Source organism: Lucilia sericata, unplaced genomic scaffold (genome assembly GCF_015586225.1).
Source record: "Lucilia sericata isolate MDLA Ls3-8-SP2 unplaced genomic scaffold, ASM1558622v1 Contig000042F_arrow, whole genome shotgun sequence".
NCBI lineage: Eukaryota > Metazoa > Arthropoda > Insecta > Diptera > Calliphoridae > Lucilia > Lucilia sericata.
In genome coordinates, this window is record NW_023994080.1 from 460,985 (window position 1) to 605,163 (window position 144,179).

General features: G+C 31.8%; 5 protein-coding genes across 8 annotated transcripts; 1 reads left to right on the forward strand and 4 right to left on the reverse strand.

Moving 5' to 3' along the window:
- Positions 1-3,421: 3,421 nt before the first annotated feature.
- Positions 3,422-55,408, reverse strand: LOC119613982 (long-chain fatty acid transport protein 4-like). The gene is made up of 5 exons (XM_037970064.1): positions 54,570-55,408; positions 19,760-20,232; positions 6,268-6,891; positions 6,007-6,208; positions 3,422-5,399 (listed from the first exon to the last, which is right to left on the reverse strand). Exons 1-5 carry the CDS (start codon positions 54,609-54,611, stop codon positions 4,458-4,460), a joined length of 2,283 nt encoding a protein of 760 aa, XP_037825992.1. The 5' UTR covers positions 54,612-55,408; the 3' UTR covers positions 3,422-4,457.
- On the forward strand, positions 25,882-28,426 carry LOC119613994. Of its 2 annotated transcripts, none has more exons than XM_037970081.1 (4): positions 25,882-26,102; positions 26,166-26,352; positions 26,403-26,927; positions 28,246-28,426. In XM_037970081.1, the coding sequence occupies exons 3-4, from the start codon at positions 26,553-26,555 to the stop codon at positions 28,366-28,368; spliced, it is 498 nt and encodes a 165-aa protein (XP_037826009.1). In that variant the 5' UTR covers positions 25,882-26,102; positions 26,166-26,352; positions 26,403-26,552; the 3' UTR covers positions 28,369-28,426. The 2 variants fall into 2 exon arrangements, with proteins under 2 accessions (XP_037826009.1, XP_037826002.1); XM_037970074.1 differs by having other exon boundaries at positions 26,414-26,927.
- Positions 55,409-57,701: 2,293 nt separating the features above from the next.
- On the reverse strand, positions 57,702-70,005 carry LOC119614538 (leucine-rich repeat neuronal protein 1). Of its 2 annotated transcripts, none has more exons than XM_037970665.1 (7): positions 69,943-70,004; positions 69,353-69,591; positions 58,965-59,507; positions 58,663-58,850; positions 58,498-58,592; positions 58,324-58,436; positions 57,702-58,268 (listed from the first exon to the last, which is right to left on the reverse strand). In XM_037970665.1, the coding sequence occupies exons 2-7, from the start codon at positions 69,518-69,520 to the stop codon at positions 57,816-57,818; spliced, it is 1,560 nt and encodes a 519-aa protein (XP_037826593.1). In that variant the 5' UTR covers positions 69,521-69,591; positions 69,943-70,004; the 3' UTR covers positions 57,702-57,815. The 2 variants fall into 2 exon arrangements, with proteins under 2 accessions (XP_037826593.1, XP_037826588.1); XM_037970660.1 differs by having other exon boundaries at positions 57,705-58,268; positions 69,918-70,005.
- A 19,187-nt stretch (positions 70,006-89,192) lies between these two features.
- On the reverse strand, positions 89,193-110,114 carry LOC119614520 (odorant receptor 42b-like). Of its 2 annotated transcripts, XM_037970645.1 has the most exons (5): positions 110,059-110,114; positions 93,241-93,404; positions 90,620-91,381; positions 89,424-89,781; positions 89,193-89,308 (listed from the first exon to the last, which is right to left on the reverse strand). In XM_037970645.1, the coding sequence occupies exons 2-5, from the start codon at positions 93,288-93,290 to the stop codon at positions 89,219-89,221; spliced, it is 1,260 nt and encodes a 419-aa protein (XP_037826573.1). In that variant the 5' UTR covers positions 93,291-93,404; positions 110,059-110,114; the 3' UTR covers positions 89,193-89,218. The 2 variants fall into 2 exon arrangements, with proteins under 2 accessions (XP_037826573.1, XP_037826579.1); XM_037970651.1 differs by lacking the exons at positions 93,241-93,404; positions 110,059-110,114 and adding an exon at positions 92,218-92,225.
- A 5,353-nt stretch (positions 110,115-115,467) lies between these two features.
- On the reverse strand, positions 115,468-117,461 carry LOC119614599 (protein twist). Its single transcript, XM_037970717.1, has 2 exons — positions 116,068-117,461; positions 115,468-115,757 (listed from the first exon to the last, which is right to left on the reverse strand). Exons 1-2 carry the CDS (start codon positions 117,291-117,293, stop codon positions 115,514-115,516), a joined length of 1,470 nt encoding a protein of 489 aa, XP_037826645.1. The 5' UTR covers positions 117,294-117,461; the 3' UTR covers positions 115,468-115,513.
- Between the last annotated feature and the right edge of the window lie 26,718 nt (positions 117,462-144,179).

The following is a 144,179-nucleotide window of genomic DNA, read 5'->3' on the forward strand; positions in this document are numbered from 1 at the left end:
TTTTTTCTTTCTTTTTTATAACATGTCTTTTTACGATAAAATGGGCTGTTCACAAGCAGATGTATGAATTCTGTATATTAATAAACGATACAAAATACAAAACCAGTTATAAGTTGGTGAAATGTTTTCATTTGTAGGAATAGTTTGATAGCCAAGCAAAAGTCGGCTATATTTAAATTAAAAAATGGCTGAAGTAGACACACGAATAAAGCAATAAAATAATTTTTAATGTAGTGTGCCAATAATTTTGTTCAACCTAATTGGACACTTTTTCCTTATTTTTTAAATATATAGTAATCTATAACAATCTTCAGTTAGATGTTTTTCAAATGTTCTTATTTGCAATACCATTAGTTACATTGTAAGTGTAACAGCATACATTTAGGAATTCTTTTCGAATTTATGTATATTATTAAACATTAATACGATTTCGAATTAATGGTGGAACCAGTGAAGACAATACAATAGACTATTCTTTAAATGCCTTGTCACCGATAGAATTTTAAAACATGATTTACTTGAATAAAAAAGACTTTGCATCAGATTTTTCATTCCAATATTGTTTTGTAATATACGACCACTGATGTCATATAATATTAATATCAGTAAAACTATTCGTAAACTCCTAAAATGTGTGTAATTGGCTCTTTTGTATAGAAAGCATAGAATTATTTAAAATTTTTTTTAGCAGCAAATTATGCTAAAAAGCATTTTACATGATTTTTAAAAATTCTGGTGCTTTTTACGAAACTAAATGCTAAATCTAACACTGAAAGTGCTAAAATGGCAACACTGCTTTTTTAAAAAGCGACATTTTGTTGTATGTTGTCTTCATTGTTTGTAAGCTAAATCCGTTCAAGTGTATACATATGTACAGTGAATCAATTAAGTAGTTTGCCTATGTAAAATTTTATAAATTTTAAGAAAAAACTTTATCTAAACAATTATTTTTAGCAAAATAAAGCAATTTGTTTGTTGTATTTTTTAAAGAATATCTTATATTTTAATAAAATACCATAAAAAGTAAAATCGTGATATTAATTAACGAGATTTTTGATCAAATGTGAACGTATTGTTAATTTTTAGGGTCAATAAAGTATTTTGCTTTTTTAGGTTTTTTGTTCATTTTTTTAATATTGCTGCATTATTTTATAAAATTTAATATTTTTATTTCTCCTATGTATTAGAATAACATTTTTTAGATATTTTAGCAGTGGAACGACTAAGTTTGGACATTTCTTAACCGATTTACTATCCTATATACCTATAAGAATTTCTCAATATTTGACTTAACATGAAATCTATCGTTTCTTTGATTTAATTTCGAAAATAATAAGTAATTTTGAATTGGATACATGGTATATTAGGAAATCAATGGATTTGGACCTAGAAAAAAATTTTAGTGGGGTATAAATCTATAGATTATAACAAAAATAATCTGGGTTTTTGGTCATATTGTATTGACAAACAAAAACTACATTACGGAAACCCCATCTATTTGGGGAGTACTGTGTGAATTTCATTTAGAATTGTGTAATATTGATTCTTATTCAATAAAGCTAACACTAAGTACCATCCTAGCCACTTTAAGTATGGGGATATCACCGTATACCCCTATAGAACTATTACATGCTAGAATCTTGATATTCTACCTCATATTTTGAATGCATTATTTTATGAATAAAATACAGTAGGCGTAGTTGGATTTGGATAGTTATTCTTGATTTGGGTTCTAACTATATATAAGTGTATGTATTAGTTGAAAAATATTGCTTTTGTGGATCTTAGGTGATGAGAACCGCCTCTATTTGTAAATATCTAAATTAAGTATTTTTCCCGTACCACACGATAGTTCACTTTATATTGTTTCGAAGCAACCTAAGGTCTGTTTAGAGGTCTAAATTTAAACATAGTGTTCTTTTATGTTCGTATATGGACTTTGGAGAAGATAAATGAGGACTTCAATGGTTTTTGCTTGAATACAAGTCGCTCTCCTTTGTCAGTTAAAGATTTTGAATGACAACTCAGTGCGTTTTTTTAATAATTCTTTGTGTTATTTCATCAATTTCTATATTTTATATTTTTTTAATGATTGATTAACCTTCTCATAATTGAATTTCATTGATTTATACTTGTCCTAAAAATCTAAACTAGATTTTTATATTGGAATTGCCTCATTATTTCCTTTTAAACATTTTTAACGCAAATAACTACACAGTTTCACACAATGAGGATATGATTTTTGAAAATTACAATTGAAAAATACTTAACACGTGTCCTTTTAACAATAAAACAATAAATTCCAAAAAGCAATTAAAAAATAATTTGAAAAACCCAACGAAATTAACTGGAAATTTCAATATGCAAAATACTTTATTGACGTGCAAATTATGATGAAAAATAATAAAATGCAACAACAAATGCACCAAAATTATTATTTTAATATTTTTTTCTTGGTTTTCCCATTCTACACAATCTCTATTTTCAATTGGAAACATAAATTTACTTTTTACCTGTTTTTTGGAATTTTATTTATGAACAAAAAACAAAATTATCTTAAAAAAAAGTAGGCAAAAAACTTAGTTGATTCACTGTATGTATACAAAACATGATTGTGTTGAATCTATCCCGATATCGTTATTAGATTATGAATAAGTAATTTTCAAATTATGAGCGGATCCAGAAAAAAAAAACGCTGAATACAAAACATATTCAAACATACATATTAGTGTTGAATTTTGTCTCGATAAGGTTATTGGAAATTCTACCAGAGTCAAACATTAAATGGAAGGCTTCAGTTCAAATGTCTTCTTCTCTAGGGATAGAAATGTGAACTCCGTAACAGATACATCCGGTATGCTGAACATATGGAAAAAGTATTTTTAAGGCTACTGCTATATGTTGATGTTGTCGTTAGTTGTCGTTTGAACCGATCATGGATGACAATGTCGAGTGTATAACGCCCTGCCAAGAAGATATCAAAATGGCGATATCTACGATACTTAACAACAATAAAGCTGCGGAAGCAGATGGTTACTTGGTTACACGCATAAACTAATTGATGAAATTTGGCGTGCTGTGCTTGAAAAGGTCGACAAGACCATATGCTCCAACTACAGAGGTATGTATAAGCCTTCTTCCTATCACATACAATATTCTGTCAAGCCTGCCGTATGATCGATTAAAGGCTAAATTCAACGAGATAATTAGTCATTACCAGGGAAACCAAAATATGCAAATGCCTGTTTTTTGTGGTGCGTCGTATGGACACGTTTCAAGCCAATTTAAGAATTTTGGCATCGATTTGTTAGAGCATATTTTTGCATATTTTGCCCATAAGAGCATAAGAGCATAATTGCGACACTATTTCTATTCTTTCTGTTAACCACTAAACCAAAAAAAAAAAAATATTTGTTAGATATTTTCGAGAAAATTTTTTATATTTATTAAACCATTTTATACAATTTTAAGTCTAGGTCATTTAATAATAAAAAAGTGCAGGTTTCATTTAAAACAAATAAAATACATGTTTATGCATGTAAGGATGTGTACAAATATAATAGTTGTATACAATTTATAACAATTGATAACTAAATAAACAAATAGATTTATACTAAATACATATAAATTTGATTATTAGTTTAATCTAAATACATATGTAGTATGTACGGATGTATACAAAAGAATGTAAAATAAAAATGCCACTTCATTCATAATACTTTTGCAAATATTTTCAATGAATTTAAAAGAGGCAAAATTCAATTAAAATATTTTGTAAATGTTACGAAAAAGTATTAATAAATAAAGTGTTAGATAGAGTTATTGGCAATGATAAAATATTTACAATTTTACTATTGCACAATTGTAGAGAAATATCTTAAGAGAGATATTTAGGAAAGACGTGTAGGTGTAGTTAAGGACTATGATTTAATGCTTTAAAGTCTTTTCATTGATCTTATTTGTTTTAATTTATAATAGGAAATAAATATAGAAACCAAAGACTCATTCTGGAGGATCAGTAGTAGCACATAAAACGTATCACGATTAAACTTATTGAATAAGTAAACAGTAATAAACAATTTACAAATATTACAATAAAATAGTAATAATAAATTTACACTTAAGTTTTCTTCTAAAGATACAAAAATAAAAAATAAAAATAATAAAATTATAACAAAACAAATACTAGAATAGAAAACAATATCAAAATTAATTAATTACACACGTAAGTATACTAAAACTAAATTTTATTTTAATAGTCTATTTCCCGCAAATACATACGAACATAAACAGAACAAGATATCCACTTCCGCCTTCATATTTAAACTAGAAACAAATAAGAAAAGAGTAGAAATGCTAAAGGTCATTAACAAACTCGTCTAACAATTAAATAACAAGAAACCCAAAAGTACGGCGCAACAACGCAACGCTATGACCGCCGTCCAAGATTTAGATTCTTAGAACCTCATTTCGTTTCTACAGATTTTGTCGTAAATTTCTTTGGTAAGTGGCTCGTATTTGCCTTTCGGCGTTTGATAGTAGAGAGCATCACTGAGTTTATAAGGATCGTAGCCTTCCTTTTGCAAATCGACTTTGCGCAACTTAAATGTACCGGTAAGATCAATTTTTGTGAGGAAACGCAAGAATTGTGGTCTGGCATATGCAGGGAGAACCTTAGCCAAGTTCTGGCTAAATTTATCAAGATCAACTTGACCGTCTGGATCGTAGATGGCTGCCATACCGGCACGACCTTCTGTATTGGGAATATTAACGCCATAAACAATGGTATCCTTGTATCCAGCAACATTACTAACTTGAGCCTCTACTTCGCTAGTGGATACATTCTCACCCTTCCAACGGAAAGTGTCTCCTGTACGATCCTTGAAATACAGGTATCCCTTTTCATCAGCCACCAGAAGATCACCGGATAAGAAAGCCATGTCGCCCTTTTTAAATACATCACACACCACTTTTTTAGCTGACGCCTTTTCATCTACATAACCCAAGAATTCTCTGGACGGGTTGCCCTTGATGATTTTACCAATGAATACACCAGGTTCATTTGGTTTGCACAGCTGACAGAGTCCATCGGGGCCACGAATGGGTTCACCGGTATCGGGATCAGCACGAATAATCGAAATGGGATATATTTGGGGTAGAATTCTGGAGACAAAACCAATAGCACCAACTGTGTTGTCGTGATTCATAATATTGGCGTTACCTTCGGTGGCTCCATAAAATTCACCCACCTTGGCAATATTGAAACGTTCAACGAACTGAGGCCATATTTGAGGACGTAAACCATTACCGAAAATCAAACGGACTTTATGTTTGGTATCATTTTCCGATGGAGGAGTGGCCAAAATATAACGAGCCATTTCACCAATGTATTGACCAATCTGTCGAAGAAAGAAAAAGACACATTGTTATTTATATTAACAAAGGAATCTGAATAAAAAACTAATAATAGAATCAGATATGAAATTTATAAAAGTAGGATTTCAAATTTCCGATTGTATATCGATTGAATATGTTCAAAACTCTATCTCTATAGAACACAGGGCGCGTTTATTCTAATAGCCGAAAATTATTTTCTTTCATATAATTCGTCTTTAAAATTTTACATTTTTTGCGAATTTCTGTGCCCCTGGTAGGTTAGTGTTTTAGTCTGTGAGAGCGGAGGTCGTCGATTCAATTCCCACCAGAAACACTGGTAAAGGAACGCACAATGTGCTTGATGGAGCTCTAACTAACTAATTCAGACACAACAAATTTTGGAACGTACCATTACAGTCTATACTTGTTCTAAGTAGTTTGGGTTTGAGACCATTGATTTTCATCTGCTTTCATGATCGAGCCAAAGTATTGGTTAATTGAAAACTATTATTTAATATTTATAACATGGGTTCCAGAATTAATGGCAATTTAAATATTTGAAAAAAACATATTTTACAGGGAGTGTCATACAATTCATCTGATTAATCTGTAAACAAAAATTATACTTACCGTGCAATTAAATTTGACACAATCGGCAAAATAACCGGAAGCTGAAAACTTCTTACGTATGGCAACTGTTGAACCGAATATCATTGCTTGACCCATGCTCATAATACCACCAGCTGTATGATACAAAGGCAGTGGAGTATAGAATATGTCTTTCTGTTGGAAACCCAAGGTAAAGTGAATGCCAGCAGCAATGAAAAGATATCTGTAACAAAATACATTTGTAAATATATTTGATATCTATTAAACCAACAAGTTACTCACCGTGAATGAGAGATGACAGCAGCCTTAGGCAAACCTGTTGTACCCGATGTATAAATATATACCAATTTATCATGATGTGAAGGAGGTTCTACGGAGGAGGGCAGTTTATCCTTAGGGGCAGCTTCTAATAGCGTTGTCAAATCTTTTGCTGTACCATTAACCGGCTGATTAGCCTCGTTATTGAATTGATATAGGGAAATATTTGAAGGAAGTTCCTTTGAAATGTCATTCATAGCTTCTACAAAACCTTCGCCATAAATAAAGGCGGAACATTTGGCTACAGTGATGCTGTGCAACAGAGATGGGCCACGTAAATTAGTGTTAATAAGTGGTGTAATAACACCAATTTTCGACAGACCCAACCAGGTGCCAACAAATTCTGGACGATTTTCCAAAAGCAAACCAACAACATCACCCTTCTTGTAGCCATGACCATGGAAAACATTGGCTATGCGATTGGAGAATTCATTCAGTTGACGGAATGTCCATGATTGTGTTTCACTGACAATGGCAACCTTATCGGGGAAATTGGCAACATTTATTTGGAATATATCGGCAATAGTGAAATTTTTCTTCTCATATTTCTTAATCAGTGTCAACAACTTGACGTAGGCAAAGAGGGCTCTGTAAAGAAAAAAACAACAACAAACAATTAATTTTACATGCTTAACTAAGTTTAAATGGAAATTTATTTTTCTACAATTAAAATAATTATCAATTTGAAAAAGTCTTGTGTCTTAAGTGCTATTAATATTGGGGTTATACATACTTAATTGTTTAGGCACTTGAAAAATTGCATGTCTAGTAAATGAAAAATATTATTAAATGACCTTTTTAAATACCAGGCACTAGCACTTAGCAAAAATTAATATTGCAAGAACAGTTGCTTTGATCCATAAATTATTAAAATAAGAGAGATGTTCTAAAATTTTAAAAATCATACGTATGGAGTTCTAATAAATAGTAGTCAAACTTCAAAGATTTGAGTCAAATCGGATTTTTCTGCAGTTGCAAAGAAAATACTTTAAGCGCTTTAAGCCAAATTTTTTCAATGCCTTAAGATGGCTTCTAAATTGAAATTTAAAGTTATTAGATTCTAAACTTTCGAGGAAATGAACTACTGAGTGTTAAACGAGTTACAAATATTTTTAAATAAGTTTAATATTTGTGATTATTCCTCTAGTATAAAATCGAATTTAGTACAAGATAAATCTATATTAAATTACAATAATTTTTTTATTTCAAATAATTTATATCAATTAAATTACGTCTACAACTTATTTAAACCGCATGGATACATGCTCATATGTACATATGTATTTAAAAAACCACATTTCATAAAATAATATAAACCACCCTCAATCCCACAGACAATTGTGAATGAACTGATGATGCAAACGTCAAGTCATGTCAAGTCGACTAAACTAAATTTTATTATGCAACAAAAGCGCAATTTGATGCGATTTATAAAGCCTTTAGAGAAATCGTATTTACGGTATTTTTTGTTTGTTTGTTTGTTATTTTCATATTTATAATTAAATTACAATTATGGCCTTTTCAATGGATCTATGGGATGAGACGTTTTTGATACACAATTGACAGTGGCGTGACACTTTCGATCAATGTAGTGTCCGGTTAAGTATATTTTGACTGTTACACACGAAAAGATCTACGAAAACTTCATAGATAAACTGACAGATTGTATAAAAATTATACTTGTGTACGTGTATTTAAACGTGTAAAAATTAAAAATTCAAATCAACAATTAGTGGGTCAAGAAGGTAATAAATAAAATGTTTAGAGCAAATTACTCATGCCTACATGATACTTAGTACGATATCGTACAAATGTTTGTATGAAATCATATGATGATCATCTTCTTATACACGAAATATATATGTATGTATATAGTAAGGAATCATGTGAAATTCGTTCAAGTTTTATTGCAAAATAAATATGCAGAAATAATTACGAAATATAATATTGCATTTTCTGTTTTTTTCTGAGCTTATGAACTCATAATTGCAAAATACATTATTATCTTCACTCAGAGCAAAATTGTTCCTCCCGCGCATTATCACGTGATAATTATTTTTAACGATAGATATAATAATAAAGAAGTAAGAAAGTAGTTATGATAGCCTACACCAGTTATGAGTATATTTAACATGTTTAGCGATTTCATTGTTTATCATTAATATGGGATTTTACCTCAATTCCTATGCAGTTAAACCCAACTAAAATGAACCCCGGTGGACAGGTCAAATTTGTTCGTTATAAGCAAAGTTTGTAATAAGACGGGTGAAGTTTTTGTAGTACAAAAAAAATACCATTCATTTTATTTCTTCATATATGAATTCCATAACAAATTTTTGGAAGTTCGTTATAAAAAAAGTAGGGAATGAAAATGTTCGAATGAAACCGAGTTCGTTTGACTGTATATATTAATGATTTTTATTGACTAATTTTGTAATAGGTATTTTTTTGTGTGAGTATAGGGACAAACATTTATTTAAGCCGAAGCGGTACTAAAACTTATTATAAGTCAATTATGGGCATTAAAATCATTTCCCGAAAGGGATTTTGTACATAGTACTTTCATTACAAAGAAAATGATTCTTGGCTGATTAGTATTCATTAAGGTGGATATACGACTAATAGGTTAATGCGTTACAAACATATGCACAAACACATAATAACCGTCTCAATACAGTTGTGAAGAAAGGGTATAATTACTCATTTAATTGGCAATTAAATGTCAACTATTAATCAGATTAGTTAATCTAAAAATCTAATGTCAATCCCCTTTAATGTTTTTCAGTACAAATTTAAACTTTGCAGTCACTGTTTGCTATCAAAACAATGCATGTTTTATAAAAAAGAAGAAGACAACTGTAAGTGTAATATAAAAATTAACGAAAACTTAAATTGAAAACAAAAAAATTGTATTTTGAAGTCTCCATAATTAATACTAATCAATAAATAGAACATTTTTAATGTTTAATTTTTAAAAATTGTAATAATTTTTTTGTATCAGCTGTTTACACTTTTGCATTTTTTGTTCAAGTTTAAACCACCTCCATTGGGAGCTTAAACTAACAAACAATATTAATTAAATATTGGCTCTTATATGGTTTAATCTGCTGATTAATTGATTATAAAGAGAAGTTAAAGTGATGATTGACTTGCTAGCTTTCCGACTAACAATATTGTAATAGGCGTTAAGTCTATATTTTAAAGACGACAGATTGTACTTTCAAATGACATAACAAATTTTATAAATAAAGATGTTATTATGTCTTAAATATGGGCAAAACCGGTATTTATAAATTTTAGGAAAATTCGAGTTCAGAGCAGCGCAATTGTTGACAAAATTTCGTGATTTCAGTTTTCCAAATATTGTTGACCTGTGTAATAATTAATTAACTTCTCTCTTTACTGAGAAGACAAACACATGTAAACTTAAGTAAACCAGTTAGGCATGGAATTTTTCCCAGTCTAAATAAATATTAGTTTTACAGTCTGAAATTACTATTAAATACATTAAATAATTTATATCTACATATTCAAATGTATATTTTGTTTATCTTTTATAAATTTAAATGATTTATACATATTTTCATCGTCATATTTTTGTGTGATTTTTTAATTCCGGTATGAGTTCAAGGTCACCTAATAAATCAATTCATTCGATTTAAAAATATTTTTATTAAATTTGTTTACATTTCTTCTTTAACGTTGTGTGAATTTTATCATTAGTAAGCCACAAATACACGCACCAGACATTTATTCAATACAAATCAATACAAATAAACATTTCAATTCATCACAGACAGTGTGTGAACAACAAAATGTGAACATAATGAAGTTCAACTAATAAAAGAATTTTAAAATATAAATATTTGTTTTTAATTTTGTAAAATCATAATAATAACGAAATAGCATTATTATTTCAACACTAACTTATACAAAACGGTTCAAAATCACCCTCTGATTTTGCTCTAGTCGTGTCATTATCCCTTATACAAGTCCACTACTAATAAATTTTTAATGTCATATACACATGTATGTATAAACATGTAACTGCCCATACTAGACAATCTTCAGGATATTTCTCATAAATAGAGAACTATTATTTACTTAGTTTGAAAGGAGTATGTATATACATATCTACATCAAAACCGAAGAAATACGCCTAGGCCTCTATCGATCCTGTTGTGAGCTCCTTTACCAGTGCCTCAGGTGGGAATAGAATACACCGGTATACCTGACTAGAACACTAACCACTAACCTACAGGAGGATACGACAGTTAGATATCAATATTTTAGAGGAATTTGGGGGAATCCTTCCCCCACTAAATTAATGCACATTTTAAAAATTAAGTAAAATTTTTGAATAATTGTTAACTTTCTTATAGGTAATTTTTCCCCACAAAAATTTATTAAATGTGAGATCAGTAGTAAGGGTTATTTCTATAAATGAGAGTAATAAGTAAGAATGGCTACTATATGGGCAATTGCATCTCAAATGACTCAACTCAAAAAATCGATTTCGATGAAATTTGCACCAAGGTTAGTACTATTAGATAGTAGGCCAGACACTCTATCGGTCCAGAACTGCCGGACTTAGTGGGGGTCCGGTTTTTATTCAAATGAGTGTAACTTTTGACCTATTGGTCCTAGCAAAAATTTTGCAAAGGAGTTCAGATAGCTATTTCTTCATTGTTTCTAATTTTTTTTATTTTTTTTTTTTTTTTCAAAAACTCCCCTTGTTGCAAATTTCAAATCGAAAGACATCGATTTTAAAAGTTGGGTTACTTGACACGAAATTGCCCCTATATTTAAACACAAATATTAGGATTTATACAATTGGCCATTACATGTATGTATGTATTTATGGTGATTAAATTTTACGTTTTTATGCAAAAAAATAAAAAAATAACAAACAACAAAAAGGCAAACGAAGAAAAAAACTAGAAATTTAAATTAAAATCATGTTTTAAGCGTATGCGATTTGAATATTAATGACGTTTTTGTCATGATAATACAAAATATTGTGTTCTATTGCGCTAATAGTCAATTTAATATGTCTGCTTCGCTTGTATTAAGTGTCAATGTGTGATATCAATGACCATTAGGTATTCCGTACCTACATATACATTAATACGTACGTTTTTCAAAGTCAAGGTTCCAAACACCACTTTAACTAGGAAGTATTTTTTTATTGTTATGTTTTGGAATACACGTACATATATTTTAATTGTTTATTTGTTCGATTAGTTTGTTGCTTTTATATGGAAAATATAGTGCAGTCAATGCTCTCTGAGGTTTTGGTAAAATTTCATTCATACACCAAATTTATGTCTAATTAATTGACATAAAAATGTATATAAAAGTCATTGCATTTACTTATTAATTATTTTTTTTAACTAAAACGGTACGTGTTAAGTTCTATATTTATGCATTATTTGTTTTATTGAATTAATAATAATTTATAGTTAAATACATTGCACATTTATTGTTTAATTGAATCATTAGTTTTCTGTTTCATATTTATATACGACTTAATTCACTTTCAGCAGTTTTGTTTTCAGGGGCACTTTCGTAATTAAAAATTCAAGTCATAACTCACTCACACTCATAAATAGACAGGGGAAATTCAATTATATATGGTTCGACTCTACTGACCTACAGAACAATGTTCTAACACAAACATTAATGATGACTCAAATACATACATACATTATTATAAACATTGTATATATGTATCATGTACGTATAATTAAGGGTATTATATTTACAAATACTATATAGACATTTGATTAATGTTACAAAATGCGTCTGTTTTAAGGAAATATTGAAACTGTAGTTTATTTAAAACTTTTATTAGGCAACATCACGATTATTTGTATATATTTTTTTCAATAAACCTAAAAAATGAGCAATAAATTTGAATAAACTTCATTTAGAACGCAATTTTAAAAACAATTACTTTTGCATTAGTAATGAAACAATTTAAAAATAACTGGTTAAATTATTAATAGGTAATAACATTTTAAAAGCTGTCAAATTTAAAGTTGACTAATTAAAAGTTCTTAGGAATTATAAAACTGTATATGTAGTTAGAGCGGTTTTTAAGTTGGCAATTAAATGTCAATTAATAAACAGATTAGTTAATCTAAAAATAAATGTAATCTTATGTTAATCCCCTTTGATGTTTTTGAGTACAAATTTAAACTTCGCAATATTGCCACACAAATCAATAGGGAACGTCACTGTTTGCTATCAAAACAAAGCATGTTTTATAAAGAAGAAGACAATTAGAAGTGTAATATGAAAATTAACGAAAACTTATATTAAAAACAAAAAAAAAAAAAAAACAAACAAAAAGTGTCCATAATTTATACTAATCAATAAATAGAACATTTTAATGTTTATTTTTATAAAAATTGTAATAATTTTTTTACATCAGCTGTTTACACTTTTGCATTGCTGAAGTTTAAACCACCTCCACTGGGCGCTTAAACTTGAAAACAAAATTAACTAATTCCCAGCAAAAAAGAACTTTCGAAGAAGCGAAAAATTAGTAGAATTTACTCTATAATAATTGATACATGTTATTCTGGAAGTACTCCATTTTATTATTGCTGGGTTGAGTGCTTAAAAACAACTATCGAGGATTAATTTTAATTTAATAGCTAATAGTTCACCTAAAGATTTGACCTTAAAGTATAATAAATTACACTGCGGTAAAAAATCACAACAAAAAACAAGCAGGAAAGTGTAGTCGGACATGACCGACTATATGATAACCTACAACAGTAATAGAAAAGTACTTCGAAAAAATCACTTTTTCCTGAGCATTAACAAAGGTTTCCGCGCAAATGACTTAAAGTTTTCGTTATTTACTCGAAACAATTTTTTAATACAAAATCGGACATTTTTGATATAAACAAGAGTAATTGTTTGATCCACGATTTTGGTTATAATGTATATTAACTATACAAATATTTAAATTTTAAAATATGTAAATCCTTAACAGTCAACCAAAGAGAGGAAATCTGACCCTTTTTTCCACACATGTGAAATATTTTGCAAAAATTCATACAAAAAGGTAATTTTCCCTGGTAACACTGATATGCATATTAAAATTATAATTTATAAGCCATAAATTATAAATATTAATACATAGTTAGTCAGTGAACTTTGTGTTTGATAGTATGAACCACTAAATAATATCGGACAAAAACAAAAAAAAAAAACTAATCGATCTATTGATAAGACGACTTTCGCAACGTAATGTCAAACTATTCAAAACAATAGATAATGCAGTGTAATATAATTATAATCCTCAATGTGTCAAACATAAACTTATGTACATAAACTTTAATCAATTATTAATAAATACTAATTATATTTAGAATGTATTCCTAGTGAATAGACAGACACAACTGTACAAATTTGGACGAAAGGAACGGAACACGTGGATAATAATGCTGGAATACTTTCTGTGTTATTGCCAAATATCTTGGAAGCGATGTCATTCCAGATATTTCATCCGTCAGGAACACTGATTGGAAAATTCTAAGAAACTACCACCAAGAAAATGTGGTTAACTGCATTATATCTTTATATAAGGTTTTTTCTCGCCAACATTTTCCATTAGCGGCACAGATGTTCTTTTTGGGCTCTGATGTAATATACATCCTTCTTTCAATCCGACCTAACCTAATTATAATTTAGTTGATCATAAAGTCAAATTTTTTCAAATTCAAAGGTCACACACTAATTTTTTTTCATTTTGTGCAAAATTTGCGTATGTCCAAAATTATTTCAAATATTCATGATCTAATATGCAGTTTTGAAAACATATTTGTAGAGACACCATATGTTCTACTTAAATTGTGAAACATTATTTTGTGTTTTTAATAATTTTTAATTAAAACTAATTTATAAATTTGTTATTTCGCCTAAAATAATTATACGTTTGTAAGTATATTTGCTCTGAATTAAAATCCATTGCTGGTGGTCAGTTCATTGAACTTGATGATAAACATGATAAAAAGAAAATGTGCATTATATATTTTAAAATGTTTTTGCTGTATATATGTATATGTATGTAAAAATAGCTCAATTACTTCAATAGTAGCATAAATCAAAAAATCTGATTTTGGGGTAAATGTTTTTAAACAATCCAGCTGTTCGCCAAGTAGTAATTAGACATTGGTGAAAATAATTTCTAGTTCATGTAAGTATATCCCGAATGCGTCCTTTGTAATGCGGAGAGGAAGTCAATTGTCACTTCAGTGTTCTTGAAAGTAGACAGTTAAAACATTTTCTTTAAAATAGGCATGATTAATCGAAAACAGAGTAAATTTCCCATTTGTAATCAAAAGTAATTTCTAGTTACTGTCTCCAAAGATTTAGTTTACTTCTTCCTAGGACAACCCCATGTTAAAATGGGGTATCGTGGTTTATCCTGTGGTAATTCGAAATGGTAGATGGTCTTCTTAATGTATTGAAATCATGAGTTTTGGAAAAGCTAAATAAATTTGATAAATTTTAATGTGGTAAATGTTTTGGGATATCCGAATTTTGTGTTATAACGTTATTTAAATAAATTAGCGACACGCATAATATGGATACATACATAGTATATTAGAGTGTCCGTGGAAAAGAAATTAAAAAAAATAATAAAATTTAAACGATGCGTATTTATGAGCTCAAAGAAAAAGTATTACACGTTTTTTTAATATAAATTTGGTACTTATTTCTTATATTTTTAAAGCCGTATACCCTGCAATATCATTGAAATACATGCTGCATTTGGATAATCCAAAACTACTCCCCTGCTAACATTATTGGAGTACATGTTCCGCTTAGTGGCCCTATGTGATGCAGGCATGGATCATGTTTATTTTTTCGATAACACAGGACCATGTTGCGTAGTGCTGTAATATTCTACTACTTTTGATTACTCAATACTACTCAATACTTTTTGTTTGGGTACTCAATACTACTCGATACTTTTAACGGTTTTATTTTAAATTAAAAACGAGGAATTTTTAATTTTTTTTAAGTAAAGTTAGACCAGACATCACACCTCTTTTGAGACATTTTATTTTTTTAGATAGCGTCGATAAATATTTGTAACTTTTTAACTATTATTGCAGTGTTTAAATTATTTTTACATTGATTTGATATTGCTAAGAGTTGCATTTCTAATAATGATATGATATCTGTATTAGATGTAGAGCTGTATTTTTTCACATCATAGCCGTTAAATTAAAATAAGTTAAATCCATATACAAGTCTGAAAGTATTGAGTAACTACTTTTTAGTATTGAGTACCCAAAAAATAGGGCAAATACTCGATACCCACTACTCAATACTTTAACAACACTAATGTTGCGGATCATGTACTTCCATCATTTTAGCAAGTGAGTAGTTTTGGGATTACTCTTATGTAATTCATGGATAGATTACGTGGTCCCCATCTGGGATGTATGTTATTTTCATATATTTGGATTATTTTTGGACCAGTCCTAATCCTATGAGGAGTACTCCTTACACGCATGTGCGGAGTAGTTGCACATTATCTACCAAACATAATCAAATAACCGAACAAGAGTAATTGGATTGAATACCCTAATATGTATGTATGTATGTATGTATATATGCGACATTCGTTTTGTTTATTTTTAAGACACAATTTTATTTTTGTCTATAAAAATGTATATTAATAATGTCGTTTTTTTTACTTTTACCAGTTTCTTTTTAATCTATTTTATGTTTTTTTTTAATTTAAACCGTGTGCTGTGATTAATGTAAAAGAAAAAACAAAAATTGTTCTAGAAATTTCAAAATTTAAACTAGTTTCTATAAACACTATGAATGGTCGATAATCGCAATCAAAAATATTTTAAATAATTCAAACAAACAAAATATAAAATGTAGACTATTAGCATTTATCGAATGCCCTACAGTATGAGCGAAGTTATACCAAGTTTATTTAAACGTTTTGCACCCTTAAAGGGTTTCTAAATAAGAACTTTGTTTTCCAACTTATGAATTTAAAAAATCACTTATTTACTGCAAGACTGGAGTAATGAGCAAAATGGCCTTGAATATTTAATGACATTTTACTACTAGATGAGAAAACATGAGTTTTAGTTTTTGCGTTTACAACAAAAAATCGATATAACACCGAAAATAATACACATGCACCACGTTCTTCAAAAATCCAAAATTTTGCATTATGCTGGTCTTAGCAATAGTTGAAGTGTTCCTCAAAAACTTCTTGGATCTTTAAAAGTTATGGATGGATACTTCATTTGTCAAAACGATTAAGGTAGAGGTAAGATATTGCACTCCTCACTTATTAGAGACATTCATAATAATGATTTCACGACGGACTATCAAGAGACCCTCATTCCTATCACTTTGTGAGCTCACTATGGATCAGCTAACCCCGTTTTAATAGCATTAGGCCATTTAATAGCATTAGGCCATTACACTGGATTTCTTTTACGGGAAACATCCGAAAAAATATGTAATGATTTCAAAATTCCTCATTCCCTAGAATTTTACTATAGTATCTCAAAAATTATAGTTAAGTTAGAATGTTGAGGCAGTCGGCCAATGACCAGTTGGGCCCTAATGATACCGTTGTGTTACTCTGTAACGGATCCTGCGAAAAACCCCATCTATAGCACATTAAATGTACGTGTTTGACATGGTATTAAACCATCCAGAGACACGAATGAACTATCTTATAGGTGTCGATATTAGAGAGAGCCACAATTTATGCAGTTTTGGACTACCTATAAACTCAGTCCTGATATGAACGAATGAACGATTCTATCTTATATGTGTCCATATTATAGAGAGCCGCAAATTCATGCAGTATTGGACTGCCTAGCGCGGTCTGGTCATTCTTGATGTCGAGTAGTAATTCAGCGATGGTCAGCTGGATTAGAGATTTACAGCATGAAAGTGGGACACCAATTAATGTGTCAGGTCCCCTATGTAAAGGCAGGGACCAGTTTTTGCTAGTTCGTTCGCAGTTTTATTCCCGGGTACATTAGAATGACCCGGTATCCATAGCAGTTGCAGGTACGAATGGTTCGCTCTTCAAGAGAAATCCGACATTCTTGAACCAGTCTGGATGTCGTATAGACACCAGATATAAATTTTATGGCAGGTTTGCTGTCAGTACAAATATTATCATTGTATATCCTATAGTACTTCATCCAGTTAACCGCTCTTTTTATAGCTGAGATTTCTGCCTTTAAAACGCTGCAGTAGTCATTTAACCTAAAACACACCGCTTTATTTAAGCGAGGTATAAAGAAGCCGCAACCTACGCCCGTAGAGGACTTGTTTCCATCAGTATAGATGTCAAGTGTTACACGCCCTAATAAGGATGGTTCGTTTGACATCTTGACATTTAATCTTTTATCCGGAAGGAGCGTGGGGGGCAGTAATCGAAATTGCTTGCCATCAGATCGGCGGGCAACCAGTGCATAAAGGTAAAAAACTCTTGTGATGGCGTGCTAAGGATCACACCAGTGATCATTAGTGCAGAGGCGCGCATTATCCCCTCAATATGATTGCAATAGGTGGATTTTTCCAAAGTCTTCCACCAGACACCATACATCAGAATAGGCTTTATAACCATGTCAAAGATCTATTGGGACTAATGAATGCCTCAGTTCTTACCAATGGCTTTCCTACTTGCGTAAATCGCGATAGATGCCTTAGAGGCCCTCGCTTTGATATTCAGATTCCATAATAATATGGTTAATTTCCGTAAGGTGAGGTATACCGGAAATTTGAATCAGGAAAATCAAAAAATGATGCAAAACTGTATTTTTAATTATTTTCTTATAATTTTTGGTTTCCCACTAATCAATAAAGGTCGGGAATTTGGAAACCCTAATTACAGCGAATGTATTAATTAATTTTTTGTAAATAAATACACACTCTTACTACATTTATAATTTAAAAAATAAAAACATTTTCAAGCAAGACGAAGCACAATTAAGAACTTTGTTTCGTGTTCATAGCATTTTTGTTTTTTTTTTTTTCGATTTTTTGCTAAAATTATTTAAACCTCATTATAGAATTGTACTTTGATCTTTAATTTAAGCAGTCGTTTCTACATTTTATGCTATAACTAAATACTGCTGCTTAAATGCGTTGAAACGAACGTATTGATAAGATTGAGAATTATAAAAAAATAAACGGTAGTTTAGTGCAAATATCTATGTATATACTTTTTGACAGCGATTTTGTGTTTATGACTTTGACCAAATTCAAACAACGGATATAAAATATTAGTTAGTTAACCACTTGTTAATATTTTTTTGACTTTCGCAAATTTTAATAGATAAACACATATTCACAAGACCGTAAATAATTACCACTTCTGTTTCTGAAATATGTTTAGTACAATTATATCAACAAAATCAATGGGGATAAGAAATATCAACTAAAGTATTTGTTTATACAGTCAGGATGATAATTATAGATACAAGTCGGTTATTAGATTTAATGTTTTTTATAATTCATCAATCATTAAAGTAAAATGTACTACACAAATTCTTATTGTATTTCTGAACTTTTTAATTGTATTTCAGAAATTTCTAATTATATTTCAGAAATTTCTAATTATTTAATTTATATATTATGAATCGAGAAATAATAGGTATCTGTGGTTTTTATCACAACATGGTAATTTAAAACTCAAAATTATCGCAACTACGTGCGATCGAATGTAAACATGATGGATACAAATAACAATCACTCAAAACTACACACATTTACACATTTTTATATACATACATATTTATGTATTTTTGTATATTCACATTAAAAATACTCATTATTCATTCATTAAGTTACAATAACACAGTAAGATTTTAACATATTTTGTTTACGATCTCACGGAAGATCATCTAAATGAAAGAGTCACTTTTTGAAGTTTTGTTTTTGATGTTAATGTGTTGTGTTTTTCCCTTGATATTCCTCAGTATGTGTGGATGTATCTGTATATAAGATTATCACATCTCAATTTTTTCGTGTGTAAAAACCACAACAGTACAGTAATTACAACAAAAGGTAAAGAAGTAGAAATACCAACAACAATTCTTGCTGTCATTGAACTAAATATTAAATCCATATTAGTTGCAGGGTTTGTGTTTAATATTCTTGTTTTATTATTTGTTTTGCTAACGTCATTCAAGTTTAAAATTTTTCGAAAAGTTTCTTATTTTTACGAAATTTGACACCTCAAAAATTGACTTTATATGTTAAAACCGCTAATTAAATATCAAATTAAAAAAAAAAAAAAAAGTAAATGTATGTACTTGTACACAATTTTGTTCAAATTGTCTTCTACTTTAACCGAAAATAGAAAAAAACAGATTTAAATAAATGTTGGGAAATAAGTATTTAAGAGAATGGATGGTAATAAATAAAAAAAACTTACGTTAAATCTCGTTTAGCTGTTGCACCGGCTATATAAAACCATCGCCAACCTGGTTTCGTTAGCAAGATCACCAGCAGAGCGATGAGGAGTGCGGGTAAACCGAATGTCCAACCCATGTAGTACCAAATAAGCGTTACAATCGCGGCTAAAAGACCAACACCAACCGTCGCTAACACGACTCGACAAAGAACTGAAGAGCGCTGTGATTGTGATTGCGATGAATGGCCGGAGAGATTATTTTGCACGTCTGTTGTGTTTGTGCTATTCATACGATCGTTGCTGTGTTGGTGTTGGTATTGATCGTGTTGTTGTTGTTTATCGTCTTGTTGCTTTGTGGACACGTTCGTCAGTGTTGCAATGGAACAGTCATTTTTGTCGGTAAGACCGTTTCGTTTCACATCGATGTCGATAGTAATGTGCGAATTCGAATTCGCCTTATCGACTCCACTGGCATTGGTAGTTTGTTGTTGTTGCTGTGGTGAGAAATAATAAAAGTGATTGTTTTGTGACAAATATTCGTATTCTTTAACATTTGATAATGTATTGTGACGGCTGTCATAAATGTTGTTGTTGTTATTATTATTGATGTTATTGTTATTATTGTTGTTGTTATTAGAATGACTGCGAAACTTGCGATAGCGTCGTACGGCTAAATGATGTCACAAAATGGAATGCGGCGAACGACGCATTGGCAAATAATAGTTAATGCTCGAGCGAAATAAAAAATTTCTTATTAGCATACTTTTAGGATGTTTTTCGTTTTCTTTTAAACCGTTGTTTTCTGTTTTTCTTTATTATTTGTATTATGTGATGTACTTTATTACTTTATATATGATTTCTTTAATAACTAACGCATAAAAATATTCCTTCTATTCTGCAATAGTTAATGTTAAATCCTTTGTTTGTTTGTTTACTGTTGGTGTTAAAAATCAATATGTATACATACAGATTTAATACCTAAACATCAACGATTTTTGTTTATATTTTATTTCATTTAGATAACAGCTTGTTTAATTTTTTCCACATTATAAAACATGTAAATTACTAAGTTAATACCACTTTTTGATTTTATTTTTGCTAAAATTATGTGTTTATAATTAATTCTCTTTCCCATCTATTCAATTATTTCTGTAGTATATTATTGATGTTCAACTAGGGCGAATTTATATAAGGAAGGTGGTGTTATTCAATCAGCTGATAATTTTTTTCACTCGACTCGTGTACGCCCAGCTGTCAGAGTTTTTTACAGTTAACATTTTTATTTGAAAATATTTCCGTTAAAACTGTGAAAAACATTTTGTCAAAATAATATGTCTGTTTCCGTATTTAAATTTCAATGTATTTTGTTTCTTTATTTAACATATGTAATAAACAAGTTACAGCTTGAGAGAGCAAATTTAATGCCTGCCCAAAGCGGTTTATGTAAATTCTCCTTGAGTGTTACAGTTAAAATGAAAAGTCGACTTTCAGCACTTTATGAAAAGTTGATTTTCCAACATTTTGCTCTATAATTCGACTAACAATTTAGAAATTGACAACTTTTATCACAGCATACTTTAAATTTGCTATTTTTGACAACATACTTAGGAGCCCTATTACTATCAATTATTATTTCTGTTTTACAAGGCGAATTTACATAAGGTGGTGGCAGTTCTGCAGCAACGAAATTACCAAGTATTTTGTTATAATATTTCGTACTCATTGCTAGTGAGTAACCGCAGTCTAAAACAGTACGCAAACGAATTAAACAAACCAAAAATGTTTAAGAAATTTTGAATTTTTATCAAAAATAAACATTTAGGGAGGTATTTCGTAAATCCCCTGCGTTGAACGCATCACCTACACTTCACATTAAAAAGTTAACGCTTTATCAAAAAAAGTAAATAATTTAAAATTATTTTACAAATCACATCGTTATTGCGTTGGGTTATCACCTTTAACGACTGAATTGTGTCTCGGATTTAAATTATTAATTATAAAATTTCAAAGCGAACGCCTGAATAAATTAGGTGTTCGATATGAAGTTTCAAGTTGTATTTTTCAGGTGATGCGTTTTATAAAATATCAATTTCTATACATTTTTCACAAATAACGAAGCTTGTTTACTTGTTTCAACGCAAAAAATCAGTGTTTTACAAAATACAAATTTAAAAATTGATAGGTGAAGTGAGGCGTAGGGATTTACGAAATTAGGCCCTAAATGAAATCTTTAATTCATGTTGGGTAATTTTCAAAGTGGAATTTTTGTTTATGTTACAATATTCTGGTTCAGTAAAGTACAAGATATTCCACAAACGACTATTTTGTCATAAGTATTTTTTCCAGAATAAACACATTCATATATTACAATAAATGTATGAAAAATAAAATAGTCCACGACATAGGACGCATGTGGCGTCTTCTGGGTAAATAACACACATGGGTTTTGTTATAAAAAATGTTCAGGAACAGATTTTTTAGTTAATAATGTTATTTAGAGGGTGTATTTATAAAATATAAATCAAATTTGGTTAATTTTATAATATTCGATAGAAAAAAGTAATATTAAAAAATATCATCTGATTGAATAATAACAACTTATGTAAATTCGCCTGCTTTTTATCTCAACTGACGACTAGGGTTCTATAGTTGAAACGAAAAGTCGACTTTTCGACTTTTTGCATTTAGTTAAAAGTCGACTTTTCGACTTTTTCCATTTTATGAAAAGTCGATTTTTCGACTTTTCGACCTTTTTCATTTATTTAAAAGTCGACTTTTAGACTTTTCGACTTTTAGTATTTTATAAATGGTCGACTTTTCGACCTTTCGACCTTTCGACTTTTTCCGACTTTTCGACTTTTTCCGACTTTTCGACTTTTTCCGATTTTTCGACTTTTTCCGACTTTTTTCGACTTTTCGACTTTTTTCGACTTTTCGACTTTTTTCTACTTTTCGACTTTTTTCGACTTTTTCCGACTTTTCGATTTTTTACGACTTTTTGACAATTTTCGACTTATTTCGACTTTTTTTTACTTTTTTGAGTTTTTCCGACTATTTTAGAGTTTTTGACCTTTTTTCCACTTTTTTAAAATTTTCGACTATTTTCGACTTTTCGATTTTTTCGACTTTTTCCGACTTTTCGACTTTTTCCGACTTTTCGACTTTTTCCGACTTTTCGACTTTTTTCGACTTTCTTCGACTTTTTTCGACTTATCGACTTTTTTCGACTTTTCGACTTTTTTCGACTTTTCGACTTTTTTCGACTTTTCGACTTTTTTCGACTTTTATTTACAAAGTCGACTTTTCGACTTTTTTCGACAAAAAGTCGATTGTTCGATTATTCGAAAGTCGATTTATAGAACCCTACTGACGACTATCAGAGACCTGCGCCGAACGAGTGAGAGCAGGTGAGCTTAGTCGCCGTTTATGTTTGGAAGTCACCGCCTATGACATATACAACATGTTCTTTAGTGATTTCGTTAAATTTTTGAATTTAAAAAATTACCATTGTTATTTGAAACAATGAAGTGTATTAAGAGTTATTTTGTTATTAACAGGTTATTATTTCTATTAAACTCATATTCTAAAATATTAAATAATTATGTTGTAAACATTATCATACTCGACCTCCTGAACTGTTGAATGAAATGTTACTAGATTTTAGCTATTTATACCCTACACCACTTTAGTGGGGAGGGTATATTGGATTTGTGCTGATGTTTGTAACATACAAAAATATTCGTCCTAGACCCACCTTAAAGTATACCAATCGGCTTAGAATCGTTTTCTGAGTCGATTAAGCTATGTCCGTCCGTCCGTCCGTCTGGCAGGCTGGCTGGCTGTCCATGTAAACCTTGTGCGCAAGGTACAGGTCGCAATTTTCAAGATAATTGGATGAAATTTGGCACGCACGTTTTATTTGACCCAAGGACGAAGCCTATTGAAAATGGTTGAAATCGGTCCATTATTTCACCTAGCCCCCAAAGAACAGAACCCCCCGAAAAGGGCTTTTGAGCTCATAATTTTGTTAAAATTACAGATATATCGATAAAATGCGGCACAACTAAGTTTTATAGAAGTCTGGATGACCCTGCCAAATTGCATAAAGATCGGGCCCCATTTGACCCTAGCTCCCATACAAAGTCCCCTTCAGAAAATTACTTGAATGTCCCAAATTAACTTATAAACACAAATATCGCGATGAAATTTAGCACAATAAAATATTATGTAAATATAAATATATTCACAAAATTTTATCGGGCTTGGTCCATATTTGCCCCTAGCCCCCATATAAAGCCTCTTTCAGAAAATTAGGTTTTCATCCATAAATTGCTTAAATGTATCGGAACAAGGGAATATTGAAGATAAATGCTTTATTATGAAAAATAAATCACATTTAATATTCATAACTGGTGTAGGGTATCATATGGTCGGCCACGCCCGACTATACTTTCTTACTTGTTTTTTTTTTTGGGTTGAATTGTTACCCGGCAGTATTATTTAACCTTATTTATTTAATGTACCACTTAGGGTTACCCCTATCCTGCCAGGTGACTAGCTATTTTAACATGTGCTTGTCCTACGAGGAAATCAATCGTCACCTCACAGATTACGAAGAGACAGACAAAAAACTTAAGTTTGTTTTTAAGTGTCCACTCTCTTGCTTACAAAGGGGACACTAAAGTGACGATTATCTACACCCTCGTTTACAAAGAGTACATCTGTGACAAAAGACGAATTAGAATCAATTAGGTAGTTAGACAATAGTGGAAATCTCTTTCAGATGCATTGACTCTTTGTCGTACTACTGGGTACATATACATTTTCTTTACAAATACATATGGGAAATTTTATTTTTATTTTAGATTACATTTTTTAGTTTCAGCTTAATTTTGGAAATGTTTTTTTGCCGGATTTTGATAAAAAATATTCACGAAAAAATAATTGTACTTCTAAGATGTCAGATAATGTTCGTACAAAGTTGCGTACAGTGGTATAGAAATACAAAAATAGGGAAATAATTATGTGTCTTCTAAACAGTTTATCAAATTCTAATGAAATTTGACATGCGTAACGATAAAGTGTTGTCGAGTTTAGGATTTGAACATCATGGGGCCACTAGGAGAGCATTCAAGGGAAATTGTTTGGGTTTTAGTTTGGTCCATTTAGAAATTTTTCAGATTATTTTGGAATTTATATGTCATTTATATTACATTAAGAGCCGTTTGGCAGACCAAAAAATAATCAAAATTTTAATTATTTTTCACGCCATAAGCTAAAAATGTCGGAATTTGACACCCATTTCGAAAAGATTGCAGAATTTTTTTTTACATATTGTACTGAGATCAAGATTTTCAATCGCTGTTAGGGAACTGAGTACCTTTACAAAAAAACATTTTTTATTTTTCTCGTATTAAGTACATTAAAACGCATAGTTTAAGATGCGTTTTAATCATTATTTATGCGGACTTTTGACAAAACCACTTATTTGATAAAAGTGAATTTCACAGGTGAGTAAAAAAAACACATGGCAAAAAACATTCCAAATTTCGAAATAAGTTGATTTGATCGGTGTCATAGCTTTGGATCTAGAAGGCATAGACTTACATCGAATATGTTGCCTTTATGTTGTTATATTGTCGTATGTCGAGATAAGCGATATTGTCAAATGTCCACAGATTTATACATACATGCGATTATTTAGATACAAATCATTATTCTTACAATTAAATTTAACACGTAAGAATGTTAATACAAATGTTTGTAAGTATGTATGTACCAAACAGCGAATGAATGGATGAATGAATGTATTCGTATTTATACGATCAAATCAGATAGTTTAAGATACTGTTCTTTTATTCATGTCAGACACGAAATCATACATTTTATTGCTGTTTTTTTATACGATAAACTACTTTAAATGATACCTTGATTACCTTCAATACTTGCAACTTAAGTTTATTGAACTCTGACTTTATTAAACATAATAATACCACATATTCTAATGCATTTAATTCTTAAAAATATATTGTATTTTTATTGAAATTTTTAATTTTAAAAAATTTTTTAGTTATTCTAATTGTATTCACCTGCCTGTAATAATTCTCTTCTATGAAATTGTTTGTTGTATTGACAAACGCAAGAGTCGCCCTGACATAAAATCGAAAAACTTGAAACCGTATCGCATAGCATTTTTCTAAAAAATTCATTTTAAAATTTATGTGATACACTGTATTTACGAATAATTAATATTTTTGTTTTTAATTATTTTATACAAAAACTATATAAATAATCGAATTTCACATTGGATAATAACGACGAAATATCAACAAATAGCGTTAGAAATTGTGAATTCTTAAAAGCTGTAAGAATAAATTTCCTAAAAGTGATAAATTTTACAGAAAGAATGAAATGTTTTAATCCACAGATATTTGGTTGTTTAATTGTTGCAACGGCCATTGGTGTGTTGATTTTTTTGTCTTTTGGGTTACTTCAAATAATGGGTAGGATAAAACCATAAACAGGAATTTTATGTAAATTTGGCAATGACTTTGGACAAGACAATTTTGCAAGATAGATTCGAGAATCATTCGACACTTACGCTAGCCCAAAAGGTATTAAAAGCTATTTATCAGTTATAAAATTTTCAAATTTACTTTTTAAGCTTTTTCATAGATAATTTTCTTTTCAATCGGTTTATTTGTTGCATTAATGATTTTTGTGCTAATTAATCTTTTTGGACTAAATAAAAGATAAACTATAAAATATAAATATTAAGAAATTATTCGCCGTCAGATTGATCAAATAACTAAACATGTCTAAAAGTTCAAGAACATCATCGGCCAGCTCTAGTTCAAAATCTTTGAATACAAAAAGGAAACAACTGTCTCACAGGGTGAAATTTAAGCATACTGCTGTTTTGAGACCAAAGCAATCTGTACAATTAAGTAAACAATCTCGCATCGAAGCCGAAATAGATCAATTTCCTTTCGATTTCAAAAACAAGTATAAAAGCCGAAGATCTCGCCTGACCAGTGACAGTAGTGACGAGCGGTATAGTATTAAGGGTAGACGTGAACGAACCGTTAAAAATATTCGTATTGCAGATATGTCGGAGGATGAAATCTACGTTATGGCTGATATATTTGAATATCAGCAGCTACCAAATATGTCAGACTTTACAGAAGGGGTAATTATAAGCTTTAAATTTAAAATGAAAAATTTGAATAATCTGACAGTTTCCAAGATATACGAAATTTTGTATTTAATTCATATATGTGGTGCCAAGCCCCCTATTGAAAGTCCGCCTGTTATTCTCTACCTGTTCGCATGAATGTCAAAGTACTATCAGATTCTAGCTCTAATAGTTTTTAGAATTATTCTATTTAATGCATATGGGAGTTCCAATACCAACCACCCCCCAGATGAAAGTCCTCCAAAATATTGAAGTTCTTCGTGCAAAATTTGAGGAATTTAGTTCTATTAGTTTCTCAGATAAACGAATTTTTGTATTTAATTAATATTGGAGGTGCCGCTCCCCTCATGTGTAGTCCACCAATTTATTTCCCAAAATGTTTACATGGATTTTAAAGTTATTCGTGCAAAATTTTAAGATTCTAACTGTAATAGTAATAAAAAAAATTTTGTATATAATTTACATGGGAGGTGCCATGCCCGCTATTGCTAGTCCGCCCACTTTTAGTCCTAAATAATAATATTGACACTAAAGTGACTCCGAACAAACTTGAGGACTCTAACTGTTATATTAACTCAAATATACGGATTTAATATTTTCTTAATATGGGCGTGGCTCCTCGCCCACTTGAAATTTCAAAATAAAAAGTAGACAATAACCTCTTCCAGACATACAGGAATACGCTGTGGTAGAATGAAGAGATAGCTATCTGAACTCCTTTGGACAATTTTTGCTAGGACGAATAGGTGAAAAGTTACATTCATTTGTATGACCAAAATGTCCAACATTGACCCCCTCTAAGTCCGGCAGTTCTTAACCGATAGAGCTGAAAATTTGTGTCTGACCTACTATCCAATAGTACTAACCTTAGTGCAAATTTCGTCAAAATCGTTTTTTTAGTTGGGTCACTTGACATGAAATTCCCCATAAATAGATAAGGAACTTATCTTCTTTCGAAACCTAGTTTACATTTTTTTAAACCTATTTTCTTTCTACTCTAATGTTGGTTCCAAGTTTAAGTCATTTTTACAAAATAAGTGTAATTTCTAAAATGTCTATTATTTGTTTGCTGTATTGTATTTTTAAATGAAATCTTATAAGTCCTATAAATTACGTTTATTGTGCTGATATCAAGACGTATTTCGAAAAATTATAAAATTGTCCATATTTTTTTACTATAACAAAAGTTGATGATAAGTCATTTGAAGCTACTCTCGAAGGACGTTCACATGATATCAAAATTTCATATAGTGATATTATATTTATGTGTTATTATATTTATTGTAAACTAATTTACATTATTTCTTTATAGTTCAGCGGATTTTTTCTGACGGCTTTGGCAATTTCTCTTTTAATAAGTGTTTCATTCATGGTTGTATTCTCAATTGATGTAATAACCGATGGCTTCGTAGTAATTAAAAAGACAATATTTTAATATAATTATTACACTAGTTAAATAAAATGTAGTTATCTAGTGAAAAATTAAAAAGTACGATTCCTATATACGTCTGTATTGAATCTTACTAAATAAAATAAAATTCATTATGCACATACTCGATTTTTTTATTTGGAGCACAGTGTATGACTTACATTAATTTCAAAATAATGCAAGTGAAGTCAAATGGAACCATTCTTATTAAGACTGGCACAAATCAGTTTACAAAACTACATTTATAATTACACTTGGTTTTTTGAAACATTATATGGTTAAAATAATTGGATAGCTACTATAGGAAATTGTTAAGACCATTTTCTTAATGTCTAAGAACACAGGCCAACCAAATGTAGTTTTAGAAAAATTTTAATACCAACTTGACTTGAATTTATGTATTCTTAGGTGCTGAATCAGAATCTGATATAAGCTTCTCTTTATCTAACACAATTTTCTCGGAATATTTCGATGTCATCATAAATACGGGTCTTTATTGTATATTTTTCCCAAATTTAAATCTGTTGAAAACAAAATATCTCACTATGGTCTCAAGAAATTTTTTTAAATATTGCATAGCTTGAGTTTGACCTTCACAGTTTATGGGTTAACAGTATTTTATTTTACTAAAATTTCAGATGTGTGTTTCCCTTTATCTGGAATTTTATATCAAATGCATAACATTAACGGCCGTTTTTATAAAAACTTATTTTAGGTTTATTAAACAATTTTAGGCAAAATTCAGGAAAATCGTATTTATAAACGTGAAATAGCTTAAAACACCTTCAATAAACCATTGACAATTAGAAGAACTTTATTGTAGGCTCGACCCTTCTTTAAGCCAACAATAAGTTGATTTTTAACAATTTTTTTCTCAGATAAAGTTTTATTATGGTTTCTTTTAAAATAAAATCTAAAAATTCTAATTTTAACGTTTACAAATTTGTAAATAAAATCCCAGAAAATTTTTAAACGATTATATTTTGAGGAAAAGACTCAAATCTAGGCATTATTGGATTAATGCATGAATATTTGACAATATTCCAATTGCCCAGCACTATTTTTAGGCAATTTGGAAATGCCCGTCTGTCAACCAAATGATGGACAAAATCATTCGATTTGGCTTTTTCAAAGTTTGTTTGTTAAATATAATGCCATAAAGTAATTAACCATGTAAATTATATTGATTAGTGTTATATTAATGCAAAATATATTCGCCGGCATTAAAATTAGTCAAATATCAAAGAAATTTATCAATATTTGCAAAAATTTATCAAAAATTACAAGGAAAATAAGTAAAAATAAGAAAATGTGTCATAGTGATGTATATTTTGTCGCAAAATATATGTTATTCGGATACTTTTAATAATAATTAGAAATTATATGTTATATTTATACATCTGAACTAAATAGACATTTATTAAAGCCAAGTTAACACAATCAAGTATACATGAGCGGGAAAAATCTACACAAGGTTGTGCTGACGGTGCACACGCGCAAGCTAGTATGCAGGATCATATTTCGTCTGGAAGATTTCACAAGGTGGGAATGGAATAAGTTGGATCAGCAGAATTATTTAGATTTAAGTATTTAAAAATATTGTTAGAGTTAGTCTTACTTGGGAGGTTGACCAAAGCGGTCGTTGAATAAAATTGTAAACCAAAAATTAACATGTTTCATTTATAGTGGACAAGTTGGTGTCCACTTAAAAATCATTTTTTTTAATTTCACATAACAAAGGAAGTTAACTGGCGCCCGAGCAGGGACCCGCCAAGAGAAAGCGGAGTCCTTATAAAATTAAATAAAAAATTAAATATATAAAATTAATAAATTAAATAAGTTTCTGCGATTCCCACGGGACCCTCCAAAAACTAAATAATAAAAACTGGAAAAGATAAAAAAGAAATAGTGAACCTTAAAATTTGTTTTGTGGAAAAGAGGATCCACCTAAAGAAGGAACAGTGACAATTAAGTGAAATTTCGACCCCGAAATTGTGAAATTAAATAAGTTTTTGCGATTCCTACGGGACCCTCCAGAAACTAAAACCTGGAAAAAATAAAAAAGAAACAGTGAAATTTTAAATTTTTTTTTGTGGAAAAGAGGATCCACCTAAAGAAAGAAAGAACAGTGACAATTAAGTGAAATTTCGATCCTGTGACTACCAGTGAATTAATTTGAAGAGAAGAGGGAGAATTATTGGAAGGCATATCCTGTAAGGGTGACTGTAAAAATATAGAGGGAAGAACCTGCAAAATATAGAGGGAAGAACCTGCAAATTCCTATGTATATGTATATGTGTATGTAAGTATGGAACATTTGCAAAGTAAGGTAACAGAGTTAACTGGCGCCCTAAACGCCGTTCTAAACCAGCTAAAAACTCTGGATCAGAGAACGCTGAATTTGGAACGTAGGCCCAGTAATCCTCCGGTTGTTGAGGGCGAAAGTCCTCCTCCCCCCCTGCGTGCTCCAACCACAGAAACCGAATTGAACGAAATAGGAAAACTTCCCGACTGTGTAAGGGACTTGCAGTCTTTTGAGGGTGACCCCACGCAGTATGTATCCTGGATACATAGCGTGGAGAGTATCCTGAAGGACTATGAGATCGTCCGGCAGAAGCCGATATATAGGGCTATTGTTCAGGCTATACGCCGAAAATGTAGGGGAAAGGCTGATGCCGCCCTTACCTCCTACAACATATTCGATGAAGACTGGGCATCGATAAAGAACTGTCTTTCTCTGCATTATGCAGACAAAAGAGATGTTCGCACACTAGAACATCAGTTGACCCAACTAGCTCAGAAGAGTATGAGCGTAGACGAGTTCTACGCTACAGTAAATCACCAGTTCTCCTTGATCATAAACAAATTGAAGACGGAAACTTATTCTGAAGAAACGACGAACGTTTTAATAGAGACTTATAGGAATAGGACACTGGAAGTTTTCATAAGGGGTCTTAATGGCGAGCTGTCAAAGATGATAATGCTCATGAAGCCAAAGACACTTCCCGAGGCATATTCGCAATGTTTGGAATTGAGAAATGCCAATTACAGGAGTCAGGTCTCCCTACATTCGGTTAATGGTCAGAATAGGGTCCAGGTTCCAATGGGATTTAATAACTTTCCGAATCACCACCCAAGTAAGACTCGAAACCAAGCTTCCTTCCAAAAATTTGTACCGAAAAACCGGTATCAACCTCAAGCGAACCCTTTTGTTAACCGACAATTTGAGCCACGGCGTGTTGCGCAACAGCCTGCTCCCCACAGACCAGAACCAATGGACATAGATCAGAGTACGCAATCTAGGGGGACCGGAAACCGACCATGGAATAACCACAAAAGGCGGGCTTTTTCGGAACAGGTTCGTCCCGGGTCGGCACAACACCCGTTTAAACAACAGAGAATTTTTAACATGACACAAGAGGACAATGAGGGCGAACCGGCCGACGACGAAATAAATTTTCGGACTCGTGCCTTTCCGGCTTACCATACGTAAGCAATGAATTAAAGGATGGCTCAATAATAAAATTTTTAATAGACACAGGGGCTACAAAAAACTTTGTTGAGCCAGCCTTATGCCCCAGTTCAAAGAAATTAGATAAACCATTTTATGTTCGTACTGCCTCAGGGAGAATACAAATTAGTGAGAAGGTAAAGGGGAAATTCTTTGCCCCATTTGGTAACGATACGACAATTACATTCTATGTACTATCGGGATTCACATCTTTCAATGGTATAATCGGCGACGATACTCTACGTGAGCTTCAAGCTATAATAGACCACAAAAATAATACACTGACAATCTCGCCAGGGATCAGTATACCACTTAGAATTCAGACATTGAACGAAATTAACGTACTTCCATCATGCACTACATTGAGTGACCTAATAGCCGAGTTTAGTGACATATTTGGACCAATAAATAACGAATTGGCAGCAACATCTATTAGGGCAGAGATACGGTGTACCACTGATGAGCCAATATACTCAAAGAGTTATCCTTGTCCAGCTTGTATGCGTGCTGAAGTAGACAGACAAATAGAAGAACTTCTGAATAATAATGTAATACGGCCGTCAAGAAGTCCTTATAATTCTCCCATTTGGGTGGTCCCAAAGAAACCTAAACCAAATGGAGAGAAACAATATCGGATGGTGGTGGATTTCAAAAGACTGAATGCCGTCACCATACCTGACACATATCCAATTCCCGACATAAATTCAACTTTGGCGAGCCTTGGCAAGGCGAAATATTTTACAACCCTTGACCTCACTTCGGGGTTTCATCAGATTTCAATGAATCCAAGGGATATTCCAAAGACAGCCTTTTCAACAATGAATGGGAAGTATGAGTTTTTGAGGCTACCGTTCGGCCTACGGAATGCGCCTGCTATATTTCAGCGTATGGTCGATGACGTCCTGCGAGGTTGTATAGGGAAAATATGTTATGTCTATATAGACGACATAATAGTATACGGGGGTAATATTGAGGAACACCTGGGGAACCTTAGGAAAGTATTTCAGCGTCTAAGAGACGCTCACCTTAGGGTTAATTTAGAGAAAACTGCTTTTATGAAAACCGAGGTAGAATTCCTTGGTTACGTGGTTACTAAGGATGGTATACTGCCTGATAGGAAGAAGGTGAGGGCAATCCTTGACATTGTACCACCCCAGACCCTGAAAGAGCTCAAAAGTTTTCTGGGATTAACATCCTATTATAGGAGGTTCATTAAAGACTTTGCCAAAGTAGCTAAACCTTTAACCACTCTCACTCGTGGCGAGATGGCACAAGTCAAGGCTAATCAATCGAAGAAAGTTAGAATTATTCTCGGGGAGGAAGAGCTACAAGCATTTAACGAGCTTAAGGAGTTGCTCACGTCGTCGGAAGTATTAGCCTTCCCGGACTTTGACAAACCATTTAATCTTACGACAGACGCTTCTAACAGTGCTTTAGGTGCAGTACTGTCTCAAGGGGAAATGGGAAAGGACAAACCAATAACCTTTATTTCTCGCTCTTTGAACAAAACAGAAGAGGCATATGCCACGAACGAGAAAGAGATGCTCGCCATAGTTTGGGCATTGGACAATCTTCGCTCCTATCTGTATGGAGCTAAGAAAATACGCATTTTTACCGATCACCAACCTCTGACGTTTGCCATGAGCAACAGGAATTATAATGCGAAATTGAAAAGGTGGAAGGCTAGGATAGAGGAATATAACTTCGAACTTGTATATAAACCAGGGAAATCCAATGTAGTAGCCGACGCCTTATCTCGCTTAAAAGTAGACTCAACCGACTCAGTGAAAGCTGAGCAGACTTCGAGAACTGCATCTACGGATTTATGTGTCCATCTTGCGGGTGAGTCCTCCACTGACACTGCAAGTGAAGGTAGGGTAGGAAGTGAGGACTCAGATACCATAACAGCTAGTGAGGGTACGATAGGGAACGGAGACTCAGCTACTATAACAGCTAGCGAGGGAACCGTACACAGTGCCGAACAGGATGGCACAGATTTGATTCCACATGTCGAAGCTCCTATTAACGTTTTTCGTAATCAGATTATAATACGACAATTCCAATCAGATATGATTACACATATTAATCCTCATCCTGGCTACAACCGACACATCATATCTTTGGAGGAAATTAGCAGGGAAAATCTTACACGAATCCTGAGGGAAAAACTTAGACCTGATGTCTTAAATGGGATTAAAATTCCTGAACAGTATTTGTGGCTATTACAGGAGGTTTATTTGGAACACTTTTCACATTATAAGCTACGGATCACTCAGAGACTTGTAGAAGATGTAACTTGTCCAAATAGGGTCTGTTCCTTGATAGAAGAGGAGCACAGAAGGGCACATAGGAATAAGGACGAGAATAAACTACAGCTCTTGGAAAAATACTATTTCCCTAGGATGAACAGTCTTGTAGGAAGGTATACGAGGAATTGTGAAATATGCAAGGCTAACAAATATGATCGGAATCCGCCGATACCTAAGCTTCAGGCAACTCCGATTCCTTCTTATCCCTGTGAAATATTGCACATGGATATTTTTGTACTCCAAAATGAGTATTTTATTAGTGTCTTGGATAAATTTTCAAAATTTGGGAAACTTTTTCCTCTTAGGAATCGTTCAGCCTTGCAAATGAAGGAGAGAATTATAGAAATCCTTAATTACTTCTCGACACCACGTATTTTAGTGACTGACAATGAGCGAGGTTTTATCAGCCCAATAGTGATGAACGTGATTCGACAATTTGGTGTCAAGGTATATTTGACTCCAGTAGGTCGTAGTGAAGTGAACGGACAAGTGGAACGATTCCATTCGACCTTACTGGAAATTTATCGATGTTTAAAGGTCGAACATAGGGATTTAGGTATTAGGGAACTTATAATGCTCGCTACCGATCGATACAATAACACCATCCACTCTGTAACGAATAGGAAACCGGTTGATATTTTTTTTAATAGAGCTGAGAGAATTAATTACCAAAGGTTGCAGAACTTTAGGCGAAAGTTGAACAGGGAGGTGAAAAAATCGATAAAGAAAAAGCAAGAGGCAACCTTGGAGAGACATAATTCTAGGCGTCGTGTCTTATCGAAGGATTATAAGGCTGGTGATACCGTTCATGTTAGGAATAAGCAGATCAGGGCAAAGCATCGACCGCTTTATGAGAAAGCGGTTGTTGATAGGAACAATCGGGTCACAGTGCAAACGAGCACTGGAAAAAGGATTCACAAGACCCATATTAAATCTTAAAGGATATCTATGGGGTCCTTAAATTTTAGCGGTATGCGTATTTACGCAGGGGTTCAAATCCCCATAGACATGTGAATGATGAAAGGAGGGAAATGGAGATAAAACTTCTACCTTTTTTAAGGAGAAGTGGAGGAAATGGGAAATTGGGTACAATACCCATTTTTTGAACTTAATGGTATCTCTTAATGCGATTTTCTTTTTTTTGGGACAACGATTTGTGATAGTGATGTCCTCACTGTCATAAGTCGTGGTAGATCTCCGTACCACGAGTAAGTTTCTTGCAATTAAACCATTAACGCTTGATGCTAAAAGGGATAACTCGGAATCTACGGTCCACACAAAAAATATAAGTAAATGGTCCCAAAACCTATAGTGGAAACTGCATATTTGCGGAGGGGTTCAATTCCCCATGGGTGCCATAAGAATAAGGAAATCGTACTACTGAGAAAACCTTGAACTGAATTGAAGCCTTCAATTGGGGCAAAAGATAAATATGAGATGAGATATTTTTTTATGGAAGCTTAAGCGAAAGTATATTGAAAGTAATTAAAATAACTTGAATGAAGATCATTGCAATGGTGAAAATTTATTTTAGAGCAAGGGTGATCAATGCCAATTGCATAATGCAAAGGAAGTCCATGGCTTAAGAGATTATCATTTGCACTTCTTGCATATGGCGGATAATCACACCTAGTTCAAAAAAGAAAAAAGAGGGAATGTGGCCTTCAGCCTTAGAGATGAATACGATAAAATTTATGAAATGAAAATGGAAATGAAAGATAAAATTAGTTAAGATAAAGAGAAAACTAACTTAGAATAAGTATCTACTAACGAGAATGTGGCCTTCAGCCTTAAAGATGAATATAATAAAATTTATGAGATGGAAACGGAAATGAAAGATGAAATTAATTAAGATAAAGGGAAAACTAACATAGAATAAGAATCTATTAACGTTAAAACATTATATAAGTGAAAATGTGAAGTAGGAATTTAGTTAAATGTGAAGTAGAAATTTAATTGTACTAATCGTACTAACACTTTAATAATACAATCATACTAACACTCTAACAAACTAATCGTAGAGCTAGACAAAACGACATTTATCATTCCAGTCTCACGTGGTTCACGGCCGTGAACAGTCTACAAATCTTCGAATACCACTCGCAGTTGGTTACATTCAAATACGGCAAGGGTTGGCTGGTTGATGGAAGGTTTAACCTGGTTCATGTTATCAACTTAGAGGAATACGAGCGCCTATTAGGCCAAACCGTGGCAATGCTGGAAAAAATTGCTGTGGATGAGAAAGAACGGATGGTAATTGATTTCCATGTTAATACAATTTTTTCCCAATTAGATACGCTTAGGGGTAAATACAAGAAGCAGAAACGCTCTATCAATTGGATCGGTTCAGCTTGGAAGTGGTTGGCTGGCAATCCGGATGCAGCAGATTGGGATAATGTGTTGAGGTCTGAACAAAGCATCATTGAAAATAATAATCACCAATATGTGATCAACGATCGACTCTTTAAAGCGTCACAGGAAACAATATCTAAGGTTAATGCAATGGTGGCGCGATTTCACAACGAGGTCATTGCAACGAACGTCGAAAAATTCATTAATCAAATCCTACGCCAAATAATGGTCATCAAAGAAGAGGTAAACGAGGTTATGAGAGCCGCGCAAATGGCCAAAGGTGGCATAGTCAACTCTAATGTACTCGACAGAGAAGAAATTCTCCGCATAATTGACGAAATTGCAACACTCCCTTATTCTAATGAATTGGAGGCCATCGAGTACGCCGATCCAAGGGTATGCACAAACGGTTCAATGATTCTCTATGTCCTTTCACTGCCCAAGGTAAGAGAAGTTGAGTACAACTACCTTATTGTCAAACCATCCATTCAGGAAGGAAAGGTTATAGACTTACCGTTTAACACGTTGCTGGTTAATGAGAAAGAGACATATGGCATCACCAAACCATGCATGCGAATCAACAACAATACCGTGTGTGAGGAAACGAGCTTGAGAAAACTCCCTGAAGATGATTGTGTTTCAATTCTCATCAAAGGAGGTGAAGCAAAATGTTCCTACAGATCCTGTGAAGAAGAGGTTGTCGAACTTGTTATGGAAGACACCATATTCATTACCAATTTTAGAGGTAATCTCCAGAGTGGTAACATTACTAAATTCCTTTCGGGAACCTACGCAGTGCGACTTAACAACGAAGAAGTGAAAATAAAAAACGTTACGTACACCAGCCGAAGCGAGACATCTATACAAATCCTACCCCAGATCGTCACAACCATCCTAGAAGAAAGGCGGCAGGTTGACATAGGATATCTTCACAATATGAGTTTACAAAACATAAAAAATTTAGAAAATCTAGACATAAAATACCACTACTCTATAGTAGCGGATTGCACTATTTTTTTGCTCCTATCATTCCTAGGCTACCTATGCTGGAAAGCTTTATACTCTCAAGTGCGTCTCCCTCCGCTGCAGAGCACAAGCAACGTGGCATGCAAACCCCAATCTGCGGGACGCAGATTTTTGGCAAGGGAGGAGTTAACACAATCAAGTATACATGAGCGGGAAAAATCTACACAAGGTTGTGCTGACGGTGCACACGCGCAAGCTAGTATGCAGGATCATATTTCGTCTGGAAGATTTCACAACGTGGGAATGGAATAAGTTGGATCAGCAGAATTATTTAGATTTAAGTATTTAAAAATATTGTTAGAGTTAGTCTTACTTGGGAGGTTGACCAAAGCGGTCGTTGAATAAAATTGTAAACCAAAAATTAACATGTTTCATTTATAGTGGACAAGTTGGTGTCCACTTAAAAATCATTTTTTTTAATTTCACATAACAAAGGAAGTTAACTGCCATATATATATTTATTTTTCTTAAAAGTTTGTTTTTATTGTCAAAAATCTATTATAAACAAAAATATGGAATTAAGAAAACCGAATCAACGAATATTTTATGCTATTTGTACGCAACACTAACACATATAATGACAGCCATATTGTACAGTGCTGCCAACTTAAACATAAATCAGCACAATAGTTAATATACGTTTATTATTTGTTTATGAATATCACAATTTTATTAATGGTTTTTAAGGCTAAAGTGTGCTTTAACTATTGAGTGCATTAAAAGCAAAATAAGATTTTTTTATAAATACAAGCGTAAGAAATTAAGGTTAATTTTGAAAAATACTACAAACAATTGTTTTCCCTGAAAACCTCAAAATTCAAATCACAGGTACCGTTAATCGGTGGTGTGTCATAATGTCCATAGACCTTATGACACACTAAATTGAGTCAAAATGTCCATGGACATAATGACAATTTCAAAAGTGTCACAATGTCCAAGAGCAATGCGACAGAAAGTCCATGGATTTCAAAGAGTTCATTTATCAAAAAAGGCTTATTTTAGCGAAGCCGGTATTCGAAATTCCCCAGAGTTTGCAACTCCTGCGCCCGGCCGAAGGTCGACTATGCAGGACACTTTTTAAAAGGAATCCAAAATGCAACATACACCAAATTTATGAGCAATTCTTTTCGGGATAAGTGTGTCCCTTTTTTTTAATTCTAAACAAATTATCCAATACATTTCTGTTTTAAAAGTGTCACAATGTCCATGAACATTATGACATTCTCAAACTTTTATAATTTGCTTAACAAAGTTTAAAACTGGAGTTTTGAAACTGCCGTCTGAAGGGTTGGGGTATGACTGACTGAAGGGTTGGGGTATGACTATGATTTGTGGCACTAACTGATCTGTAATAACTTTTATAATTTTTGACCGATTTTTGTGTTTTATATCTTACTGAAACGATAATTGAATCAATATTGCAATTATTTGCTGCTAAAATTCAAAAATATAAATTAAGTGTTAACATTTTTGCAAATATCATTTTGCTCTTCATAAACGTGACGTCATGACTAACGAGCCTCTATCGCCCCAAATTTTTCCAGAATGCATATATGTAACTAAAAGTATTAGTCTAGAGACGATGAAGACGATATATAGTCACAATTGCAGAACACTAAATAACCAAATAATATTGGGATTAGTGAAAACTATTTAAAAAGCTTTTCCATCGTTGGCCTATTTAATCAAAGGAATTTTAATTTTACAAAATGAATATAAAGTGGTATAACTAAAATACCTTTCCAACTACCAAAGAATCAGTCAAGAACTGTTTTTATACCCTACACCACTTTAGTACATTAAATTAATGGTCTTATACCCGCCTTTAAGTATACCAATCGGCTCAGAAACCTTTTCTTAGTCGATTAAGCCATGTCCGTCCGTCTGTCTATGTAAACCTTGTAATGAAACTACGCGCATTACGTTTGACCCAAGGACGAATCCTATTGATTTTGGTTGATATCGATCCATTATTTCACCTAGTCCCCATAGAACCGGACTTGCAAAATTGGGATTTGGAGCTCATAATTATATCAAATATACTAATATCCCTACAAAAATAGGCACAACTACATTTTACACAAGCATGAGTGACTGCAAAATTTCGTAATGAGCGGCTCTTATTTAAACCTAGCCTCCTTGCAAAGTCCCGCTCTGAAAATGCTTGAACGTCGTTAATTCCCTTATAAACATGTGTATTTCGATGAAAATAGGCATAATTAACTTAATGTCAACAAAAATTTCTCCACCAAATTTTGTTAGGAGTTGTTCATCGGTTCAACATAAAATTTATTATTAAAAATAATACAACGATCGTTAAATATTTACATACATATAAAATTATAATGATTTAAAAATTATTTTAATATTATGCCTTTTCGCTCGAAGTTGTACGACCCCAAATTGAAAACTAAATAACTTCATCTAAAAAAAAAAAAATATTAAAATTGCACAGTTTTGATGACTGGTACAAAAACAAAGTCCATGTTAAAAGTGAATGTGTTCGTAAGATAAAAAATATAATATTAAATTCGTAGAAAAGTAACAGACAATTAAAACTCTTTTTGAACTTGACATCTAGAAAACGAGTTCGTCGACAAAAAGATGTTTGTTGTTTATTGTTCAAAATAAACTGGTTTCATTAACAATTTAGCACACTTATGTATAAATCAAAAACAATCTTTTAAACAAAACTTGTTTAAACACACATTCGAAAAATACTTTATATTAAATTGAAATAAAAGTGAAAACATTGGTTGGTTATACCCACAATTTGGTGCACTACGTTTTTTTTTTTTGGAATCTAAAAATTACAATTTTACAATTTTGTTTCTTTGATTTTAATACATATTTAAATATTTTGCATATTTATAGTCAGGTAGAAATATTGCAGTAATGACCTGGTTCTATGGATTAGTAGGTATACATTGGAATCTGTATTGCCTAGATGAAAATATTTAAATAATGGCTGGACTATTATCAACTAAATATATGTATGTATGTATGTATGTATGTATGTATAAATAATTAGAATGAAATAATTGTTTATTAGCTATTTAATTGAGCAATTAAATGTATATATTAATGTACTAATAATCGTAATACGTCATATGAATTGAATTGATTAAATTAGAAATATGTATGTAATTGCAAATTATAAGTACATATTTTACACGTGTGTAGCATCTTTTTCTTTTGCTCTCACAAGTATCCGTAAATACTATATATTTGCTGTTTGGTTATGGGCAAATCCATAAGATGGTACGTGACATTTGTACGCCTAAAAAGTTGTAGATTTTGCAAAAATAGGACTAATTGAAAAAGGATTTTGTCATTCTGTTCCATTCCATGTTGTCCCATATACATACTATTGTCCAATTCACAACTAGTCTTTGTATTTTGTATCGTTTATTAAAATACAGAATTCCGATATCTGCTTGTGAAAAGCCAAATTTATTGTAAAAAGCCATGTTGTAATAAAGAAAGAAAAACATCTTCAATATTTATAAAAATGCAATTAAATTGAAAAACTAAATTAATTATAGCACAAATATGAATTATCATAAAAATGGACGTGAAATGAGGTACAACATGTCATCTTTTTACATCTTTTTAATTTCTTACACTAATATGTGTGTTGCCTCCGGTAGTGCCTCCATCTGAGGCACTGGTTAATGAGCGCACAACAGGCCCGATAGAGGCCTAGGTGTATTTCATCGGATTTGATGTATAACACATCCTCTTTACAACTAACTAACTACACTAATATACTCCTCGCCAATTGAATAGTATATATATATTTTTTTTTTTTTCAAAGCTTATATTTTTAGATCAGGAATTTCTAGAAACTTGTTTCTTCCCCTCATTATAATAAATATTGTTTGTTCTGAATAAAATGTGATATGAATAATGGTTGTCATATCTGTAATATTTGATTTTATATATTTTTTTTTGGTAAATTAACCGAAAAAAGCTACTGCTAAAAATTCGCAACTTAAATAGAACATTTCCCAGAAAAAGTGATTTTATAAGAATTTTTGTAATTAAAACTTATTTATTTAGACTATTTACAACGTTAAACATTAAACTAAGCTATTTTAGTAATGTGTTGAACCTCCTTGGTTGACTAACACTTCACAAATCCTGTTTGGAAGCGATTCATATAGCTTGGCCATGTAATTCAGATGTATTGAGCTCCGGACTTCCTTAATTGCATAGATTAGTTCAGGAATTGTTGAATACTGTTTTCCAGTCTCATAAACTTTTCGGGCAAGGAGATAAATATAGTAAGAACCCTGTAGGATTTTGTGAGTTAACTAAAAATCAAGTTAACTTTTTGATAACTTCTTATGACTAGCTTCAATGTAACTCAAAAATGATCGAGGAAATGAAGAAACATTTCAATAAAATTTTAAATAAAAAATAAAATAGAAACTCGTATCAAATTTGCCAAACAATTTGTATTGAAAAAATTAAATTATGAAAATGAAAATTTGTATAAGCAATGAAAAGTGAATTTATTATTATTAAATTAACATTTTCAGGAATATAAGACATAGATAATGGTGTATATAGGAAGGAAATGTTGCTGCATATTGAACGCATTTATAATCACTAACAATTTGTTAAAAATAGTATAAAAATATAAGAAAATTGCACAGGTAACTCACAGCTGATCTTTTATTTATGCACTAGAAGCTAACTCATCTTGAGGTAACTTCTGGTTAACTGAAACTGATGTATAGTGAGTGAGTACTGACTCGTTTCTATGACATCACATTGAAAAACTGAATAGTATTTTATTAGCAAAATGGTTAGCTTTTGAGTTACCTTTGACTCATTTGTGGTTAACCATAATTTAGTTTTAAGTTAACTCAAAATCCTACTGGGAAAGAACAGTCAGACATATACATATATACATTAGAGTGATTCAGGCTTGTAAGAAGGAAAAAAAATTTTGTCTGACAGGCCGTCTCCCCTCTAGAATTGTTCTATGGGTTGTAAAACTATGTCATACAAAAAATTAGGCTGATTGGATAACGTTAACAGGTGCCGCAACGGCTCTGAAGTTTTTAAGTTCATTTACAAGGGGAAAATATCGATTTTTTCAGTTTTTGCTCAAATTTGGCCATTTAGTAATAAATTTTGAAAGGAATCGTAATGTGCACAGAGTAAGTATTTCGGAAAGATATAAAACACAAAAATTGATTGAAAACTTTAAAAGTTATTGCAAATTCCCCAGACCATTAACGTGTCCCAAAGCACATGAATTCGAAATGTGACAAAAAAAATTACTTTACTTTCTAAAAAACCATTTTGTTACTTAAAATATATCAATAATTACTCGAATATTAGTTTTTGCCCTTATAAGATAACGCTAACTCGTTCTCAGTTATGGTCAAAAAAGTTTGATTTTTTCAACGGCCGTTTCAAATCTCCAATTTCAGTTTTTTTGAAACTTTGTTAAACAAATTTCAAAATTTTTAGGAGATCTCATGGGGATTTATGGTCAATAGGTAAGGCTATTAAACAGTGAAAAAATTACATCAATATTTCTTACAGTTTAGCTGTACCTGCGATTTGAACTCGGCGGATTTCGGGAAAATAGATTAACCCTTTAAGGCACTTAGGAATAATTTAACACCAAAGTTAAAAAAATTCGAAAAAACACTATCTGCTTGAATAATGCTCTATATAATTAGAGGAATAACAGAAATAAAACAAAAAATTCTATATTAAGTATAAAAAATATACTTTAACCCTTTTTGACTATGGAGTAAACTTGAGGTGCACATTTTTAAAAGAAAAATTTTGTTTTTAAAACTAATAATTTATGTAATACTTTTTTACGGTCGACTTTCAATGTAATATGTCTAAAAATACAAACTTTATATGGTCAGAAAGGGTTAATTCATAAGTTTTTATACTTAATATAGAATTTTTTGTTTTATTTCTTTTATTCCTTTAATTATATAGAGCATTATTCAAATAGAGAGTGTTTTTTCGAATTTTTGAACTTTGGTGTTAAATTGTTCTCAAGTGCCTTAAAGGTTTAATCAACATTTTTTTCACTCTATTTTAAATATCGGACTTTATACGATAAATTCCAGTCATTTTTGGTAAATATGGCCGATAAATAAATATTATTTCGATATGATACACTAAAAATTCCCAAATATTGCAAAATTTGACCTTTGAACTCTACAGTTTATGGGTTAAGAATGTCCTATTTTAATAAAACTTCGGATATATATTTTATATTATCTAGACTATAATACTCTGATAATACTTTATTTAAAAGAAGAAGTAAAGAATTAATACGTATTCTCTAAAATATTACAAAAAATGCGATTTTCTCGAAATCCGCCGAGTTCAAATCGCAGGTACAGCTAAATTGTAATCTAATATTTTTACCGTTTAATAGCCTTATCTACTGACCATAAATCCCCATGAGATCTCCTATAAATTTTGAAATTTGTTTAACAAAGTTTCAAAAAAACTGAAATTGGAGATTTGAAACGGCCGTTGAAAAAATCAAACTTTTTTGACCGTAGCTGATAAGAAGTTAGCGTTATTTTATAAGGGCAAAAACTAATATTCGAGTAATTATAGATATATTGTAAGTAACAAAATGTTCTTTTTAGAATATATCCAAAAAAAAAGTATTTTTTGTCACATTTCGAATTCATGTACAATGAGACTCGTTAATGGTCTGGGGAATTTGCAATAACTGTTAAATTTTTGAACCAATATTTGTGTTTTATATCTTTCCGAAATGCTTATTATGTGTACATTGCGATTCCTTCACAATAAAGTGCAAAATTTATTATTAAGTGGCAAAATTCGCAACTTCGTTTTTTTTGGAGCACTCTAATATACATACATATTTAAGCTATTTATATTTAACCCTTTCGTTATATAGTATCCATATGGATACATTCAAGATTTTTGCTCATAAGTTTGATATTTTACTTAATCATCTATTGATACCTCCAGTTAAAACTTGTAGCGAAAGCGTTAAAGGATAAATGGACGTGTTATATGGGAACAAGGGTAAAATAGGGTGGTGGAATTTATCCTTATATAAAACTTATTTAGCCGAATTTTATCATAATACTAGTGTTTTAAAAAGAATTATGAAAATTTCTGAAATGAGGCAGAGGATCAAATGTGGTCCTTACCAAAATTGACAGTACGATTTAGGTTTATATAAATTTTATATTATAGATAGTAAATTTAACATAATAATGAGCTACAAAACGCTATAAAACAAAGGTGATTTTGGTACCTTTTTTGGCCCTTTATAACATTTTAACTAATAAACAAAATAACATTTTTGTAAATATTTTGAATATATCTCCCAAAATTAGGAGACACTTGTTTAAAATTCAGCCCTTTTTGGGTGTAAAAGGGAGAAAACTGTATTTTTGGTACTTTTTAGCAAATTAAGAAAACTTTTTCTATTTATTGCAGTATTCCTATTAAATTACGGACTAACTATGTAATATTTATTGAAAAAAATGTTTGCTATTTCTCTGGGGAAAAAAGTACCAAAAAGGAGAAAAACGGTAAATTTAATTTTATTCAAACTCATTGAGCCAATTTTTATAAAATTTCAAAAAGTAGTTTATTTACTCACACAAAATAAGCTATTGGTATATTATTTTGGAATTCGAGTACTAAGGCCTATATAGGACCAAATTCGAGTAAATTGTTTGTACCTTTTTGAAAGCACAATTTTGATGAATTTTTGAATGATACTCTGTATGTTTTATAATATAAATCCAAAACACATGATTATTAAACATACACGGTCCTCATCGAATAAGAACTTTTTATAACTTTTTATCTCATAAATTGTACTTTTTGAATTTTTTAAAATATTCATCCTAGGAACATACATTTTAACATACATGGTCTTGACTGAATAATATTCTGTAAGTGGGTACTCTTTGGTACTTTTCCATTCTTTTGGTTTCTCTATAATGGTTAACCGGAACACATCATTATTAAATGAGAATTTATTGAGAGAGATTTTTGTACTTTTTCGTTTTTTCGATTGTACTTTTTGATATTTTTACGATATTGAACATAGAAATATAAAATTTAAAATATAGTGACCTTAGTGAATGAGAATCTACTGAAAGTGTCTTTTGGTAAATTTTCATTCATCAAATTATATTTTTTGAATTGTCTATAATATTGAACACAGAAACATTTTTGATTAAATAAGAGGTATTTTATAGTACTTTTTATACCCTCCACCACCATCAGTGGTGATAGAGGGTATATATAACTTTGTCATTCCGTGTGTAACACCAAGAAATATTCATCTGAGACCCAACAAAGTATATATATTCTGGGTCCTTATGAAATTCTGAGTCGATTTAGCTATGTCCGTCTGTCCGTCCGTCCGTCCGTCTGTCTGTCTGTGTAAAACACGCTCACGTTAAAACGAAGCAATATAATTTAACCAAATTCACCCAAAACATTCATTATTATCCGGTACAGTTTGGTATTGAAAATGAGCAAAATCGGTTCACATTGGGAAAAGTTATGAATCAAAATTTAAAACAACCTCGAAAAAAATAAGCATTTTTTACACATTCTGATGTAATTTTCTCGAAAACTATCCAAGATCATTTCATGAAAGTCATCATACATTCGTTTCTACACAAGATATTTATTTCTGCTGAAAATTGCCAGCATCGGTCCATAATTTCATATACCTCCCATACAAAAGTGCATATTCCCGGAAAATCAGTTTTTTGTTAATAACTTCCGTCAGAATGCCGATATCTTCACAAAATTTTACAGATTAAAATCTTATGTTAATAGAATTCATTGAGAGAAAAAATTTTCTGGATCGGTCCATAATTGGACATAGCTCCCATACAAGGTCCCCTCCCGAAAATCACTTAAACGCGCATAACTCATTACTAAATTAAGATATCCATATAAAATTTGGAATAAGTATTGCTCATATGCACAGAAATATTATTGTGAAAGTTTTTTCCGATCGGTCCATAATTGGTCATAGCTCCGTACAAGGTCCAATCTCGAAAATCACTTAAACACACATAACTCATTACTAAATTAAAATATCCATATAAAGTTTGGTACAAGTATTGCTCTCACATATAGAAATATTACTATGGAATTTTTTTCCGATCGGTCCATAATTGGTCATAGCTCCCGTACAAGGTCCCCTTCCGAAAATCACTTAAACGCACATAACTCATTACTAAATTAAGATATCCACATAAAATTTGGTACAAGTATTGTTCACATATACAGAAATATTATTAAGTTTTTTTAGGATCGGTCCATAATTGGTCATAGCTCCCATACAAGGTCCCCTTCCGAAAATCACTTAAACGCACATAACTCATTACAAAATATTGATATATAAACATTTAGCACAAATATTGCTCTTATATACATAAATTACACTATAAAATTGTTTTGCAATCGGTCCATATTTGGTCATAGCTCTCATACTAGGTCCCCTCCAGAAAATCACTTAAATGCACAATTACCAAATAATGATATAGATACAGAATTTTGAAATTTTGTCTTTATATACATAATTGGTCATAGCTCACATACAAGGTCCTTTTCCGAAAATCTCTTAAACTCACATTACTCATTACCAAATAAAGCTATTGATACAAAATTTGGCACAAATATTAGTTTTGTATACAAAAATTATATTTCAAGATTTTTTCACGATCGGTTCATAACATGGATGCGGTCGGTCCTATACATGTTTCCCTTCAGAAAATCACATAAATACTCATAACTTATTACAAAATTAAATAAATCTTGGGATTTTTCTATTTAAGACATGAGAAAACTTATTTCTACAAATATTTGATCAATTAGAAAAGTATTAATATAAAAGTAGCTGGTGGAGGGTATTTAAGATTCGGCTCAGCCGAATATAGCACTCTAACTTGTTTTCAAATAGTAATTTCGAAATTTTCTATAATGTGGAAGCTAAACGAATGAAACTACAAATATAAGCTTCTTCCTGAATGCGAATTTATTCATGTGATATTGAACGTAAAAAACTGAAACACTAAAAATTTTTTAAATCAATTTTAATTTTCTATACGAACTAAACAAAATTTTGTATGTATTTAATTTTGGTTAGGGTAGCGAAGCACCCAGGGTATGCTAGTATTTCCATAAGTTATTAAGTCATTAATTTAAATATTTCAAATGTTGTTATAGTAGTCCAAATATTGAACCAAATCAAAAACGAATTAATATATCCGTTGTAGGGTATTATGTGGTTTCTCTTGTCTAACTAAATTTTGATACTTGTCTATTATTTTGTTTTCTTTTTTTTTAATGATGAAAATTGTATACAATCACCAATAAATAATAATATGTTTATAAATAGTACACTGCAAGTATTCAGTGGTCGCGCAAAGCTACATCTAAATAAAATGATTAAGCAAAAACAAATTAAATTTATTAACCTATCCATAACCGCTTGTAAAAATATAGAACTTATATATATACCTTGGTAGCTCTTAATTTTAATTAAAGTGCTGAAAAATAAAACGTTTTTAGCAAAATCAATGGAAACTTTTAACGAATTTACAAATTGTCAGAATATTGTATTTATTGTTATGTTGTGTTAGTGCATTGTTTAATAATTTCAAAATTTCATTCGGATAAATATAACGTATAAGAATAAAAGTAATAATAGTAAAGTTGCAAATTCCATTTAATCTAATTATAACATTCACTATTATGGTAAAAATTATATGTTTTATGCATAAATCTCAAAAATGGCTTAACTAAAGTTTACTTAAAACCGGTATATCTGAAATTTTTCATAAGAATTTTTGAATTTGGCACATGGAAATACATAAGAATCCACAATTTTTAAGAAAAACGCATTTGAATGTTATACAGTTTAATCGGCCTGTTAGACTGTAAGTGGGTTTAGAAAGGTTAAATATGTATGTATATGTAATTGAAAATCTATAGTACTAATGTGGACTTTAAAACCTCGTTCAATGTCCAAGAGTTAAAAATTTTGTTGCGATGAAACTTTGTTAATTACATTCAAATTAAAAGTAGATTTAAACACAAAATAACATAACAAAAAATTTACCTGATTTAAATCGTTAACAAATTTTAGTTAACTGTGCAAAAAAAGAATTTAATTAAATAATTTCGGTTACAGAAATTTTATTGAAATTCACATTAGTATCATTTCAATGCAAGATGGCACCAAAACCTAATAAAATGATTATTAACTGGAAAAGTTTTACGAGATTTCGATTTGAGTTGTTGCTTATTATAGAAAATAATAATACAAGTTTTTATTTAAATATTAAGATTCCCATTTGTGCAAGTGATTAAAATTGCGCGAAATGTTTCATGAATTTTTTTATATTTTTATGTATAAATTGAAAAAGTAACAAAAAACGGAATCATTAAATGCGCAATAAAACAGTCCAAGTTTTCCACTAGTGCTGTTAAAGTATTGAGTAGTGGGTATCGAGTATTTGCTCTATTTTTTGGGAACTTAATACTAAAAAGTAGTTATTCACAACTTTCAGACTCAATAATTTATTTAAATTTAAGGTCTATGATGTGAGAAATACAGCTCTATAACAAATACAGATCATTTCAATGTTAGAAATGCAACTATAAGCAAAATCAAAAATTCATAGTTTTTAATCTATACATATAAAAATGAATTTGTGTTTGTTTGTATGTTTGAACGTTATAGTCTACTAAACAGCTGAACCGATCCCTTAAAAGTATAGAGTTGTATTTTAGCACCCAAACGAAAAGTATTGAGTAGAGCCCTGACGGATGACTCCTGAGAGAATGAAAATCTCTATGAAAGGATTTTTGATATTTTTTCGTTCTTCAACTGGTACCTTTTAAGTTTCCTATAGTATTGAACTTTGAATCATGAAATTAAACATGAAGAGTCCTGAGTAATTTTCAGGGTGCCGAATGAATAAAAATCTATAAACGGGTATTTTCTGGTACTCTTACGTTTATCAGCTGGTACGTTTTTTAGTTTTCGATAATATATATGTAACTTAGAAATTAATTTGGGTCCTGAATAGAGATGAGCGATCCAGTGATATCTAAAGAACGTCGTTCTAAGTGAACGTGATTTGTAAATCACTGTTCTTTAAAACAGTGACTGTGATCACGATTTTCACGTATAAAGCAAAAATCTTTTTCCTATTATTTTGGTTAAAAGCAATTTTTTTACAATAACAACGCATTTTATTGGGTCTTACATTAAGTATATACATAAATATTACTGAACAAAATAAAATTGGTGGCATCAGAGCGAGAGGAGTTAATATATGAGATAATTTCGAATTGTATGCATAGTATGTTGTAATACATATTTGGTTCAATAAAATTTAAATGAATTTTAGAAGGTAAAAATTCAAAAGAACGACGTTGCAAGTAACTGTTATTTGATCTTTTCAGTCACAGTAGCTACCAGTGAATTATCAATCACCGTGATTAAATCACAGTCGTGAAAATATAGCTCATCTTTAGTCCTGAATAAATGGCCCTTCACACACTTTACGTACGTAAAGTCTAATGAAAAGTAAAAGAGAATGAAAGTTGTGTGATTTATATTTTTTGCGTTTACACGATTGGTATCAAACAATAACAAAGTAAGATGGAAACAGCTGTTTCACTTTTTTGTATGTGTTTACATAAAAATACATCCCTGGTCTAATGCGACTTGGTTGTTTTTTGAATCATTTCAAAAAATGAAGAGAGCCATACGACTGTCAAATTTTCCATCCGTATTTTCTCTCAATGTGTGGTTTAGACGATCTCATCCGTATTCTTCTACACAAAATTTTGACAGATCATATTACTTGTGTGCTCGTGTAAAGGGGGTTTAAGAGAGTATTTTTCGTTATTCAACCACTGTTGCCAGATTTGACGATTTATCGTCATTTTGACGATTTTCAGTGTCAAAAATTACCCATTGACGATTTGACGATTTTAACTCTAAATTTGACGATTTTTAAAACAGGATGTTCGCACAAATTTTCATGATTTTTATCATTAAAACTATCAAAATTGATAAAATAAACAATAAAAATAAAGGTAGAAATACCATCAAATATGTATATTATGTATTGAAAATAGTTTTGATGATTTAACGACAATTTCGAAAAATTGACGATTTTCTTCTCGAAATTTGACGATTTGGCGCCCAAATCATCTGACAACTATGTATTCAACTGGTATTATTTGAGTTTCTTTTAATAAACCTAGAAACATAAAATTAATACACGCAGCGTCTTGATTGAAGGAACATTTTCAATATGAGTTAAGTTTTATTTAATTACGATGAGAATAGCGATGCACGTCGGGTAATGCTAGTTTCGTATGTATTAGGGATGCCAATCCCGAAATCGGGATTGGCAAATCCCGAATCCCGGGATTTGGAAAATAAATCCCGGGATTTTTTCGGGATTAGGATTTGTTTCAAAAAACTGTTTTTATTTTCTTTTTTTGAGCCATAATTTTCATTAATTTGAAAATTACGATCTTATTTTATTTTTGACTCATGCAAAACAAAATTCCGCAGAGCTAATTTTATACATATTTGAACCTTTTATTTTTTAAAGTGGTATGAGTCCATACACATAGCACATATAAATTTATTTATTCACTTCGTTTTTATACCTTACACCACTTTAGTGGGGAGGGTATATTGGGTTTGTGCTTATGTTTGTTACACACAATAATATTGGTCCTATACCTTAAAGTATACCAATCGGCTTAGAATCATTTTCTGAGTCGATTTAGCTATGTCCGTCCGTCTGTCCGTCCGTCCGTGTAAACCTTGTAATCAAACTACAGCAATTTTGAAGATAATTCAATGAAATTTTGCATGATCTTCTATTGTACTAGAGACGAATCTTATTGAAAATGGATAACATCGGTCCAATATTTGACCTAGCCCCCATACAACTGAACCCCCCAAATAGGGTTTTTAAGTTCATAATTATGTTCAATATACTCGTAACTCGACAAAAAGCTGCAAAACCAAGTTCTATACTAGCCTTCATGACCCTGATGTATTTTTTGATGATGCGGCCTCATTTGACCCTAGCCCCTATGCGAAGCCCCCTTCGAAATATGACTTAAATGTACACAATTTTATTCAACAAAAAATAGCTAAATTATATCTGAGGCAAGGTACAATTCAACTTAGATGCTTTATTATGAACAATAAATCACATTTTATTTTTATAACTGGTGTAAGGTATTATATGGTAGGCTTCGCCCAACTATAACTTTTTACTTGTTAGCACATTGCAATGTTGGTCGTAGACCGACCCAAAAAGTATACACATTCTGTGTCTGTAAGCTGAAAACACGAGTTAGAAGACTCATTCTATTTGGGCTGCAAATTTGGACCAAAATTGACACAAAAAAACCTAATTGGACCTCCTCTGAAAATCACATTGATGCTGATATTAATATCAATACATTACAATATTTTGATGGTGGGTATTTAATTTCGGCACAGTCGAATACAAACTTTATTTTTCAATACTAGAGGATTTTACATTTCTAACTTTCTACAAATCTGAATGATACCGGTAAAGGTAAATTACCTTGTTCTGAATGCACCTAAAATTTTAAATTAATACTACGAATATAATAATATGTTCCAAAACTAATATGTATTTTGAGTAAAATTCCAAATATTTTTCAAAGAATAGGTTCTAAATTGATGTTCGAATAATTGAATTGGTATCTGTTATAATTATTAGTTCACATGGAACAGTATGAGGTTTTAAAAAGTGCTTATGTCTAATTTCGGAACTTGATATTTATTTTTATTTAGGAAGTGAGTATGTATTTAAAAAGTTTCAGAAATTATACAATTCTGAAAGTTTTTATTTAAAAATTGGAATTAATTGGATTGTTTTAATTTAAATATATCTTCTGTCTGTTAAATTTCCACAAAATTAAACAATTTTCTTTACAAATATGATGATTTAAAGATTTTCATATATAAAATAATTAAATTCATGTAATCCCGAAATCCCGTAAAATCCCGAAATACCGAAAAATCCCGGGATCCCGAAAAATCCCGGGATCCCGAAATATCCCGGGATCCCGGGATTGCAATTTTCAAAATCCCGAATCCCGGGATTTGTAAAAGCCAGTCCCGTTTGGCATCCCTAGTATGTATGTGGTTTCATACAAACAATTGTATACGATAAGTTTTCAAAGAAATTAAAGTTCGTTCATCTGCCTCTTCACAAAAGGAAGGATAAATTAAATATTAATTTAAAATATCGTAGAAAAAGCATTCAGACTCAAAATAATAAGACAACCGGAAATGTATATTTTTAAACAGGTCATAAAAACATTAAAACCTGAAGAATACTTTACCTTGTTCACTTTCAGTGTGAATTGTTGATTGTTTTTTTCCACACATAAAACACATATGTATACTAAAAACACAATTAATTCAAAAAAATATGAATTTTTAGCTCAATTTATTTTTTTTAACAGGCTAAAGTCCAAAATGTTAAATATAAAATATTCCATCTGATTAACTGAAAAGAATTTTGTTTAGTTTCCATTAACTATATTTGAAATTAACAAATATTTATCTACTATTAACTGATGCGAAATTTGATATGAATCGGATAACAAGAATCCATTTTAAAAATCGATTATTTATGTTTAGGTTATTTTTTGTTCAATATCTAAAAGTTGTTACACTGAAAATAATCTATGCTTATCTTTACGAAAAATAATGTTTGTACATATATACTTTTTCGTAACATTTACGAAAATTTCATGTATAATACGAAATATTAAAACATAATAATATTAATTACATTATAAAACTACAACATTGTGCATAAAATGTTTGAAAAACTATAATATAATTCACGAATTCTTTTTATAACATAACGAAAAAACTTCGTATGGATGATAATTTTTTAACTAAAATTACAAAAATGATTTTAAAATAATCCAAAATGTTTGCATAATTAAAAATTTCGTAAATTTCACGAGATTTACTCTAAATTAATATTTTACAATTTAGTCTAGTCTATAGTCTAGTTTATAGTCTAGTTTATAGTCTAGCCTATAGTCAAGTCTATAGTCTAGTCTAGTCTATAGTCTAGTCTATAGTCTAGTCTATAGTCTAGTCTATAGTCTAGTCTATAGTCTAGTCTATAGTCTAGTCTATAGTCTAGTCTATAGTCTAGTCTATAGTCTAATCTATAGTCTAGTCTATAGTCTAGTATATAGTCTAGTCTCTAGTCTAGTCTATAGTCTAGTCTATTGTCTAGTCTATTGTCTAGTCTGTAGTCTAGTCTATAGTCTAGTCTATAGTCTAGTCTATAGTCTAGTCTATAGTCTAGCCTAGTCTATAGTCTAGCCTAGTCTGTAGTCTAGCCTAGTCTATAGTCTAGCCTAGTCTGTAGTCTAGCCTAGTCTGTAGTATGCATTTGCGGAGTTCATTTTCAAAACTTAAACTCGAGTACTCGTTTGCTATGATCATGTCAAATTTTATTCCAATCGAACCATCTGTTTAGAAATTCCAGATTTATTTTGAAAACATTTTGATTCTGTCCCACTGTATACTGCATTGTCATGCAGATATTTAAGAACCTCTTAACAAGAATTTCAACTATGACCATCGATATTTTTTTCCTTTATAAACATTTTGTAAAAATGTTGGGCAATTTTTCATAACTAAATTGAAATTTAAAATTGAAAAAAAAAAAAAAACGCTTTGTGAAACCCTTGGATGTGAAATTAAACAGAGTTCAAATACATTGGTATACGACGGGTGGGTACAACTTGAAAGAGAAATGAGCCAAGAAATTTCAAGTTTCACAGTCAACATATTGTGTCTTTTGCATGCATTTTTTTGTTTGATTTGTTGGTTTTGTTCGTCTGTCTGTCTGTCTTTTTATATTAATTTAATGCGCCAGAGTAAAACTTACCACGGCCTCCACTGCATCTACTGGCTCTTCGCTTGAAGACATTTTGATTAAATCTGATTTTATTTTTATTTTCTTTTCGTGGTTTGACTGTGTGAAAACTGCAACTGTTGCTGCTTTTAAAATTTTCTCTTTCTTTCGATAGCAATTTGTATTCGAAGTGTGTGAACAATTACAGCATCCGACTATTGAAGGTGATTGCTTTCTTTAAGCGGCTTTATTTTAAAGGTCGATTACTTTGTGTCTTTTATTGATTTGGAGTGGTAACCGGTAATTTTGGTTTGAATTGCAACACACATGAACCGCACAATCAGCTTGTAATTAAAGTTTTTGTTTCTTTTTAATTTGGTTTTTTTATTGTTTTTTTAGCGTTTTACACTAAAACGAATTTCACTTTTATCACTAATAAGGTGCGATCACACACAATTTCACGTGCACATATTCATCTTAACATTGATGTTTGTTTGTTATTGTTTGTTTTTTTTTATACAAAACAACAAAATAAATTAAAGTTTTATATTTTATTATTATTTTTTTGTTAAACAAAAAGAAAAAATTATAAACTCAAGTACATTAAAAACATTCAACTAAAGTTTTATATTAAAACACAAAGTACAATGGTCAATAATGGCTCACAAAAAAAGTCTTCATTGGATTCGAAACAGTGAGAAATTGTGGCAGTCGTTGTAAGGAGACCCTTTAATGTAAAGTACTCTTAACACGAAAATAATTGGAATTTTACTTAGATTCACTTTTAAATTTCAAATATTGTTTTTCTTGATGAAACATTCGCGCGGTGTCTGGTTGTTGGTCTTACATGTATCACCGTCTCTGAACGAGTGAAAAGCAAATAGCGAATCCGGTCTTGTATGAACTGGAGTGAGTTGAGTAGTTTGCCAACAATTTTGTTGAATGTGTTGTTTATTTTAAGCTTTAAAACGGCAGCAACATGTAAGAAAAAAAAAAACTAGCTTTTGCTGATCAGCCAAATTGTTGGGTGCTAAGAAGTAAAACAACTGGTTGATGTTTTTACTTAAAAATTGCTTTTTATAATGGAGCTTTTTTAATTATATTAACAAATCGTTAATTTCAAAAAGTACCTATAGGATTATATTTACTATTTTGAATATACATGTGTATCTCACTTTAAACCTAGAAAGGTATTTGGAAAATGAAGCTATTCCACGAAATGAAGACAGAGCTTCGATAAAAGGTTTGAAAGTTAGTACGCTGGTACATTCTTTAAAATAAAATATGAGGTGTAACAAACTTATGATTAACGACCAATCCAACAATTCTTCAAAAGCGATTAAAGAATTTTAGGATTTGTGTTAATTTTGCTTGATCACATTTGATTCTGGGTTTATCTGAATAACCCAGTCAGATTAATATTCCCACGAAATTTTATTAAAATCAGTCTTTATCTTGGAATATTTTGTAGCCATTTTTAGTTCTTTCTGATTCGATTTCAGTTTTTTATATCTTATTGTGAAGGATATACAAATTTTTTATAAACTATTTCTTAAAGTTCCTCCACAAATTTTAATTATCCGAATAGGTTAAAAATGATCATCAATTAATTTAAGATCCGATGGAATAAAAATAGAATCACCAAAGATAATTTTCCTTCTCAGAGGCAGGACTAATAAGAGAAATTTGCTTGAAATTCATAAAAAAAAACTGAAATATGAAAAGAGTTTAAGTTTGGAAACTTTCTGGTGATTAAGTTTATAGTTTTTATAAAATTATTTGGTTATTCAACCGATAAAGATATCGGAACAAACTTTTGGACATATATAGACAAAAATCTGTCATATACAATTACCGAAATTATCTAAGCGAAGAAAATATGTTCCAAAAAATTAGTTTTCTGTGACGTTATTTACAGTGTCATAGTAAAAGACTTCGAATATATTTAAGGACCATGTATGTCTATAAAAATATAGAGCCATTATAAGGATCGGTGCTTTGAACTTTAAGAATTTTTTACTCAAATAAAATTTTTTCTTCAAAATTGACCAAGTTTGGATAGGGCTGGTGGGGGCATTTCCCACTTACATGAAATTTTATTTAACACGCATACGCATTAAGTTCATATACAATTTATATAAGATCTCGAAGAAAATTTTGTCTATAAAAGAAAGAATGTAGGTCCTTTTTGGAAAAAAACTAAAAAATACGTCAATTTTTACATATTGCAACTTTGGATTCATCTAATTAGTGTTTATAAAAAACCGACTTTTGGAAAACCCGGTTTTTCGGTTAACCGAAAATTGACAATTTCTAGAAAACCGGTTTGTCGGTTAACCGAGTATAAAAAACCGGTTAAACCGGTTAACCGAAATGTTTCGAAATCTTATAATATTTAATATATAATATTTAGTTCAAAAATGTCATTTTGCGAAATATTATGTATTACTTAATAAGATATTTGCACTTTTTAGTATAGATATATACATTAATATATCATAAAAAAAACAAACTTATACATATCTGAAGATAAAAAATATTTAGAATTATCTATCCAAAATTTTTTAAAAATCAAAACAAAAAATCAAAGAAAACATACAATTTTGTACTAAAAATTATATCTCTTTGAAACCGGTTAACCGAGACTTAAAAACCGGATAACCCGGTTAACTGAAAACCAATGTTTTAAAAAAATCGGTTTGCGAAAAACTATAAAATAAAAACCGTTTTTTTCGGTTAACCGGTTTATAAACACTACATCTAATTTTTTAAAGGGACAAGATAACTGTTGTTTTATTTAGAATTTTACCCGAAAACCAGATGATATTTTTATTTTACGACCCTCCGTAGGCCCGCCACATTTGATACATTTAATATCCTGGGTGACCAACTTTGAGGGACTACCTACTGGTTTCCATTCTGCCCCTGATCAACGTGAAATTCGATCCGATATATCCAATTTTTCCAGAGATACCGTTTTATTTCTAAAATTAAAAGTGTTTAAACCACTGTGAATTGGTAGATTAATTTATTTCTTTGAACCAAGGTGAACATCATGCAATATCCCGCTAACAAATCATTGATATCTTTATTTATCCTTTATGAAGAGAAAAAATATTTTTTTTTATTTATTAGAAAAAGTCTCTATATTTATGTACATATTTATATACATATACATAATGGTACATAACTTGTTCTATTGTAAAAAAAAGTTTGCGAAAATTTACAAGTTTTTTGTGTGTTAATATTTATAATATAATTATATTAAAGTAAAAACTTTTAAATATGGAATTCATCAGCAAAACTAGCACGATTATATAAGGAACGATCGGTACCATGTTTATGACGATTAAGTAAACCAAAGCAACCCTTGCGGTAAATAACCAAACCACCTAAAGTTAATGGTATACCAATCAAAACACCCACTAATATACCGACTAAGATTAAACTATCGTTTCCAGGATGACTGGTATTTTCGCAAATTAGTTCTTTGTTATCTGCACTCAACTCCAGAAGAGGCTTGTTTTTCCAAGCCGATGGAGTGGCGCAGTTGACATTTTTTGTTAGTACCGGTGTGGTATTATTTATTTGTTTCATCAACGAATGTATAAACCAACTGTTGGTACAATCACAGGCCCATGGATTGAAGCGTAAATCGATTTCAGTAATTTTCTGCCAATTAACCACCCAATTATGTTCAATCGTTGTAAGGTTGTTGTTGTGTAAATAGAGCTGCATAAATAAAAATCGTTAATAAATAGTAGGAAATTGATTTTTGTTTACAAACTTTTTTTAATGGTGGATAATCGAAAATATCGGGATTTGTAGTGTTCTTAGTGAACGCCAATTCATGTATACTTGACAAATGAGGATTGTTGATAGCAATCAAAGTAGTTAGATCTATCAATATAAAAAAGTGAACATTTTTAGTACACAAAGAGAATGCAGCAGTTGTACTTACTCTGCAAATCGCTTAAGGCCCAAGGTCCAATTTTAGTAACGTCTGGCAAATAAGAAATACTCAAATACTCCAATTCCCCTAATGACTTGAATATACTGGAATTTTGAAAAAAAAAAAATATTTGAATGAAAAATCGTTTTAAAATTCTGTTTAAACAATTCTTACTTGGTTTTATCAAAATCATCAAAAGGATTTTCATCTAAGACTAATTTCTTCAAGTGTTTGGTTCGGCTCAAAGCTATAGGCAAAGTATGGAATGAGTTGCCGGATAAAATTAGAGTTTCCAACTCAATGGGACTGTGAAATAGAGAATCGGGTAGCGCACTAAGTTCCATATAAGATAAATCCAAAGTCTAGAAAAAAGGATACTGTTATTATTGTTTTATATCTGAAAGATCAACATAAATCCGCCGAAACATTTGTAACATTCTTTGTGCATTTATTATATCATTGACATTTTGACTTACTTTTAAGGAATTCAAACTTGCTATCGCAATCGTAGTACTCGGATCGATTTCATGGAAAGTATTTTTGCATAAAATTAATGTCTCCAAATCAGGCAAGTGCTCAAATAGATCCTTGTTCAAGGTGTGTAAATCATTATCTGCCAAATCAAGTGTTCTTAAATTCTTTAAGGGTTCATATTTATCAGCGGCATACATCCCCTTAAAGACATGTGGTTTAAGGGATTTTGATGTTAATTTGTTACTCGACAAGTCCAAAACTGTCAGTTGGGACAGATTTTGGAACGCTCCAATGCTAATGTTGTTGATTTTGTTAAAGCTTAGATACAATGATTTAACCGGATATGTTGGCAAAACGGGAATATATGAAATGTTATTGTGATTCAGATTCATTATTTCAAATAACACATCGCCATTTTGTAATGTCTGCCATTCCTCATCGGAGAACAAAGTATTCATTGATTTGTTGCTACAATCGATTTGTAGATATTGAATATCACACGAACATTTTTTACACAATTCACTGTCTTTTATTACAATTTTTGGCTGAAATAGGAAAAACATGTGATAAAATTAAAAATAAATTGTGGCATACTTTGGGGATGAGATTAAAACTATAAATGATAAGGCAGGTTATATGCACATATTAAACTTTTATGATTATGCAGGAGTCAGGGATGGCAAAATTGGTACGATCGTACTTTTTTTGATACTATTTGATGTTCAAAAATACCGTGATACTCCCGAGTCTTATTTGATACTCTCAAAGTATCTTTGAAACAATGTATCATATTTTTCAAATTTAAAATTACAAGAATGCTTTGGCACATATTTACATATAATTCTCAAAAATGCATCAACTAAAAGTTCTAGAAAAAACGGCTAATAAAATTATAAAGTAATGGAATTCTCTTCAATATTACCAGAATTTAAAAGATCTACTTTTAAAACGACTTTTTTAGAAGTATGTTTTGCAAATTATCAATGCAGCTCATTTCGAAATGGAATCGGAAATTGTACTTATTTTTATCTTGATTGACATTATCTGATAAAATTACCAGAAATTTAAATTTTGCAAAAATATTCCACTTTAAAACAAATGTTTTGAAATTAGGCATTTAACCAAAGATAATTAAAAGTTTTTGGTCAAAAATATTTGAACTTTAAAGCAAATTATTGTTTCTTGTCATATTCAGAATCGGATGTATGAGTAAATATCCTATATAAGGTCTCATGGTATGGAGCGCAATGTATAGAATTTTATAGGAGAATTGATTTTTTAACAAATGACACCTACGTCGGATTTTAATTTAATACATATTATGTACATATTAAAGCGATTTATTGACAATAAACAAACTTTTCATCGATAATAATATTTGTAGCTCAATTATTAACGTTAAGTTGAATTTCTAAATTCATTCTCGTATAGGGCTAGGGTCAAATGTGGCCTGAAATATTGAAATATAACAAATTGTATCATGGCTGCTTTAAACTTAACATATTTACAAAGTACAATATCGGTGTAATATTTGTACTTATGGTACCTATGGGATATCATGTAACCATTTCCTTGGGCAAGAAATTATGTAGCAAATTTCATCAAATTATATCTAAAAGGTTAACATTGAGGGACGGACAAAGATTCATCATATCAACACATAATGGCTTTTCTACTTCCGTATAAAAATTTCTAAATAAAAATGTATTTTGTTAAAAAAAATGATTTAAGTACTCTGAGGGCCAAAAGAGTACCCTCTGAAATATTTTTTGATACTGAAACAAAATCTCATTTTCCATCCCTGGCAGGAGTATTTTAAATTGTGAAATGTGTAAATACTCAAAAAAATGTCTATTAGTTCTGCAACTACTTCTAGAATGTATGATTATAGTCTCTACTCGTTCTACTTTGTCGTTGAGACCAATGATTTTTGTTTAAATGAAACGGTTCTGGAAATAGTTCTTTGATATGTATATGATTTTCGTTCGAATTTTTCACCATGGGAACTAGTTTTAGGAAAGCTTAGCAAGGCATATACACCTTCTTTACAACAGTTCGGGAACTATTTCTTTTCTAAACGATTTTTGAATGAAATTGTTAAGATTTTTCTAAAGAGTTAGTTGATGAATTATAATTGGCTCCAATAAATTAGATAATCTTAATTACATTATTGTTTAAAAATTCCGTGCTATTTTAAAATCAATGTCGAATTCTTTAATTAATTAATTTTTCTAGTACCAACATATAACTAGTGACAAAGTACTTGTTTCATCAAAACTCCTAAGAAGTACTTTAGCATCATGTTGCAGAAAACGAGACCTAAAAATAATTCCATGGATGTTTTTCAAGAATTTAAAGTGATTCTCTTCGCACTCATTCTATAGTGTAATAGTTTTTTGAAAAAATTCTAATTTGTTATTTAAAATTTAAGGGCCGTTTTTATAGTTCAAACTACCTTGCAAATATTATTGGAGTACAAAATCCATTTAGGTAATTCAAAAACTTCTCGCCTGTAAACATTATTGGAGTACATGATCCGTTTAGTAGTCCTATATAATGCAGTCATGGATCATGTTTATTATTTTTCAAAAGAATATAGTACTTATCCTGCATTACATTGGACCATGTTGCGGATCATGTACATCAATAATTTCTTCATGGGACTAGCTTTGAGATTACTCCGATATAATGCTAGGACATCACAATGTTAAATGGAATATGTTTTTTCCATATATTTAAATTAGTTTTCAACCAGTCCTAGTCCTTCGAGGATTGAGGGTTTGAATAAACTGCCAAATTTGAGTCAAACCTGAAAATTTATGAACAGCACACAGGTAAATTAAATATAAAATAATTTTAATATTTGAATGACTCATTGGGCTCGATTTGAGCATAATTTGGCATTTGATTTTAATATCTTATATTGGGAATAATTCGAGTGCTTAGAGCATATCACATAGTAGCATATAGGCGAAAGGGATTGTCAAAGACCTAAGTCCCCTGTCAAAGACTTAACTGGTGAGAATGTATTAGTAGAAGCACAAAAATAAACACAGTTGTTAAAAAGGTACTAAATAATAAATGTATTTTTGATACGTGTGTTACTACTGGGATTTCAGCTAATTGTAAATGAAAATTTTAGTTATTTAATTTTTTTCAAAAGATATTTCATCTTAATATTATAAACACGTCTTTTTGTTATTTTTTCTGCACTAATGGAAAAAGAGTCAAAGAATAAAAAATATTTTTTTCGTTTGTAAAATTTAAATTTCTGTCGGGGTTTTAAATACATTAAAAGTGTGGAAAAAAAATAATAAATATTAAGTTTAAGTGATAAGAAAAACTATTAAGTGCAAATATCCTCGCAATTTCGCAAAGAAAATTTGAAGTTTTGTGAGTGCGTTTAGTTCTCTCAAGTGTGTTTTATTCTCTCAGAACTCGTCTGTGTGAAGAGAATAACAAATTTTGTTTGACAACCCCTTTAACAAAGTATAACAAGTAGTCCGACTCTTTGACAGCAGTACCCAGTGTTGCCACAACAAAATTTTTTTTGTAACCAAAATTCGACATTAAAATAACAAATTCATTTTCTGAAGTGGAACTTGTAACTATGTTAAATTTCGTCGCTAAACTGGTATTATGAAGACAGTTATGAGCGTTAAAGTAATTTTCTGTAGGGGATCTCATATGAGACGTATGGTCAATTATGGACCAATTCTCATAAAATCTGACAGAGATATTTTAGTTCCTTTAAAACTTGATTATGTTGAATTTTGTTGCTATATTGCAGTACATTAAGAGCTTTAAAGTCATTTTCTGAGGAGACTTTTTATGAGCGATAGAGTCAATTATATACCGATCCTCATAAACTTTGGCAAATACATTTCCAATAAAACTTTTTTATATTGAATTTCATCGCTATAGGTGCTTTTTTAAGCAATATAGTTATTTTCAGAATAGGGCATAATATGGGGGCTAGGTGAAATCGTTGACCGATATTTCGCATTTTCAATACCAAGCAAACTGGGTCAACTAAACATATTTTGGCAAAATATTTCAGTTTTCTATCTTGTTTCTTTTCGACTCTATCGTGTTTTCAACAATAAATATATGTCTCTTCGCGGATTCGTTAACAAATGTAATTAATATTTATTTTAAAAAATAACTGAGTCTTTAACGCGTTTTAGCGCAACGGTTCCCAAATGGGGGTCCGTGGACCCCTAGTGGTCCGTAGTAAAATCCTAGGGGGTCCGCGAATACAAACGAAAAAAGCCATGAATAAACAATATTGTATCACTTTTATAAAGTAAGATATTGCCTGATATGTAATTTTTATTTCCTGTATATGTAGTGAAACAATGTTTTTCTATTTCAGACGGATAATGATCTGTCTTACAATTAAATAAGGGATACTGGTATTCCGGAGTATGAAGTTAGGCCACATTTCATAATTCAAAGACAAGCTTATACCAGATTTAAGTTTGTCAAATTGTAAGCAAAAGTGTTCTTGTTTGTAAGGACTAAAATTATATATTTCAAAAACTGAGGTGACTCTTTATGTACCTTCAATACGTTAATTTAGCTAAATTTAACTTGATTTTATCGACCAATATTAAATTAACATCAGAATATATTAAATTAACATCAGAAAATCCATATCGTTTCGAGTAAATATGTAGGCAAAACCATGCAGTAAAAGAGTTCATGTCATATATTATGCGGATAACGTATTCCGCAACAACATGGAAGAAGTCCAACTTTCTTATATTATTTTCCCGAAAAATTAGCTCACTTTACCCCTCTGCAATCGCAATAAATTTTTGAAACGTGACTCCTTAAGCACATGTCGACAATATTTGATAAAGAAACCTTTTTGCTACCTTGAATTAAAATGAACATGAAAGGTCTCACGATCATAAAATTAAACATCATGTTAACATTTCAACAAAGAAGTCTTTCTATCTTCAAAACCATGCAATTAAAAACTTATCGGGAATATTTTATAGATATGACATCTCTACATTTATTTGACCTAGGGATTTATGGACTAGGTCAATTTTCGGACGAACAATTATTTAGTACAATAAGATATCAAAATATGTATGGAGGTCCGCGAAATTAAATAAGTTCCTCAAGGGGTCCGCGAAGTAAAAACCGGTGGGAACCGCTGTTTTAGCGCAATTCAAAAATACTCCACATATAACTTTTTGGAAAACAATTTTAAATTATAAAATTCTTCCCATTTTATGTACAGATTTGGAGATTTCGTTCGATATTAAGGGGTTTAAGGGGTATATTTGACCAAATTGTAATACCATGTAGCGGATGTTAGCATTACATTCATAACATCAGCAATATTTGTAAACGTAATCTATCCAAATTATCCGACAAATTGACCAAAATTTAGAATTTAAGACGGTAAAATAAAAACTAGTATACAACATCATCTAGAAAATGTAAATAAAGAAGTAAAAGTCATGGTGAGATAGTAGAAGTCAAAGGTCATGAGTATCAGTTGATTAATACTTTAAAGATATTGTGATACTATTCTTGCATCATTTATCTTAGAATTTCGGCAAATTAGCACAGTATCTGTTTATGCAAAATTTCAAATAGGTATAGAAGTTGCAATTATACTTAAAATTTAATTTGGATTACATAATCTACTAAGTACGTACACTATTCCCATCAAATTCCATAAAAATCGAAATGCGAAATACAGCCTACTTCGTTTTTTCACATAAGTATCCTGAGTTCTTTACATAAAACGGACGAGTTTGAATCGACCCAAAACTGGAACGATATGGAACGTGAATGAGTATATTTACATAGTTGATTTAAAACTAGAGATAAAAGAAGTTTTTTTTAATTTTATTTTTAGAATAAAAGCAAATAGCATTTAGTTCAATTGTTTGCAAAAAATAACCAAAACGAAAAAATAATTCACATGTACACATACAAAATAAAAATAACCAATTTTGGTTAATAATAACCAAAGTGGCAACACTGGCAGTACCTAACTCTAAGCATGTGTTAGTGAAAAAGTCTAAATATCCCTGCCAGCAACTCAACTAACTTTAAATGCATTAAAAGCCGACTTTTTCATCAACTAGTTATGGTTGATTCTTGGATTATTTTTAATGGAGCCAACTGACTATTTTAACATGGCGATGTCCTACGCAGTAGTCAATTGTCCGACTCTGCATGACTTTTCAACTAGCTTAAAGTTAGTTACTAAAAAATTAGCTTAAAGGTAACTCTTTATTAACTAACTTAAAGTTAGTTGCAGAAAAGTCAAGCAATAGTTATCTTTTGAATTCCCTACTGTATTAATTAATTATATTTTAATTAAATATATTTAAAATTTAACTACTAGTTATCTAAATTACATTTCGCTTTAATACAATTTATGACATTAGTTCGTTAAAATTAATAGACATCAGTTTTCTGCAGGGGAACTAATAATAACACCGGTATCCATAAAATTATGAATGATTTGTTCATTATTTCCATGATTTCCATTGATCCAAATCTAAAATAAATTTTAAAATGTTATGTGTAATGTTAACTGTTAATGTATTATATTTACAGTATTAATCAGCAGAATTTAGAATTTAGGGACCGAGTTTTGAAATATTTAACCTTTTATAATTAATTTTTCCAATTTACTGACTCTAATTTCACAACGTATAGAAGAAAATGACAAAAATGTAAAACAAAATTCCAAATAATAAAGAAACATGAGAAAACATGTCGAAACAAAATGCTCTCCAGATAATTTTGGGGTACTCCCGCATTATATGATAGTTAGCTTGTAGCTAGTCTTTAAAAGTCGGTTGTTTACGTTAATAAATACCAAATTTTGGAACATTTCTGCATTACATTGCTGTTCGTTTATAGTCAGTCTACTAAAGTCAACAAATAAAATCATAATAATAGAGAAACAAGAGAAAACATGTTGAAATACAGTTAATTCTCTCCAGATAATTTTGAGGCACTTCTGCATTACATTATAGTTAGCTTGTAGTTAGTATTTAAAAGTCGGTTCTTTACGTTGCCACATACAAAATTTCGGGACAGCTCTGCATTACATTGTAGTTAGCTTATAGTCAGTCTGTAAAAGTAAACTAGAAGTGAATTTTTCTCGTAGTCGACTACAAAATTGCTGGCAGGGATGTGTTGGTAACAAAAATATATATGTGTTGGTGCATTCTGAACACACAGAGTTTTATAAAAAATTAAAATTTTAAATTTGTTTGAATTTTCAATACCAAAAATTGAAACTCTGTTTGTAAATTAAAATTCAACAACAACAAAAATGAAATGTCAATAAATAGAAAAATTATTTTTTCCAGTTTTAGAAAATTAAACAATATTTTATGTGAAAAGTGCAATGAATATATTGTAAAAAATTACAGATTTTTTGTGGATACCTGAAATTTCGGTCGAAATAATATTACAATGTTTTTATTGCATTAATTTTCTTAAATTAATACATTTTAAATTGTAGATTGCATTTATAAAAGCATGATAATATTTTTCATGCATTCTATATTTGTTAAAATGTAAAATTCTTTAATTTCTTGGATTATCATAAATTTGTTTACTACTAAGAAATGCTACTCTGCACCTTCAATTTGAAAATAGAAAAACAAAAAATGAAATGTCAAACAATTGAATAAATAATTTTTTGGTTTGTGAAAATTAAAAAGATTTCGATAAATAAAATATATAAAAACAATTGTAAAAAAATAAATAATGTGTGTTTGTGTTATAAAAATTGTGTCCGAATCGTTTTTTTGTGCGAATTTTGGACCTGAAATATTGAATATTTGTTGGTGTAGCTTTGTGTTGAATTCACACAGAACATGTAAGTGTGAAGAGAGAAAGCTCTTTTTTTCGTGGTAAAGCTTGAGTTGGCAATCTATGTGTATTATCTATGTTTTTAGTTTTCTTCCAACATTTTATTTAAGTAAGTGTTTTTTTAATACCTGTTTAAGGTGTAGGATCAATATTTTTGGCTGTTGCAAACATCAGCACAACGCATAATACCCTCCACACTATAGTGGTTTGGGTATAAAAATTACGACATTCAGCGATACAACCATACAACACCGATTGTGAATTGGACGTATACATATTTATTACAAGATTTAGTTCTTCAAACAATGAGACATTAAAGCATGATCCGAACCATAGAATATTACCGTAGAAAGCCAACTTTCCTGGAAAAAACCTAACTCAGCTGTCAAAAAAACCTAACTCTAAATATGTATTAGTAAGATTTTCTTTAGAAGTGTTAGTGTATAAAAGCTTTTTACCACACATATAATGCCCACGTAGTTGTATAAAATCGGTCGAAATAATATTACAATGTTTTTATTGCATTAATTTTCTTAAATTAATAAATTTTAAATTGTAGATTGCATTTATAAAAGCATGATCATATTTTTCATGCATTCTATATTTGTTAAAATATAAAAATGTTTAATTTCTTGGATTATCAAAAATTTGTTTACTACTAAGAAATGCTACTCTGCACCTTCAATTTAAAATTAGATAAACAAAAAATGAAATGTCAAACAATTGAAAAAAAAAATTTTTGGTTTGTGAAAATAAAAAGATTTCGATAAAGAAAATATATTAAAACAATTGTAAAAAAATAAATAATGTGTGTTTGTGTTATAAAAATTGTGTCCGAATCTTTTTTTGTGCGAATTTTGGACCTGAAATATTGAATATTTGTTGTTGTAGCTTTGTGTTGAATTCACACCGAACATGTAAGTGTGAAGAGAGAAAGCTCTTTTTTTCGTGGTAAAGCTTAAGTTGGCAATCTATGTGTATTATCTATGGTCCGAACTGTTTTTCTGCCTTTTTTAAATAAGGCAAGGATTTTCATGCACTAAAAATTATTATTATATTAAATTATTAAATTATTTTTAACTCACTGGTCCAAATATTTGTATTGTCTGTCATAAAGTACCTGCCTCATGATATATTTAGACTAAAATTTAGCGTAAAATTTTTAACGAGGGTCGCGATATGACAAATTTTTTGTTTGCCCATTTTAGCCAAAAAAAAAAAAAAAAAATGAGGTTATCGAGTTGTCGGTATCAATTATGATATGAACTATAAAACGGTGAAATCGAACTCATGTAACCGTAGGTGGTTACTCATTTTATTTGCTTATAACTGAACCATTAAACAGTATTTTGATTAAATTTCTTAATAGAAAAGGGTCTAAGCTTTCTTTTGAGGAAAAAAACAACAAAAACATCAATTTAAAAAAAAAATGGGGAAAATTATCGGGAAAAATTTTATTCTTGAGTTAAAAAATATTTTTTTGATAGATATTCAACTCGCATCCCGCTATGGGACTATAAAGCCCTTAAAAGAAATTGTATAAGCTTTCTTCTGAGCTAAAGAAGACAAAGGGCGCATTTTGAAACAAATTAAAAAAATTATGCAAAAAAAGTAATATATTTTGGAAACAATAAATAAATAGCTATCTGAAGTCCTTTGCGCAATTTATGCTAGAACCAATAGGTTAAAAGTTACACTCATTCGAGTAAAATCCTGTATGATCAAAATGTCCAACTTTAATCCCCTCTGAAGCCCCTTCACACGAGCACACAAGTAATATGATCTGTCAAAATTTTGTGTAGAAGAGAACGGATGGGATCGTCTAAACGTCTTCATTTTTTGAAATGATCCAGACAACAAAACAGTCGCATTAGATCAGGTATGCTTTTTATTGTAAACACATACAAAAAAGTGTAACAGCTGTTTCCATCGTAATCGTGTAAACACGAAAAATATAAATCATACGACTTCTATTCTCTTTTTTGTCATACGGATAGAATTTCATTTTACTTACTTAACGTACGTAAAGTGTGATCGTCTGAAGGACCCTTAAGTCCGGCACACTATCCAATAGTACTAAGCTTAGTGCAAATTTCATCCAAATCGATTTTTTGAGTTGGGTCCCTTGACACGAAATTGCCCATATGTATGTATTATGTATTAAATAGTGTCAAAACGGAGACCCTTCGACTCTACTATTGTTCGCGCGCTGTGAACTACCACGATAGCCAAATTTTAAACAAGTTACAGTGTTGTATTCGGCTAAGCCGAATCTTAATACCCTCCATCAATTAGCTCTTTTTAATCGATTCAAATTTAAAATATATTTGTTATGTGCCATATAATAATTTCACAACAGAAATCTTGACAGTTCTCTACCCTTCAACTGTTGTGGTGATAATGAGATTGAAGACTTTGCGGCTTTAGGAAATCTTTTCTAGAAAAGTTACTTAAATGGGTTCCGCGCATGAATATAAAATGAATTTAAGGATGAAAATACTTTGGGGAAATTTATTTATCTACATACCTTTACTGTGCTTGTAGGAGCTTGTGTTGTTGCTACAGTTGCAGCTGTTGAATTCGTATTCTGTAAAGGCACTGCCTTTTGTGTAGTATTATCAGCAGCATATATGGGTCCTACGTTGGCAATTACAAATAATACACCTAACGTAATTATGACGGAATTGCGCGTCATTTTTGGAGTTTGGTTGTTTTACTTTGATTTTAATCTATTTATCCAAATGGTCTGGTTCAATTTGATGATTTCTGTGGAATGTAGAAAATCGCATAAGTTAGTATTGAAACAAAAATATTTTCACTAGTACTTTAAGTATTTAATTGATTACAGAAAATAGATAATGACTCAGTCGACCATATAAAATTGGTTAAATGTGTGTTATCAATAATTCATATGGCTGATCTTATCAAATTTTATTTTTATTATATTTATATTCACACTCAATGGAATATCGATTATATATTATATATAAATTTAGTACATATTTGTCACAAAAATTCAAAAATATTTCCTCAATCACAGTTCTCAATTAAATAGTTATTAAAGTTGTAATGATATTTTTATTTAAAAATACCTTTGATTTTGCTTTAAAATGTTACCTTAACACTTCGACCACGAATCTAGAACTGTGTCAACTTTTAACAAAACACTAAAATAAAATGACCAATATTCCGACCACTAACGAGAAATCAGGTATGGAAAATTGGAATTTCGTAATGGTATCGAACTCAAACAAAACAAGAATTTTTGGATGGGTAAAAAATCGTTAATATGGCCAAAATACTGAATTCACTTAATGAATATATTTCATAGAATTATATAATATTTTAAATTGGACAACAAAAAAATATATTACACCAATTAATCATGTCTGTTTTATTTTAAATTTAGAATAAATTTTAAACAAAGTCAAAAACTGTTTAAAAACTAAAATAGTATTAAAATATCCATGTCTGTTGAAAATCTTATCAGTTTTTACAATTATTAACCCACCACATTTCGTTTTTATCTTATCATACAAAAATCTCAACACCCAATATTTGGTGTTGGAGTTTAAGTTTGTTAATTTCAAATAAAAATGCACACAGGTGAGTAGGCAAAAGAGAAATAATTCTCTTAATTTAACTGCACTAATATTAAGAGATTATTAAAGTAAATTACATTCTTGTGAACAACACCACAATGTTTGATCAGATCTTCAGGTAGAGGGAGAAATTTTTTCCTGGACATTAACATTCTAATTATGGCGCAATTAATAAGGTGAAGTCATTACAACAATATTTAAATATTTTTCGATATCTTCATTAACATTTCATTAATATTGTTACGAAATCGTATTTGCATTTAAACTAAACGGTTTTTAACGGCCACTTCCAGGAATTTCTTAGCGACTAACATTTGGTTGGCAACGCTAAAATGTAAAGTCGATTATTGTAGAGGTGTGTGTGTCTCCACTAAATGTACAAGAAAATGTATGCCAGAAGTATACGGAAGTGTCTAGAAGATGATGAAGAAGTATAAATAGTGTCAACAATAAAGAAAAATACAATAATGCGGCTGCGGAGAAGGATATTTTTTATATTGAGATTTAACAACTTAAAACGTAGAAGAAATTCGCACCAAATTTAAATTCAGTGGACGTCCACTAGTACGAATTATATAGTGTCAGGGCCTTTCGTAATACCGAAAAATTCGTATTATTGAACAACACATTTTGTATGTTTAAATTCAAATAATACACAAAAAATATTGGATTTTATTTATTTTTTTTTTTATTTTTCATGAAAAATTACATAACGGAACAAAATATAATAAATGTGTATTATTTTAAATAAATTTATTGTACATAAACAGGCAAAAAAGGGACATATTTACGTATATGAATTGTTAATTTTGAAAGTATCGTGAGTCCAATGGTTGAAATGAGATATATGTAGAAGGTTTTAAATTTTAATGTTTTTAAAAAGATGTGTGCCAAAGACAATTTGCAATTTACATATGTGTTCTAAAATGTATTAAAATGTTCAGATTACATAAAACTTTTATTAGAAACTTGAATGGAATATACCACAATTCTCTAATTTATAATTTTCTCTTAAAAATTAGAATAGTTATCCTTAAACCCATTGTTTGGAATGTGGAGTCACACTACTTTCAAAATTAACAGTTCATACATACATATGTATATAAATATCATTTTACTTATTAAAAAATCCATCATTTAACATCGATGTTTATTACATTGTAAAATGATTTTTACGGATTTTTCAATAACAGTGCTTTTGAGGCTTCAATATTGTTCTCAGCAGAGTTATTGTCGGGAACTAATAAAATACTTTCCTCATTGGCGTTATCATCCAATTTAATTTCTTCTCTTGGGTCATCAAAATTCCAATAAAATAAATTAATAACACTAAATAATTGTTGATTTGTAAATATACATGCAGTAAATTGTATGTATAGGATTTTTAAAAATACAAAACACTTGTAATAAATACAAAAAAACTTCAAAATTACTGAGCTTAAGGTGAATGATACCGAAATAATAAAATAAAAACATAATAAAAACTTCATTCATACGTAAATAAAACCAAAATTCCCATAAAAAAATGCGTTATTCGTACTATCGAACAGAAAAATTGTGACTTTATTCGTACTATAGAGTAGACAATGCAACAATTTTGCCATTCGTATTATTGGATATTCGTAATAAAGAGTATACGTACTATTGGACGTCCACTGTTTATTTTAATTTGTTTAGGAATTTTCTCTCTCTCATATTTAGAGTTGCCATGCCATTCGTACTTTCTATGAACAAAAATCATGTGTTAAATAAATAAACAATGAAATACAAAAACAAAAAATAATAAAATGGCTACAAATCCGCAAGCGCAGCCGCACTCCATTTAATTTACATTTTCTCCTGGAACCAGAAAACGCAACCGCATCCGCAGGTTTGTATTTCTATCATAAGCCGAAGGAGTCTGAGTAGAAAAAGAAACCTGCGGATGCGGTTGTGTTTTCTGGTTCCAAGAGAAAATGTAAATTAGAGTAAAAATAAAATCTTGCGGCTGCGGAGACAGTTATTTTTATACCCTACACCACTTTAGTGGGGAGGGTATATTGAGTTTGTGCTGATGTTTGCAACATACAAAAATATTCGTCCCATACCCACCTTAGTATACCAATCGGCTTAGAATCGTTTTCTGAGTCGATTAAGTTATGTCCGTCTGTTCGCCCGTCCGTCTGGCTGGCTGTCAATGTAAACCTTGTGCGCAAGGTACAGGTCGCAATTTTCAAGATAATTGGATGAAATTTGGCACACACGCTTTTTTTGGCCTATTGAAAATGGTTAAACCGGACCATTATTTCACCTAGCCTACATAGAATAGAACCCCCCGAAAAGGGCTTCTGAGCTCATAATTATGTTAAATATACCTGTATATTGATAAAAAGCGACACAACTAAGTTTTATAGAAGTCTTGATGACCTTGCCAAATTTCATAGCTCCCATACAAACTCCCCTTCAGAAAATTACTTGAATGTCCAAAATTAACTTATTAACACAAATATCGCGATGAAATTCAGCACAATAAAATATTATGTAAATATAAATATATTCACAAAATTTTAATGGGCTTGGTCCATATTTGCCCCTAGCTCCCATATAAAGCCTGTTTCAGAAAATTAGTTTTTCATCTATAAATTGCTTAAAAGTATCGGAACAAGGTAATAGAAGATAAATGCATTATTATGGAAAATAAATCACATTTAATATTCATAACTGGTATCATATGGTCGGTCACGCCCGACTATACTTTCTTACTTCCTTTTATATTGAGTTTTGACAACTTAAATCGTAGATGAAATACGCATCAAATTAAAATTTATTTTAATTTGCTAACGAACGAATGACATGACAACTCTAAATGTGAGAGAGAGAAAATTCGCAAACCAATTAAAATAAATTTAAATTTAGTGCGGTTTCTTCTACAATTTAAGTTGTCAAATCTCAATATAAAAAATATCCGCTTCCGCAGCCGCATTATTTTATTTCTACTCTAAGTTATCAAAACTCAATATAAAACAAGTAAGAAAGTATAGTCGGGCGTGGCCGACCATATGATACCCTACACAAGTTATGAATATTAAATGTGATTTATTTTTCATAATAAAGTATTTATCTTCAATACAACCTTGTTTCTGATACATTTAAGCAATTTATGGACGAAAAACTAATTTTCTGAAAAATGGTTTATATAGAGTCTTGGACCAAGTATGGAACGATCTCGATAAGATTTTGTGAATAGATTTATATTTATATAATATTTTTTGTGCTGGATTTCATAGCGATAATAGTGTTTATATGTGAATTTTGGACATTCAAGTCATTTTCTGAAGCGGACTTTGTATGGGAGCTAGGGTCAAAATAAAACTTATTTGTGCTGCTTTCCATCGAGATATAGGTATATTTAACATAAATATGAGCTAAAAGGCCCTTTTCGGGGTGTTCTGTTGTATGGGGGCTTGGTGAAATAATGGACCGATTTTAACCATATACCATTTATATTGAAAATTGCGACCTGTACCTTGCGCACAAGGTTTACATGGACAGCCAGCCAGACGGACGGACAGACGGACATAGCTTAACCAACTCAGAAAATGATTCTAAGCTGATTAGTATACTTTAAGGTGGGTATAGAACGAATATTTTTATGTGTTACAAACATCAGCACAAATCCAATATATCCTCCCCCACTAAAGTGGTGTAGGGTATAAAAAATTACCGTCTCCGCAGCCGCAATATTGTATTTCTACTCTCAGTCTATAACAAAACGGCATTGAGTTATGTTAATAAAGTATAGTGAGCTTCTGAGTGTTGAAGATATGTAAGTGCCGGTCCACACACAGAAACTTTAGTTGAGAAACTTTTTCTTAATTCTCTTTTAAAGATTCCTTAATGTCTACACATAGAAACTTTTGTTTCAGAAACTACGTGTTAATTGCATTGCTTTGTTTTTGTACGAATGAGAAGAATAACAAAACAAAACGAGTTTCCGAGTACGTTAAACTCCGTACCGCGAGAGAGATGAATGATATTTCTTTCTCTTTCTCTCTCACGCAAAATCAAAAGTTTTCTAGTGTGGACCGGCAGTAAATATACCCACCTTTCTGTTTACTGTATAAATTGAGTAATTTTGTAAAAGTGCTTGTGTATCAAAGTGTGTAAATAAAAGTAACAATATGTTTGTGTTAATATTACCTTAATATCTTCAACATTTTTAATGCCTGAAAGCAGGCTATGAAATGTAAGACCTAATATACCGTTAAATAACTTACTGAAATCTTAAATTTAACATAACTTGTATCAGGCATGGAAAATTCAGTACTTTAGTAATTTTTTAAGTACTTTTAGACACCCAAAATTACCGTAGTACCCTCGTCTCATTTTTAGTACTTTTTACTAATTTTCTGATCGACAAAATTTAAGTTTTTCGTGTCACATGAACGTCTTGCAGTTTTTTGAAGCTGAGAACCTCTGCTTCAAAATATGTAATATTATTTATTTCAATTCATCAGGTTTAAAAAAGAAATTAAAGAAAATTTGTCACGAAAATGTAGTTAAAAATTTTTGTTTCGAAAATAAGACCTTTTTTAAATTTAATTTCTTTTTCGATTTTTTGTCTAAATGAGTCAAATATATAATATAGATACATTTCCCCAGCTTTAATTTGATACTAATATTATACCTAGTTCACACGAGCAGTTAAATTACTTAATTTAGCCTTTGAATGACGATAGCCAATTAACCCGTTTCTACGACACATTCGTAATTCGTTTTGACAGTTCATCGCCATGTTGTTTTTTTTTCATTCATTATTTTGTAATTTTTTGGAATATTAGTGAGTGTGTATGATACGAAAATACGTTTGTTATATTATCTTATTAAATTAAGTTTTATATTTTCCAATTATTTGCATTTTATTGTAATTTTATTTTTTATTTGTCTTCAGCCCATGACAAAAATACCCGATAGAAATTAGCGATAACACTCATTAATTCGTAATGCGTGACTTACGAATAATTGCACCTCGTGAACGCGGTATTGGCATCATACAACACATATAAATCTTTTTTCAAAATTGCTACATTATAAAAATTATATATGATTTAAAAACCTATACATATTTTTAGATGCCCTTAAAATGTCCCAAAGAAACCATTATCCATTCCTATCACATGTAGCTTACTAATTCTTCCGAAAATGTTAAATTTTGAATAAATTTGGTCCTCATATTGAGGGCAAAGAATAAACAAGATCACTAGATTCTGTTAATTTTTAGTGATATTATATCTCAAATTTTAGTCGTTCAAAGAAGAACATAAAATTTCAGATGTGGGACCTGGTAAGTTGGTTTGGCTATATCAAGAAATGTGTACTTGGTCTTATTTAAAATTGGAAGTATACGCGTATTCAGTTGCTGTATAATGAGGAATTTAGAAAAAAGTGTTTTTTTTAATTTAACCATTTTATTGGAAAAACAGGACATTATCATCTGAATAATTTTATTTAGTTCAGTACATATCATTGAAATATAAACGGCCCGTGAGGTAAAATTTTATTCTAATTGATTAATTTTTTTAAAGATGTAATGCAAGAGGCATAGGTTGTGTCCAAGTTTTGTTTTGATATGCAATAAAAAAAAACAAAATACTTACGGCCAGTTTTACGCCAGTTTTAACGGAAGTCTATTTAGAGTAAATATAGAAAAAATCATTAGGATATGTCACTTCACTTTCGTGAATTAATTTGTTTATTTTTTTCAATAAAAATGTTTTTGGAAAAACTATCTTTATGTCTAAAAAAATACCTTTTTGGTATGAGTTCAGTACCATTTCAAAATTTCCATTTTTCATGGCTGACTTGTATGTGACTAAAAATGTATAGAAATTGCGACTTATTACAATATAGTATGGATCGATTTCATCCTTTTGTTCAAAAATACATGTCAGCCAAAAATTATCAAATTATCTGCATTAGTTTTTGTAAAAACTAAAGATGGTAGTACCCAACACGCGTGGTACGCGTCTGTCAAAAATTAAATGAAAATTTTAAACAAGTTGAACACTGTAGTTCGTAACGCGTCTGCCGCGAAAAGTGCAGCAACTTTCAACTTATGAAAGAATGGGGAGTGTTGGTTTATATTTTTTCTTAAAATTTATACTGAAAACCTTCTTACTCTCAGAAACTTTGAAGACTATAGCTGTTCGAGCATTCTAGATATTCAAATTTTAATATTTACTTTATTGGGGAGTTACCACTTTTATATATCTTACTTTTTGACTCATTACTTTTCAATGAAAGTTTTCGCTGGGCAATTTTCTAGCATAAACATAAATATTAATTCTATTTACAGAAGTACATACATATATACAAAAATGGTATGTATTTAATGAACAAAGTAATTGAATATTTTGTAACATTTAATGTCATTTTTATTTGTACATAAAAAATAGGCAATAATGTCCATAAATTGTGTAATGATTTTCCGGCTGAGAAAATATTTATAGCTGAGTTGTTTTTTTTTTGCATAGAAATTTGAAATATGTTGATAAGTACTTGCGAAAAAATATAACTCACAATATCATAGCAACTTGTTATACATGCATATGCATACATATTACGTACATATATACATACATATGTATGTAGATTAGGGTGATACCCAATTAATATATGCATTCTATATAAGAAATAGGAAAAGTATCACAAAAAACTCAAGCTCTCCAAAATGTTTGAGAAACATACTCTTATAGCCCATTTACATGTCTACGAAATACATATATACCGCTAATAAATACCTTTTCCCGATTTTGTTTCACAATTATTTTTAAAAATAATCTAACCGAATTTTTATTTTATAAACGGTTTATAAATTAGATTTTGTATGGACATTTTGTTTTATAAACCTTTTATAAAATAAAAATGTTGTTTGTGAATAAGGGGGTAAATTTAAAGTTCTAGGTTCATTATTATAGAAATTTCAAAAAGTATCATTTGAAGTACTAAAAAGTTCCAAAAATCTGACTCTTTTAAATTCTTATTTAAGAAGGACAGTTTTTCATGTGTTTGGAAGTCACCTCTTATACAGCCAGTCACAAAATTCCATTCCGATCGAATGTGGAATTCTTTCCATATTTTTGGTTTTTCAGAAAAAAAAAACAAAAACTTCTTTCGAAATGAAACCACTTTCAGTTTTTAAAGTTCAATTGAAATTTGTATGTAATTAATGCTTTTTTCTTAAAGTTTCAATAACTAGAACATTTACTAAAATTCTGGTTATAAAAAGCTAAACAGAATCAATTTTTGTATTTTATTCATATGAGAGGTTTTAAGCCCCCTTAATGAAAGTCCCCCACTTCGCTAAAATATTCATCCATTTGAATTAAAATCCTTCGTTAAATATTTGAAAATTTTAACTCTAATAGTTTCCCGATAAACGAAATTTTGTATTTAATTCATATGGGAGGTTCTAAGCCTCCTAATTAAACTCCGCCCAGTTTCCTTCCAGATGTTCACATGAACGTTAGAGTTATTCGTGCAAAATTCTAGCTCTAATAGTTTCAAAAATAACCGAATTTTTGTATTTAATTCGTATGGGAGATGCCACGCACCCTATTCCTAGTCCGCCCACCATTTCCATAAATAACTGTTTTTTTTATACTAATATACTAATTTAAGATTTTCTTTATTTGGAAGGTGGCATCTCGCCCACTTGAAATTTCGAAATAAAAAGTGGCCTTCCAGACATACAGGAAAATCGGTCCAGCCGTTTATCAGTCTATAAAGTCCAAAGAAACATACAAACACACATTCACTTTTATATATAGATTTGACTTACTAGAAACGGTGAAAATTTAATTCGGTAACGTATTTGGGCTTCTCTGCAAAAATTAAGACTACTTCACACATTCGTATAAAGAGTAATCCTCAAAGGACTAGGACTGGTTCAAAACTAATCCATTCATAGTTGTAATGAGGTATTCGCTCGCGAGAGATTTGTATAATTAAACTTTGGGTCAGATCTTATGTATGTATATAAGGAGAGCAGGTGAGGGTTTGACGACAACTCCAAATAAATTTTCATTTCTGTATATTCTTTTATCTATATAAACAAATTTCATGTAATCTGCATTAGCATACATACATATGTATGTCAATATCGCTTATTTACTACAAGACTGGCATAACCCAAAAAAGTCCTATCGAGGAAAATGGCTTTGAATGTTAAATGAAAAATTAAACCATATTCAGATAGTAGAGGTTTAATGGGTTCCTCATCTAAATTTGAAATATAATTTTTATTTACCTTATATTTATTCGTGAAAACAGGCATTTAAGTTTTTACATTATTACATATTTGAAATTTGATAGAACTATATGAAAGACTTTGGTGTGGAACATGTTTTGTTGCCCTCAGTTCAAAAAACCCGAATTATGGATCATGCTAGTCTTGTAGCAGATGAGCGATATGTATTTATATCGTTGAAATAAATATATGTTTTTCTTTTTATATTTCAATGCCATCCTATTGTACATAGAAAGTATCATAACATTGTAAATACATATATATGTACATAAATATGTATGTAGTAAAAAGATTTTTATGCAACATGGTGCAGTGATACATACGAATTTCGTAACATTAATTATTGTACATACAAATATGTATGTCTTATTTTAGCGTCACTAATTCAAAACACATTCTGTTTCCCATTTAAAATGCTTTGTCGCACCACAACTCTTCGTTATATCAATTTCCGATTTGAAACTAAAATAAAGACAACTTTTAAACACATCGACGTATCTAAATAAAGTTTCTTTGGGGGACTGTCACACATGAAAATTATACAATTTAACTAACTAATTTTATTAAAAAATCTAAATGTTTTTCTCAAAAGCTATTCAAGTTATTCGAAAATGGAACGAGTAACAAAATTTTTTAATAACACCAAAAATTATATTTTAAAATATCTGTATGTTTACTTTATTTTCTCAATAAAAATAAACATTACAAAAATAACTTTTATAGAGAACTAGCTATACCCAGTGTGCTTTGCTACCCTAAAATCAATGTATATAAAAAACACTTTACGATTTTGAAGATTCTAACTATAATAGTTTTCCAGATATACATTTTTTACACTTTGGGGATGTCACGCAAATTATTGCAAGTTCGCAAATTTCTTTTTCTAAATGTTCACATAAATGTCAAAGTTTTTCATGTAAAATTTTCTAGTTCTTATATTTTTTCAGATATAAGAATTTTTTTATTTAATTCATATGGGAGGTTCCAATTTGCTAGTCCGCCAATATATTACCCAAATGTTCACATTGACGTTAAAGGATTTTTGCTCAATAGTTCCTCAGACATACGATTTTTTCTACTTATTTCATATGGGAGGTTCCCCCCCCCATAATGATAGTCCGCCCATTTTCCCAAAAATGTTAAAAACAATTTTAAATTTCATCGTGCAAAATTTGAAGATTTTAGGTCTATTAGTTTCTCAGACAAACGACAACGCCAATTTTTTTACATAATTTGAGGATTTTAGCTCTAATAGTTTTTCAAATATATGATTTTTTTTATTTAATTTATATGGGGGGTTGCAAATTCCCCTGAGAAAAATCCGCCCTTTTTCCCCAAAATATTCAGATGAATATTAAAGTTCTTCGTGTACGCCCCCTTTCTCCTTAAATAGTAATATTGATCCCAAAGTGGATTCTACAAAATTTGAGGACTCTATCTGTTATATTTTCTCAGATATACTGATTTAAGATTTTCTTCATATGGAAGGTGCCACGCCCACTATCGCCATTCTGCCCATTTTATCCAAAAATATTCTTATGGATGTCAAAGTTGTCCGTACAAAATTTGAGGTCTTCAACTCTTGCAGTTTCTGAGATATGCGACTTTAAATACTTATTTTGAATGTGGGCGTGGCATGTCGCTCAATGAAATTTTGAAGTAAAAAGTAGCTTATAGTTCCTTCCAGACTTACAGGAAACACTGTGAAAATTTTAGAAAAATCTGTCTAGCCGTTTAGCTGTTTATAAAGTCCAAACAAACAAACAAACATACAAACACACATTCATTTTTATATATTTAGATAGAATTTTTGCTCTTCTTAAGTTTGCATAGAAGGACGTATGCCCTTTTCGAAATGACTGCTTCAAATCTCGCCTACGCCAATGATTATGACCTACTACATAAATATTTTGTTCATATTGAAGTAAAATTAAAAAATAACATGCACATCCGAACTTATTACATAAAAAACTTTTTAGTAAACAGATCCATATTTTGGAAATCATAAGAACTCTCGAAATAATGAAACCATGGGTAGAACCACAATGATTCTATGGGGTGACCGTAACGAGATCAGGACAAGAAGCTACTTAAAGATGAGCTAGTCTGAGATTAGTATGGTGGTACATATTCATAGTGGACAGACACGCCATTGTCACGTTTTCGTCAATATTAGATATTATATCCCTAATGATCACTGATTGGATTTTTTCAGCAAAAAGTTTGCATGAAAGGAGCGTACAACGTGAAAAATTCTTACCAGCCTAAAAAGAAGTTAGAAGTATAAAGTAAAGAAATGAATAGAGTTCATTCATGTGATATCAACAATTTATTTTACTGTAATATGTCGGATACAGTGAAACTTCTATGTAAAGAATCTGAAGAGGATTGAAAAAACATTTTAAATATGTACATACATACATACCTATGTACACTAAAATATCGGTATAACGAAATAACTAAACTCCCGATCGAAATATAACTTTATGTAATTTGGCACATACGTTTCTTTTGACCCAAGGACGAAACTATTGAATATGTTTCAAATGGGTTAATTATCCCTCTTCCTAATGTTATAAGTTCGCTACAGAAAATTTTCATCAATAAATTTCTAAAATATGTCGTAATTTAAGTAAAATACAACTTAAACAGTTTACTATTAAAAAACAAAACGCGTTTTAAGCTAATTTTTATATACTTAGGTCGGCCCAACCTATAAAAAAATTAATGTAAAGAAACTCTGAAAACTGAGGACTAGAAATTAATGTTCGTTATAGCGTTATTATTGAAATTGTCACCATTGATAGTGAAACTATATATTAAACCGCAATATACGTCATGTTTATCCCCAATAAAAGAAAAAACAATTATTGTCTTCATAATCATCACAATCATCGCTTTTAAGTGCTCATATAGTCACACATTCAAATTCCAATGGGACTGACTTGACTGACTAATCGTGAGCTCTTTTTACATAAATAAACATGGACTCTTGAATAAAGTGTCGTTTGTTCTTCTTTTTTTAAGTATTTTCTGTTTTTGTTTAAAATGTTTTTTATTTATTAGTGCTACTGGATGCAAGTTTTTTTGTATACATACTTATGTACATACATATTTATGAAAGAGGACCACTTGTGTCAGCTTGTGATCATTTCCATGTAGTTGTATGTTTTTGTTTTTAATAAAATTTTAAATTCCCGATTAGTGACAGTAAGTGTTAAGTAATAAAAACTAAAAATATTGAATAATTACGAGATAAATTATTAACACATAAAATCTGATTAAATTTAATTTTATCATTTTTCTTTGTTTTTATAATTATTTTTTGTCTAATTAATTTCTTACTTAATATTTTAAAATTCAATTTTATATCAAAAGTGTGTTTTAATTTTGAACACTTATATATATTTAACAATTATATATTACGATAATCGGCAGTAAGATTTGACATAATTAAAAGCTCAGGAGGTTTATTTGGTAGGTATACATGTATGTGCCGAATTTCTTCAAATTATCTTGAGAATTGCGACCTGCAGCGTGCGCTTAAGGTTTACATTATTCGGAGCCAATTGGAATTCATTAATATGTTTGGGTGTTGTTACTATAGTAATGTAGGGTATAATAAAATGTTACAACACATTCAAAGACCTTTTTTCTCGAAATGTTTCTATGTTAGTTACATATGTATGTATGTGTTAAATTATGCTGTTGTATTATTTTCCACAAAATTAATTCAGTAATGGTGATGAAGATAAAAATGGCCAATTACGTTAATTACATACAACCACTTTCAAACATAAATTACAAGGAAAAACACAACAATTTAATTAAAAAGAACCATTTAAATTGTTTACCGAATTCATAAATATTACTCGGATATAAGAAATTGGTGATCTAAAATTGGGTATTGTATAAATTTTTATATCGACAAAGTTTTTGATGAGAGTGGAAGTGACCACAAAGCTCTTAAAGGAAATGGTCTAAGCTTTCTTTTGATAAAAAAATTAGATTGTTACATTCGGCTGAGCCGAATCCTAAATACCCTCCACCAGCTACTTTTAATTGATCAAATATTTGTGTAATTAAGTTTTCTTATATTTCTAATAGAAAACCCCTACGATTTAAATAGCTTAACCCCCATTTTCTCAATGTCTGATTAATTATACCCTACACCACTGTACTGGGGAGGGTATATTGCGTTTGTGCTAATGTTTGTAACGCATAATAATATTGGTCCTATACCTACCTTAAAGTATACCAGTTAGAATCATTTTCTGAGTCTATTTAGCTATGTCCGTCCGTCCACATGATCTTCTATTATCCCAGGGATGAAGCCTATTGAAAATGGTTAAGATCGGTCCATTATTTCACCTAGCCCCCATACAACTGAACCCCTAAATAGGACTTATAAACCTTGTAATCAAACTACAGGTCGCAATTTTGAAGATAATTGAATGAAATTTGGCACATGATCTTCTATGGTACGGGTTAACATTGATCCATTTTCTCACCTAGCCCACATACAACCGAACCCCCGAATAGGGCTTGTAAACCTTGTAATCAAACTACAAGTCGCAATTTTGAAGATAATTCAATGCAATTTGACATCGGTCCATTATTTCACCTAGCCCATATACAACTGAACCCGACGAATAGGGCTTTTAAGTTCGTAATAAATATACTCGTATCTCGAAAAAAAGCTGAAAAACCAAGTTCTATACTAGCCTTGATGACCCGCATGAATTTTATAATTATATGTTCTCATTTGGCCATAGCCCCCTTCAAAATTTGACTTAAATATCCACAATTTTATTCAACAATAATTAAGCCATTTATTATATAAATATATAATATATATATTATAATTCAAGGCAAGGTACAATTCAACTTAAATGTTTTATTATGAAATCTAAATCACATTTTATTTTTGTAACAGGTGTCGGCCTCGCCCGACTATAATTTCTTACTTGTTTTTATCCTAACGATAAATTGACAGTTTTCATACAAAAATTATTTTAACCGACTGTATATCTACCGGTTAAACGATAATCGGAGGTTGAGATAATGACCCTATATCTGTTAAAATTGCCAGATTTATTAAATATTTAAATTTTTATAGCGCCCTGAAATATGCTTTAGCGATATTTAATAATTTGCATGTGTGTGAAATATTTAAGGAAATTAAAATATACTATTGTTGTACACAAATTGTTTATAGTTAAATACGGATAAAGTGATTTTCGGGATGGGGCCTAGTATGGGAGCTATGACCAATTATAGACCAATCGTAAAAAGTTCTTACAGTAACATTTTTGTATATAAAAGCTATATTCAATCAAATTCTGTACCTATATCGTTATTTGGTAATAAGTAATAAAGGCAAAATTTCTGATTTCTGTATCTATATCGTTATTTGGTAATGAGTAATGTATTTTAAGTGATTTTTGTAAGGGTATCTTGTATGGGAGCTATGACTAAATATGGACTGATCGGAAAAAAAATCATAGTAACATTTCTGAAGATAAAAGTATTATTTATGCAAAATGTTATATGGATATCATTACATTGTAAAATAATCATGTAATGTTGTTTATCTCTTATTTTTCAATATGTGCCAAATCTAGAATGGATATCATTATTTGATAATGAGTTATGTACGCTTAAATGATTTTCTGAAGGGAACCTTGTATGGGAGCTATAACCAATTACGGACCGATCCAGAAAATTTTTTCATTGGATGAATTCTACTGACATAAAACTTTAATTTGTAAAATGTTGTGAAGATATGGGCATTCGAATGGAAGTTATTAACAATAAACTCATTTTCCGGGAATATGTACATTTGTATGAGAGGTATATGAAATTGTGGACCGATTCCGCCAATTTTCAACAGGAATAATGCTCTTTTATAAAAATGTGTGATTGTTTTCATAGAGTTATATTGCACAGTTTTTGTGAAAATTTCATTAGAATATAAAAAAAATATTTTTTTTCGGAGTTTTTTCAAATTTTGATTTATAACTTTTCTCAATGTGAACCGATTTTGCTCATTTTCAATACCAAACTGCCTAGGACAGTAATAAATATTTTGGGTGAATTTTTGTTGCTTCGTGTTAACGTGAGAATGTTTTATACAGACAGACGGAAGGACATAGCAAGATCGACTTCATAAGGTCCAAGAAAATATATACTTTGTTGGGTCCCAGATGAATATTTCTGGGTGTTACACACGGAATGACAAAATTATATATACCCTCTATTACCGCTGATGGTGGTGGAGGGTATAAAAACGTCCATTTGGAAAAAATAGGGGAAAATTATGTGCCAAAGATTGAAAAAAATCCCACTCGCATCCCATTATGGGACCATAAAGCCCTTAAAGGAAATTGTGTAATAATGGGCGCATTTTGAAAACAAATTAAAAAAAAATAATTTTTTTGTTCGGAAACAATGAAGAAATTGCTTCATGAACTCCTTTGGACAATTTTGGCTAGGACCAATAGTGTAAAGTTACACTCATTTGAATAAAACCCTGTATGACCAAAATGTTCAACTTTGACCCCCTCTAAGTCTGGCAGTTCTTGACCGATAGAGCTGAAAATGTGTGTCTGCCCTACTATTCAATAGTACTAACCTTGGAAATCCAGTCCGGTAATTCCCGTCAACTATCTGGAAAAGTGTGTCGGGATTTCCCGATAAATTTTTTTATTCTTTCCCGGAAAATGGGAAATTCTAAATTAACGTATTTTTAACATATTTTGCAATAATTTGTCCACAAAATAACAAATAAAATATATTTAATTAATTCTTAGAAGTAAAAATGAATCTTTTTAATTTAATGCACTATAAACCAAATATGTTTAATTTTTTGCTAACTATTCTCCTGCATATGGAGTATATGATCTGTTTACTAGTCCTATGGTATGCAAACAAGCATAATGTTGATTTTTTAAAATCCTGGTATACGAGGACCATGTGGTAGATTATGTAATCCCATAATTTTAGCAAAAGAGTAGTTTTGGGATTAGTGTGATCTATTACATGTTTCTATTACATGGTCCTTCATTTAACATGAAAATGTTAAATGTATAATGTTTTTTATATTTAAATAAGTTTTGGACCAGTCCCTCTATACAAGTGTAAAGTTAACGTGGTAGTTCACTGCACGCGAACCTCCAAGTAGATTCGTAGATACTCCGTTTTGATCCACTCGTCAGATGTATTATAGTATTGCATTAGATCCAGCCTGTAGAAGTGAGAAACCTCAGGATATTATTAAGCATAGACATATCTCGCAAAGGTTGGCTATGAAGTAACTGGCAAAAAACAATTTCTCTTAGCGGCTAGAAGATGAAGAATATGGAAGAACATTTCTTCCTTTTCCCTGTCTTTTTAACTGCGACAGTACTCATTGAAGAGGAGCCCAAGCCGACTTGCATGTCTGCCTAACACACAATGACCTGTTATTACTGCTGTCAACCTCGATATTTCGGGTTATAAGGTGTCTTTTCCGTTTCTTATTGAAAGAAGGCCACAATGACTTGTCCACTTTATATGTGCCTAGGTTATTCCATCTATATTCAGCCTTCTGAAGAAAAAATGTGAGGATACTGTTCTTGATAAAACTTACCGGAGTTTCTACTGAAACGTAGTTTGAGATATCTGGCCTGTTTATATGAGCAGGGACCCAAACAAGGACATATCCTACTTGCATTGTTTGACTAATAGGGAGTATAAGAGTTTAGTGAAAGAATTGCCGATTAAATCATATAATGGGATGTAATGCGAGATTTAAATATGTATATGTAAAATTTTTTATTGGGCTTTCTGCCAACAATAAATTCGTTATGTTTCAACCAAAAGTTTTTTACAAATATTTCATGAATATTAAATTGAAAAGCCCGGGAATTCCCAAACTCTAATCACTTGACACGAAATTGGTTATATAACAAATTTTAATTCGTTTGGTGCGAGAACTTTTTTGACAAAAGTAAGATTGTGTTTTCTTAATATTTACTTCAGAAGCTATTAACAGAACGTCTAAAAACCAATGATTCAAAACTTTATTAAATTTAATAATAATTTTAAAAATTCAAGTGTTTTTTGTTGTATATAAAAGTAAATCCATTTAAAGAGAAGTTAGAATGATTCACTTTAGTGAATCGTCTTGAAATAAATATGTGAACATCGTGTGAAAATTTTAATTTGTTCATTTTATATTAAGCTCCATTTAAATTCTCATGTCATTTACACTTTAGCTATTTGTTAATACCTTCTCATCTAGTGGGGAAATTATTTAGTATTTGTATGTATGTACTCTACACCACAAAACGAAGGATGATCATTATGAAGATTAAAACGAATGGAATGATGAGCTGTATTGTGTTCAGGGTTGGAGAATTCAATATGTTAAAGAAGGTTGATAGGAGGATGTTTCTACATCAAATCCGAAGAAATACACTTAGGCCACTATCGGACCTGTTGTGCGCTCCTTTTCATGGAAAATGTTTGTTGGTAAAAACAAAAACCTTATATAGTATTCACTAAATGTATTATCGTCCGATGTTCAGAAACTCAGTTTCCTGGACGTAATTCCTAAGAATTTTCCAAACAGTGTTCGTGAGGGATATTATATCCGGAATAATATCACTCCCATAATATTTGGATCTATTTTCAGCGAAAGCCTGACAATGGCAAGGAAAGTGCTCCAGAGTTTCACTGTCCTCTCTACATGCTTTACATTCATCTGAATCCACATGTCCAATTTTATATAGGTGTGCCCGTAATCCTGTGTGTCCACTCAGAATACGTACTATCATACTAACCTCAGACTTTGTGGTTCTACCCATTCCAAGAGGCCTTATAAGTTTCTCTCACCCATAATTTTAATTCTGCCCTCGTTGCGTCAAATGGTTTTGCGTTCGTCAAGTTATTTACCCTTCCCTTTAAAGCTATTACATTCGCTCTTTCATTGCCGACTACTCCCGAGTGACCTAGTACCCATATGATGTGAACCTTATCTCTGGGAGAGTATTCGGTTAGAGCTTTTTTACGATCCAATACGGTTTTAGTTTTAACTTTATCATCTGATATCGCCCTAATTGCCTTTTAGCTGTTGGTAAACATGTTAAGTCCTGTGGGCGCCATAATTATTCTAATCCTATTTACGCATTTCTTTATTGAGCGGAGTTTTGCCTGGAAGCTAGTGTTGTGATTAGGTAAACGGTGGTATATTTCTATTTCTGGTATTTGCTCTAATGTTCCGCTTGACTAAGACATTCTATCTGGGATCAGCGTTTTAAAGTTTCCGACATATTTTGTCTCTGGTATGCAATCGGGCAGGTCCGATGATTGTGTATAACCTACCAATGTGTCCAGTATACATTGATGACGTGTCCTATAACCGCTTTTAGCCAGTTCGCCTAAAGTTATGAGCCGTTCGGCTGTAAGTACCGCTTCATATCTTATATATGTTTCAATGGGTGGAATATAGTGCTAATGGCTCCACTTATACCCAAGCTGTACATGCTGCTTATCCATCTGTTCCTTAGCATGTAGTTGATCTTGTTACGGAGCACCCGGTCAACATAAAACTGGTCAAGGATTAGAAGATATCTTTAGAAGATATCCAAGTAGGATATTATAAAAAGTTATAGTCGGGCATATCTGAACATATGATGTTCGGTAATATGTAGTATGTTAAAAGGCCAATCCACAGCAAATGGACCTCATATGGAGCGAAGTTTAACTGTGATCTGATTTTAAATTAATTTTTTCATTAGGGCTGGGTGAAATCAAAGACAGATATTATTAATTTTCAGTCAAAATATCTTCGAATTATTTTAAAATTGCGACTTGCACTTGTTACAGCTATGATTAAGAATTTTGGCATATTAAACCAAACATACTGAAAATATCTACTTTCCATCCCTGGTTGTAGTGTGATCAGGTCTTGTGTATGATGTTAGTATATGTGAGCCACCCCTTTGCCAAACAATAAAAACCACCATCTTAGGAATTTCGAATATCAATCAACAGTTTTAGAAAAACACATTTTAATGTGTTGCACGAAGGGCAAGATTTGAAGATTCTGCTATATGTTCTCTAGTACTTATTACTCGTAGAATGTGCGTGTAAATAGATGATTTTTTTTGCTGTCAAGTTATAATCCCGATGGATTTGTGCATGTTTGTTGCAACAGATGTGCCTTTAGAATTTTCAGAAACACATCTCCATTTACATAAATGTGGAGTGTAGAAATATTCTTTTATGACTTTATTTCTTTTCGAGGGGGAAGAGTTAATAAATGAAAATCTTATAAAGTAAAAAATCAACAAGTTAACAAACAATTTTAATTAATTTATTTTGTGTTATATATTTTTTTCTTAAATTTTTAACAATTCTATTTATATTTACTTTTGAACATGTGCATAAGATTTATTAAAAAGATTAAAAACGTGAAAATATATTTAGTAATTGCTTAACGAAAATAAAAGATTTATATTTATTTTTCTCCAGTCACTGACTCCTTCAAATTTTGACCGAAATCCATTTGTTTCATCAAAGTGTAGACCGAAAATGCAAACTTAACAACCTGTTATAATAATAATTAATATAATAAAAATTATAATAAATAATAAAAAAAAATTTAAAAATTATTTCAAACCAAATTTGTTGTTCTTACACATTAATAGTATTGTAGCACTTACATTAATATTTGAATTCATTGTTATTGGAAATATTTTCATTGCATTAAGGATCAATGTCTTTTGTGTGTGTTGCAAAAAGAATGCTATCATCTGTTTGTAGCGTGGCTCTTCGCTAGGCCAATCGGAATGAAAAATGGCCAATGATATACTATCGCTATCATCCATCAAACAATTGGCCAAAAAACTGCACGGAAATGTTTCGGCGAGTATAGAAGCAACGTAAAACATCGATGCAATAATGGCCAATATATCAGCAAATAGTACAATATGAACTGTTGTAATACCCAAAATCAAACCAATGATCAAAAATTGTACAAACATTGTTCCCGATATTACCGGAGAGAATATATTATAAAGACTGAAAAGAAATAGTAAACATTATAATATTTACATGGCTGAAGTAAATATTCGACAAAATGTTATTAAATGAGCGTTAGTTGAAAGTTGATTTATTTTGGCGGACGAAGGACAAATAAACGTATAATACTCTCCCCACTTTTGTCTGCCGTTTGGACTTATTGACAAGACACGTTTCCAAACAAGTTTGGCATTGATTTGTTAGTGAATATGTTCAATGCCTTTCAGAAACCCATAACTTTGTATTGATTCGATCTTAATAGCATATTTCGAGTTTTTTAGGGCATATTGATTATTTTCCTTTATTCCCAGGAAAAATTTTAGAACTTGTTCTAAAAACTAGTTCTAGAATAAGCGTAAACAGAACCACTTCAGATGGTGGTATCACCATTACTTCTGGAACTCGTTCCTTGGAACATTGTTCGACCTTCCAAAGAGTTTTCAAGGAACTAGTTCTTTGATACTAGTTATACATTCAACAGATCCATGACTCAATTGTACTGGGAGAATGGAAAATTAGCTGTTTTTCAAAACTGGTACCAATCCTAACAATTTGGAACAAAAATTGCTGAAAAAATAACTATTTTCCAAAGCTTCCATAGAACTAGTTCCGAGGTTCCTAACAAGAATCATTAGTCAATGAAACGGTACCAGAACCGTTCCAAAAACGAGTATGGACTCTATAACGCTTCCTTAGAATCAGATCCGAAGACGACAATTTCGAATATAAATCATTGGTCTCAACGTTCAATGCTTTCTAGAACTAGTTGTGGAACTAATACAAATTTTCCTATGTATATGTATATGTATGTATATATTATTTTACTCATAATACTTACTCCATTATATTTTTGTGATCCAAAACACATTGAATAAGTGCTTCGTATCGTTCATCGCTGCTGAGTTTTGTATCTTGCCCCAATTTGCTGATACGGCGAGTCAATATGTGCAAATGTGTTCGTATGATTGTAATATAAATAACTGGATAGGAGTCTAATAGAGCCTGCTGATAACAATGAAAATCAATCATAAAGTATTCTAAACCAGCCTGTATAATAAAATAACGTTTTCGATCAGTCCATTCAAAAAATGGATTATAAACTTGATACGGTGGTTTTCCATTTATTACTGATGTCAAGAAAGTACTACTTGCATACGTTAAAAAGAGCGTTGCAAACATGATGTGTGATCGATTGCTGAATGCCACGATTTTTCGAATTTGCATCTTATCTTCAGATTCCGTAACTCGTAAATCCAACTTGTCCATATATTTGGTGCCCTTTAAAAGTCTCTTGTAGAGAAATAGAAATACAAACATTTTTAAGCTGCAGCCAATGCAATTTACAGATATCTGAAGTGATGTTAGAAATTCACTGGGCGTAAAAGAACTGCTACGCGTCAAGAAACTTAATAAAAAACCAATCGGCATATAGACGGTAACAAATAGATTAATAAATATAGTCCATATAAAGAAGGGAATTACGTATATCTTCGGTGCCATAAATCCAACTATTATAAGACCGCGAAATAAATACACAGCCGCGTCCTTTGTTTGAGGTTGAGGGCCATCCGTTCTTAATGAAGCCATTTCAAAAATTTTTCTAAAAGTATGCATGTATTTTATTAAAGAGTATTTGTCAGAAGATGATCTTTTAAAATGTGCCATTCTCTCTTTTAAGGCCCAACTACATATAAGCTAGCTCATTTCGCACTATTCCTTAGAACCACTGTTGCCAGATTTGCCGATTTATCGTCATTTTACCAATTTTAAACCATAACAAGTGAGAGTGTTATATTCGGCTGTGCCGAATCTCATATAACTACCATCAAACCGTATGCCTTAAAAGGAATGCTCCCCTATAAACATCAGGGTGAAATTACTCATCAAATTAACTGAAGAGGACCTTAAATGAGAGATAGGGTTAATTATTGACCGTTTTTCATAAATTTTTTTTTTGAACCAATTTTGGTTCAGATAAAACATCTTTAGATCACTACCCGACACTTTCCGCATGAAATTCGGTAGGTACATTTACGTTCCTATAAATGTTTCTTATATACAATTTCATAACTGTTCACGTATTTTAAGCCAGCAATGATCGTTAAAGTAATTTGGTTAAGAGATTTTGGATCATATAAAACTTATGTGTGTTGAATTTCATCACTATACTCGCATTTTTAAGCCAGTAATAAGCGTTAAAGTCATTTTCTGAAGGGGACCATATATGGAGGTAGGGTCAATTATAGACCGATCCTTTTAAAATTTGGTAGGGAGATTTTGGATCATATGAAACTTATTTATGTCGAATTTCATCGCTATATTCGTACTTTTAAAACAGATATGCCCATTAAAGCTGTTTTCGGGGGTCCATTTGTATTGGGGCTATCCGAAAACGTGGACCGATATTGCCTATTTTCAATACCAAACAAACCTTACCTATAGAGACTATTTGTGTAAAATTCCAATCATCTAGCTCGTTCCGTTCGGACAGTCATGGCTAGATCGTCTTAGAATTTAATAACGACCCAGAATATATACTTTTGTGGGTCTATGACCAATATTTCGATGTGTTACAAACGGAATGACAAAATCTTTTTTTTATTTTCTTGTATAATTTGGGAAATCATAATTTTTAGTACCGATTTTTGTATGAATATTAGAATCAGGGATGGCAAATAGAATTTTCAAATTGTACAAAACAGCATTTAAAAGTGTAGATTATACCAAATATACATTTTTGCATATTTAAATCTACATTTTTGCAAAATTAAGTCCATATAGTATCCAAATACTAATTCATAGAATAGGAAAGCGATCGGATAAAAAATAATCCTAAAAAGTACTCTCTTTGGTAAATATTGTCTGGTTTTAATCTCTTCCACGATTCTTTATAAGATAAGAAAATATCAACAATAATATTATAAGTCCTCTTCCGATGTTCAGTAAAAATTTTACCGAAGTACGTAGTTCTTTGAACTTTGTGTTAAAAGTACAATTTTTAAATTATTATTTCAACAAGGTAATATACATATTTTAAAATTGTAGAAAATGGGTCATTGGTGTACTATTGTACTTTTGAGGATCAAATTGTACCAAAAAAGTAATTTTGTCAACCATGACAAAATTGCTGGAGGAATTTAATCCTTTTTACATCGAGGATGACAAGAAATACTTCCAGTCCGGTTGAAGTTTGCTCCTATTATTTGATGAGTTTTCCCTTGGCCAACTGACGACAAACAGGTTCGCTCTTAATGAAAATCGCTGTATGTAAATAATTGAACAAGTAATCTAAAATCAAAAATATACATTCCACTGTAAATTCAAAAAATCTTTAACAATAAATAATACATTTTTACTATTCCCATTTTTTGACGATTTTATTCCAATAATATCTGGCAACAGTGCTTACGACCTAGTTAGGATTTAGTTTCAAAACTGACAGCAATGAATATTACATACATTTTAAATATTTTTTTAATAAGCTGCACAAAACTCTGCATAGTTTTCATGTTTGTTTCGTAATTTTAGGCCTGATTCGGTGTTGACGTTTACAAACTGCTAAATTTAAAAATCTCCAAAATATTTAAATCAATCCAAATTTCTCGATTGTTGTTTTTTTATTCCTAAAAAATAAATAAACAAAATAAAATATTTTTGTTTTTATTTTCATAAAACTAAATGGTTCTGGGTGGTTTTTTATTTATTTTCCCCTGATTTTGATGTTAAATTTTTGTTTATATTGAATTTTTTGTGTAGTTTTTTTTTTATTTTAGTTACGAACAAAATTCAGTCGCAGTTGTTATTTTTTATTGAATTATTTTCGTTTTTTATGATTCCTTTTTGGTGTTTTTGTTTTATTTTTGTGTTAAAGATAATGTTTATGTATCTTCACTGCTACATACATACGTATTATTGGAGTGTGTGTAATTTTATAATGACGCACATGACGAAGATCAACCCATTCCTTAAAAGAAGTCATTCATTCACACACCCGCACTACAGTGAGTAAAAAAATATCTAAGAGTGCTTTAATCGACTATGACGGAACTTAATTTTCATCATAGAATTTTAAAAACTTTGTATGGAAGAAGAGTTTCTCTTATATGTATACTCAATACCGAAACATGTACATATAGTTTAATTTTTTCTAAAACTAGATAAATTTTATATGGATTACCTTTTGTCTCCGATAATTATTGGTACAGAAAAATACAGAAGTGTGATAGGTAAAACTAGACCTTAGGAAGGAACTGACACAAAACTAGACTTTCGGACATGTTAAGTAACACGCTCTCTATTTACGAGTGTGAAGTAACCCTTGTATTTTAAAAATTTTACAATTATTTGCATCTTATGCAGTTATTGCTCGTTAAATCGTCAATATTTCAATGTTACAAACCGTATGACCAAATCAATAGACCCACCATCTTTTTGAAATATAAAAACATTTAGTTCATTTTGGTTTAATAATATTTTAAGGAAATTGAGATAAAAACAACACTTACGATAGTTCTGAAAATCCATTTGGTCAATAGTAGTCTTCTAGAGTAATTTTTTTATATTCTTCCATATTGTGGAAATATCGGTTCATTTGGGAACATTTAGAAGAATCCAAATCTAGCATATATGAAAATTAAACTAAATACATACAGCATGACTAAATACAATTAACTATTTAATCGTAGAGTATTCCATGGCCGATCACAGCCGATTATATCACTTGTTATTATTTTGTTTTGTAAACGATTTACATTCTAATGGATTTTTTAACTAAAAGTAGTGCTAGCTGATTTGCCTTCTAATTTACATACATATACTTCCATACATACTTATAAACACATGTATACCCAGCAAACACACAGACTTCATATTAAATGGAGAAAATTTTTAAAATTTTTCTCATATAAGTTTTTAATTGCCTATGTGTGGTTAAAAGTGAATAAAATTTTCTAACATTTTACTTAGTGTTTGCTGGGTAGAATGTAGAATGCATACATATAAATGTACATTGTACATGAGTACTAACAAAGTAAGTGTCAGTCGGTGGCAGTTGAAGTTGATGATTATGAACTTTGATTGTTGATTGATCTATGCGACCGTGTAAATTATTATTTTTTAGTTTATAATTCACTTACTTTAGGGTGGCCCCGTTTGTATGGAAAACAGAAGGTTTCCACCAATTAAAACTTGGTTCATTCTAAGATTCTCCGTTTCTTAACGGTCATAATAAAATTGGGTATATTTTGTTTGTATGAAATATAATAAAAATTTATGAAATATATAAAAAAAACTCAAAAACGTAAGTCAAGTTATATTCTAGCTAGTAAGACAAAGTTTTATTCTAGCTCGCTAAGTATTGACGTCAGGACAAAAAATTTTAGAAGTGATATCTTAGAATGAACCAAATTTTCATTTTCGTCGGTTACATCAGCAACTTTTATTTTGGGTCCACCCTAATGTACATACATATACTATATGTTTTGTATGTACATATGTGAGTTTGTGGAAGTACATCAACTCACAATCAGCCCTAATGTGTTTTCCCAAACTTTTTCTTAAACAAATAAACAAAGAATAGATTTATATTTTAGACATTTTATGTCTATAGCATTTTCCGGTAGCTTTTTTGATATCTGCATGTGGATCCCAATATTTATGCGTAAGGATTGACTATATTAGCTTTATATCCCAATATAACCCAAATTTCTACATTTGGGGGAAGAAGCATTTAAATTAAATTTTGAATTCGATTAAAGCAAACACAGCAAACAAGTCCATAATACTTAGTTTACAAGATATTTCCGTTAAATTAAATTCCTTATTAAAGTGATTCGCAGCGTACATATGTATATTGTACATTAGGGTGGCCTAAACATTGCTATGATATAATTTTTCAAAATTTATGTCCTATCTTCAATATTTGGTAAGCAAGGGACAAAGCCTAATGTAATACATTTGCATATCGTCACCTGAAATGCAAAAAAGGGCGCAACAGCACTTTTAAAAATGTTACAGGAGAGACAAAAACTAAATAAAACAAGTTAGCTTTTTATTAAAACTCATTTAAATATCTAATTTTCAGATAACTTGGCAAAGGTTTTGTTTCCGTATTGAGGGTACTAACATTAATGCATATGTCAAACTAATTTTAATAAGGTCGAGAAAAATGTATATTAATTACGTAGAATGATTTATATATAAAAAATACACATTTATGTCGAATTTTATCCCGATAACTTTGATTGTCAATGTGCATTTGAGTAATTTTCGGAAATGGTCCTTATATGGGAATTGTGACCAATTATCGACCGATAAGGAAAAAATTTCGATATATGCCAAAAAAAATTCAATTCGAATTTTACTATAATAGATTTACTAATTAATGAAATATGTATACGAGCTATGACCCTACACAAAACATATTTTTGTTGAATTTTATCAAGATATCTTTATTTGATAATGAAATATGTGCGATTACCATATATGGACCAATCCGAAAAATTTTGGAAGAGTGATTCATATAAAGATAAAACATATTTGTGCCGAATTTTATCTAGATAACTTTATTTAACAATTAAATATGTGCGTTTAAGTGATTTTCGGAAGTGGGACTTATATGGGAGCTATGACCAATAATGGACCAATCCGGGAAAAAAGTGGTATAATGATTTATATGCACACAAAATATATTCAAGTCGAATTTTATCTTTATATTTTTAGAATTTAATGAAATATATGCGTTTAAGTGATTTTCGGAAGTGGACTTTATATGGGAACTATGAACAATTATGGGCCTATCCGGAAAAAATTTCGTAGAGTGATTCATATTTAGACTAAACATATTTGTGTCGAATTTTTCAATATAGCTTTATTTGACAATGAAATATCAGCTTTTAAATGATTTTCGGAAGTGGGCCTTATATGGGAGCTATGACCAATAATGGACCGATCCGTAAAAAATTTGGTAGATTGATTTGTATGTACACAAAACATATTTATTTATAGCTATATTCATCAATGAAATATGTACGTTTAGGTGATTTTCGGAAGTGGACCTTATATGGAAGCTATGACCAATTGTGGACCGATTGAGATCTACGTTGACTGTATGATTTCTGTTCATATTATATTTGCATGTACAAAATTTTGTGTTGATACCGATATATTTGAGGGAGTTATTAACGATAAACTAATTTCCGAGAATATATACCTTTGTATGGGGGCTATGGGAAATATTCGATCGATTGTAAAGATCTTGAACATAATTGATCACAGGCATAAAAAAATAATGTGTGACAAAATTCATCGAAATATCTTTGGTAGTTTCTGAGAAAACTTCAAAAGAATGTTGAAAAAAACGTAATTTTTTTCGAGGTAGTCTGAAATTTTTACTCATAACCGATTTTGCTGATTTTCAATACCAACCTGCTTAGGATAATAGTAAATATTTTGGGTGAATTTGGTTGATTTTCTTTGCTTAGTTTTAATGTGAGCGTGTTTTACACAGACAGACGGACATAGCTAAATCGACTCAGAATTTGATAAGGACCCAGAATATATATACTTTGTTGGGTCTTAGATGAACATTTCTTGTGTTACACACGGAACGACAAACTTATATATACCCTCTATCACCACTGATGGTGGTGATAGAGGGTATATATTCTTACAAGTATTGTATTCCAACATCGATAAACACGCTTGGTTATAACTGCCAGACATTGTCCATTATGTTGTTTTTTGGGACTTTCTGACTTGCGGAAATTACTAAATTGGGGAAAATTTTGTCGGGATATTCCGGGAAATTTTTTAGTAATTTCCGGGAAAACGGGAAATTTTAAGTAAACGTATTTTTAACATATTTTGGAAAAATTAGTGATTTTATAATTTATCGCAGAGTTTTTTAAAGTCAAATTACAAAACATCATTAATGGTGCAGAAGGTAATGAAAAACTCCTTAAATATAAACTATCAATCTATGTAAATGCTTAACTTGAAGCAAGTACATATTGAACCATTTTCATTTTGAAATGAATGAATTTCTAAAGCCAACGTCTGTGGAAAGCATTTGAGTTATCTCAGTAGGTGGAAATTTTTCCACAAAATAACGGAATAGTTGATCTTTCTTTAAATTATATTAATTCTAAGAAGTATGAATCTTATTAATTTAATACTTAACTATTTTTCTGCCTATGGAGTATATGATCTGTTTAGTAGTACTATGGTATGCAAACTATCTCATCAAGGTTGGCTATGAAGTAACTGCCAAAAAACAGTTTCTCTTAGCAGCTAGAGCAGGACATTCACAGAGAAGATGGAATACAGTTTCTTCCTTTTCCCTGTAACTGCGATAGTACTCATTGCAGGTTAGCCCAAGCCGACTTGCATATCTGCCTAGCACTCAGTGTCTAGTTATTACTGCTATCAACCGTGTATTTCGGGTTATAATGTGTCTTGTGCATTTCTCATTGAAAAAAGGCCACGATGCCTTCCATCTATCTTCAGCATTCTGAAGGAAGAATGTGAGGATACTGCTCTTTTTTATACCTAACTGAGTTGCTACTGAACCGGCGTTGGAGATATCAAGAGCTGATCCCGTTTTACTTAACAAACTCATCTGCCTGTTCATTTCCATACAAGCCCCTATGCACAGGGATCCAAACAAAGCAAGAACAGATCATTCTTGCGAATGTTCTTAGTGGAAGAATATTTCTATGTTGCCTCGAATATTGAGATCATGTAGTACCCTACAGGCTTGATTTAAATAAGTAGGTAGGTAGGTAGGTAGGTAGGTTGATAGGAGGATGTATACTACATCAAATCCGAAGAAATACACCTAGGCCACTATCGGGCCTGTTGTGCGCTCCAATTCAAGAAAAAAAAAAAAAAAAAAAAAAAAAAAAAAAAAATTGTTCACTGAATGTATTATTTTTCCATGTTCAGAAACTCAGTTTCCTGGACGTAATTCCTAAGAATCTTCCAATCGGTGTTGGTTAAGAATGTTATTTCTGGAATAACATCACTTCCAAGATACTTGGATCTAACTTCGACGAATGCCTGACAATGGCAAAGAAAGTGCTCCAGAGTTTCACTGTCCTCTCCACATGCTCTACATTCGTCTGAATTCGCACGTCCAATTTTGTATAGATGTGCTCGTAATCCTGTGTGTCCACTGAGAATACGTACCATCATACTAACCTCAGACTTGCTCATTTTGAGAAGATTTCTCGTCTTGCTCTCATCAGGGTCACCCCATAGAATCTTTGTGGTTCTACCCACCGTTTCATTATTCCAAGAGGCCTTATGGGATTCTCTCATCCATATTTTTAATTCAGCTTTTGTTGCGTCGAATGGTTTTGCGTTTGTCAGGTTAACTACATCGAGCTCCCTTCCCTTTAAAGCTATTACATTCGCCCTTTCGTTGCCGGCTACTCCCGAGTGGCCTGGTACCCATATGATGTGAACCTTACCTCTGGGAGAGTATTCAGTTAAAGCTTTCTTACAATCCAATACGGTCTGAGATTTAATTCTATCACCTGATATCGCACAAATTGCCTTCTGGCTGTCGGTAAATATATTAAGCCCTGTGGGCGCCATATTTATTCTAATCCAATTTACACATTCCGTTATTGCTCGTACTTCTGCCTGGAAGCTTGTGTTATGATTAGGTAAACGGTGGTATATTTCTGTTTCTGGGTCTTCAATATAGAACCCCAGACCCACTTTGTCCCCTAATTTAGAGCCATCCGTGTAGCAACGGATTCCTACTGGTATTTGCTCTAATGTTCCGCTTGACCAAGACATTCTATCTGGGATTAGCGTTTCAAAGTTTCCGACATATTCAGTGTCTGGTATGCGATCAGGCACGTCCGATGAATGTGTATAACCTTCCAATGTGTCCAGTATACATTGATGACGTGTCCTATAACCGTTTTTGGCCAGTTCGCCTAAAGTAAAGAGCCGTTCGGCTGTAAGCGCCGCCTCATATCTTATATATGTTTCAATGGGTGGAATATCTAGCAACGTTTCCAGAGCCTTGGTTGAAGTAGTACACATGGCACCACTTATACCCAAGCAGCATGTACGCTGAACTCCCTGTAGTAGTTTGATATTACACTTTTTGTCCAAAGCAGTCCACCAGATTATTGAAGCATAAGCTAGAATTGGTCTAATTACACTTTTATAAAGCCAATTTGTCATAGTAGGACTAAGACCCCATTTCATGCCTATGGTTCTCCTACATATCGCCCAGCACCGATGTGCCTTGTTGATCCTATCCTCTATGTGGTGTCTCCATTTTAATTTCCGGTCAAGTATTACACCTAAGTACTTAACTTTGTCTGTCACCGGTATCTTCTTGCCCAAGAAGCAAGGTTCAGTATATGTAGAAATTTTTGTCTTTCTTGTGAAAAGACAGATTTCCGTCTTCGCCGGGTTAACATTGAGGCCTCTCGGTTGAGCCCAGCTCAAGGCCGTATTCAGAGCCTCCTCAGCTCTTCTACACAAGTAATTTGGATCCTTTCCCTTTAAAAGTATTACGACATCGTCTGCATAGCAGACAGGTCTAAGTCCTTTCTCGGTTAGGGTCCTTAGGAGGCTATTAATCGTGGTGACCCAGAGTAAAGGTGACAAAATGCCACCCTGTGGTATACCGCGAAATACCTTTTTCCTGATAGTTATATCGTACATCTCGCAGCTTATCCATCTGTTCCTTAGCATGTAGTTGATCCAGTTACGGAGCACCCGGTCAACATAAAACTGGTCTAGGGATTGGATAAGGGTATCAGTGTGCACGTTATTGAAAGCGCCTTCGATGTCAATGCATACTGCCAGTGTATACAGTTTGCTATCGAAAGATTCACTTATGTAGTGGACAACTTCATTTAAAGCGGTCTCCACCGATTGTCCCTTTACATAAGCATGCTGCTTATATTTAAGGTCATTGTATGGTATGCTGCTTTTAACCATGCTATCGACTATCCGTTCCAAGGTTTTAAGTAGGAAGGACGTAAGACTTATCGGTCGATAGGACTTAGGTGTCGCATAGCTAGGTTTCCCTGGTTTGGGTATAAATATTACCCTTGCATCCTGCCATTTAACTGGGGTATATGCCAATTTTAAGCATGCAGTGAATATCTGTGACAGATGTACGGAAACCAGTCCCGCCTCCATCTGCAAAAGTGCCGGGAAAATTCCATCCGGCCCTGCAGCTTTATAGGGAGCAAAGCTCTTGATTGCCCCTTTAACCATGTCAGTTGTAATAACTATTTCCGTGTTACCCTCCCCTTCCTCCAATATCGGTTCATCTATGTTATTCGATATACCGGGTGGGAAATGAGAATCCATTAGGAGTTTCATTGTCTCCTCCATATCCTCAAGCCTCCTGCCCGTGTCATCGATCATAGATTCCGGTTGGACATGAGTTTTGGATAGGAATTTTTTTTTTTTTTTTTTTTTTTTTTTTTTATCTTCGATACCTCATTTACGCTATCTACCTGTTCACAGAAAAGTTTCCAGGAGTCTCGTTTGGCTCTTCGAACGATTTTCTTATATTCACCAAGTTTATTACGATACTCATCCCAGTATACTGCGGTCTTTTTACGCCGTGCCCGGTTAAATAGTTTGCGAAGAGTCTTCCCAAGGTTCCGGATCTCCCCAGTTACCCAGGGTTTTTCCTGGGCAGATCTCCGCTCTCGCAGAGGGCAGCTGTCCTCGAACGATTCAACCAGGGCACTTGTGAACGTTTCCACTTTGGCATCTATATCCTCTTTATTTCGACATTGAAAAGTGTCCTGACCTAAACGGTTCTTTAGTAAGGCCCCGAACATTGTCCAATTAGTTTTAGACTTATTCCGAAACTTTATCGGCTTTGGTGGTGGCCTTAGTATTTTGAATCTTATGTACCGATGATCAGAAAAGGAGTGCTCGTCCGAAACTCTCCAATCCTGAATTTCGTTTATAAGCTCTTCTGAACATATAGTTATATCTAATACTTCTTCTCTGATTCTATTGACGAAGGTAGCTTTATTACCTAAGTTCAATGTTATCAAGTCTTTAGTATTAAAGAAATCCATGAGGGCTTGTCCCCTGCGATTGGTGTTTGTACTACCCCAAGCTACATGATGCGAGTTGGCATCACAACCTATTACAATTTTCTTATTTTTCCTTTGTGCCTCTTCAACCAGTTTCATCAGATCCGACGTTGGTGGTAGGGTCGGAGAATCGAAAGGCAGGTAAATAGATGCAAGGTATATGTTGCCTCGACCTTGCTTCAGCACCGTTGCATCCGATGTTGATAATCCTGTTGAGAGGAGAAAACATAAGTTCTTGTGACATAAGATACATGTTCTCGGGCGAGATCCTGTATCAGCGTAGAAAAGTTGGAAATTTACGTGATTTAATCCAGAAACCTTGTTGCGAATCGTCCAAGGTTCCTGGATTAAAGCTATATGTATTTTACCTGTGTTGATTTTAGCCATCAGAGCGTTGGTAGCTGTCTCGCTCCGATGGAGGTTTATTTGGATAACCTCAATCATGGTCATCCATTAAACTGTCTTCCAGCGAGTTGGTGGTCACCTCCTCGCTCTTTGGATTTGACTCCTCCGGATAGCCTGAAGTGGCTATTAATGCAGTGAGTACTGTTGATGGCACTGCGGTGTCCTTATCAGGCATAGGAATAGCAGTATTTTTAATAGACACATTCCCAATTCTGGAGAGCATTGCTGTTCTGTCTTCTGGCGGGTGAGTGATTTCCTCCTCGCTTTTAGGATTTGACTCCTCAACATTGCTAGTACTTGCTAATGATGCTTTGGGTACTGTCTTAGGTGTTTTAGTGTCCTTGTCGGGGCCGGTTTTGACAGCCCTTTCAATCGGCGCCTTCCCAATTTTGGAAAGGGCAACTACACTTTCTTCTGGCGAGTTAATGGTAAATTCCTCGATTTTAGGATTTGACTCCTCAACGTTATCAGTAGTGGATACTGTGGTCTTAGGTTTTTTAGTGTCCTTTTCGAGGCTTGTTGTAACAGCCCTTCCAATCGGCACCTTCCCAATTTTGAATATGACAGATTTAGAGGCGAAGTAAGCCCTACCTTTATTCTTGGCAAGACTAGCCATGGATTTCTGGTCGATACCTATTACAAATAAAGTTCCCTCAGGTTCTTCTTTCCTGTAAAAGACATCCCATTTTTCCACGGCCAGCTCAGCATTTTGACCTCCAAGAATTTCCAGTATACGTTCATTAGCCAGTTTACTGCCCCATCCTTTTATGTAGACAGTGGACTTTAGGAGCACCGGAAGCTCGCTCTTCTTTGCCAGTCCCAGCCTAGCGCCGTCCCAGGGAGGAGGGATACTTTCCACCAAGTTCTTTAGGGTGCTAACACATTGGTGAGATGCCAACCTCATCAACATCACGCCCATGCTGAACTCGCAGCTCTCGCTCTCTATTGGTTGTTTGCCCTTTGAAGCTATTGCATGGTCCACTATCTTATTGTTGACCAGGTCTTCTATTTTACTCTGTTGGTCTATTGGAATTTTGCCTGTCGGATTACCGGCATCGTAAACTGCATAGCAGAGATCGTCCCGGTGCCTACTTCTGGCAACTTTGGCGTAAGATGGCGGCTCTTTACCTTTTCCTCCGTCTAGCTTCTCCTTCCTCGTTTTTCGGGGCTTCTTTTGAGATTCCCTTACCTTCGAGGTTGATTTCGCCGACGTGTTCGTCTTCGGAATATCTGGCTTGGCGTTGTCACCCTTACTCGCAGGATTCTCACTTGAGATTCCTTTGAGTGAAGTATGGCTTGGCTTCGACTGTGTATTAGAAGACGGGGAGCTCTTTTTCTTCTTAGGCTTATTCTCAGTTGTCAACTCCTCGGGTGACCTGATCCTTTTTGCCTCAGATCTTGTGAGAGAGTCCGATTCCTTTGGAGTGTCGTGGGATTGACTAACTATGATTTCCTGAAGCATCTTTTTCAACTTCCTCCTCTGTGCTCCAGAAAGTCTTTTCTTAGTAATAGGTAGTTTAGCTATGCTATTACTCACCTCTTTCACCATTTGCTCTACTTCATCCTTTTTGGGATTTGCTATAATGGTATTATTATTATTATCATCTGAGGATTCAGAGTCGGAACCCTCACCTATATTTAAAGGCTGAGGTAGCTTAGAGCTCTCTCCGAGTACATCCTTCTCTTTCACCCCTATATTTTTGCCAGCGGCATGCTGTACACTTGACGCATTGTCCGCCACGGAGGCCAAGGTACCCACCTCCGTAGTAGTATTCTGCTCACGATTGCAGGATGACGACGACACGTGACTCGCGAGTAGATCAACACTTGCCGCCGGTACTGGGTTATTTAGGCCCTGCACCGTAACTTTTATCTTTTTATTTTTATTTTCCATATTTGTTTTTTTTTTTTTTTTTTTTTTTTTTTTTTTTTTCCAGTTTTTTGGTCCGCGGGGAATATAATATTCCCAGGTGGTGGACAATCTGCCCTCCCTCAGCTTAAGTGAAATTAAAGCTGGGAGAGGACAAATGGTCCATCACCACCCCCTATCCGCCACCCGGGGACGCGCTCGGTAGGAAAAATCTGGAAAACTCCCCCGAGATTTAAATAAGTACATATGTTTAAAATTTTTCGTTGGCAAAATTAAAAAAAAAAAAAAAAAAAAAAAAAAATTAATTTGTTCTCAAAAGAGAGAATATTTTAGATATCGCGTAATTAATAAAAAAATTGTCTGTTTTTTGTTAAAAAATGTTGTTATTATAGTTAAAAATTAAGTATTACATAAATTCCCGGGATTTCCGGGAAATTTATTTTTTCATTCCCGTTTCCCGGGAAATTGAAAAGTCCGGGAATTCCCAAACTCTAGTCGTAAGACTACCTTTGTATTGTCTGTAAAGAAAGCAGAGATGAAGTGGATATTCTCATTGTTAGAATGATATAAACTAAGTTCACACCCAATTCGACAAATTCAGGAACGCTAGAATATGTTCTAGTTGAACGTCTGACAGACCAAACCGTTTGAATCGTTTCTAGGACCGGCAGTTACACAGAAGATGAGTAATTGTTTTCTCCTCCTCCTCATTTTGGTAGCTTCTGCAGAAGTCGTAATATGGAAGACCCATTCGTCTTGCAAGGTTTCCAAATTTGCAATGACTATTGATAACTGAAAAAAGGGCGCTCAGATGAGTTCTGCTGAGACCTATTAGAAAGGATGTTTTATGAAGATCCATGCAAGGCCACAGCGTTCTTGCGATCGAGCAAGTATGCTCATGAGACCAGCGGTCTTGAGCTAAACTATAGCATGTAACAGATATATGTTTTTAATGGCCGATAGTGGGCATCACAAAATTGATCTATGTCCAAAATAGTCATCCTCGTCCCAGCTTTCGCCAGAGTATTTGCAATATAATCGCCGGCTATGTCTCTGTCTTTTGACCCATCACATTAAGAGAATCCGGCATTTTTGGACAAGTCTTGATATAGAATATACACCGATCGGGGATTTAATGGCGGCTTGACTACCAGTATAGATTCTGATATCTCCGTTAGATATCTGATAGTACCTAAGCCAATTTGATGACCTTTTTATCGTCGAAATTTCAGCTTGTATGTTAGTGTACTCATCATTGAGTCTAAAGGAGATTTTGGTTCCAAATTCTTTAATGAAGATGCCTCCGCCGACACCTTTGCCTTTTTTTTGATCAATCAGTGAAAACATTAAAACCATCAGCCATTAAGGGTGTGGTTCAGCATAATCAGTGATTATACTATGCCGGAAATCTCTCGTAATGAACGGTTCCGAAATACAATAGCCAGTGGAAAAGTGTAGGTCTGGAAGGAGATCTAAAATCTTTGCATGACCCCTGGAACCAAAGTTCCATCTGTTTGAGGTACTAAATCTGGCTGTAGTGTTCATTGTCTAGAAAGAAGATCTACAGGTAGCATGTTTGGCATAACGAACAACGCTTTACTGGGTGTAGTTCTAAGGACACCAGTTATGAGAAGAACTGATGAGATCATATCTTTCGTGAGAATATTTCTATTGGAGAATTTGTATAGTGCATACCACCAGACAATAACACCATACATCATTATCGGTTTAATTATCGCTTCATATACTTAGCCAATTTACGTTGCCGGGTTTAATACTCTAGTGCAAGCCAATACCTTTCTACAGACGTATAATGCCGTCATAGCTTTAGAGAATCTAGAGTATATTTAATTTCCTATTCTGCGCTATCCGACAGTGTGAGAACCTCGCCATTTAGACGGGGAAGTGATAATTGAGGAATTTTGTATTTGCACGAAAATAATACAAGTTCCGTTTTCCCAAGATTTACACTAAGGCCGCAATTTACGCTCCATGAGCTAATAATTCTCAGCACGTCTTCTAAACTATGAGACAACCGTGCCTCGCATGGCCCTTTTAGAGGATACAATGATCCGTGGATTGGTCCACACACATTGTTAAAAGCGCCCTCAATGTCAAGAAAGGCAACCAGAGTGAAATTAACGTAACCCATGGATTTTTCAAAATACCCAACAAGGGAATGTAAAGCCGTCTCAACGGATTTACCCTTTATGTTTTTGACAATAGAGTTCTAAAATTTTGCAATAACATGTATTTTGAAGTATCAAAAAGTCCACTTTATATTTTTTGGTTGTTACGCCTTTTTAGCTTTAGCTTTAAATGCAAAAATAAGTACACGCAAATGTATCTAAATATATTGTTTTGCCATTGTAGCGTAATGAAAACAATAAAATCAGAAGTATTTATTTATTATTGCTTTTTGTGTAAAAATTATGGTAGAAAAGTTATACTTAATAAATGCATGAGTGAAATAACATTTTTCTGGCAATAAAATAAGTATTGAACTAAACCAGCATGAGTAATGACAGCTGCTTGCTTATTAGGATTTATTAACAGTTGCATTTCAATTTAGAATGTAGTATTTGGCTGTAAAAATGTTATATGTGCTAATCTAAAACACATATCGCATTAAATATTTATTTTTTAAACACAAAATAGGAATGGCAAAAACAACATTATTCAGGATTGAGATCGTTTGGACAGGAATACGTATCACAAATAAAATTAATTAACAAAAAAACTTTACCAATAAGCAATGTTTTTATTGCTTTTTTGTCAAAGCAAAATATTGTCCTTTTATGACATTTTCAGAGGTTGTTTCGGATTTTTCTCATATCGTTATTTATGGACGTATTTTTCTGAGGCATGACTGACAATTTTTAAGATTTGGATCCCAAAGATATCTGGGATCTTCAGAAAATTGATGTAAACAGACACACAGACGGACAGACAGATGGACATGGCTTAATCTACTCCGCTATCTATAAGGATCCAGAATATACATATTTTACATATATACATAAATTACAAACGGAATGACAAACTTATATATTCCCTTCTCACACCCACCGGGGGCATGTAACCTTAATTAAAGACCCCATCTTGATGTTATTGCAATCCCGGGGAAAATATGTATAAAATGGTGATAATTAAATGTATCCTCGATCTTTCCTTGGAATGATTTGACATGGAGTCGAACCAGAGAACCACATAATCTGGTACCACGGGAACCGGTAGACTGCGAGGCAGAGTTTCGAACTTTGTCTTGTTCTGGTTATTGGAGAGGTCCCTTCGGGATGCAGTGGTTTATACTCTAATTTGCCGGAAGAGAGTGTCGGTTAAAAGACTGATGTGCGGTAAAGTCTTTAATTCGGAATAAATTCGGTGCTGTTGCTGAAGGCAACAGATACCCCACAGTGGAGTGACTAAGCATTGGATGAGAATTACATAAGTGTATACGATACAGGATGGATGTAAGGGTATACGTCGGATGTTATTCTCTATGAGTGTGTCGAATATAAGTGTGCTGAATTGAATTGTGATGAATGAAAGGTATATATATATATATATATATATATATATATTATATTTTTCTCAAGTTTTATTAAAATCTGTTAAAAACTAAATAATATAATATCACTACGGTTTTAGGTTAGTTTGATTTTGACCTTTGCAGTTTATGGTTTGACATTATTTATTATTATCTGAAAAGGTTTTATATATAATGCATAACAGTAAAGCTAATATCCAAAAATAGTTTTCTCCGAAATCTTCAAAATTCAAGGCGGAGGTACCGCTAATCAGGCTTTCAAACTAAATAAAGAACTTGTATCAGAATATCGACTATATTACAGAATCACTTTGTCTCAAAGTCAAACTGATTACCAGTTAAATGTATGCATTCTAGAACTGGTCGTGGAACCAATAAATATTTTACGAAGGTAATTCTCCAGAAGCATAATTAAATGAAAATACAAGACTTTTAATTTAGAAGTACGAATTAGTAATAGAAATACCGTTTTGTATGCAATATATGTATGTACACATGTAAATGTGTATGTATGTATGTACGTGATTAAACAAAAGAATATTTTTCCAAATATTGTTCGATGTTTCTGTTTACAAGCGCCTGTTCAAAAAGTCAATTAGAAAATGAACAACTGTGAAAACTTTTGGTCAATTGCAAAACTCATTTGGTTGTATGAAATATTTAACAAATTACTTTTCGGATCTAATAGCACGAGTGAACACTCTATACAATACAATAAGGATTCTTAACTAAAAGGTGCCCTTCATTTATTTATCCCTCTCTATAGGATTTCCTTGAGGGCACTTGGTCAACATGTGTTGTGCAAAAAGTAAAGGAAAATCACGGGAAAAACACTCAATTCAGCGTGAGATCTGACAGTAAAAAATGTTTATGGATAAAAGGGAACATTAAGCGCCCTTTTTATTATACTTGTGTGTTTTTTTCTTTTCGAGAATATAAGCACACACATGGATGTGAATCTAATTCCTATGTATGGAGATGATGTACAAATATTTCATACTGTTTTTAGTAGAGAAGCGCCAGAAGTCACAGTATAAGTATTTAGTGAAACCCAAAAACTACAACAAAATGACCTAAAGATTTTTACGGATTAAATTAATAGAAATAAGCCTATTTGAATATTTTTATAGGTTTATTTAAGAATTATCCCTACAAGGTCTCTACAAAATTAAGGCCATTTTTCAACATGCAAGTAATTAAAAGAAAAAAGGGTGTTAAATCTCTCAAAGGGGTTTTTAAAATAAGACGACAAAAAAACAATTAATAATCTATTTTCGGAATAAATAATATACACCAAAGAAGAAAATGATTTCATCTTTCATTCTTATATTTTCCGCCACTTGAATGAAGTCAGTAAAAAGTAAATTTGTGTGAATGGCTATGAAAGAGGGTGTGTGTGTGTGAGTGCATGTGTAGTAGTAGAATTGTAATTTTGAAATTTGAAACCAAAATGAAGTGGATATCCCGAGAAATCCATCATGAGGCGTGTCAAGAAATGACTTCAAATACATTGACACAACAAAATAATAATGTACGATTCCTCCAAAAAATGCTATAAATCTACTTGTAGTCATAAATTGTTTTCAAATCCATAACCACATTGAGTTTATTTAAATATCATTAAAATAACAAAAACTATGTGAACCGTAGTACATAAGGAAATTGGAGACGCTTTTTGTAAGACACCGTGTAAATTCTTTGAAATTTCAAATATATGTTTTGTAGGAGTTTCCCCTGTTGCGTTTTACACTACCTTTAGTTATAGTTTACTATATCTCATACTATATTCTTAACTATAATTAAATTATTTTAACGTCACTTCACCATAGTGGGAAGGTTATGTTTCTCAAAATCAGAAATATTGGTCCAAAACCAACAAAACAATTGCCTAAAGTTGAATCATTCTTAGAAGCTTAAGCGTTGAACACGAAATATTTATTTCCTTATTTTATGTAGATCAATTCATAATTAATCATAAAATAACCCATTATCCAAACTGCGTTTAACACATATAAATCTCTTAAATTCAGTTAAGAGAAGAAAAATCAGTCCTTCACAGATTGATTTCTTACATGGCTCCGTTTATAATTTCTGACGAGCAATTATGCCATTTACATATTTAAATAAATTCCTTTCCAAATATATAAATCACTTCTTTGAATTGGGAATTAGTCCACAAATAAACAAATCTTCTCAATGTAAAGAGAAAAAATCAATGTAAGTTTCCTTCAAAAGTAAAAGAGTATTTACACACATTTTATTGAAAAATTCTATATGAAGCCTTTTCCGGGAAATATATAAATAAAACATCTTTCAGAATCAAAGTTACATAAATTTTAATTAGAATTTCCTTAACTTACTAATTCGTTGAAGTAGTTTTACGACTCACGATATTTAAACGAATGTTATGGTTAACTAATAACTGATTTGATTCGAATGCTGTTAAATGCTTTTATAGCTTCGATTTCTTTTAATTGCATGTGTATTAATTCCCAATCAGTAATATTTTATTTATTTGTGACTAATAAATAATTAATAATATTTGCATATTAAACTATAAAAGTAGATTAATTCAAATAAAGTAGAATTTTCACATGGTGGCCATACTTTTAAATGAGAATATACAAAAGATTACAAAATAATTTCCTATAATAAATATGAAAGTAATGTCGAGCATACCCAATTCTGCAGCTTTCTGAATTTCAGAATATATATAATATATTATGTGTGTTGACTTCAGAAAGAAGTTTTTATGTATATGAGAACTAGACCAATCATCAAATAATAAGTTCCAAATTCATGAACATTAGAGTAACTTTTAGAAAATGATGGCCTCTATCTTCATGGAGAGATTTTATCTTCATAGGGAGATTTTTTGTCAGAATAATACACATATCGGATTCTATCTGATTATCGAAATATTTTTTAATGACAAATATACATTTAGAAAAAATTACACTAATAAATTTAAATCAAAAGACTTTGTGCAAGACTTTAACACTCTAAAACATCCCAAACGTCTTCCCAACCCCGGCGGGACGACCGCGAAGTATTTCTTTGCCCTCCATTTTATTTTAATTTCTACTGAGTTCTAAAAATATTTTCACATACTGTGCTATGTATCCCCAGCATGTAGACGAACTCATCATTAGCTGGATAATATTATCGACTCTTATTTCAGTTCCTAACTCTGCTTGGAGATTATTTCTTTCTGTTGAATCTGGGACCGATGAAGAAGATGTGTTCCGCACCTTCTATCAGGTCGTGCAAATTGGAAATTGGATTCGATCAGTCCAAATCGATGTAAGTAGTACCTGTAGGCACCGTGTCCATTAAGGAATTGAGTTGTGTAATACTCCACATGCCCGTGTTCCCTCTCCAACCAGTTATTAAGATTAGGTATTAGTGTGTAGGTCTATCGGCCTTTTATGGTAGCTGACCACTTTCTTTGCCTACTTTCTAGAGTTTTCGATCGAGCTTTTATCTTTGCGATGTCGTCCTTATGTATGGAACCAATCTCTTCCACCAGGAAGTCAACCGTAATCAATCCTGCAATGACAAACATCTCTTCATCTGATACCGTTCTGTAAGCACTTCATACTCTTATACTTAATTGAGTTTATTACAGTACGTCCTAAACTTCATACAGTTAGCCCACATAGGTGAAGCATATAGTATAATGCTTTTAACTACTCCTGCTAGTATCTTCCATCTGTGGTATTTGGGACCTCACTTATTTGGCCTTTGCTTCAATATAATCTATGTGGCTTTTAAAAGACAGTTTGCTATCTTTAAAGAGTCTTTTGAAGAGATTTTACAATCTCCCACTCGTATGTTCTATAGATTAGTCTTGGAGAATCCACTTTTCGTTCCTGTCAATAAAAATATTCTGTATTTTTAATGCGCAATAAATATGATTTATTTTGAATATAGATTATGTTGATAGGAGGATGTATACTACATAAAATCCGAAGAAATACACCTAGACCACTATCGGGTATTTTTCATGGAAAATGTTGGTAAAAACAAAAAAATATTATAATCAATGAAGCTATTATCTTCCAATGGGAACACTCCCAATGAGAGCACCAGTGTGGTTCTTTCTACTCGCCGTTTCATTACTCCAAGAGGGCTTATGGAACTGTCTTTGCTATATTTTTAATACATCTCTCGTTGCATCGAATGATTTTGCGTCCGTCAGATTAACTATCTCCAGCTCCCTTCCCTTTATGCAAGTAAATTCGCTCTTTCGTTGTCGATTACTCTCAAATGGCTTGGTACTCATATAATGCAAAGCTTACCACTGGGAAAGTACTCACTAACTGCCTTCTGGCTGTCGGTATTAACGCCTGTTGGTGCCATATTTTATCTATTATTGCTCGGATTTTGTACTGGAGACTAAAGTTGTGACTAGGGCTGCCATAGCAATTTGATGAAAAATACCGAATAATCTGCATTTATCTGCTCTTACATTTTGCACCCAGTTTTAGAGCCTCCAAATAAGAAAACAAAAAAATCCAATACAATTTTTTTAAAAATACAGAATCAATTTATATTTTTAAGTGTTGAATTTCAATAAATTCATTACTACAAATATTAAAATTAAATAAAATAAGTATTATACTTCATACACTGAAGAATATTCAAATAAGTACCATTATAATATTAATATTTTTTTACATTTTTAGAATTTATATCCACAAATCTTAATCCTGCATTTTTTTACCCAATATCAAATTTACAGCATAGATTTGATGTGCAGTTCGGCTGGATCGTCCTGAACTATCTACAAAACGGACGGACGTTTACAAAGATTGACAAAAGACGAATTAGAGCCAACCAGGTAGTTAGATTTCAAAACAAATTTCAAAACTTTAATTTATTCGCTAAGTGAGAACTGTAATAATAAAGACTTAATTGTCATAATTAAAGCTCCAAAGAAAAATAAAAAGTGAGTTATTATCTTGCTTAAATTGCTAGTATCTTTCGACTCTGTTCCAGTGATGTAAAGTGTAAATTTCAAAGAAAATATTCTTTATTCATATATTCAGTTCAAAACAAATCGTCATAAATCACCGGATGTGATGTATCACAAAGTTGTGTTAGTGTGTGTTTATTGATGATCATACAGTACTGGGGGCAGAACGAACAAAAAAATGTTTTCACTAAGTTAGTAAGGCAATGCTACCCGAAAATCGTTCATACGAGGGCAAAATGAAAATTTATTTTGAAATTTTTGACAAAAATCAGCATTACGAAATTTAACTCTAAAGTGGAAATGAAACAAACTTTTAGTAGAAGAACTAGGAAAATACTATAATAGTATATGAAAAAATAGCGAAAAATATGTCAAATTAAACTAAATAATATATTTTGTCTAGTTGTTTTTTAGACTGCCTACGTACAAACTCGTAGTTTATATGTCAGTCCTAGCCTGCTTGCACGATGTACAAATATTAGGGTGTTTATTATGAAAATTTTATTTGAGGAATTTGTGAAAAATTTATTCAAATCGGTAAAGTTATTCTGTGACATGATAGCTCCGAGGTTTTAAGATATTAAAACTAACCCAAAGATAACGTATGACAAAAAAACTTGATTTAGAAATTTTAAGAATATTTTCACCTTTAATCAGTATTTTATGGGGATACCGCGGTTTTGATGTAATTACTACGTAGAGATTAGAACTAACAAAGTAAGTAGTTGTTAGGCTTTATAAAAGCTTAATTATTGACTTCTTCGGGTAAAAAGTAGCAATACCATTACAGGGAGTTCAGCGTACATGTTGCTTGGGTGTAAGTGGAGCCATGGGCACTACTTCGCCCAAAAGCTTTAGAAATATTGTTGAACATTCCTCCCCCGATCGAAATGCATATTATATGCGAGACGAGCAGCTCTTGTCTGTAGGCGTATTGACCAAAGTCAGTTAGAGGGCACATGATTAATGTATACTCCAGTATGCTGAATGTATACTCCGGTATTCATTTGTATTGAAAAGTTATACACAAACAGCAGATGTGCCCGACCGCTGATAGTGGATGTAAGTAAAAGGTGGCACAAAAGTAATCCTCCTATCGGAAAATGCTATAAATTTTGCAGGCCTCTAATGTCAGTTCTGTTTACTACACAAATGTCAAAACAGAACTAACAATAGGGGCCTCGCAAAATTTATAGCATTTTCTGATAGGAGGATTACTTTTGCGCTACCTGTTACTTGCTTGAAGAGAAGAGAACTTGAGGAAGTTGAAATAACAAATACGAAGCCGTTAGAGGCACATAGGCGAGAGAATCCCATACGGATACTTGAAATAATGGAACGGCGGGTAGGGCTACTATGGATTGTCCTCAATGATTGTAGGACGAGAAGCCTCCTCAGAATAAATAAGGCCGAAGTTAGTATGGTGGTATGAATTCTAAGTCGACACACAGGTTTATGGCCACAATTATACAAAATTGAAGAAAGGGATTCAGGCGAATGTACATATGTATAACAAGAGGGGAGGTTGTATTCTGGGGATTGTGCTGGATGAATGTCTAACTAGTAACTAAATGTGTGTATTTTCCTTAAAGAACTGGGAATTGATAAAATAAAAATATTTGTAAAAAGTATCCATTAAATATACTTTATTAGGATGAACTCCATTAATGCATGAAAAATTAAAGTTTCTAAATTTTGACATACTATACATTGTCTAATAAGACTTTAATTTTTCCATAATGAAATGTTTATCATAATGCAACTCATAAAAATTTCCCAAACATAAGACACCCTAATGGATAAATTTTAAATAAATGACGTTACGGCATGAAATTGTCGCGCGGAAAATAATAATTTTATATTGTGCGTATGTCTGTCTGTCTATCTGTTATTTAACCATATGTTTCTTTGTAAATATTTGCGGCTTTGGAATTCTTCAGATCCCCCAAGTGAGTTTTTGTGATCCAATACGTTTTTCAATTTCATTCCCTTGTACAGCCAGTGTCTCCAACTTGACTTTGTCATTTATTTAATGAATGCCTTTTTGCGGCTAATTTAATGGGAAAAAAGATCGACTTGCTCATCATATACATATATTTTGTAGACATAGTCAATTTTATATACTGCTGCTCTTTATACATACTAGATACATACATACACTAATTTATGTATGTAGTTAAATACATGTACATTGTACAAGTATGTATTTGGATTGTTTAAAAAATATTTATTATTTCATGTGAATTTGTTTAACGGGCGGATCCCAGATTCCTTTGTCTGTGCGATGATTTCACTACATTTGTGTATTTTTCTTGTAAATATTTTTCTTGTTTTTTTTATTTCGTTTTTATTTCATTCAAAATGGCGAAAAATTAAAGACAAAGTATAGAGTCTTAAGAATTGATTCTTTTGATTTCTTTTCAATTTATTTTTTATTCATTTACAATTGGAACGAATGATTTCCTTGTGCGACTCGAAAGAGTTTAGGATATAAAATGTATATAAAAAATAACACATACATAGGAGTAAAATTTTCATACATGTACATTATTATATATATAGATATAAATATATATAATTTTATTTATAAAAATACTTAAGTTTAAAATTTAAATTATTACCTATAAGTATGTTTCTATGTATAATAAGGACTTTTTAAAATTATTGTTTTGAGTCTTAGATCTAGAGGCTAAAGTAAATTGTTTTATAACTAAATGGAAAGTATAACAAGTGTTGCATTTTGCGACACAGAGAGATGCATTAATAATTTGTGGAAGTATTTTTCTTTTTCTTTTTTTTGAGACGGCTGACTGAAAACGTAATTTACGTTTGAACTTTTAGGATTTGCTGTTCTGAGCATCACCTTCCATTCGCCAAACACCAAAGAGATAACTTAGTTTCTCTGGTGGAATGACGGGAGCTCCAGCAGCTCTTCTTAGACTTTTTAAGTCGGCTTCGGCATCATTGAGAATGGAAGCGGCACCCATAGCATAGCCATTACCTTGTGCTCCGTTTGTATCGAGAGCCTTTAGTAAACCAATTTCGCTTGTTGATAGCACGCGACACAGGAAGTCAATGTATCTGAAAAAGGAAAAAGCAATCGAAGGTTAGACAAATTGTTTGTGTGAAGGTATATACAAAGCTTAATGAGTCAATGATTACAAATTTCCACTTTGAATCGGAAAGACCAACGGCGCTTAGATAATAAATATTGCGCGCAGGTAAGCGGATTAAAATGTGTACGTAATTTTGTGGGTTTTTATTGATGTGACGTGAGAAAAACCTCTAAACAAAACGGAAATGCCCCGCCAGAGAGAGAAATTTTCCCAATCCGAGGAATTTCCTAGTGGAATCGTATTGGAAAAAATCAAGATAAAATTTGAAAACTTACCTAGTGGCTAATTTTAGTGTTTGGATTTTGCTCAGCTTATCACTTGGTAGGGTGGGAATTATTTGTTGTAATGATTTAAAGGCATCGTTTAAACTTTGGGTTCTTTGGCGCTCTCGCACATTCGCCATAATGCGCTGGCTGTGAAAATCTTCTACTTCTTCGGACTTGCTAGATTTGCGTTTTGTTCGCCGACGGGGTTTGCGGAACTCTTTGGAATGTTCGTTGCTCTCACCACCGCCAGCACTAAGTTCATCTTCATGAGGAAACAAATAACTGTTGCTGGAAGGGGCAGATTGGCGAGTATATTCCATTTCATCACGATCTGAACTGGAATAAGTGCTGCCATTCAAAGAGCCAGCATTCTCCATATGATCAAAGCCACCTGCTAAATTACTGGAATGTAGAGCTCCATTGTTATGGTGCAGAACTAGGGATGGTGTGGTGGTATTTTGTTGATGTTGCTGTTGGTGGAAGGTGTATTTAAAATTATCCTCCTCGCTGTTATCACACATCTCTTCATCCGCAAATTCGAATTGTGGCGAAGATATACAATTTTGTTGGTTTGTATTTGGCTGGACATTATTAGATGAGTTCACTTCATTTACAGTAGTTGGCAAATATTCCACAAAAAATTTTTGATCTTGATGCTGGACAAAATGTTGCACATTGTTCTGACTGGTGTGTAGCGACGGTATGTGTATTTTCTTATTATCCTGTAATACATCGTTAGATCCGCAGTCGAAATCACGGCTTCTCTTGCCGTTCTCATTTATTTGATACTGTTGAGATTCCAAATCATTGAAAGTGTTGTTATTCAGTTCCTTTGAAACGCCATTAGCGGGAATTGAAGCTGGAGATCCCATATTGTGGCTATTTGGTGTAGAACTGGCACTGTTACTACTTGTGCTTAAGATTTCACTGCTAGGAATGTTGTAATCTGTCTCATCTTGTTCGTTGACTCCGTAGCAGAGGTATTCATTAGGATTGGCTATATTTTGACGTCCATTCATGTTCATGTGCGATATTTGTTGATTCTGGTGATGGTATTGATGTGGATGGGTCTGACCATATGCATTCTGTGGATCCATATTATGGATGGAATGCATATACGACTGTTGGTCAACTTGAATCAGTTTAATGACATTGTGTTGTAAATCCATTATATTGGGCAATGGCTTGTAGCTAATGTCGAGTAGGACTTTAGGAGACGCGGGTCGAACCGACATTATAGGAAAATTAAGGTTTGTTTTCTTTATGTAAATGAAATATATGTAAGCAAGTATATTTTTTATTAATGTTTAAATATGAGAATTGCAAATATACCGACGTGACGTATTGTTTATGTCTGTATTATAAATATAATTTTAAATCGATATATGTATAACAAGCACTAAATGTTCTATGATATCCGATCGTATGAAAGTTTGAAACTCAACTGATGTTGAAATCCTTAACACACCACTCAAAGTGGGACGCAAACAAATGTTGCTATTCGTCTACGGTTTACAACTAATGCTTTCTCTTTCTATGATGATCAACTGCCTACACTTAGCATTAACAAGACAGTGATAGCATATAGAATTAGAGAGTATGCATGAGGGACACCCTCACAATGACGTCATACCTGCTCGCGCACATTCATACACACGCACCAACACATGAGTAGTAGAAGTAGAAGGGAGAGTTTTTATTTCTCAATGGTTTAACATTCAAACACAACAACACAAATCCAAGTGGACATTAAACGACTACTACATTCTCACTTAGGAACAATAAAATCTATATGAATGTGTGTGATCTTAAGAATCGAGAGAATTGATGTGTATTTGGTATAATGGCGCACAGAATTTCATTTTACTTAGGTAGTCCATCAGTGATCTTTGATATTTGCAGACATATTTAATTTCCATTTACAATTGGGATAATTTAGCGGTAATTAAATGGAATGGTGGAATTTCCAAAAGTTCCCACGGACTATAAAACGTATAAAGCAGACAAATATATATTTGGCGGATATATTTTCAATTCCTAACTATAAGAATCTAATAAAATTGTGCCGAAATGATCGTGAATATTTCATTGCTTTTGTCATTACTCCAAAACATTACTTTGCTACCAGTAGAATCCGGTGAATTACGGCATTCCAAAGTGAATTCCCGTCTATTGTTTCGAAAATTTGTCATTATTTCGAAAAATTATCTTTGTCTCAAAGTGCAAAAAATTAATTTCATAATGTTCATGGAGTTTGTGATACTTCCCAGTTGGAAATTTCCTTAAGACGTCTTAGGGAAATAGTTCATGACATGTCGGAATCCCTAATGAATTTGTCACTAGTTCTCATACAAAAAACTTATGACATCAGCCGACATTTTCATATGTTTTGTCAAATTTCTTAAAGAAACAAATCGTCACGATGTTAACATTGGGGACAAATCTATGACATATCGTGTTGATGTCCAATTTAAGAGCTTTTGCAACAGCGTCATGACCATTGACGACTTTTACATCATGACATCATATGTTCATAATGGAATCCAAAATACAACATACACCAAAGTTACGAGCAATTATATCCGAGATAAGACCACTTTCTTAAATCTTAAACAAATTTTCCAATTTTTATGTTTTAAAACCCAGTGTCTTAACGATAATGTCAGAAGTGATACATTGCGTACAAGTCATCACGTGATGACATTTTTCAATGGATGACTTGATGAAATTTCAGCAGTTTTCCTTTAGCTGACTACCACTAATAATAAGCATAAGATGCCTTGATGAAAAAGTCGTCAATGGTAATGATGTTTTCTGCAGTTGACTACCACTGGCAATAAAGAAAAGGTGCTTTGATGAAAAAGTCGTTAATGGTAAATGGAAGGAACACGATAAACATCCTTTTAAAGTTTTTAATATCAAGACTCTGCGAGGAATAAGTAATTCTTAAAAAAAGTAAATTGCTTTGGATGTTTTGGTAAATCTTAAAAAGATTGTTGAATCCACTACTTAAAACATAATTTAGCAAATTATATTATTAGGATCGATTTTATTTTAGTACTTAAAATTCCGATAAATTTTATCACTTTGCAAAAAATATTAAAATTTTTATTTAAAATTTCCACAGTTTTGATATTTGAAACAAAAACCAAGTTTTTAGTGAAGTTTTAATAAAAACGTCACTGCAAAAATTGAGACTACTCCGCAAACGCGTGTAAAGAGTACTCCTCAAAGGACTAGGATTGGTCCAAAACTAAACCAAATATATGAAAAAAAACATACTCCATTTAACATTGTGATATCTTAGGCGAGGACATTACATCGAAGTAATCCCAAAACTAATCAAATGCTGAAATTATGATCCGCAATATGGTCCCATGTAATGCAGGCTATGGACCATGTTAATTTCAAAAGTAATAAACATGATCCATGCCTGCATTACATAGGACTTCTAAACCGATCAAGTAGTGCGATAATATTTACAGGCGAGAAGTTTTTGGATTACTAAAATGTACTACAATAATTTTTGCAGGGGTTGAAAATATCCAATATGAAATTAAAACAAGACCTTATATGGGAGCTACGGTCAGTTATAGGCCTATCCAGATTTTAGTAATAATACAATTTATATTGATATTAGAGTTATAAATGAAAAATTTTGTGGAAACACCGATATTTTAAAATGGGTTCTAAACAGGAGTAGGTTGGAAGCTATATCAAATTTTGAGCCGATGTAATTATTGTCAACCATGTTAATCTCTGGACGAAAAAAAGACTTGTGAAAGAATCTGTTACATTCAAGCATGAGAAAAACGTAAAATTTTAAAGGATTGTTTTGAAATTTTGTTTATATCTCGGTTATTTGCTAACCAATTTTACTGCTTTTAAATAGGAAACTTCTTGAAAGCATGTCTGATAGAATTATTGAAGATTTGGATCTCACAGATATACAATATACGAACCGGCGAACATGGCTAAATCGACTACGCTAGAGAAATTACAAACGGAATGATAAACAGGCGCTTCCACGGGAAATTAAAAATACATTAAAAAACTTTTTGCAGTCAAATATGCTTTAAGGAGTTGTGAACATGAAAATTTCGGAACTTCTCATGTCAGATTATTTATGGCCGAAAATTTTAATCTCATAATTGGTCATTGTAATTCAATTATGTATTCTTAACTGATCTTGTAACTTTTTAATCATCATTGATTAACGAATGAAATCCTTGTAATCTTATTGTATCATTGTCTCTTTATGTATTTTAACAACAACAATTGCAAGACTGAAAAGTCAAATTTCCGGATGCAATTATTACACTAAAAATCCCAAAAATATTTATGGTCCTACTAACGTGTATGGATGTGTGTATGTATGTAATACTACTTCCTATGGAATATCCAACGAATTGTTTTTGTTTCAAGCGATCGTCAATTTAATGAGCGCGAATTGAGAGAGATACAAACATGCATACACGCTCTCATACACAAACACACAAATATAATGTTTTTGCCATTATTGCAATAAAATGATTGTTGTGTTTATAAAACGGGCGAGACATTTGCGGGTTTCCCATTGGACGTTGAAATTATTCGATGTGATAGTTTTTTTCTATCGCGAATTGCCAACCACCTACTTACTACCTGCGCGCACACTCATATCATATTTATATTTTGAGTGGGTTTGAGAAAAGTATTTTCCCGCTTGACTGGGAATACACACGTAAACATTGTGGAGAATCTTCGTGGTTTCCTATGGGATTTTCTAGCTGACAGGGAATTGCCACAATGACAAATATTTATTTTAAAAATTTTTTGTTTTTAGATCAAATTATAATTTTTGTTACTTTCAAAATTTCTTATTAATAACACACTATGTACATTAAATTAAAAAATAAGTACTTTTGCAATATTTTATACATAAATTTATTTTGCTTTATTCGCTTTTTATAATATAATTGAAATTTGCAGTTTATATATTCTAGATATACCCAGCGTGCTTTGCTAATAGTTTCTTAGATAAACGAATTTTTTTATTTAATACATATGGAAGGTACCATTAAAGTCCGCCCATTTTCCTCATAGATATTCACATGGATGTTAAAGGTCTTCGTAAAAATTTTAGTTTTAATTTTTTTCTTTTAGATGAAAATGAAGACTTTATTATATTTATAACTAGACTGGGTATAGCTAGTGCTTTGCTACCCTAAAAGCAATATAAATAAAAAATCTTCTTAATAATTTTGAAGATTCTAACTGTAATGTTTTCCAGAGATACAATTTTTCCGAACGTTAATTAAGATTTTAATGTAATCGATGACAAATTAAAAAAAATCTAATATTTTCCCAGATATACGAAATTTTGTATTTAATTCATATAGGGGGTGCCAAGACCCCATTGAAAGTCCGCCCGTTATTCTCTATATGTTCACATGAATGTCAAAGATCTTCATGTAGAATTTGAAGATTCTAGCTCTAATAGTTTCTCAGATATACGAATTTTTCTATTTAATTCATATGGGAACTCACAACCCCCAGATGAAAGTCCACCTTTTTTTCTTCAAAATGTTCATATGTCTAAAAGGTTCTTCTTGCTAAATTTGAAGAATCTTGTTCTATTAGTTTCCCTGATAAGCGAAATTTTGTATTTAATTCATATGTGAGGTGCCAAGCTCCCCATTTAAAGTCCGCCCATTATTCTCTGATTGTTCACATGAATGTCAAAGTTCTTCAATTAAAATTTGAAGATTCTAGCTCTAATAGTTTCTCAGATATACGAATTTTTCTATTTAATTTATATGGGGGCTCCAAGCCCACCATGACGAAAGTCCGGTCTTTTTTCTCCAAAATGTTCAGATGAATATTTAAGTTCTTAGTGCAAAATTTGAAGAATTTAGTTCAATTAGTTTCCCAGATAAACTAATTTTTGTATTGTATTAATATGGGAGGTGCTGCTCCCCTCATGGATAGTCCGCCAATTTATTTCCCAAAATGTTTACATGGATTTTAAAGTTACTCGTGCAAATTTTTAATGTTCTAATTGTAATAGTATCCAAGATAAACTAATTTTTGTATTTAATCTATATTGGAGGTGCCACGCCCCCTAATTCTATTCCGCCCACTTTTTGTCTTAAATAATTATATTGATACTAAAGTTGCTCCGACAAAATTTGAAGACTCTAGCTGTTATATTATCTCAGATATACTAATTTAATATTTTCTTAATATGGGCGTGGAACGTCGCCCACTTGAAATTTTAACATAAAAAGTAGCCTATAGTTCCTTCCAGACATACAGGAAGAAACTGTGAAAATTTCAGGAAAATCGGTCCAGCCGTTTAGCAGTCTATAAAGCACAAACAAACAAACATACATACAAACACACTTTCATTTTTATATATATAGTTTGAGATTTTGAAAGATCTTCCGTATTTTAAAAGTATTTATTTTATTTACAGATTTTAAGAAATTGTCTCTTATGACTACTTTTTAAAAAAGTGCTTTTTAACAACGTTTAAAAAACAGCTTCATTTAATGGCCAAAAAATTGTATTTTAGGAGATCGGACTATGCAGATTTAAATTGTATTGTATTGAAAGAAGTTTAAGAAGGCATTTTACAAAAAAAAAATCATAAAAAATATTGGTGGTACTTTTTGGAGACTGTTTTTCGAATGTCGAATATATTCGACATTTAACTTTGACCTTCTATAACTCATTAGGGAAAACTCAAATTCAAAAAATATTATTTTTCCCGGATTCAACATTATCAAATTATCTTAAATATAAGTTTTCAAGTTTTTTTCTAGACATAAATTATTTTTGACCCTGAAAGGGCTAACCTTACCCTATACAGTGGAGTCGGGATAGAGTGAACACTGGATAATATTAACTACTGGAAAATACGAACATCCAAAATTTTACATTAGTTACTTTAAAAAGTGAACAAACAACACAAGCCTCTATTTAGTGAACTTCAATTTTCTTTTGTCAAAAAATTAACAAAAATTTTATTTTTTATGTATATGTTTTTTACACATTTTCGGCATTAGTTTATTTTCTCATAAAATTACTCATGATAAGATATGTTTTTTGTCGTTAGGAAAAGTTCCGAAAAACGGCTTGATTGAACAAATTTCTCTATTTATTTCACATGTTTCAAAATTATGTATTTATTTAAAATTTTATGATGCTTTTCTGAAGAATTTTGTGGTAAAATGCAGAAATTTAATTTTACAATTCACAAGAATGGTTTCCCTCATGGAAAAGAGCTCTACCAAGATAGAGTAGTCTGAGCTCTTGTAAGGCTGGGCAGTCAAATATAAGGTGTTGTACCGATTCCACTTCTTCTTCGTCCAAACTTTCTCTACAGTAGCTATAACGTGGGTAGCCCATACGTTCCGACATATGTCCAATCATACAGTGCCCAGTAATTATACCAGTTAGAAGCCTAATCGAGTTCTTAATAAGAGACAAAAGAGTCCTAGTCCTATATGTTGTCAGAGTGGGCCAGAGCAGTCTTTTTTTTGTGTTGATACCGATATATTTAAGGGAATTATTCACGATAAATTAATTTCCGGGAATATATAGGTTTCTTGGTATGGAAGCTTATCTTTAACGTGAATGTGTTTTCAAAATGTAACTAAATTGAGAAAAACATACGCCACACTGTGGACCATTTTTTTAAAATTCCGGCCAAAAATAATTTTTTGTATGGTCACCAATTTAAAAGTTATGTTACCCCCTTCACACGAGCACACAAGTAATATGATCTGTCAAAATTTTGTGTAGAAGAGAACGGATGGGATCGTCTCAACGAAATATGTAACGAAATCATCACACATTGTCGTATGGCTCTCTTCATTTTTTGAAATGATTAAAAAAAAAAACAAGCAAGTCGCATTAGATCAGGGATGTATTTTTATTTAAACACATACGAAAAAAAGTTAAACAGCTGTTTCCATCTTACATACTTTGTTATTGTTTTATACAAATCGTGTAAACACAAAAATATAAATCATAAGACTTTTATTCTCTTTTTTGTCAACGGATGGAATTTAATTTTACTTTTTCATTAGACTTGTCGTACGTAAAGTGTGATCGTTTAAAGGGCCCTTTATTTGAAAGTAAACATTAGTAGACCTCGGGAGCCAAAAAAAATTCAACTATATTTCAACTTTATCACAGCGAATGGAGTGATCACACATTAACAGCATTTTGCCTAATTTTAAATTTTCTTAGTAAATTTTTAATTTTTAAATGATCATAACTTTTTTGTTTTTAAAAGTTTTAAAGTGAAATAAATTTTGCAAAATTACTTGACTTCCAAACTATCACTTTTAGTTTGAATTTTACAATAATTTAAACTTAAAAATAGGGTCAAAATTTCCATAAAATCCGGTAGTTGGTAGACCGTAACTCCTATTGAACAAAAGAAAACAAAAAAGTCTTACACTGAGCTGTAGTCCAAAACCTTCCCTACACCTGTATACACCATTATACATAAGTATATCTGTCCGGTTCCCCCGTGTGCGTCATATCATTTTTTTTGACCCAAAGTCGGAAACTTTCTGTCAAATTTATGAATAAAAGTCTATAAACAGCTTAAGTCTTTCACGTATATGGGACACTTGTATCCCAAGATTTTTTTTTTAATTTTTCTCGATTTTGAGCGTAATTTTGAGTTCACAGCTACAGTAAATGGTTATTTCCAAAGAAAAATAAGTTTTTTAAAAAGGATAATATCCTGCGATATCCTTCGAAAACGGATGGACCGATTTCGATTCGTAAAAAGCAACAATTTGTTGTATAATTTTAAATCGGAGAGGTGACACACCCATACTCAAAATAAGCATTAAAATTCTATAACTGCTATAGCTTCCAACTCTGACATCGATATGAACAGTTAGGGGCAAATGGACGAATTATCAATAGTGGGTGTGGTATATATCATATCAATTAAATACTGGAATTCGTTTATCTGGGAAATTATAACATTTACAGTTTTCACACTTTGTACAAGTAACTTTAATATCAATATAAATATTTAAAACTTAAAATAAATACTTAGTAATGTATAGTAGTCGGGCATGGCCGACCATATAACAATTCACTTTATACTGATTTTATTGAGGATTATTACGTATCAATTTCAACGAATTATATTAAATTCATCTGTGTTAATATGTTTAAAATCTGAAAATTTCCCGAAAAATTAGAAAATTTCGATTACTTTTGCTGTTACACAAGGATTTCTGATATGTAATTTAAAGCGTCTCTGAATGACCTTTCTAATGTAACCAATATTTCATATCTTTCCTTTGGAAGAAATGTGAAAAAAATCATAAAAACCTCAAAAATTGACCTTTTCATCATTTGATCCAGCTCACCAAATATTGACGCCAGGACAAAAATTTTGACAAATGGTAACCTAGAATCAATTAAACTTTAATTTTAGTTGGGAATAGCCCCTTATTTTTCCTCCATACAAACGGGGACCCTAATGTATGTAGGAATCCTGTACAATTATTTTTATTTAATTTTCACACAAAGGTTTATGACTCCGCTGAATACCTAGAACGTGTCAAGATTTTACAACAGATGTCGCTGAATATCTTAGGGAATTGTGACTAATTATTTGTCAAATTCGCCGTTTTCGGTAAACGGTTTGTGGATTAGCTACAAACACCTTAAAGTATAATTTAACTTAATAGATGTCGTTGTATTCAGCGTGTAAAAACTAGAGATGCCAATGCCAATATTTTTCGGAATAAGGATTTATTAAAACTGATAAACAGAAATTATAAGAAAGAACTTCCAAAGAAGCGGAAAAGAAGTAGAATTTACTCCATGAAAGTACTGAAAAAGACCTGCAGATAATTAGTGATAATTTTAACACAGGCTTGTCATAGGAGGAATGTGCCTTTTATTTGGTTCCAAATTCACTACTTCTGAAGTCATTCTCAAGAAGTAATTTGTATGTTCTTCTTTGGTAGTTATTTGGAAGTGAAATTTTAGTATTATAGAATGCAACTAATTTGACTTAAATAGTACTAACATTAATAAGGATAAAGACATATTTATTACAAAAATGAAATTGTTTAACACATGAAAATGTAAGAACAAAAAAATATATCTTCAGCATTGAAAATATAGAATTATTTTCGCTTCTTCGAAAGTCATTAAACATCATTTCCACAGAAGTTAAAAAATCAATAATAATACTTCGATTTATTTTCGCTGGGAACATTAAAGTCAACCGTTACCTGATTATTAATATCAATTTAGGGTTAAATTTTCGGTACATATGATAATATCTACCACTGCTGCTAGACGTGGGGATTTCAAATTTTATTTAGGGCAGGTTTTCGAGGGGAGTGATTTGTTGATATTTCTTATTTTGGTTATTTGTGTCTAAAATTTTTTGTCGAATCGGATAACGGTAAACCATACTGGAAATATATTAAAAAGTGTAAAACTGTGTAAAAATAGAACTTTTATTTGATTTACAAAAAAATTGCCATTCAAATTATTTTTATCTATATACATATATAAAAGTGAATGTGTGATTGTTTGTTTGTATTTTTGTATGTTTGAATGTTTGTATATTTGAAGTTTATAGACTACTAAACGGCTGAACCGATTTCACAGTGTATTCCTGTATGTCTGGAAGAAGTTACTTTTTATTTTGAAATTTTAAGTGGGCGAGGAGCCACGCCCCTATTAAGAAAATATTAAATCAGTATATCTGAGATAATATAAAAGTTAGAGTCCTCAAATTTTGTAGGAGTCACTTTAGTGTCAGTATGATTATTTAGGACAAAAAGTAGGCGGACTAGCAGCAGAGGGCGTGGCACCTCTCATATAAATTAAATATAAAAATTATTTTATCTTGGAAACTATTAAAATTAGAATCTTAAAATTTTGCACGAAGAACATTAACATCCATGTACACATTTTGTGTTATAAATTGGCTGACTACCAATAAGGGGAGCGGTACCTCCCACATGAATTTAATACAAAAATTCGTTTATCTGGTAAACTAATTGAACTAAATTCATCAAATTTTGCACGAAGAACTTTAATATTCATCTGAACATTTTGTAAAAACAGTGCGGATTTTCATCTGGGGGCTTGGAGCCCCCACATAATTTAAATAGAAATAGATATTATGAAAATTTTGAGAATAACGGGTGGACTTTCAATTGTGGCTTGGCAACTCCATATTAATTAAATTCAAAGTTTCGTTTATCTGGGATACTAATAGAACTAGATTTAAATTTTGCACGAAGAACTTTAATATTCATCAGAAAATTTTGGAGAAAAAAGGGCGGAGGGGCTTGGAGCCCCCATATGAATTAAATAGAAAAATTCGTATATCTGAGAAACTATTAGGACTAGAATCTTCAAATTTTACATGAAGAATTTTGACATTCATCTAAACATTTAGATAATAACAGGCAGACTTTCAAAGGCGTGCTGGGCACCTCCCATATGAATTAAATACAAAATTTGCTTTATCTGGGAAACTCATAGAACTAGATTCTTTAAATTTTGCAAGAAGAACTTTAATATTCATCTGAATATTTTTGAGAAAAAAGGCGGACTATAAATTCGGAAACTATAAGAGCTATAATCTCTAATTTTACATGACGAACTTTGTCATTCATCTGAACAATTAGAGAATAACGAACGGACTTTCAATGGGGGGGCTTGGCACCTCCCATATGAATTAAATACAAAATTTAGTTTTATTAATTTAGATTACATTAAAATCTTAATTAACGTTCGGGAAAATTGGCGAACTTGCAATAATTTGCGTGGCATCTCTCATATGTAACAAATTGTATATATGGAATCTTCAAAATCGTTAAGTGATTTTTATACCCTCCACCACCATCAGTGGTGATAGAGGGTATATATAAGTTTGTCGTTCCGTGTGTAACACCAAGAAATATTCATCTAAGACCCAACAAAGTATATATATTCTGGGTCCTTATGAAATTCTGAGTCGATTTAGCTATGTCCGTCTGTCTGTCTGTGTAAAACACGCTCACGTTAAAACTAAGCAAAGGAAATCAACCAAATTCACCCAAAATATTTATTATTACTACGCAGTTTGGTATTGAAAATCAGCAAAATCGGTTCACAACGTAAAAAGTTATGAGTAAAAATTTCAGACAACCTCGAAAAAAATTACGTTTTTTTCATAATTCTTTTGAAGTTTTCTCAGAAACTACCAAAGATATTTCGATGAATTTTGTCACGCATTATTTTTTCATGGCAGTGATTAATTATGTTAAAAATCTTTAGAATCGATCTAATATTTCAAATAGCCCCCATACAAAGGTATATATTCCCGGAATTTAGTTTAGCGTTAATAACTCCCTCAAATATATCGGTATAAACGCAAAGTTTTGTACATGCAAATATAATGTGAACAGAAATCATACTGTCAACGTAGATCTCAGTCGGTCCACAATTGGCCATAGCTCCCATACAAGGTCCACTTCCGAAAATCACCTAAACGCACATATTTCATTGATGAATAAAGCTATTGTGATAAAATTCGAGTTAAATATGTTTTGTGTACATACAAATCATTCTTCCAAATTTTTTACGGATCGGTCCATTATTGGTCATAGCTCCCATATAGGGCCCACTTCCGAAAATCATTTAAAAGCTCATATTTCACAGTCATATAAAGCTATCTTGATGAAATTCGACACAAATATGTTTAGTCTAAATATAAATCACTCTACGAAATTTTTCCGGATAGGTCCATAATTGGTCATAGCTCCCATATAAAGTCCCCTTCCGAAAATCACTTAAACGCATATATTTCATTGAATTATAAAGCTATCGGAATAAAATTCGACACAAATATGTTTTGTATACATACAAATCATTTTACAATTTTTTACGGATCGGCCCATTATTGGTCATAGCTCCCATATAACCCCACTTCCGAAAATCACTTAAAAATACATATTTCATTGTCAAAAGCTATCGTGATAAAATTCGACATAAATATATTTCGTATAAATATGAATTATTCTACTTAATTTTTTCCGGATAGGCCCATATAAGGTCCACTTCCGAAAATCACTTAAACGAATATATTTCATTAAATTCTAAAGCTATAAGGATCAAATTCGACTTGAATATGTTTTGTGTACATATAAATCATTCTACCACTTTTTCCCCGGATCGGTTCATAATTGGTCATAGCTCCCATATAAGTCCACATATTTCATTGTCAAATAAAGTTATCTTGATAAAATTCGACACAAATATGTTTTGTCTTTATATGAATCACTCTACGAAATTATTTCCGGATAGGCTCCCATAGAGGGTTCACTTACGAAAATCACTTAAACGCATTTATTTCTTTGAATAATAAAGCTATCTGGATATAGTACGACTTGAATATGTTTTGTGAGCATATAAATCATTTTTGTGAGTATAAAAATTACTCAAATGCACATTAACAATCAAAGTTATCGTGATAAAATTCGACATAAATGTGTATTTTGTATATATAAATCATTCTACGGATTTTTTCTTCCGGATCGGTCCATAGGTTGTCTTAGCTCCCATATAAGGTATACTTCTGAAAATCATTTAATACCACTTAATTCGTAATTAAATGATTATATCCGTATAAAATTCAAAATGAGTATGTTCTGTGTACAGATAAATCATTATATTAAAATGGTTTTCAAACTGGCCTATTAATATACATTTTTCTCGACCTAATTAAAATTAGTTTGACATATGCATAAATGTTAGTACCCTCAATAAGGAAACAAAAATTTTGCCAAGTTATCTAAAATTAGATAGTTAAATGGGTTTCAATAAAAAGTAGCTTGCTGGTGGAGGGTATTTAAGATTCGGCATAGCCGAATATAGCCCTCTAACTTGTTTTTATATTGCTTTTAGGGTAGCAAAGCACACTGGGTACAGCTAGTTTTTAATATTTGAAGAAAATCTTATTTTTGAAAAAAAATTGTCATTCGAACAAGGTAGAAAACAGTAACAAGAACATAAACAGGACTAATAACAAACCTATTTACAATTTCCCAACTTTTAAAATCGATGTCTTCCGATTTGGATGAAATTTGCACCAAGGATAAAAGGCCAGACACAAATTTTCAGCTATATCAGTCAAGAACTTGTGCTAAATATTGAAAAAAAATATTCTTGAGTTAAAAAATATTTTTGTTTGATAGATATCTCACTCGCATCCCATTATCGGACTATGAAGCCCTTCAAGGAAATTGTATAAGCTTTCTTTTAAGCAAAAAAAAAAAAAAAAATAAATAAATAAATAAATAAATAGGTCCCATTCTAAAAAAATTAATTAATTTTTTTTAAACAATGAAGAAATACCTATCTGAACTCCTTTGGACAATTTTTGCTAGGACCAATATGTGAAAAGTTACACTCATTTGAATAGAATCCTGTATGCCCAAAATGTCCAACTTTGACCCCCTCTAAGTCCGGCCGTTCTTGACCGATAGAGCTGAAAATTTGTGACTGACCTACTATCCAATAGTACTAACCTTGGTGCAAAGCGATTTCCTCTACTTACTAATTCCATTAAACTGCCTTTAATTAAATTTCTTTGGCAATTTATGGAGGGTCGAATCATTTTCTTTATAAGTATTGGATGGAAACAAAATTACAATGGTAATCGAGCGGATCGACTTTATATAAAAACTATAATTTCTGTACAAGATAAAATAAATGGTGAGCTGGCATATCGAATAATATGATTTTATATAAGAAGCTTTTGCTCTGAAGTTGCTTTTTGTGCATTTCTACTATTCACTATCTAGGATAGAACTTTTATTTCAAGTTTTGTATAAAAAGCAAAAAAAAGTATGAAAAATTTTGAGATTTAAAGGAAAAAATAAATAAAAAAAATTTATTTCTTAAAAATGTAACTAAACATTGAATTGTTTAATAATTTTTTGCAATAGTATACATATTAATATATTTAAGTACACGCTACACGAATGTACTAAGCAAATATTGATCATTATCAATGTTGAACAATAAATAAATATGTATAAGCGATACCGAATTACAGATTGTCTGGAGTGAAAAGGCGTAAACATCAGATAACAGTCACGTAAAATATTGATTTTATGCAAAGTTAAAAAAATACGATATTTCTTATGATTGTAAAAGGATCTTCAAATGAAATATTTATTAGTGGAATTTATTTAGTTTGTTGCATTCATTTATACGTGTGACACACATCTTAAATTTTACAAAACCTGCAGTGCTACTATGTATTTTATTGTTATATCAGTATTAGCAATAACTTTGTTTTAAAATCATAATATATTGAAAAACAAAAAAACATTTGGAATTTTGCTTTTGTTTTCAATATATATTAACATATAAGAAAGAAAATATGTTTTCGACTTTTTTTAAATATGAATTTTGAACTTAGATAAAATTAAAATCTTGATGAAATTGGAGATTTTATTGTTATTTATTTTTTGGAAATTACCCTATAATACTTATACATATACAGTCAAGGACTAAAGTCTACATACACCAGCATGACTGTCGAGAGTTTTAACGTGAGCACCTGCCTTGACGGCCTTATCTCACGGTGGTCTTTTTCATCCACTGGGTAGACTTGAGAACGGTCTACCATCGCCCCTTTGTTCTTCAATGAAGAACTCACGTGGCAATGTTTGTACATTGGCTTTGACCGGTCCATGCACAAGTACTTTGCTGGAGTACTCGACCTATCTAATCTCTGACCATTGGATGGCCTCTGTTGATTCGGCAACAGCACCTAGAGACGTAACCGGTGGACCGAAGTACGATCCATCAATAAGCCGTAGACTTTGTTCTTACTCACAGGGACACACTGTGGTAATTCTGATATGAACAGAGTATACTCTGAACATATCTGGACAAGGAAGGAAAATTCAATGGTATCATTTGTATATGATACCTTTCATCCATCATCATTCAATCCAGCACACATCTTATTCATACGACACATTCATAAGGGAAAAACATACAACACATTCATTAGGTAGACGGGTGGGCGGGGCCCGCCGAACCTCACCGTACCATATACAATTAATACCAACTCATTTCCAACGCTTAGTCCCACAGTCACTCCTCTGTGGGGTATCTGTTGTTTTCGGCAACAGCACCGAACTTATCCCGAAATATTGACCATTATCATGCATCAGTCTTTTAACCGCCACTTACTCTCCCCGCGATTTTGGGTTTAAACCACAGCCACTACGTGGATCCCAAAGGAACCTCAACCAACTGACCAGCCAGGACATAGTCCTGCGGGCAACTGGCCACTCGTAGTACCAGATTATGCGGTACTCTGGTCTGACCTCTGACAATCTATGCAAGGACTAAGCCAGGCAGTAGAATGTAACCAATTTTTCAGTCCCGGCCAGACTGGAGGTATTGACCACCTCTTTATACCCCGGGATTGCAATAACACCAAGGCGGAGGTCTAGTCAAGGTAACATGCCCCCGGGGGGACATACACCAGCATATCGAAATAAAAATGTATTAATGTATAAAGCTATTTAATTCATGTTTATTTAAAGAAAAAGAAAATGGATAATATATTTTACACTGCCAATAAAAACAAAAATTTTAAAAATTCGCTTGACAAAAGTCTACATACAGTTGTCTTAGATTTAAAAAAATTATTGTTAGAGAAAAAATTAGTATTTTTAGGTCCTCCCTGAGCATATATTGAAGTCTACGGGGAATTGACAGTACCAATTTTTCTGTGATTGCAGGAGAAATTTCGGCCCAACCACAACTGCACTTTTCAGACTTTCACGGCTACTTATAGGGTATTTTCTTATATTTTTTTTCTACACACCAAATATGTTCGATCGGGTTCATGTCGGGGGATTGGGGAGGCGTTTTTAGCTGCCTAGGAGCATAATACAGCAAACAATCTCAAACGATGTAAGCCGTATGCTTAGGGTCATTGTCCTGCTGGAAAATTCAGCCATTTCCAAGCCCTAACGTCTCTATACACGGGTTCAAATTATCTTCCAGTATATTCTTATACGTGTGGCGATCCATGATTTTCTCAATGAAAACCTAACGACCCATTCCATAACGCTCCCGTTTAACAGTTGGCCCATCATTTCCAAAAATATTGTACTTACTTTCGTCCGTAAAAAGTACTTGTTTCCATAAGCTTTCGCGAATTCTAAGCGCAACTTACGGGTTCTTTCTGATATCAAAGATTTTTTCTTGCCACTCTGCTATTAAATCCGCGTTTATGCAAGACTATTTGTATTGTTTTTGGATGGACATTCTTTTCGGAACAGTGGGTTCTAATTTGGGTGGGTGCACTTATTTTTGGGTCATCATTCACTTTTTATACCCTACACCACTTTAGTGGGGAGGGTATATTGGGTTTGTGCTGATGTTTGTAACGCATATTGGTCCTATACCCACCTTAAAGTATACCAATCGGCTTAGAATCATTTTCTGAGTCGATTTGGTTCACATCGGTCCATTATTTCACCTAGCCCCCATACAACTGAACCCCTGAATATGGCTTGTAAACGTTTTAATAAAACTACAGGTCGCAATTTTGATGATAATTCAATGAAATTTGGCACATGATTTTCTATGGCACCGGAGACAAAGCCTATTGAAAATGGTTAACATCGGTCCATTATTTTACCTAGCGCCCATGCAACTGAACCCCTGAATAGGGCTTGTAAACCTTGTAGTCAAACTACAGGTCGCAATTTTGAAGATAATTCAATGAAATTTGGCACATGATATTCTATGGTACCGGAGACAAAGCTTATTGAAAATGGTTAACAGCGGTCCGTTATTTCACCTAGCCCCCAACCCGACGAATAGGGCTTTTAAATTCATAATTATGTTTAATATACTCGTATCTCAACAAAAAGCTGCAAAACCAAGTGCTATACTAGCCTTGATGACTCTCATGAATTTTATAATTATAGGGTCTCATTTGACCATACCACCTATACAAAGCCCCCTTCAAAATTTGACTTAAATGTCCACAATTTTATTCAACAATAAATGGCTTAAGTATATCTGAGGCTAGGTGCAATTCAACTACAATGCTTTATTATGAAAACAAAATCACATTTCATTTTTGTAACAGGTGTAGGGTACTATATGGTCGGCCTCGCCCGACTATCATTTCTTACTTGTTTCAAAATACTTCTGATGTCACGTTGGGAAAGTGGTATTCCACTTCTTGTCTTACTTTCTGTTGAATTTGTAGATTTATGATTTTTTATTATTGTTTGCACACTACTGCGCATCAAATTTACAATTTTAAATTTCTTCGTACGACTTTTTCTCATTTCTGAGCAACAGACATTTTCACACATGAAAAAATCTATGTTTACTGGAAACTGTGTACCATTTGTATTAACTCTGCGTACTCAGCTTTTCATAATCTGCTCTTATACCACTTTAAGAGGACCTTAAAGTTTAATGGACATACGATTTCAAAAAATTTAATTCCAAATATATATGAAAAATTTGTTATTAACATCAAATGAAGCTGAGAACCTCTGCTTCAAAATAATATTATTTATTCAGATTCCCAGCTTTCATTTGATACCAATATTAACACCATACAACGCATATAAATATTTAAAAATTCTAATCCCTTTAAACTTTGAAGTCTTTTATAAGAACATAAGAGCTGATTACAAATATCGGAATACACAGAATTATTATAAATGGAATCTAGTTTCACATGCATATCAACTTTTCTATCTGTGAAAGATTTCGGATAAGTAGTTTAAAAAATATACGATATAAAACTTCATGTCTTTCAGAAAAATTCTTAAAAAATCGTGACTTTAAACATCTATAAAATCGAAACCGTAACGGAAATAGTGAAAGGTCAAAATTAAACTTTTCCCTGTAATTAACAACTTAGTTTACAAGCAATCTACTTGTTTTTGTGGCAGTAGGATTTAGCCGCCATACATATTAAAAAAAATCGGAAGTTAATTTTTCATTGTTTTCTTTGTAACGCATATAAAATTAGTTATGTGCATAAAATATGCAATAAACTTTACTTGTACAAGTAGAAATGTATGTATATCAAAATTATTATGTAAAAATAGTTGAATGAAAATAATGCTAAATGTCTGTCATTGAGCGTACAGACAAAATGAGCCGACAGATTTCATCATGGGTGTTGAAACCTACAAAGTACATACTTACATATTTAAGTCGAATGTTAAATCGATGCTGCTGTAACTTTTTTGTTGCTGCACCTTTATCGCCAATGAATGACACAGAATAACACTCAGTTACCATTAGATAAATACAATATTCATTCATTCACACTTACATACATCCTCTTACACAGAAATAAATCCATAACTTCATACTCACAGTATACACCCATGATTTGCATTATTCATTACACTTCTGCAAAAGACTACGCCACAGCACCCAAAGATATGATACGATACGATTGATGTCCGTCTATCTTCACTCCCCTAACAATAAGTGAATGTGTAGTTACTGCTTTGGCTGACGGTGTGCCGCCTCTTGAGGATGTCTTCACAACTAGATTGTACTCATAAGTGTACCGTACCGATGAATACGAATATTTTAAGATTTTCCTAGGGTGTTGTGTACGAAAAGTGATTTATAAAATATTTTCACTTGTAATTTTCCTTTTCTGTTTCTTTTACTATGATTTGTTGTTTTGCACTTTGTCGCTCTACAATGACGCCGACCGAATGTTTTGATCTTTTCCGTTTCTTACTGTTGCACTTGCACAACATACTTTCATACATTTGTTTTGTTAAATCAATTGCAACTATAATGCTGCGAGACCATCCCCAACTTGTTGTTATTATGGTTTTTGCTGCTTTTAACCTCCTCATATTTTTCTTATTTGAAGTTCAAATTTTGCATAAATGTTTTTCTTGAGTTCAGTTTATTTTATTTTTTTATAGAAAAAAGATATTCAAATTTTTCAGCAGTTATTTGCATGATTGAAGGTAAGTAAGATCGAATGTAAAGGTATGTATAAAAATATACATTAGACTGGTCTAAATATCTATATAATTAATAGGCAAGACGATTTTTTGTGACCCCTTTTACTCTTACCGTATACATCTGATCTTGGCAAAAAATATATCATTTTAAAGGTATTTGTTCACAGATGTGCACAATATATATATTAATGAGATCGGTTCAGAATTTTAGGAGCTATAAGCGTTTAAAGTTGTTACAATAGTCACACGTACGTATTCTTGAAATTAAAAACAAACAAACAAAGCATGAAACAAAACAAAAAAGTAAACAACACGGCTTTTTGAAAAAAAGAGAGGAGAGTGCAGAAACGTTTAACTTCTCTGTTGCTGTTTTCTTTTTGTATTTTGCATGATATTTGTTTTTGTTGTTTTTAATAAGATTTTTGTAAACAAATAAGTATGTAAACAGGCTCAGGCAATGCGAAAATAGGATTTTATTGTTTTATATTTTTGTGTAAAGTGCTTACTTGTGAATGAGATAATGATCTATTTTGTTATAACATCGTTACGATTGTTACCAAATCGAATATTTTTATAAGAAGTAGGACTTCAGTTTTATATTTAGAGTTTTCGATTGAAGGTTTTTCGTTATTTAAACTTTTCAAAATAATTAAATTGAAGGACTTTCCTGAGGAAACATGGAACTGGGAATATAAAAACATGTGTAAATAATGCTTGGGGACACCTCAAGATATGCCAAAAAATGTACTGATATTGGTGTTTGACCTGGAAAAATATTTGTAGGACATCAGTACCGGAATTCAGTAATTTTTTTAATTTTAAGTATTGATATCGTAAAGTAATGACAAATATCGGTTACATTAACGAATTTTCAATTGCCTAACTTTTTAACGACCGTAGAATATTTTAAAAACAAAGATCGGAAAACTATAAGAATGTCAAAAGTTATGTATTGATACATAATTATTAGTTTTGATTGATTTGGAAGATTTAAATGATGGATTACCGAATTGATTCAGTGTCAGTAAGTAATAAAAAAGCCTGTATAAAATATATGTAAGTAAAGTTTAGTTCGTCATGCCGGTACATGATACACCGCAATAAATGGATAGGATAGGTATATCGCTTATATGCAGGTTTAGCACAGCGAGGATTTGATGATATTCTTCTTTTTTGGGTTATTCTAACCAATTAGGAAATAGTAGTGTAAAGTGGAAACTGTAAGTTGAATAGGTGATGGTTATATGCTATATACAAATAGATAAAACTGCTAAATTTGGGATGAAGAGTGTTTAACAGTACTTAGCAATTTATCGTTTATTTAATAAATGTAGGTCTGCTGAAGTCTTTGTCGAGTGTTATAAGGGAGAATTTATACAGCATATACTTGATGGAAGGACTACTAATGACATCCAAATAAAATTCATTTATAATTAGATAAGACATTATTTATTTTAAATATTTATATTGTTTTGACAAATTATTTAGAACATTTCCACTCTGTATTTTGAGCTGCTAACATATCTTGGTGTGTACAGTAGAGTACTCCAGCATTGTGAACGTAGCGTAAATATGTAGGTGATAATAAGTCGATAAAAGAAATGTTCGTTATTTATTATTTTTAAAATAGTTGAAATACTTTTGTAAAACAAGTTGTGTAACTAATTTTGACAATTGAGGTTTTGAACTTCTGATGGGACTTTTACCAAAAACCCATCACATTTTCTAAAAGAAAACATTAATCAATGCAAATTATACACTTTGACAATATCAATAAAGTCAATTTTTTACCGCAGATTTGAGCTACAAAAAAAGGGTTTTATTTTAGCATATTTATGCATTTTTTCCAGCATTGGTTCTGGTCGAATTTCGACCGCTGGGCGAACTCTAGTATAAATTAATATACTTATACTAATACTTATGAACAAGTCATCAATGTATACTGTACATATTGGAAGGCTATAAAAAATCATTGGACGTTCCCGATCACATACCTGAAACAGAATATGTCTGAAACTTTGAAACACTGATCCTCGGTCAAGCGGGACATTAGAGCAAATACCCGTAGGAATCCTTTGCTACACGGATGACTCTAAATTGGTGGACAAATTGGGCCTGGGGTTATACATTGAAGACCCAGAAACGGTAATATACTACCGTTTACCTAACGAAAGAGCTAATGTAATAGCTTTAGAGGGAAGAGAGCTCGAGGTAGTTAACCTGAGGAACGCGAGAGAAACCCATAAGATCTCTTGGAATAATAAATCGGTGTGTAGAACCAAAAATACCTAATGAGAGCAGGACGGGAAGTCGCCTCAAAATGAGCAAGTCTGAGGTTAGTATAATGGTACGTATTTCAAGTGGATATACAGGATTACAGGCACAGCTATACGAAATTGGACGTACGGATCCAGACAAATGTAGAGCATGTAGAGAGGTCAAAGAAACTTTGGAGCACTGTCTTTGCAATTATCAGGCGTTCGCCAAAATAAGATCAAAATATCTTGGGAGTAATATTATTCCCTCACGATAATACATTCCGGGCGATAATATATTTAGTGAATGCTATTAATTTATTTATAGTGACATACATATGTAGGTTATTTGATGTAGTTACAACCTGACCTAATATCAACCTCGAAAATCGGTTCATTACTCTGGAATTGGAAACATGTACATACATATGTATATATTTTGCTTGTTGCAAGATCCATGTGTTATAGCTTTGATTTGCAATTTGAACTAGTCTAATAGTTTGTATGTACGGGCAAAGTAAATTGACACACTGAACGCATGGGATCTGTTAACTGCACACATTAGATCACTAAGGAGAACTAATCCTTACATTAATATGAGAACATTTAGAAATTTATCGATATTAATGGACTTTTATAAAGTTTATAGTAAAAATATTTGATTGTACCATATCATACCAAAACATTGAACGTTTTAAAATGCTTTCCATTCTAGTACTGAGATTTGTGTATTTCCTAGTCATTAGGATCAATGATTTTAATATATTTTGATTTATAGATTCCTTTGTTCATTTCAATTATTTATGAAAGTCGGCCGGAGGTACAATATAGATATACATATATTTGTTTCCTGATTTTTAATGCCAAACATATTCTAACAGAAAATATAGCCATTCGCTTACCGAACTCTTAAAAATATTTCAGCTAAGGTAACTTCTTTTCATAGTACTAAAAATTCAAGCAGTTTGTCTGTCAACTAAGATGATTAATGCCTTTGCCACGCCGACATCGATTAAGTGCGGCAGTTTGCCAGTCAAAAAAATAAACTAAAGTAGTTGAAGAAATGCGTAGACTTACAGACACCGCGGTAATTTTTGTTATATGTAGTAGAAAATATTAAAATAGTAATTTTGCATATTGTGAGTGTGTGATTTTAAATTTTGACACCGCGGGTGACGAAATAGGTTAGTATGTAAATAAATATGAATTCAAATAGTAGAATAAACAGATGATACACAGAAGCAAGGAAAAAAAGCAAGATCTAAAATCCATTTGACCTTGAATTATAGTGAATGTAAGAAATATTCAATTTATTTTATGTTAAGTTTTGAATGGAATCGGTACATTGTATTATTTTTAAGTAAAAAATGTGATTTTGAAAAAGATTTGGTTTATTGAGAAATTGAGATTTTTATATTTTCACTTTTTCCATTTAGAACCCTATCACAGAATAAGCCAGTGACTTGTTATTTATTTATTTAAGTCAGCCAGAGAAACATTCCGACCGGTGGCTAGTTTGCGCTCAGAATCTATTTAATTTTTTTTATGTTTTTCCCAAATTTTCCAATCCCTGCACGGTTTTGCATCCCTGATTTTATTTCCAAAATCCATAACAACATACAGCTTCTTACGTTACGTATTGTCTTTACTCGATTTAGTATTATAAACAAACTAAGTACAACATATAGCATATGAAGATATGTGTTATTGTTGTTTTCCAGGGGCTGCATGAACAGCAAATCTTACTTTTTTACGAAATTGACAAAGGTTGTCTCGGATTTTTGCTCAATTAACCGCTAATTATAAACCGACTTTGCTGCTTTTAAATATACATAAGTATGTATGTTCACAAAATCACAATTTAGGTACAACTAATAATTGGTGTATTATATAATTTAATCGGCCAGGTCCGACTATTCTCTTTTACTTGTTTCAAATATACATACATATGTACATCGTTAATTGTAGCACTGATTAGTCCATCTTTTTAATCAATGAAACATACTTTTCGCAATAAAGATTTGTTTCTTTTTCCCCAAACAGTATGTGGTTTTGTTAAAATCCCACGAATGTCTATATAATATGAAACAATTGCTATCAGATGGAAACTATTCCAACTGTCAATGTTGCTATTTTGATATGCAAAGGAAAAAGTAATACGAGCATCAACAATAACAAAAAAAAAAAAAAAAAAACGGTTTACACCAATTCAATGGTCCAATCAGTACATGTTGCATGTGTATAAGAATGTAGATACAACTGTAAATATGCACACGTAACCTATATTTTGGAATTGAACTCCTACGGAGGCAACAAGATGAAAGATGAAAAAACAAACAATGTATGTATGTAAATTAAAAATGAACACATTTGATGCACTATAAAGCGCATCGATTTAATTGATTGATGATAATAAAGTCTTCCAAGCTATCCTGCCAAGTATTGGCTGAAATCAAATTAGATTTGTCTTATGTATTTATGTAAATACAAATACATAATCAGGAGTAAAGTGTGATTAAATGTGCTACTTTTGATTCATTATCGTTGGCAGCATTTTAGTGAATACCCCAATAATTAATTAATAATTACTTTTCATAAACCAATAAAATTTTGGATCAAGTAAAATAGTAAATGCAAGTGTTTGCATAGTTTGTCATATGTTGAATATAAATGTTATATCCATCGGACTTAATAAGGTAGAAGATACATAATTTCATCGTAAGTATAGCAGAGAAGGTGAAGTTTTGGTGTGGGGTCCCATATCTTATTATGGCACTATCGAATTTTTATTTAAGACGATGAAAACTTTAAGATATGAAAACTAGATAATATTAAGATTCACCTTTCTACAATTTTATAACTTATTTGGAAAATTCCCCAACTTACACTGCAGAGTTGTAAAACAGTGATTTCGTGAACAAGATGTATAAATTTTAAATTTTCTAGTGGAGGCTTGTTAAAAAAGGAGTTTTTAAAGGATTGAATAGGACTGTCAGAAACTTAATATTAGTAGATTATATTGGATCGCTTTACCGCTCAATTTTTCGGAACTTTTAAGGGAGTTTTCACGATGTCAAATTAAATGCTTGTTGAAAAAATCTTAATAAATTTGGAAATTTGGACCCTTTAAGCTTTATATTTGTACAAAGACTGTGTGTACCAAGTTTCAAATGTTGTTGCTTGCGTGGATTATGTTGTGATAGTGGTGTCAGGAATGCTTCAACACGTGATTAGTGATGTCATGTCCAAAATTTAGGTGCTACTGAATAAACTAGTTAGCGACAACTAAGTTCACGGTAATCTTAACGTCCTTCCTACTTTAAACTTTGAAATGGATAGTCAATAGTGTGATTAAAAGCAGTATACCAGACAAACACCTCAAATATAAGCAGTATGCTTATGTATACAGACGATCGGTGAAAACCGCATTAAACAAAGTTGTCCACAATAAAGGTGAATCCTTCGATAGCAAACTATATACACTGACATCGAAGGCGTCTTCAATAACGTATACACTGATACTCTTATCCAATCCTTAGACCAGTTTTATGTTGACCGAGTGCTCCGCAACTGGATTAAATACATGCGAAGGAACACTTGAATAAGCTGCGAGATGTATAAAAAATGTATCAGGAAAAGGGTATTTCGAGGTACACAATAGGGTGGAATTTTGTTCCCTTTACTCGGAGTAATCACGATTAATAACCTCCTAAGAACTCTAACAGGTAAATGAATTAGACCTATCTGCTATGCAGACGATGTCGAAGTACTTATAAGAGGAAAGGATCCAAATTATTTGTGCAGAAGAGCTGAAAAGGCACTAAATACGGCCTTGAGCTGGGCTCAACAGAGAGACTTTAATGTTAACCGGAAGACCGAAGACGCTAATCAGTATTTTCACAAAAAGACAAAAAATTGTAACGGCCATACCGCAATAAAAGCGTTGGCCGTTGCGTTACTTGTAATTTGTTTTTGGTTTTCAAAAATTTGTACTGAACCTTGTATCATGGCAAGATACCGACGACGAACAGAGTTAAGTACTTAGGTGTAATCCTTGACAGGAAAATAGAGGATAATCTCAACAAGGAACATCGATGCTGGGCGCTATGTATGAGAAACATATGCTTGAAATGGAACCTTAGTCCTACTATAATACATTGGCCTTAGAACCTGACGACTGATTCTAAGTTATGCTTCAATAATCTGGTGGACTTCTTTGGACAAAAAATGTAATATCTACTACAGGGTGTTCAGCGTACTTGTTGCTTGTGTATAAGTACCTACGTCAACCAAGGCTAGATATTCCACCCATTGAAACATATATAAGATATGAGGCGGCTCTTACAGCCCAACGGCTCATAACTTTAGGCGAACTGGCTAAAAACGGTTATGGGAGACGTCATCAATATTTACTGGATACATTGGAAGGACGTGTCCGATCGCATACCAGACACGAATATGTCGGAAACTTTGAAACACTTATCCTAGATAATATGTCTTGCTCAAGCGGAACATTAGAGTAAATACGCGCAGGAATCCGTTGGTACACGGATGGCGGAAGAAGACTTACCAGTAACGGAATGCGTAAATTGGATTAGAATAAATATGGCGCCCACATGGCTTAACATATTTATCGACAGAATTAGGTCGATATAAAATTGGATTGTAAGAAGCTCTAACCGAATTCTCCTCCTAAGATAAGGTTTAAATCATATGGGTACCAGGCCACTTGGGAGTTGAATGTAATAGCTTTAAAGGGAAGGGAGTTCGAAATAGTTAACCTAACGAACGCAAAGCCATTTGACGCACCAAGGTAAGAATTAAAAATATAGGTGAGAGAAACCCATAAGGCCTCATGGAATAATGAAAACGTAGGTAGAACTACAATGACCCTGTGGGGTGACCCTAACGATATCAGGAAGAGAAGTCTTCTCAAAATGAACAAGTCTGACACACAGAATTCTGGGCACATCTATACAAAATTGGACGTGTGGATTCAGACGAAGGTAGAGCATGTAGAGAGGATAGTGAAACTCTGAAGCACTTTAAGGCTTTCGCCGAAATTAGATCCAAATATCTTGGGAGTGTTACTATTCCGGAAATAACATCCCTCACGAACGCTGAATGGACGATTCTAAGGAATTACCAGGAAACTGAGTTTCTAATCATTCAACGATAATACATTCAGTGAATACTATATAAAGTTTTTGTTTCTATCAACAAACAGTTTCCATGAAAAGGAGCGCACAACAGGCCCAATAGTGGCATAGGCGTAAACCTAACGGTGGCCTAGGAGTAAATCACAACAAAGGCCAAGATTCCAAACTTTAAACCGCCGCGGTTAACTGCGGTGGATAACTTATTGAACGAATATACGAATATTTATCTTACAATGCAAGAAGAATCTGTCAAAGCTGGGTGACCTGCCTGACATTACCCTAGTCTGGGTCCCTGCACATAGAGACTACTATAGAAATGAAGAGCAAGATGAGTTAGCCTAAATATGATATTCTATGGATATCTATATCGCTGTTCCATTAGCAAATCCGTTGGGATTTATTAAAAGTAGTATCTTCAGACTCTTTTTTTAAAAGGCTGAAAATATATGTACTAGATAACTTATAACTCAAAATAGGCGGGTTATTAGTTACCATCAACCCGAAATATGTTGCTGGTACAAAAATCAAGCAGACCTAATGTACTTACATATGTACATATATTAGGGGGTCCCGAGGAACAGCCTTTTTAAGAATTTCATGTAGGAATACCTCTCAATCAATGCGTGTTAACACGAGAAAAATAATTTTTTTTCGAATTGTCCTCAGTTCTCTAC

What these genes read in the sequence shown, in the direction of transcription:
- LOC119613994 (XM_037970081.1), top strand. Translation starts at nt 26,553, where the DNA reads ATGTCTAAAAGTTCAAGAACATCATCGGCCAGCTCTAGTTCAAAATCT. An exon ending in TGTCAGACTTTACAGAAGGG is followed by an intron (nt 26,928 to 28,245) that starts GTAATTATAAGC and finishes ATTTCTTTATAG; the next exon opens with TTCAGCGGATTTTTTCTGAC.
- LOC119614520 (XM_037970645.1), bottom strand. Translation starts at nt 93,290, where the DNA reads ATGAAAACTATGCAGAGTTTTGTGCAGCTTATTAAAAAAATATTTAAA. An exon ending in ATTAAAAAAATATTTAAAAT is followed by an intron (nt 91,382 to 93,240) that starts GTATGTAATATT and finishes GCATACTTTTAG; the next exon opens with AAAAATTTTTGAAATGGCTT. An exon ending in GATCACAAAAATATAATGGA is followed by an intron (nt 89,782 to 90,619) that starts GTAAGTATTATG and finishes ATTTCTTTTCAG; the next exon opens with TCTTTATAATATATTCTCTC.
- LOC119613982 (XM_037970064.1), bottom strand. Translation starts at nt 54,611, where the DNA reads ATGTCTTCAAGCGAAGAGCCAGTAGATGCAGTGGAGGCCGTG. An exon ending in TAGATGCAGTGGAGGCCGTG is followed by an intron (nt 20,233 to 54,569) that starts GTAAGTTTTACT and finishes TTCTCACCACAG; the next exon opens with CAACAACAACAAACTACCAA. An exon ending in GCTGTCATCTCTCATTCACG is followed by an intron (nt 6,209 to 6,267) that starts GTGAGTAACTTG and finishes ATTTTGTTACAG; the next exon opens with ATATCTTTTCATTGCTGCTG.
- LOC119614538 (XM_037970665.1), bottom strand. Translation starts at nt 69,520, where the DNA reads ATGACGCGCAATTCCGTCATAATTACGTTAGGTGTATTATTTGTAATT. An exon ending in CAAGTTTGAATTCCTTAAAA is followed by an intron (nt 58,851 to 58,964) that starts GTAAGTCAAAAT and finishes CCTTTTTTCTAG; the next exon opens with ACTTTGGATTTATCTTATAT. An exon ending in GGCCTTAAGCGATTTGCAGA is followed by an intron (nt 58,437 to 58,497) that starts GTAAGTACAACT and finishes TTATATTGATAG; the next exon opens with ATCTAACTACTTTGATTGCT.
- LOC119614599 (XM_037970717.1), bottom strand. Translation starts at nt 117,293, where the DNA reads ATGTCGGTTCGACCCGCGTCTCCTAAAGTCCTACTCGACATTAGCTAC. An exon ending in ACACTAAAATTAGCCACTAG is followed by an intron (nt 115,758 to 116,067) that starts GTAAGTTTTCAA and finishes TTCCTTTTTCAG; the next exon opens with ATACATTGACTTCCTGTGTC.